This window comes from Crinia signifera, chromosome 1 (genome assembly GCF_055691185.1).
Source record: "Crinia signifera chromosome 1, ASM5569118v1, whole genome shotgun sequence".
NCBI classification, from domain to species: domain Eukaryota; kingdom Metazoa; phylum Chordata; class Amphibia; order Anura; family Myobatrachidae; genus Crinia; species Crinia signifera.
This window is the reverse complement of record NC_139217.1, coordinates 372275373-372419551: the sequence shown is the minus strand read 5'-3', so window position 1 is coordinate 372419551 and position 144179 is coordinate 372275373. Positions and strand designations below refer to the sequence as shown.

At 43.4% G+C, this 144179-nt stretch overlaps 6 protein-coding genes across 12 annotated transcripts in view; 3 read left to right on the top strand and 3 right to left on the bottom strand.

The window, feature by feature from the left end:
• Positions 1-8415, bottom strand: part of TMED2 (transmembrane p24 trafficking protein 2) — an 11550-nt gene extending 3135 nt beyond the window's left edge. Inside the window, exons 1-3 of the mRNA XM_083151289.1 lie at positions 8069-8415; positions 6738-6930; positions 2343-2450 (exon numbers count right to left, since the gene is read on the bottom strand). Of these exons, the coding sequence (XP_083007415.1) occupies positions 2343-2450; positions 6738-6930; positions 8069-8248 (481 nt within the window). The 5' untranslated portion in view covers positions 8249-8415. The remainder of the gene's footprint in view (positions 1-2342; positions 2451-6737; positions 6931-8068) is intronic.
• An 18981-nt stretch (positions 8416-27396) lies between these two features.
• RILPL1 (Rab interacting lysosomal protein like 1) lies at positions 27397-73762 on the top strand. Its single transcript, XM_083151284.1, has 7 exons — positions 27397-27945; positions 33662-33812; positions 45686-45804; positions 47635-47859; positions 48002-48174; positions 50446-50538; positions 67743-73762. Exons 1-7 carry the CDS (start codon positions 27661-27663, stop codon positions 67885-67887), a joined length of 1191 nt encoding a protein of 396 aa, XP_083007410.1. The 5' UTR covers positions 27397-27660; the 3' UTR covers positions 67888-73762.
• SNRNP35 (small nuclear ribonucleoprotein U11/U12 subunit 35) lies at positions 73155-85015 on the bottom strand. 2 transcript variants are annotated; one of them, XM_083151285.1, is made up of 3 exons: positions 84900-85015; positions 84058-84136; positions 73155-76012 (listed from the first exon to the last, which is right to left on the bottom strand). In XM_083151285.1, exon 3 carries the CDS (start codon positions 76007-76009, stop codon positions 75221-75223), a length of 789 nt encoding a protein of 262 aa, XP_083007411.1. In that variant the 5' UTR covers positions 76010-76012; positions 84058-84136; positions 84900-85015; the 3' UTR covers positions 73155-75220. The 2 variants fall into 2 exon arrangements, with proteins under 2 accessions (XP_083007411.1, XP_083007412.1); XM_083151286.1 differs by lacking the exon at positions 84900-85015 and adding an exon at positions 84775-84884.
• A 102-nt stretch (positions 85016-85117) lies between these two features.
• On the top strand, positions 85118-99004 carry RILPL2 (Rab interacting lysosomal protein like 2). Of its 2 annotated transcripts, none has more exons than XM_083151287.1 (5): positions 85118-85270; positions 88696-89024; positions 93764-93915; positions 94910-95023; positions 97051-99004. In XM_083151287.1, exons 2-5 carry the CDS (start codon positions 88719-88721, stop codon positions 97070-97072), a joined length of 594 nt encoding a protein of 197 aa, XP_083007413.1. In that variant the 5' UTR covers positions 85118-85270; positions 88696-88718; the 3' UTR covers positions 97073-99004. The 2 variants fall into 2 exon arrangements, with proteins under 2 accessions (XP_083007413.1, XP_083007414.1); XM_083151288.1 differs by having other exon boundaries at positions 85138-85270; positions 88679-89024.
• A 13088-nt stretch (positions 99005-112092) lies between these two features.
• KMT5A (lysine methyltransferase 5A) lies at positions 112093-128361 on the bottom strand. Its single transcript, XM_083151283.1, has 8 exons — positions 128161-128361; positions 121948-122039; positions 121179-121326; positions 117774-117885; positions 117059-117146; positions 116918-116977; positions 115436-115626; positions 112093-113984 (listed from the first exon to the last, which is right to left on the bottom strand). Exons 1-8 carry the CDS (start codon positions 128168-128170, stop codon positions 113774-113776), a joined length of 912 nt encoding a protein of 303 aa, XP_083007409.1. The 5' UTR covers positions 128171-128361; the 3' UTR covers positions 112093-113773.
• Positions 128362-143351: 14990 nt separating this feature from the next.
• Positions 143352-144179, top strand: part of SBNO1 (strawberry notch homolog 1) — a 62517-nt gene continuing 61689 nt past the window's right edge. For 2 of the 5 annotated variants that reach the window (XM_083151282.1, XM_083151277.1), the window contains exon 1: positions 143352-143687. The gene's annotated coding sequence lies outside the window, so the exon portion shown is untranslated. Of the gene's footprint in view, positions 143688-143789; positions 143897-144155; positions 144175-144179 lie in introns of those variants that run through there. The other 3 variants (XM_083151281.1, XM_083151278.1, XM_083151279.1) reach the window with 3 other exon arrangements.

Below are 144179 nucleotides of genomic sequence, written 5' to 3'. Positions count from 1 at the left end.
AAATTATCGCATTTAAAAAAAGGATTCCTGTGGAGCTGCCGGGGGAGTTCAAGGGAAGTAGGATGCAATAGATTGTGGATGCTGATGGCTGCACATACGATTAATCTTGTGCAGCACATCCAACCTCTGATTTGATGCACACAGTACCGTGCATCAGGTTGGAGTGGATATCAAACACATCAGGCCAAATCACACTAGTGTATGGGGGGGGGGGGGCCTTAAGATCACACTTACTGTACTTCATGATGGTAAATATGAACTTTGCTTAGGTCATTAGCAGACACATGAATTGCATAGATTTATGTGTCTGCGAATAACAAACAAATTAACTAATATAAGCAAACAGGAAAGACGCGCATATTGAGCTATATCTATATTGGTTTGATTTGGCCTGAAACAATTCTGAGCCAATTCTCAAATATATCTTTAAAAAAATATTACCTATTACTTCTAATCACCTATAGGTAGTGAATGCTGTCACTACACAGTGACTAGGTAGTGAACGCCCCGTTTCTATAACAGCAGTGTACCAGGAGATCAGCAGGATGTGGTCATGCACATTTATTCAGACTTTTTACTGAACTAATGACAAACACCAGTGATGCATAATTTACTTACACCCAGGTAATTGGTTACCCTAATAAAAATAAAAAAAAAGTACAAATGACCTGTCGGGCAGTTATTTACGTTTAACAAGTATACCATAAGTTGCATAATGATTACAGAGTGTTTTACACGGTTAGCAAAAAGAACCCTTTAGAACATATGCTATAGTGGTATATGTGTTCATATGGAATAGATCGATAAATGGTTCCCACGTGGACTTAAGGATTGCATTTGGTCAGACGTTGCAAAAATCTAGCAAACACAACCACCTTGAAGTCAGCATTATATACAGTGATAGTCTGAGAACAGCACCATATGGTGACACTCAGGTTATCAGAAACTCAGGTTATCAGAAACTCAGGGGTAACTGACTGGCAACTCTTTTGGTGTCATTTTTGTACAATGTCTTATATTGCACTCGTACGAATAAGTTGCAAACACTTTCGTCAGCATTTGCTTCTGTAAACGGAAGTTTGATTTTTTCTAAATTAATTTTTTGGTCACAAACATGTTCACGGAACAATTGCAAACTGGCTCAAATTTGTATTTTTTTTTTTTATTTTTGAGATTGAGAATATTGGAAGCACATGGTTTTAGCGAACATGTATTAATTTAAACTCGTAAACATTCAACCCAGCTTCTTCGTTAATTTGAAGTGAATAAAAACAATTGTTAGCTATTATTCTCACTAATGCAAAGCTCAAATCTATTGATCAAATAATGAAATACATCACGTTTTCATTTTATAAGGTAAATACAGGTTGCCATTAATAAGGATAAGCATCGTTAACAACATTGTTTTATTATATTATACATATAAAGTAGGGCATTTCTATTGCTGAGGAACTGGTATCTTCCACAGTATAGAATATTTGAATTGCAGGCTTATGCCTTTTCTATTTAGATTTTTTTTAGTTTTAAAATTAGTCAAAATTCTAGTGTTCCCTCCAGGAACTTTAGGGGGCAGGGCACAGCTGCGTGGGGGGCAGGGCACAGCTGCATGGGGGGGCAGCGCAATGGGGGCGGACCGGGCTCACTGATGTCACAGTTGTTGGCGGTCCCCGGCCGCCGACGTCACAAAAGGGGCGTGCCCGGGCTGCAATGTCATGAAAAGGGATGGTCCCGGCCGCCGCTGTCACTAAAGGGGTGGGCCGTACCCGCCAAAGTTGCTGAGCTGCCGGGGAAGTGCTGGTCGTCGCTGTCTATGGCGGCGCTGGGTTTCCCCGTGCAAACCGTCGGTGGCCGACACCAGGCTGTTTTAACGGCTAGAAGTGCAGGGCACATTTTGACCTTTAAAAAAAAAAAAAAAAAACGGGCAGGGTGCAGCGCCCTGCTAAAACAGCCTAGCGGGAACACTAAAGTCCAAGAAGTGACCGTGAAGGATGTGTAAGTAACAAGCAATAGTAACAGTGCAGCTGTAATTTAACTCAAGGCACACCAGTCTTATTAATTTTTTGATCTTTAACATCTATATCCGGGCTCCACCCTTCCATAGAATAGTTTAGTAATCCACTAGACAAAGTCAATGTGTCAGTGACTCATCCACAGGTACAAGCAGAAAGCTGTAATGTTGGTGCATGTCTGCTGAGTGCTGTAACTTTCTACATATTCAGAACAATGAAGGCTGCAGTGCATTCAGAAAATAAACAGAAGAAAAAAATATATAGATTGATTGAGAAACACTTTGGACTTTTCCTCAAATGAGGTCCGTAAAGAAAACCTTCACTATAACTCACTTGCTCTGTGTATTCTTTCCCGCACTTCCATGTATTCTTGCTCATGCTTAACAGCTGTCATGGCCACAGCAAGTTCATTGATCATCTCCTCCAGCTTGTTCTGGTGTGCTGCATAGTGAACAAACATAATAAAATATAGTTTGGAGTCCCAGTCAGCACATATATCAGGAAGCAGCCATTGGTAGTAGGAATTAAAACAGCAATTCCATATAGTCTACTTATGTTTTATTTTTATTAGCAATTTAAGTGCAATTAAAGCAGTGATGGCTAAACTTGACACTCCAGCTGTTGTTGAACTACATATCCCAGCATGCCCTGCATCAGTTTTAGCATGGGCAAATTGTCAAACTGTAGCAGGGTATGCTGGGATGTGTAGTTCAACAACAGCTGGAGTGTCAAGGTCAGCCATCACTGCATTAAAGCATGCCTCTTTGTTCCTCTACATATCATGATCTCCTTTCCAAAACCAAATCTTATGGTTGCAAACATCACTGTCCTGTACATGAAAATAGCATATAAAAGGGGAGAAAGAGGTAAAAAGAGGGGAGAAGATTTTACAATGCAAAGATCAGAGGGCACTACAAAGCCTCTCTGCTCACTACATTATGTGTCATGCGATTGTGTCCAAAACACTGTGCAGCATTATACACCATTAATAGCAGCCTATTTTAATAAAAACACAATTCACATAACCTGCCACAGTAATTAAAGAAGTAAAAGGCACCTGCTTACATTATCTTTTAATCCTCTAACGTATCAAGAGATGTACTAAGTATTGAAAACTGATAACTTGTTGGGTTCTAACTGTCATTTTTAACCATCTGTGATGTGACAGTTAGGAGCTGAGTGACTCTCCATTTCATCACTTTAAGCTTAGTACATCTGGCCCATAATGACTAAAACAATTCAAAAAGACACTAATATGCTTATTTCGTTATAAAACTGATTAGATATCATAGGAAAAAAATCAAATGAATGAGAATGTATTTATTATATTGTGTATAAATAGAACCTGTCACTAAAGCGGTCATGGTTATATTGAGGAAGTGGAAGCTCTAGTACAGGTGTACATGCTGAACAATTTAGTGCTTTATCTGTATATCTAATATGCTCTTTAAACTTCCGTATTTTAATTTTCAGCATGTTGTAACTTCTGTGCATAAAATTCTGCATATCCTTTGTGTTAAAATACATTTTAAAAGGGGTTTTCTTCTTAAAATTAATGCTATATTGAAGAAAAAAAAAATACCCAGTTTAAATTTTCCCTCTAAAACATTGTCCACAAAAAAACAAATCAAAAGACGGCATGCCAACCACTGCAATACTCCAGAATCCTAGAAGTTAGATCTTTGTTAGACAAGTAATCAAACGTTTTCTCCCAGTGTCTGCAGCAACCAAATAACTGCCATGCCAACACAGGGAGGGGTTAGACAACACAAATACACAGAGTAATGTTACTCTGCATAAAACAGTACAGAAACTTTAATCTGCCCTCAAAAAGCAGTCGACATACCAGCCCATGTATCACCACCACCTAGGAGAACAACATAACAATAAGGAAAAAAAGAGATGTCTGATTAATAGAATTTTCATAGTATGTGCAAAACTTGTTTAACCAGAATGATGTACCCGCTAAATATAAAAGAATAAAGCATTTTTTTTCTGGCTAGTTCACCTCGGAGAATGGACTGTACTGTACTGACAGTAATGACAACCACCCAAAACTATTATGATATTGTAAAGCTAGCACAACTGCAACAGTTAATGCGGTACTTGTTTAGTTTAACTGCGGCACTTCCCTGCGGATCGAATCGTATGTGATTTGCACAGTGGCGTAACTATAGCCCCGCAGCCCCCGCGGTGGCGGGGAGGCGCTGAGGGGCTGTGGGCGCCGATCTGCGGGGCTATAGTTACAACTATATATAACAACCCCCCTTACCCCTCCGCATGCCGCCGCATTCAGGGTCCCGGCCGCAGCGCAGATCTGGTCATGGCTCCGTCACCTCCTGCAGTACTTCTAATGAAAAATAACTATCAGAAAATGGCTGCCCCCTAACAGCAGATAGTTTTTTGGGATGCTAGGAGGAGGCGCGGGCCTCCTTTAGCATCCTTAAAAACTGTCTGCTGTTAGGGGGCAGCCATTTTCTGATGGTCATTATAGAACTGCAGGAGGAGACTGAGCCGGCTGCGGGACCCTGAATGCGGTGCCACGCGGAGGGGTAAGGAGGGTTTTAACTTCACTTGGGAAGGTGGGTGGGAGGGCTAGGAGGGGCGGCGCTGCCGATATCGGCGAGGGGGCGCACAAATTCTAGTTACGCCACTGGATTTGCATACGATTTGATCTGGGATGCTATTTAACAGCCCCCTATCCACGTCAGCACGAAGCGTGGCAAGCGCAGCGAGCCCCTGCAGGTACGCGTCCTCCCAACCTGTTCATACCCTCACTATCCACGTCGGCGTAGAGTTGATCGGATGTAGTGTGGCAAGCCCCGCAAGTGGACACGGATTACTTGACATGTATTCCACGCTTCGGGGTCATTTTTTCCCGAGGCCCCTCGCCACGCTTCGGGCTCGGTGGCTCGCTGCGATCGACACACTTTATAAAAGCAACTCTACGCCGACGTGGATAGTGGGGATATGAACAGGTTGGGAGGACGCGTACCGTGTGCGCTCGCCACACTTCGGGCTGACGTGGATAGTGGGGGTGTGCTAAATCGCATTGCAGATCTAATCATATGCGGATCGTATGCGATATCGCATGCGATTTGCATACCATCTACTGGAAAGTGCCGCCGTGAAACTAAACAAGTTAACGCTTTTCCTTTGAAGCCACCCTGCTGTTGTAATGGTGTGTACACACGGTGAGATGTGCCGTGCAATGCGATCAGATCGCATCGCATGCATGCGATGGCATACAATTGTGACTATATAGTGCAGACCTGCACTATATAGTCAAGGCAGCCAAGACTTTCTGCCGTGCGATACGGGAGCGCGCACTGGGATCGCAAGGGTTAAACCCCTTGAGATCTGCGTGCGATACAGATGCGATTCTGAATATATAGTCAGAAACGCAGGGCGATTGTACCAGTGTGTATACACCATAAGTCTCCTTTGGCTGTATGTTTTAACAGTTATGACATCCCACCACCGACTCCCAGACCTGAATATCTGAATTAATGGGCAGATAAGTCAAAGATGTACTGAAGACTTGTTCAATGGAGGAGATTGTTCTAGCGTAGGAATGTTATATTACAGAAAGAAAATATTACTAATAGTAGACTTTAATTGTCAAACTGGGTGATTACATTTCTTCTTGTAGTGTGCTGCCTCCTAAGAGTGGGACCTACACAATATGTTCACTTACAAATTACAACTTTCATCGACCTCCTTCAATCGACAAATTAAAACCCCCAGCCAGTGGCGGTGTGCCCGAAATCCTCAAAACAATACAGAGGATTTAAATAGAGAAGCTCTAATAGTGGGTACACATGGTTAGATGTGGAATTCGATTTGATTTCTACTATATAGACTTGTGGAATTCGATTTGATTTCTACTATATAGACTTCTTCATGATTTCCGCTAAATGTGAACGTGCATCGGGACCGAATCTGCATCCAATGTGGAAAAACCCATTGAATGCCCATTCGATTTTGCGTCACTAAGCAAAATTGGATAGAAAACTAGCAGAAATCTCACCATGTGTACCCACCTTAACACTGGAAATAATAAGCTAGAATACTGGTCTCAGCAGTCATTTTGTGCGATTGGTGCAATTTGAACATGGTTTTGACTCATGTAGTGGATCCACTTGGAGTGATAAAACCATAATGCAAGGGTCCCCATGGAATCCCCAAAATGCTGCTGGTTACGGGGGAGAAGGGGATGACTGACAGTCATAAATCAAAACAAGTTTGAACTTACTTGTGTGTATGGTGGGAAAACTATTCCTAGGATTCTGCCTGTCCTGCAGAATGTAAATGTCTTGTTTAACTTGTGGGAGGATATTGAAGACACTAGGCGATATAATGGGCAATATTGGTAATTTTGGAAACCTCTGAGCAATATCATTCATTATATCCCCCAGTGTGTACGCTCTGCCCGACAGTCAGCGAACACTCCCGCATGTCGTTAATGACCCCCTCTGTTGTGCATGTACAGACAAGGGAGTGGATTATTAACGGGGGGACTTTCTGGAACACTCCTCCTGCTGGTATCAGCAAGTGTGTATACTCTTACCGATGCCTGCACCCCACATCAGGTCACCACTGCCGCCAATAATCAGGAATTTTGTTAAAAGTACGCAGAGTGTATATTATATAAAATGCATATTTTCATAATGTAAAGTGAAAAATATATTGTAATGCTTTCAACAATTTCAGTAAACCATCCCCCACCTTCTGTTTCCATGTCCTGGCCCTTCGGGGCTTCTCCTATGTCAATAGTGAACATCACTATCTTTGGAGTCATTGTTGACATTCTGTTACTGAAACAAAATTTGTACGTTCCATCCATATGAGCAGCGAAGGTGTACTTTCCACTGGACTCTCTGTCTCCTTTATATATTCCTTTATTGTCAGGACCAGTAATCTGAAACAGAAAGAAAGTTTGTTTTCTGAAGTAACAGTCCAAAGAAATGTGTTTTTTTTTTTTTAATATTCTGATGCTGGCTTCAGATCTGACCAAAGCATTTACATTAAAGGGCTATAATGTGCATCAATAAAACAAAATGCCTGCACTCTGGAAGTGCTTCAAAGATAGCGTCCTGCTATGGAAAGTCATCCACCCCCAGGTAAATCGCTGTAACAGGTGGAAATCACTCTGTGTGTATGCAATGAGCGATTTTCCCCATCATCGGTGTCCATACACGATGGGCAAAATCACTCAGTGTGTATGGACCTTTAGACGATCTAAACAAGTATTATTAATTAGATAATTATTTCAATATACACAGCACAATAATATAGCACACAAAGGAGAAAACAAAAAGTAGTCAGAAAAAAACAACTTCTTTCTTTCAAATACTAGCAAAGTGGATCACATTGTAGCAGTGATGATTTGTGTCAGACATATAGAAGGAAGCACTCTCCACATGTAACACAAAACAGGTACAAACAAAAAAGCCCCTTTTATTTTTCTCTCTTATGGTTCTGTACAGCACAAAAGAATAACGGGTGTGGTATAGGTTGACAAATGGTCAACAGGTACAAAATGTAGACATGCCAATGGTCAACATATGTTTTTGGCCACATCTTGTATATTTCAAATTCTGTGACACAACACAAACGTAAACTATTACAAACTAGCTTTGCTCACCACACTTTGGCAATGAGGCTCGTTCCACTACTACAGGTTACTATTCCCAATCACTGTCCGCGTGGATAGTAAATGATGCAAATTGTGGGATGTGAAAACCCTCAAAATGTGTTGCATGCTTGTGTTTCTACCCATTGACCTTTCGCACCTGTTGACCTATTGTCTAACTACAGTGTAGCTCTATCATCTCGATATCTATGAATCAATGCTGTTGCTTCGAAGGCTTCATTCATTTTACATGATGATGACAGACTGACAGCTGGATGACAGTAGTGCTGCTCCCGACAGCAGAAGCATGAGGCTTCTCATCTAGAACTACCGAGAGAGGCCTCTGAATTGTGGCGACCTCTGCTCAGCCCCAGATCAGGCTGAGGGCCAGCGCGGTGGTTGCATTATGTCAGTGCAGCCTCACCTCCACATCGATGTCCAGGAACCCCCCCTCCGCCACCTCGAAAATCAGGCCCATCTTGGTGCCGGACGTCACATGCTCGTAGTAGCATTCTTCTGCATGAGCGTCGATGCTCACGAAGTAACCCGACGCCGTGGCGGAGAAGAAGGCGACCAGAGCTACCAGCTCCGATATCGTAAACATGGCGAGGAGTGGATGGGGACGGGCGAGCACAGACCGGGGAGCTTTGTGCTGACTCTGGGCCTCACTCCGAAAGAGGCGTCACCTCTCCAGGCAGCCGGGGAGCGAGCAGCTAGTGCCACGTAACGGCTGTACGGCGGCCGGCCTGGGACACGGTCACATCCGGGGAACCCGAGCTCAATGCATAGCTGGCAGCACACGGATAGGCGCTGTTACGTGATTAAAACGAAACGGGGCCGGCCATTTTGTTTAAGGGCAAGTGAAAGGGAAGTAACATAAAAGGTCCCTTAGTTCCCCTATCACCAACACTACCTGGGATTCTAATAATTGAGCAAATGTATGATATATTGCTGTTATTGCAGACTGGAAGTAATTTTTACATATTTGACAATATTTAGAAATGTTTTCTTTGCTGTGGGTAGACCAGAACATGCTACCTGCAGACGAGAATGGAGTCAGATTCTTATTTGTGTTCCATCCCTTAAAAATAACATATTATATTAAAACAATCAAATCAAGTTGGATCACTACTCTATAACTTTGTACAACCAGAAAAATAATGTCCCTGACGCAAATTTAAATGGTATTTGACCTGGCCATATCTTGGGTATGAAATACAGATGTAACGCCGCTCATTCAGTGTTGGGGATCGGCAGATCACCCCCACTGGCGAGCGTCCCACACGCATGCGCTGCCATTTTTCCAAACGCGGATTTGAAAAAGCTCAATCCCGCATAATCGCCTTCCTCCGATGGCTTTCCATAGTGTCCTGCTAAAGAAATGTTAGAAATCGCCCTGTGACGCTCTGGGGACGCAGCTCCTGGTGGTCGCTTGGCGACCAGGATGCTGTGTTCCAGATGGGGCGGCTGGAGGCGTGCGTTCGGTGTCTGACAGAGCAGACGCTTCAGAACCGGGAGCCACTGATCGCCTGGCAACGGGGACGCTGGTGTCGGACAGGCATTCTCCGTTGCAAGGCAGTTGATTGAACAGGTGTTTGCTTTAGGGTGTGCAGGTAGGGTGACCAGCTCATCCCTTTAATCTGGTACACATATTAATTACACAACACTTTTGTTGGTAAGCTGCTCAATCAGAGTTGTGTCATTCAGGTGCCAAAAGGGAGGGGTAATTCTGTCTAGGAAAAAAAAAAAAAACCACTTTGTATCCCAATTGCACACTGAGGCCCTTATTCTGATCTGGGCGGTACGGCCCGCGTGCGGCCGTACCGCCGATGTTTTCGCTCTGCACATGCGCAGAGGTCACTCTGCGCATGTGCAGGGGAATTCGCCGCACAAAAATTTAATACGCCGCAAAGGGGGCGTATAGGGGCGTGAGGGGCTTAATAGCCTCATTTCTCTATGCATACGCCCCGCGTTTCATGGGCGTTCCCATGCAAACGCGGGGCGTATGCATGGTAATGAGGCTATGACGCCAGTGATGGGGGCGGAAAGCTGACATCGCCGGATGTCAGTTCTCCGCCCCCATACAAGCTTTCACACGGACGATTGTCCGTGTGGTCTCAGCTTGCGGGAGCTGGTGGGGCGTGCGGCCCTGCCTTCGATGGTCGCAGACCATCGAATGCAGGGGGCAGCTCCCACCATGGTGGAGGCGTATGCCCCACCATTTTCATGCGGATCGCCAGCCGTCCGTGTACGGACGGCCGTGGCGATCCGTATTGTGGGCGGGGATTGGTTTGTGCGGCCGGAGCACCGTATGCGGCTCCGGCCGCACAGATCTGAATAAGGGCCTGAGTGAGAAAATAACTACATATTAATCAGATAATACAGAGATCTTGGTTGCATATATCTGCAGATATAGGGCTTTCACCTGGTTTTAAACTGCCACACCTCAAGACTCCATTTCACCTGGTTTTAAACTGCCACAGAACCTGTGTAATTAATATGTGTCCCGGATTAAAGGGATGAGTTGGTCACCCTATGTGTAGGGAAGCAGCTGCACACCATTTAGTCTTTAGGCAGGTGCTTTTGTGATTGAGGCAAAAATCGCTGGGCGGGGGAAAAGCGATCTTCAGCCCAATGATTTTAGCAATTATCGCTGTGCATACACGCTGTGCATACATTACAACCCTTCTCGTCATTCTCAGAGACCTACCACCTACCTAACAGTCAGTTTACATGATACTCCAATCATGTCATTTAGTGTAAACCCAACGGCCACAATACCCAGCTCTGAATGTCCTGATAAACCTGACGCGATTCTTGAACTACTTTCCCCATCTGCAGTACTCAGATATTGTATTAAATACCTCTATTCCATTCTGATTACCTTCAGAATTTAACCTGTATGTAAGGGATTATATTTAAAGTGGTTACAGAATATACCTAATATTCCCACACTATCCGAAATGTTTAAGACTCTCTCCCTCTCCCTGAAGCATCTGCACACAGCTTCCTTACAGGAGACTCATTTAAAATTTGTAAATAGAACATATGTTGTGCCAAAGCAACGTGTGCGCTTCGTATCAAATGTACAGAGGCGACACTGTTCCACAATTTCTGGGAATGCGGAAATGCGTTTTTGAGATAAGGTAATACATTTTATTAATGTCTTAATGCCTTTTTCTACGATGTAACTCTTGGAATCTTGAACCAAATAAGAAAAGTATAATTCATGTACTGAATATAATATTGGGTACTGTTAAAAAAACTCATCCTGTCTCATTGGATTCACAAACAGTTCCCCTCCATCTCTGAGATAAAAGTTTCCATCATTGATATTTTTGAGAGACAGGCCCTATTGCCAGCAGCAGAAATGACAGTGACTGGATTTTATACAAAATGGGAGTTGTATATCTTAACTCTAGAGGAGACTGTCCAAGCCTGAATATGGAAGGTTTTGGAATCCATGACATGGTTCCATTTCTACAATGCCAGATTGCCCAGATTGCCTAATATAACATTTTTCAATCTTTTATATAGTATGTAGCAAGATGAGGCGAATGCATAGGATTAATTGATTTTACTATCTTCACTTGTATTTCAGCTTCCTTATTGAAGATTACAACATTGATATTTATGTCATGTCATTGGGCCATTGAACTTTTGTTTTACATATCAATTGTGTGATTAATGTCTTTATTCACTGTATCATTTTGCATACGCTGTTACTCAAACATCCTTTCCTTGCTACCATGGGAATGAAGACTATGGCTCTGTCCCTTTTTTCATTTAATTTCTCTTTTTCAACAATGACATAAAAAAAAATTGATTTTGAATCTGAAAAAAAAAGCATGCCTATAGGAAACGTTAATCTCTCCTCATAAATTTAAATACTAATGGGGATTCATGACTGAACCTTTATATGAATGTGCCTAGGTTAAGCTGGACATTTAACCCCTGGGGTTGCACCGTATCTAAGGTATGTATCCATTTTGCCTCTAGATTTGGTCATCTTTTATTCTGGCTGTCCCTTCGATGATCATCAGACACATGATCAATTATCATGTGCCTAAAGTTGGACATATTGTGCTTACACTAAAAAATGTCTGATTATGGGCTTCTCACATGGTTTAGCACTCAGTGCTGATCATAGGGTTCTTTTCAACCAAGCAGGGCTGAGTTTAGCCCTGATTGGATGTAGCTATCTCCATGGATACGACTATATCCAATCAAGTGGGAAACTCCCCGGGAGGTTGGCTGAGAGGAGTCCCAGTGACCTTGCGTAAAAAGTGTCCCTTGGCTATGGCATGACAACGCTGGCTGTTGAAGCCCAATGCTGATTCCAAAATATACGGGGGGGGGGGTCACTCCCCCCCCCTTCCCTGTATTTGGGAAACCAGCTAAATATGTGATTATATTTTTCATTTGGTCAAGGAAAAAGTTGCAATTTTTATGGACCACCCAAAGGCAGCATCTGAACAGGGATAACAGAGGTTAAACTGGGAGCACAGAGCACAGAGCTTGAGCACCTTTTAGCAGCAAGTAACCTGAAGCAATGGCATTGCGGCTAAAGACCAAGCCTCTTTTAAGAGGGAAGACTACATCTGTTTGGCTGGACACACACAGGAATGCAATTGGACTGATCTGGTCTCCAACGACACATGCAAGACCAGTATTCATCTACTGCCTGCCTCAGCCTCTTCGCGCCGGCGCCCTCCAGCACAGACAGCCACATGAACCACAATGGTGACCTCCACGCTCTGTGACCGCGATCCCTAGCCACTACCGCTCCCCGGTGCTGTAGCGGCACTAAGCGGCTAACAGGATGGCCGCTGGACCTGCAACATATGATAAATTGGGTATCACAATAATTTGTTTTTATTTTTTTAAATCCAGCGGCCTATCCTGCAAGGTTTATGGACCCCCTTGAGAACTTTCCTTTCTAATAAGGATACCCAGTGGATAAGTGAGTCAAAATAAGCAAATAAGAGTTGTGAAAGTGGGACTCAAACTGATTAAGTATACAACCTTATTATACCTTAATTTGGTTATTGCAATTAGTACACTTGCTATTGTCATTGGACTTTTTCTTTTAGTTTTTTTTATATATTTACATTGTGTTTATTATATCAATATTTGAATTTAACAAAATAAAAACATATTTTTGTGATACCCAATTTATCATAAATATTTTTTTCTAGCGCTCCACCATCTTTTTCTTTTCCTGTATCCATATAGGGGATTTGACATCCCCCTATGGGAGCAGCTTAGCACCACACCCAAGTATGCACCTGTTACATTCACAAAGCCGCAAGGCTTGTAAATATATTTCTATTTTATCGCAACAGAAGTAAGCCTCCCAGTTCTGGAAATTTGGCCTGTTTTTTTTTTTTTTTACACAAAAATCGCACATTACTTATCCTTCGCTCTATGCGATGAACCTACGGATTATAGATGTTTCTTTTTGTTGGGGGCGGGGTCTATTACCTTCCTCTAAATGTTCCCTTCCAGTCAATTGCAATACTATAAAATATCTGAGCAAGCGCATTGCAATGGCGCCTTTGCACATGTGCAGTGTGATACCAGCACATTATACAGTATGCCGTTAATCGCTCTGTTGCATGAACATGCATTTGTCCCTCTGTCTATATACTACAGTATACTGTATGATCTCTAGTCTCACTGCTGAAGATGTGTTGCTTTTGAATGTTTTATATACAGTATTTGGGATATGTTTTCTTCCCTATACCAGCCACATTAACCAACATAGTACAGCATTAATACAATCCCAAGTAAGAACAGATAATTAAAAGTGTAGCTGTGTAGCGAAGCACATGGTCGGGGTTTGTGAATGAGTATGTGCCTTTTTGCGCATGTTGCCCACTTGCCGGGCACTTTACATAGGAGAAAAGGTACAGGGGCGGACGGGGGCAGTGGCGGCGCTGGGCCAGGTTTCTGCATGCCATGCCGGAATCCAGGAACCGATCACAGAAAGAGAGAGCAGTGCGCACTTCTGAATCCAAGATGGCGCTGACGGCAAGCTTCGGGCGCCTGACAGCAGAGCCCCACACACCGCTCCCACAGCGCTGTAAAGAACAAATGCCTGAGGTGTCTGGAGCATCAGACAGCGACTCCATGCCTCCCTCCCCAGCTCAGCATGACCAGGTACTCACTCATATTGATACTCCTGTCACACACAGAGAACTCATTAACACCATTAAACCGGGGATGGGGCCACTGCTCAAGGAGCAAACAGCGGATATTAACAGACAGATCGCACAGTTACAGAAACAAGTGCTGGGAATGGATTGTAGAGTTCGGGAGTGCTTTGCAGACATAGCTGAACTAAAACCAGCAGTCTCACAGCACACTAAAGAAATTTAAGCTCTCTATAATAAACTACAGGATCTTGAAAATAGATCAATACGTAACATCATGCGAATAGTGGGACTACCGGAAACGGTAAAGGGACCAGATCTGTTTCACTTTACAAAAAACAAGCTCCCTGAGCTCCTTCAAATTCAACACTTATGCTCAGATTTAGGTATAGAGAGAGCCCATAGACTAGGACCACAGCGTTCTCAAGATGGCGCTTGACCAAGAATAGTGATTTTTAAAACAATAAACTATCCCCACAAAGAACTTTTCTGGTCCGCCTCTCGTAAAATATGCAATATAAAGTAGGAGGGACACTCTCTTTATTATTCCAAGACTATTCGGCTGAGCTCACGAAACAGAGAAAATAATTTTCCCAGGTTTGCTCCCGGTTGATCAAAATGGAATGCAAGTTTGCGCTACTTTACCCAGCGAAACTAAGAATCTACGATGAAACTTCCTTCAAAGATTTAATGTCCGCAAGAGATGCTGAATGCTTTTTGTCTGAGGAAAAAAGGCCACACCAAACCCAAAACCAAATGTCGGATTGTGAATGACACCTTCGGCAGGACATATAAATAACAGCCCTCTTTGACATTGACACTCTGCACTGCCCACACGGCACGCCTTTCTGAATCTTCATCCCTGGTGATTGGATCTGACTTGATTCTTCAGAACTGCTACCACAAAGTCACCCCTCTTCACGCTTCTAGAATTCAACCAGACTGGGACCCTCTTAATTAACACATACACACCAATGACTGGTTCAACACTGATGCGGAAACACACCATTATGGTTACTACCTCAGAAGCCTCATTTAGGGGCGGCTGATGGACTCCGTCTGACCTCCGTAACTATTACCTTATCCAGGGCCGGTGCAAGGTTTAGTGGCGCCCTAGGCAAAAGTTCAGTCTATTGAGCCCCCCCATATTTCACCCCTCCCAGACAGTAAGGTGAAAGGGGCATTTTATAAGTAACCCTGTATGGAATATAATCCACTAAGGGCAGATAAAAGAGAGAGAGAGAAGGAGAGAGAGAGAGAGAGAGAAGGAGAGAGCGAGAGAAGGAGAGAGAGAGAGAGAGAGAGAGAAAGAGGGAGAGAGAAGGAGAGAGAGAAGGAGAGAGAAGGAGAGAGAAGGAGAGAGAAGGAGAGAGTTGCATACCTCAGGTGCTGCTGCCTGGCAACCAAAACAAACAAAGTTTACACAAAACAAAAAAAACATCCAAAAAAACTAAAATAATAATAATAATAATAACGGAAGGTTAACGGTTATGGGTCTAGGAGGCAGAACGTATTGTCGGATGGCTATACTGTGCATTCCACCCCCATCCCCCACAATGTGCATGCCACCCCCATCCTGTACATCCTAACTCCCCCACACTGTGCATCCCACCCTCATCCTTCATACTGTACATCCTAACTCCCCCACACTGTGCATACCACCCCCATCCCCCACACTGTGCATACCACCCCCATCCCCCACACAGTGCATACCACCCCCATCCCAGACACTGTGCATACCACCCCCATCCCCCACACAGTGCATACCACCCCCATCCCAGACACAGTGCATACCACCCCCATCCCCCACACAGTGCATACCACCCCCATCCCAGACACTGTACATACCACCCCCATCCCAGACACACTGTACATCCTTACTACCATCCCCCACAGTGCATACCACCCCCATCCCTCACACAGTGCATACCATCCCCCACACTGTACATCATCCTAACTACCATCCCCCCACACAGTGCATACCACCCCATCCCAGACACTGTGCATACCACCCCCATCCCAGACACTGTGCATACCACCCCCATCCCAGACACACTGTACATCCTTACTACCATCCCCCACAGTGCATACCACCCCCATCCCTTACACAGTGCATACCATCCCCCACACTGTACATCATCCTAACTACCATCCCCCCACACCGTGCATACCACCCCATCCCAGACACTGTGCATACCACCCCCATCCCAGACACTGTGCATACCACCCCCATCCCAGACACACTGTACATCCTTACTACCATCCCCCACAGTGCATACCACCCCCATCCCTTACACAGTGCATACCATCCCCCACACTGTACATCATCCTAACTACCATCCCCCCACACAGTGCATACCACCCCATCCCAGACACTGTGCATACCACCCCCATCCCAGACACACTGTACATCCTTACTACCATCCCCCACAGTGCATACCACCCCATCCCCCACACTGTACATCATCCTAACTACTATCCCCCCACACAGTGCATACCACCCCATCCCAGACACTGTGCATACCACCCCCATCCCAGACACACTGTACATCCTTACTACCATCCCCCACAGTGCATACCACCCCCATCCCTCACACAGTGCATACCATCCCCCACACTCTACATCATCCTAACTACCATCCCCCACACAGTGCATACCACCCCATCCCAGACACTGTACATCTTAACTACCATCCCCCACACAGTGCATACCACCCAATCCCCCACACAGTGCATACCACCCCCATCACACACTGTGCATTTCCCACACTTTACTACATCCTCCTAACTCCCCCCTTCCACACTGCATTTTACCCTATTCCCAATCCCACACTGTGCTCGTGCTCCTGCTCTTCTCCCCCATCCCCCCTCCCCCCAAGCAAAGTTGCACTCACCTACAAGACAGCCGGAAAGATTCTTCTGTCTGTGTCTCACCAGACCATGCTGCAGGCACTGTGTGTGCTCATGTGCTGAGCTCTGCTGTCATTCATGCTGCCAGGCCAGTCTTCCTGACGCCGCTGGGGCCTGGAGAGGCCGAGTACTGGAAAGGGGGAGGGGCTGACTGATCATTCTCAGCCAGTGAAGGCTGCAGCAGGGAAGTGCAGCGTCGCTCACCTGCTGAGCAGGGGAGGCAGGATGGGGGTGCGTGGCTGCTGGCTGCTGCCTGACAGCAGCAGTGACAAGAGAAGGAAGCGCCAAGTCGGACAGGATCTACTCCGTCGTGTACGGGGATCAGAGGATGGAGCAGTGAGTTGTTGTAACTCACTAGCTCCGCAAAGGAGCACTAGCTTCCTCCTGCTGGCCAGGCCAGCTCACTACCGCCCTCCAGTGGCCGGCGCCCTAGGCAAATGCCTAACCTTGCCTAGTGGTGGCGCCGGCCCTGACCTTATCGCCTGGCAGCAATAATGGTTCTTGAATGAAGCAGATGAGTATAGAGTTGCTAATACATTGAAAGTTAATAATGATAATGTTGTTTACACTCTTCTTATACCATTATTGGTGGGCTGCGGGCTGGAAGAGCAGTTAAAATCACACATGTTGGTTGTGATACTCTTCACCCGTTCCCTCACCAATAGAAGTTTGCTTAAAGCAATGTTTTCACATTTCCCTTTTGTCCTGTATGTGAATACGGATTTTACCTATCACACTTCCCATTATACATTTAATTTATTTGAACAAATTGAAATTAGACGTAGTCTTTATACAGGAGACTCATCTGACCCCCATAGAGACTGCTAAATTGAACATGCTTAAATGGAAAGTAGTAGCCTCCTCCTCATATAAAAGCCAGGGGAGTTGCCATCCTAGTTAAAAATCACAAAGATTTAGAAGACCCAAAGATTATTCCTGACCCAGAAGAAAGGGCCCCAGCAACGATACCTGACCTCAGAGGGCCCCAGCAACTATACACCCCCTACATCAAAAAGACGGGACCCTATCCAAAAATAATTCCCAGAACGCTCAGATACTAAACGACTTTTACACCCACCTTTACTCTAAACCCAACTAATAAACAAAATGCTGCAAAATTCTGGAATGACATCAAGATGTCTCATCCGCCATATCAGGATTGAAGATAGGAAAAAGCCCCGTGCCCAGACAGTGTTACCACAGATTATTTCAAATTACTAAATAATAAAATAATACCCACCCTCACAGCAGTGTATAATGCTATATTATCCATAAACGCCTCTTCTCCCCATTTCAACCTAGCCACACGTAGAGTCTTACCCAAGCCAGGCAGGGACCTGTCTCTTCCAGGGTCATATATCTTCTTTACTGAATATCGATTATAAAATCCAAACCAAAATGATCGCAGACAAATTAAAAACAATTCTTCCACATTAATCCATATTGACCACACAGGTTTTGTAATGGGTAGAAATTCTGTTATCAACATACATCGGGTGATGGCGGTGATTGGGGACTCCTGCTGTGCTGTGTCGAATGTTGCAAGAGCCATACTATAATTAGATGCCAAGACGGCATACGACATGGTGCATTGGGACCACCTATATGTACATAGATTAGTCAGAACTGTTGGTTCTGAAGGGAAACCCCCCAGTGTTTGACACAACAGAAGGTTATAACACCATTAAAATACAACTTCATCAAGTGAAATACCTAGGTGTCCAAATCCCTAATGATATAAATAATTTATACAAAATTAACTACCCCCAAATTATGAATAAAATTATCAGAACGCTTGAGGGCTGGAAAGACTTACCCTTATCTATGCTTGGGAGAATAGAGGCTGTGAAAACGGTTGTCTTTCCCAGACTGATGTTCTCGCTTCAAATGTTACCCATAAAACTGAAACCCGAAGACGTAACTATTATAACACAGGCCTGCTGTAAATTTATCTGGTGAGGGAAAAAAAATTAACTCTCCAAGATGAAGACCCCAAGAACCGAGGGGGATTTGGGATTTCCTGACAGCTACTCTAGATCCCTCTTATTCCGTTACGAGATGAGCTGGATACTGGAAGACGACACATACTCTCTATATTATTATTACTACCAGTTTCTTATATAGCGCACACATATTCCGCAGCGCTTTACAGAGTATAGTTGAATATTCACATCAGTCCCTGCCCCAGTGGAGCTTACAATCTATATTCCCTACCACATACACACGCACAGACATTCTAGGGTTAATTTTTGTTGGAAGCCAATTATCCTACCAGTATATTTTTGGATTGTGGGAGGAAACCGGAGTAAACCCACAGAAACGTGGGGAGAATATACAAACTCCGCACAGTTAGGGCCATGGTGGGTATCGAACCCATGACCTCAGTGCTGTGAGGCAGTAATGCTAACCATTACACCGTCCGTGATGCCCATATATGAGTGTGGATAAAGCACTATTTTTCCCTTACTCCCCTGGAGCGTAGCTACACTCAACCCAAAAATCCATACCCCCAAACGCCCCCCCCCCCTCCCCCCACGCTGCGGGCTCGGTGGCTCACTACACTCGCCACGCTATTTAAAATCAACTCCATGCCTACATGGATAGTGGAGGTATGAACTATCCAGTTAAGTTACTTTTTTAAACATAGTTTGTGGCGAGCGTAGAACCCGGAATTAGCCTGGCGCCGTGAAACTACACAAGTACCCAATAATCTTTAAATACTACACAGAAACTATAAAAATTCTCTAATCATCTATTTTACAAGAAATACATATTAAAATGATCTACAGATCATATGTCTCTCAGAAACAGAGCAGATACTATGACCCAAATAAAACAGGGAAGTACTTGAAGTTGGGTTTCCACTCGGCGACATTTGTTCACAACATGTGGTCCTGTAGAAAGATAAAGAAATACTGGTATAAAATCACAAATTACAGAAATAACACATTTTCATTACATTAATAGTATAGATGTTGTGCTGGTAAGGGAATAACCCACAAATAAATAACATGACTCTGCCTAGCATTTTGAACTTAATAAACTGAGATAACCCATGTCCCCCCCCTCCCCCCCCACCTAACTCAAATAGTTAGCTTCTCCCCCCCTTGAATAGATATATTTCAAGTCTATGACTCTATAAGCATCATTCGTAACTTACTCCTCATCCATCTTGAAATTGTTTGTGCAAATTATGTATGCCGATGTGTATACAATCCTTTGTTGGTATATGTACCTTTGTAACCCTATAATATTGGAAAATTCAATAAACATAGTGAAACAAAAAATACAGTGGAGGCAGATGGGATTCATCCAAAGATACTAAAAGAGTTTAAAGGGGAGATGGTAAAACCATTAACATAATTATTCAACTAGTAGCTAGACACTAGCTACTAGAGTAATCCCAGAGGACTGGAAAATAGCAAATGTAGTCTCATTGCACAAAAGTGGAAGCAAAGAAGAGGTAAGCAACTACCGACCAGTGAGCCTTACATCAGTAGTAGGGAAATTAATGGAATTACTCTTAAAACGAAGAGATGTAGAATATCTCAAAACCAGCAAAATATGCCTTTTTGCAGATGTCACAAAGGTATGCAACAGGGTAGACACACCAGGAGGGGTAAAACGCATGATTGATGATCTAGGTAGATTAGAGGAATGGTCAAGATCATGGCAACTACAGTTTAATCATGCACTTGGGTCTCAAAAACCCAAAGACTAAATATAGTATAAATGGCAATTTAATGGAAACACTGAGGAGTAGAGGGATCTAGGTTTCACTATTTCAAGTGACTTAAAGGCAGGTAGGCAATTTAACAAAGCAATGAAGAAGGCAAGTCAGATGCTTGGTACCATAGGGAGAGGAATCAGCAGTGGAAAGGAAGAACTAATAATACCACTGTATAGGTCATTGGGACAACCTCATCTAGAGTACTATTTCATTTCTGGAGGCCATATCTCCAGAAGGATATAAATACATATAATATACAATAGATGAATTGTACAAAGAAGGGCAACTAAAATGGTGCATGAGAAATCTGTAGAAAGAAGGGCAACTAAAATGGTGCATGGACTACATCACAAATCTTAAACAGAAAGACTAGAGGGGGAATTTACTAACAATTCGTATTTTTGGCGAGGTCATTCGTATTCGTATGGATGGTGTAATGGTTAGCATTACTGCCTCACAGCACTGAGGTACAGTAATGGGTTTGATTCCCACCATGGCCCTAACTGTGCGGAGTTTGTATATTCTCCCTGTACTTGATTGGGTTTCCTCCGAGTGCTCCGGCTTCTTCCCACAACCCAAAAATATACTGGTAGGCTAATTGGCTCCCAACAAATTAACCCTAGAATGTCTGTGTGTGCAGGGATTATTACTTGTGGTAGTGATTATAGATTGTAAACTCCACTGGGGCAGGGACTAATGTGAATGCTCAAATATTCTCTGTAAAGCGCTGCGGAATATGTGTGGTGCGCTATATAAGAAACTGTCAATAAATAAATAAAGAAATTCGTATTTTTCACACATTGAATGGCTTTGTGCGTATTTGTGATGGGACATGCTTGGTGGAGTAAACATAATTTACTAAGGTGTCGTATTTTCTGATGGCGTCGTTGGTCGTATTTTTTCCTTTCGTATTTGTCACATGTAAAACTCGCATCAAAAACGCATTCTACTTGAAATTCATAATATATACTGTTTTCTAAAAAATACAAACGTGAAAACACCAAAATCCGTATGTGAATGAAAATACGAATTATTAGTAAATTTCCCAAGACCATTGAAATTAATGGGGATTTACGGACGTATTCTATCGATGGTGTATTTATTTGTATTTTTTGGAACCACTGGAAAATATGAATGGCAAAACTATGGACCGTACACATTTCAGCCTTAGTAAATTATAGGATGTGTGAAATACGAACGTATTTCACATCGACAGGGTACGAATACGACCATTCCTACCCATTCGATCTTAGTAAATTTCCCCCTAAAACTTCTTAATATGTATAGTTTAGAAAAGAGAAGGGAAAGGTGGTCCATGATAGAAACTTTCAAATATATCAAGGGTTTTAACAAGGTACAGGTGGGAGACATTCTTCACAAGAAGAGGAGCAGCAGAACAAGAGGACATGCACTGAAACTAGAGGGGGGAAGATTCAGAGGAAATTTGAGGAAGAATTATTTCACAGAAAGGGTAGTGGATAAGTGGAATAGTCTACCATCAGAGGTGGTAGAGGCAAATACAGTAGAGCAATTTAAACATGTTTGGAAAGCCATATTGATATACTTACAAAGCAATAAGGATAAAATATGGTAGATGGGCCAAGTGGTTCTTATCTGCTGTCAAATTCGATGTTTTTATGGGGGGTTATTCTGGTTAATTCGCAACCCTGCGAATTCACAGCCTTGCAAATCCACCAAACCCCGCCTGGTGAATGAACGCCCCCCTGCCCCCCCTCGCAGCGCGGGTTCGCCCGCACAGGCTGCAAATGGATGTTTAGCATAAACATCCATTTGTATGCCTGCGGGTAACCTCACACATCTTGTGGAAGGTACAAACATATATAAGTGACTTTTAAGTCACTTACATATGCGTTCATGCTGGCACAGATATGGGCGGGCAGTTGACATCTGGTGATATTATGGGTACTTGTGTAGTATCACGGCTCCCATCGCATGCCATATGTAGTGGCATGCGATGCGATTTTTCCGTGTTTTTATGCATTTTTTTTTAAATCGCATGCGATCGCATGTGATCGCATGAGATCACATGCGATCACATGCGATCTCATGCGATCCGATGTCCTTTTTCACAGAAATTATGGACATGAGTTAAAATCATGTAAAATGCAACCCAAATGTCATTTTTCACACTGTACCACCCCCACTATCAACGCCAACCCGAAGCGTGGCGAGCACAGCGAGCGCGCGAGGGGCGGCGGTACGCATCCTATGACCTTTTCATACCCCCACTATCCACGTCGAGTTGAGAATAGAAAGTGTGGCGAGCGCAGCGAGCCACCGAGCCCGAAGCGTGGCGAGGGGACGCGGATACCTTCACAGGTATCCGTGTCCCCTCGCGGGCTTCACAGGTATCCGTGTCCCCTCGCGGGCTTCACAGGTATCCGTGTCCCCTCGTGAGGCTCGCCACGCTTCGGGCTCGGTGGCTCGCTGCGCTCGCCACACTTTCTATTCTCAACTCCACGCCGACGTGGATAGTGGGGGTATGAAAAGGTCGTAGGATGCGTACCGCTCGCCACGCTTAGGGTTGGCGTTGATAGTGAGGGTGGTACAGTGTGAAAAATGACATTTGGGGTGCATTTTACATGATTTCAACTCATGTCCATAATTTCTGTGAAAAATGACATTGCATCGCATGAGATCTCATGCGATGCGATTTTTCCCTGTACGATGGCCATCATGGGAGCCGTGATACTACACAAGTACCATATTATCTGCCCGCTCCTGCATCATGGCCTCATAACCATAAGAACGCCCATGGAAGGCTGGGTGTTCTCATATGGCAATGAGGCAGCCCGGCCCCCCCCCACACGGCGACATGGGTGCGTACACTTTCGGTTCGCCGTGGGTGCACGCACCATATGTCTGCACATACGCGGAAACCCGCCTGCGCATGCGCCGACGCGCAACATCAGTGCTGCGTGCGAATGCACGCAGGACCGAACAAACTTGAATAACCCCCTATGTTTCAAAGTACTGATAATCAGTACTTTGCAGTACAGGTATCTAAACCCCCTGTGGTTTAATAATTATTATGCAAGCAGAAATGTCAGTTTTTCAAAGAGAAAAGAAAACAGGTTCAAATAATTAACTATTAACATAAAAATACATTTTAGGAGCCATCTTGTTCAAAATAAAAAACTGTCTGGAACAATCTGTTTTTCACCACCGCTTCAAACTGGGCTATTGCTGGGTTAACCACCCAGGTTTCGTCTTTGTGAAAGGGATCCTGAAAAAATAAACGAAACAGGTCCAATGAAATCCAAATTAAGTAGCTAGGTTGACAGTCACTAGATCGACCACTAATGGTTGACAGAGACACCTTGGAATGGTCGACATACCTAAGATCACCATTGACAAAAGGTCGATACAGGCTTATGGTCGACATGAATAAGGTCGACATGAGTTTTTCATGTTTTTTTTTTTAAAGGAGGTTTTCATACTTTACTATCCAAGTGGACATAGAGTGGTAATAAAATAGTGTGTCAAGTGCAGCGAGGCACCGTGTCCAAAGCATGGCGAGCACAGCGAGCCCTGCATGAGAACGCAGTACACTTCTATGGTGTCCATGTCGACATATGTCGACCTTATTCTTATCGACCATGTCTATGTCGACCATAAGCTTGTGTTGACCTTTTGTCAAAGTCGATCTTGAGTATGTCCACCATTTTAAGGTGTTGACCTAGTCACTGTCGACCATTACTGGTCGACCTAGGGACTGTTGAATTAGACATTGTCTACCATTTACACTGTGGAAGGACCCGGGTTATGGGGCAGTATGAACAGATAACTCAATGGTCCTGTTCAAACCCTATGAAAGTCTGGCTCACCATCACTTGGAGGTAATGGCCCTTATTCTGATCGGTGCGGATATTCCCGCATTCTTACGGAGCGGTCCGCACGCCACGGTGTTCTGCCGCGTGCGGCCATCGTCCGTAGAAACGCCCACGGGTCCTCCGCATTCGGACGGACTCACTCTTTAAGAACAGGGCGTGTTTACGGACGACATACAAACCATGCGTGTGCGGGAGAAACACTCAGATTCTGCACGGTATTACAGAGTATTACAGATTATGCTCGGGAATACCGCATCCGAACGGGAGCCAAGCGGTGCTACCGCCCGTAAGCGGAGTATTTACGCCAAACAACCCACTATTATGTATCTTCTGCAATACATCACATGACCCACTTATTCAATTACCTATCCTCATAAAAAACTTCTTATTTGGAATTGGAATCAATTAGATGCCAATATATCCTTACAAGCATGCCTAACACATGCATTGCACACATTAACCCTTACAGCAATTGAAGCAGCAATGGTTTCAATTAAAGCACTGACAAGCGTCCTATTAGTGAGTAATGAGTAAAGGAGTCGATTCTATTGGGTTCAGGTGTTAATGCTTGTAGTCATTAGGCGTACGTTCGCCTACCGCATGAACGAGTGGTGTCCGCAAAGCAATAGTACACTTGTGGACACCGCACATTTCTTCCCTTTTTGATCGCGTGCATTCGGAGTGGTATCCGAATGTACGCCCCCCAACATAAGTGTACTCCCCCGTGTCCGCCCATGTTTCCGCCCCGTTTTGCCCACTTTGAAACTACGCCCATGTGTCATTCCGCATGACGCCCATAATACGCCCATATTTCCCGACTGATTGCGGGGAACAGTTTGGGACGGGATTTGGCCGAACTGGTACGGAGTCAAGGCCTAGGACATGCGCGTTGCGTTCTCCACGCATGCGCAGACGCCGTAAAGACGCCATCCGAAAGTATGCGGTAAAGTACGCGTCAATCAGAATAAGGGCCAATGTTTTCCTGGTTCAGCAAAAAAAAAAAAGCAGAACAGTATAATGATTGCCCTTATCATGTATGACCAACGCAAATATTACAACTGGCAATCCCTGCTTAAAATCAGTTGAAAACATTGACACTACTCAGAAGGTTTACTAGCACTGTCCAGCAGTCATACTAACGTTACACTGACCAAAACCACCTGCTTCATAGTGTCAGCTATCTAAATGGGCAGCTGGCATATAACAGACAGCAAAAATATGGACACCAAACACAATGTAAAGAAATGTAATAGACATTTTAACTCTGTAAAACCAATGCTTTCAAGATTTGTGCTAAACAGAGAACTGAATCTAGCTTTGTCCACAAGAAATATTTCATTGAAACAAACGGAAAGAAGCCAGGGCATTCTATTATTGTCCTAAAGTACTGCAGTGCACTGCATTCATGTGACGCCACTGCATACTTTCCACTCGCATACACATGCACTGCTTTGAAGTCAGATATCTCCGGTTCCCAAGGGCTGATTTTTAAAAATTCATGTACCCATGGAAATAGGGGACCCTCAGCATTCAGCATAGGGCCCTTAGACTCCAGAGGGGGGTTCTGGGTACTCAGAACCCCCCCCCCCCCCCCCCCTGTGTGCACCACTGATCCTCCACCTCCCCTGGTACCTCCCCCCCCCCCCGGTTCCTGGCCTACACCCCCCCTGGTACCTGGCATGCACAGGGGATCCCAGGGAAACCCTGCCGCGGGGATCCGGGCAGCAGGGTTTGTTAATTGAATGATGCAGGGTGACAGCTCCTCCAGACTGATCCCTGCTGACAGTGTCACCTGCCCGCACTGGGGGCTGCTCCCATCTGCACAGTGAGGATTCCCCCATGTCCGGCCTCAGGAGTACCGGGTGTGATGCGGCGGATGTGAACTAGGGGAGGCAGCGGGGTCCATCTGTTGAATGGGCAGTGTGCAGCAGGGTCCCTGCGGCGGATGGGAACTACTACTAGATGGTTGCTGAGGAACCATATCACCAGTGTGCTTTTTTGTGTCGTGGGAGATAAATATCTAGGAGCTGATGCTCCTGCGATTATGGCTTAAAATTGCTGTTTGCTAGTGTACAATGCACTTTGCACCAGCGATTTCTAGTCAAAATGAGGTATATAACCTGTGTACACACGGGCATAAATCGCTGAGTGACCATATTGCCAGTGATTGGAGTGTGCACCGGCGATTTGCGATCCCGTTGTCAGCCCCCTAAGGGTCGCTGGTCGGAGGAGCATGCTCCTCCGACCAGTGACTTCCCCTGCCTCTTCTCCTGGCAGTGTGTCATTTTCATCAGCGACCATCTCTGGTCACTGATGAAAATGGGACACTGAGCAATATGATTGCTGAGCAATATATTGCCAGCAATCATATTGCTCTGTGTGTACACACCTATAGTCAGAATGAGACAGAATAGCTTGCAATTTTTAGCCAAAATCAATGCGCAATATATGGCTGAGAGATATTAAGCCAAAATTACTCAGCGACCATAATGCACCGTGTGTACACACACACCAATATATTTTTTTGGTACTTCCTCATCTTTACGGCCACCACTACGCCAGTTATATTAGCCGCTATTTAACCACTACGTATGGATTTTCGGCAAAGATGCTTAGCATCACCAGAGGCGTAACTAGATATTCGTGGGCCCCATAGCAAAAGTTTGTAAGGGCCCCCTATATATCAACTGATGGTGATAAATGTATGCAAAACATATTAGTTTGACAGCAAAGATGGACCCCCTTCAGCTCTGGGCCCCATAGCAGCTGACCCACTTGCACCTATGGTAGTTACGCCCCTGCCATTGTCCCCTCGCATGTTCGCTTCACTCACCACGCTTCAAGCTCACTCGCCGTACAGTACATAAGTTCCGTAGAGTAAGCTGTCGCCGCAAAGATGAGGACGTACCATTTTTTTATGTATACAGTATATAATTTTAAAATAAAAAATGGGATTAATCAGTATTTATAAATTGACTATAATAGACGTATTACCTCTAAACCTAATATGTGAATATGTTAGTGTTTACAAGGCTGTAGTGTGCACCTATAGATCTGTGAATGGGTTAACGAGGATGCCAGGCTGGACATGCGCAGTAGCGCCCTCTGGTGTCATGTAACTAGATCGCGTGCTGGCCGTACAGAGTTGCTGCCCGGGGCTGCTTGGCAGCTTTCCCGCAGTACTGGGAGATCACCAGGGAAGGCCGAGACTAGCCGCAGCCGGAGAGACTATGTAGTCCGGGTGCTGCGGAAATCTCATCCTACATGACCTAAGAGCTCCCGGCAGGAGGAGACCGCCCTTCCCCCGGCTACTTCTCGGGAGCAGGCTGCGCTGAGGGCAGGAAGGAGGAGGAGGAGAGGAGAAGCCATGGAAGGGACCCCAGCCCTGGAGAAAAATGTGGCCGAGCTGACCGTCATGGATGTGTATGACATCGCCTCTGCGGTGGGGCAGGAGTTTGAGAGGGTCATAGACCAGTACGGCTGCGAGGCCATAAGCCGGCTGATGCCCAAAGTGGTGCGGGTGCTGGAGATCCTGGAGGTCCTGGTCAGCAGGAACAACATTAACCCAGAGATGGAGGAGCTGAGGCTGGAGCTGGACAGGCTGAGGGTAGAGCGGATGGACAGGATAGAGAAGGAGAAGAAGCACCAGAAGGTGAGGGAAGGGGAGACCTATATACAAATATACACAGTGCTACACTTCCAACCCACACTTTCTGCTGCTGCGGCTCCTAGTGTCCCATTGTGAAACTTGTGTGTCCCATCTCTTCATCTCCCTCTCTGCCCTGCTCAGGCTGCTGTTCCGATCGGGGAAGAGTGTGCAAATGCTATAAAAGGACGCCAGGAGGTTATTATCACTGTATTACTCCCATTATCACTAGTGTATATCATATATATAGTGCCCTGTCTGACAGATGTACTAGTGCTCTCTATGACAGATGTGTATACTAGTGCCCTGTGTGACAGATGTATCTACTGGTACCTACCCCCAGCCGGCACTTTTCACTGTGTGGAAAGTGTATATAGTAGTGCCCTATGTGACAAATGTATATACTAGTGCCCTGTGTTATAGATGTGTATACTTATACCCTGTGTGACACATTTATATACTAGTGCCCTGTGTGACAGATGTGTATACCAGTACCCTGTGTGTCAGATGTGTATGCCAGTGCCCTGTGTGTCAGATGTGTATACCAGTGCCCTGTGTGTCAGATGTGTATACTAGTGCCCTGTATGTCAGATGTGTATACTAGTGCCCTGTGTGACAGATGTGTATACTATTGTCCTGTGTGACAGATGTGTATACTAGTGTCCTGTGTGACAGATGTGTATACTAGTGTCCTGTGTGACAGATGTGTATACTAGTGTCCTGTGTGACAGATGTGTATACTAGTGCCCTGTGTGACAGATGTGTATACTAGTGCCCTGTGTGACACATGTGTATATTAGTGCCCTATGTGACACATGTGTATATTAATGGCCTGTGTGGCGGATGTGTATATTAATGGCCTGTGTGACGGACGTGTATACTAGTGCCCTATGTGACAGATGTATATACTTGTTCCCTGTGTGACACGTGTATACTAGTGCCCTGTGTGACAGATGTGTATATTTATGCCCTATATGACAGACGTATATACTAGTTCCCTGTCTTACAGATTTGTATACTAGTGCCCTGTGTGACAGATGAGTATACTAGGGCCCTGTACGACAGACGAGTATACTAGGGCCCTGTGTGACAGATGATTATACTAGGGCCTCGTATGACAGACGAGTATACTAGGGCCCTGTGTGACAGACGAGTATACTAGGGCCCTGTGTGACAGACGAGTATACTAGGGCCCTGTGTGAAGGCCACCAGCAGCAGTGCCCAGCTGTCTAATCATTGTCCGTAGGAGGCCAGATGCACCTTAGTTCCAGTGTAGCTTTTTATATGTGTGTTACTGGGTCATGAGTTTACATACTGTTTATTTATTATTCATGTATGGCTGAGGGAATCAGGACAGATTTGTTTTTTTCATCCCTAATAATGTGACATAAGCAGTGTATCTATTTCTGCAACATAATACCATAAGCAAAAACAGTGTCAAAGCTTCCTCTACTGCAGGGGTTGTCAAACTATTTTGCCCTGGGACTCTGCTTTCAGGACCCCTGCAAGTTACCGCAGAATGGTCGCCACACGTGTAGTCAGCAGACCCCTCATGCATGGCCACATTGTGGAGGCACAAAATGATGCAAGAAGTCTGAAGTAACAGACAATTCAACTGATGTTTCAGACTCCATGGATCACTGACTGAGAGATCAGAGAAATTATCATCCAGACAGTCAGCAACTTGAAGTCGCGGACCAATGTTTAGATGGTCGCGACACACTTGGGGTCAGGACCCACTGTTTTAGAACACCTGGTCTACAGTATAAACATATACAGGTTGAGTATCCCGTATCCGAGTATCCGTTATCCGAATTATTCCGAAAACCATACATTCCAGAAAGTGAAAAAAAATATTTTTTTTTTGCTAAAAACTCACTGGGGACATTTGTAACAGCACTACTGGTGACATGATATGTAACTGGCACTATATATGTGCAAGAAAATGATTGCTTGGCATTCAAATTCAATATCTGAGATAGTACACAAATTTTGTTTCATGTTTTGAAACCTTTTTTCTTTAACAAATAAAATATATTTGTGTGTATTTTATGTGGTAATAAAATATATTTGTGTGTATTTTATGTGTTTATACAGCAAACATGCAAGATACTTCAAAATACATAATTGAAATATTAAAATATTCAGAAATACGGAATAATCCGTTATCCAAAATTCTCCTGGTCCCGAGCATTTTGGATACGGGATACTCAACCTGTATTATGCTTCGCTGGTAGACAATTGTTGTTATATTATTATTATTATTATTATTGTTTATTTTCTCTTGTGGGGACTATGGTGTGTACACATGGTGCAATTTTGTCTACAATTATGACTATATATATATAGTCAAATAGGATAGAAATAGTATTGTAAGTTAGCCAAAATCACACTGTGTTTAGAAGGCTTGCGATGCCCATGTGTGGCCCTGCAGAATCTGTATCGCAAGGAAAAATACACTGTGCAGAAAAGTATATTTTGACTATAGAATGTATTTGTCCTAGAGCCCAATTGCAAGATTGTTAAAATTGCAAGTGCAGTTAGAAAAAATTGCATAGTTAAAATAGGATAGTCAAAATTGTATTCCATTTTTATAAATAGTAATTACACTGTGAGCAATACTGTAACATACATACAACCCTCTTAATGTAACTGGATAGCGTTGGGTGATAATATACTGCAAGTAAGGTCTTTTATACGAGGATATACTGAACCTGTACGGTGTACCTAACTGCAGGCAGCCCTGATGTCATCTGCTACTGATTGGAGTTGTTTGAGGTTGGAATGATCTTTATTGAGCCAAAAGCAGAAAATATTTAAATTAATGATGGGAGTTGGCCAAATGTGGTGCTTGTGCTTTGCACTTGTGTGAGAGATGCATTTGGCTTTGACGGGTATAAAACTCCTGCGCACCCATGGTTAAAGAAAAATGATTCACCACTATGTTGCACTTTTGTGATGTATGAGTGATCCTGCATATCAGACTATATTGCTACATTACACTTGTGACTCGGAATGACTTGTTATGTAGTCATAGAAGAACGTGGCTAACTGTTAAGGTGACAGTTTGAGAGGGATACTGACCAGTGTGGTTGCAAGTCCAAAAATCCTCTAAAGGCCCATACACACTTAAAGATTTTAATTTCAAAAGACTTTGCCAAAATCTTTGATAGATATATCTTTCCCCAAAGTAGTGCGTACACACTGAGCTATTTTCCCTAAAGAGCAAGAGATTTTCAGGAGGCAAAAGACTTTGCTGAAAATCTTTCATTATAAATGGGTTGGGTTTGAATTCCAAGGGTTCCATATATACAGTGCATTGGTGGCAGTGGGCATATAAATATATAAACATTGGTGGGCAGTGTTGGCACTAATTTATGCATTGCTGGCACAGACCAGCAATGTATACGTTAGCGCCAACACTGCCCACCAATGTTTATATATTTATATGCCCACTGCCACAAATGTATATTTACTTAAATGAAAACTGCCCACGTATGTATTTATTTTAATGGCATGCATGTACTAGACGGGGTGCGCATCTCCCCCCCCCCCCCCAGTGTGCCCCTGGAGTGACTCGGCCGCATAATTCCCCCGTGGAGCACCGCGCTGGCCGCATAACCCCCCCCCCTCAGTGGAGCAGGTAAGCACCAACCAACCGCCTCCCCCCCACCTGGGGCGCCCCGTGCCCTACACCGTCCCCAGCAGATAATGACGCACACAGCTGGCCACCAATGTTTATATTTTTATATGCCCACTGCCACCAATGTATTCATTTAAATGCACCAACAATATATTATAATATATTATATAATATAATATATTATATTTATATTATATTTATATATATATATATATATATGTATATTATATTTATATATATATAATATATATATAATATATTTATATATATAAATATATATATATATATATATATATATATAAAAATATATATATATATATATATATATAAATATTTTTATATATATATATATATATATTTTTATATATATATATATATATATATATATATATATATTATATTGGTGCATTTAATGAATTCATTGGTGGCAGTGGGCAGAATAATATAAACATTGGTGGCCAGCAGGGTGTTAGCAGAGGGCAGTGCTGTCTGCTCCGTAGTTAGCAAGGCTGGGGGCGGGGCCAGCCTGGCTGGGGAGCAGGGCTCTGCAGCAGCAGCAGCATCCAGCCGGCGGACCAGAAGGAGCACAGGGTGAGTACAGACAGGCGAGGGGGCGAGGGGGCGGGGGGCGGTCCGCCGGGCTGAAAGTGGTTAATCTTTCAGCCCGGCAGGCGTACACACATGGCGATGATGGATGAAAAACCATCCATCATCGCCACATCTGCTGGTAAAACCAGCAGATGAACCACTTTCCTAGCGATGATGCGGGAGCGCGCATCATCGCTAGTCGGCAATCTCCGGGGCATACACACTGGGCGATTTTCGGCCGAAAATCGCTCAAAACGGCTGTTTTGACCGATTTTCAGCTGAAAATCGTCAAGTGTGTATGGGCCTTAACAAATGAAGGCTCTCATACGAATTGACCCGGCCCCCAGCATGTTCGCACAGGGGACCAATGTTTTCTTACTGCATAGGCACATGTGCAGAGCTGCTGTGCGGGCGCCTCTGGTGATTTCCATAGTTTCCATGGTGCTCGCACGGGGTTGGGGGGGGGGGGATCGGGATAGAGGTGGGCAGGGTGTGTTTCCTTGGCAAAAATGCTGGGTACACCCAGGAAAACTCTGGGCATACCCTTGCAAACGCAGGTGGGCAGCTGCCTGCCGGGGGCGTGCAGCTGATGTCGCAGTAAGTCAGCCGCCCACCAGTTCTCGGACCCGGACGCCGCAAGTCTATAAGTCAGCCCAGACTGACTTAAATTTGCGAGTAGGGTAGAGATCATTTGATGGTCAGCGACCTGATCAGAGCAACAGTTGAGTTACCCCATTGGGCACAGGACTCTCATGCTGTGTACACACGGTGAGATTCCCTTGCTATTCGACTTAACATTCGAGTGCTGTACAATCTTTGCTATCTCTGTACTGTTTACATACAATTCATACAATCAGCATTAGATCTGCACTATATAGTCATTGCTGCCCTGTCTACCTGGGTTTCGATTTGTGCTGTCACGGGAGCGCGCAATGGGACCGCAAGGTAAAAATCCTGTGCGATCTGCATACGATCTACTTGCGATTTTGACTGTTTAGTCAAAATCTAACGTCAAATCTCACCGTGTGTACACAGCATTAAAAACAATGAAACCCCCGGAAATAATTTATGAAATTGATTATATTAAACAGATGAAATCTAAAGAAAATTGAAAAGCTGGCATATTTATACCCCTGTCCTCATCCAGAATGCTGCACATAGGCATGACCTCGATGAAGAACATATTTATAGAGCTTTAACAGTACAATAGGCCAAATAAATCCGCACAGACAAAACAAAGAAACATACTGTACATTATAACAAAGAACATAAGTAGTGGTCCTTGGAGCTTACATGTGCTTCTTCTGATTAAACCTCCTACCGTATAATACTGACAACAGGGTCAGCAGCTGTATACATTTATATTTGAATCATGTAACATTTGGCCCGAAAACATGAACTAGTGTGTGTGGCGCAGGATGGGTCTGTTGTACTGAGCTGTCTGCTGTTTTGTGATATGAATGTGTCAGTAATGAAGTGCTGATCTTTCAGGAGCTAGAACTGGTAGAGGACGTTTGGAGAGGGGAGGCTCAGGATCTCCTCGGCCAAATATCCCAACTACAGGAGGAAAACAAACATCTTCTATCAAATCTGTCTCTGAAGGATGTCAATTTAACAGAGGAAGAATTTCAGAAGCATGAAGGTAACCAAATATGGGGGAATTCAATTGTGTTCGATACTTATGTTAGAGGCTTTCTGGCAATCAGTGTTTTCATCAATTTACACTTGTCTCCTGAGCGAAACACAGGAGGAACTGGAAAACAAAATAAAATAATCCTGTATCAAATTTGGGCAAGGGGACTTAATAGTAATATATGTATCACACCTTGGTGAGAGATGAAGTACCAACCAATCTGCTCCTAGCTGTTATTTTTTAAACACAGCCTGTAATATGTACAGTATGTGTTCACATAGTGCAGCTGTGCTGAACTGTCTAACACTAGAAATATGGTCGTCACTACTGTGTGTGGCCCCCCTTCCTCCTTGCGGCTAACTCATCACTATTTGGGCACAGATGTAAAGTTGGAAAATGTTATTAGATGTTCAAGGAAAATTGTTGAGAATGATTTAATCTCCAATTGACCACTAAAGACCATGGGCCAGATGTATCAAGCTTCACAAAGTGATAAAATGGAGAGTGATAAACAGCCAGCCAATCACCTCCTACTTGCTATGTTACAGGCTGAGTTTGAAAAATGACAGATAGGAGCTGATTGGCTGGTTGTTTATTACTCTCCATTTTATCACTTTGTGAAGCTTAGTGCATCTGGGCCCATACCTGTTCTATTCTGTAGTATTATTATTATTAATAATAATAATAATAATAATTATGTAGAGTGTTCATTGCTGGTAGTAAGTCTTATTAAATATGTAGTTAGACTACATATGATCTAGAATTTATGCTGGGGAGGGAAAAGAAAATGTTGGCAGGCTCGACCACCTGTAAGTCACTGCTGCTAGGTTGACAGATCACAGAGATATACCCTTGACATGGTAGGTAGATAGATGTATTTTTTTAATAATACCCCTTTCAGACATATGGGATTTTTCACGTGCACGCGCACAATCCCAGGACTAGCGTATGTCTGAATGGCTCTACCTGGGATTTTAGTTGTCTAAAATCCCGGGTACTGCGCACCTGCAATGGACCCGGAATTTAAAAAAACCTAGGATTGAACGGGTCTAAAATCCTGGGTAGTATGCCTAAAAGGGGTATCAGTAATTCTCCATACTCATCAAACCTGAATTTCAATTGCCTCGTCAACATGACATTGGGCCAGATGCCCTAAGCTTCAAAAGTCATAAAATGGAGTGTGATAAACAGCCAGCCAATCAGCTCCTACTTCCCATGTCACAGGCTGTGTTTGAAAAATGTCAGGCAGGAGCTGATTGGTTGGTTGTTTATCACTCTCCATTTTATCACTTTTGAAGCTTAGTGCATCCGGCCCATTATCTGGTGCTTGAGTAACCATACCTCAAACCATCCTGCTTCTAGAGAGTGAGGCATGATATTTTACATACATTGTATTCAATTCATGTACAATTTGTGCTGTTGGACAAGGACACAGGCTGTACTAGGGTTGCTACATGTCCGGTTTACTTTGAGGCTCTCTGTCTTTAGGATACCTTGTTAAATAATCTCTTTACTGCCTTGACCTCAGTGTGTTAACTTGCAAAAACTATTCATCAAAAGAAGCAAGAAGCGTTCAAATATGTGCAACATGTTTTATCCCAATTTAAAACATGAATGAGCTTCCTATTTGCGGATTAATGGGTTCTGTTGTCACACACATTTACATGTTCTGTACGAATGTTAAAAACATGAGTAAAACATTTCATTACAATTGGTACAAATCCAAAGGGGGTATATCTTTGAAACTGTTTTTTTTTTTTGTTATGTATAAAAAGAATTGCAGAAACTACTGTAACTGTTAAATTATATACTTTCTACATAATCTTATGTATCCCCAAGATGTAAAAACCACCCTAATGCAGGAGAAATTCCAAAAGGTTTACTACTGCTGCATATTACAGTCGTTATTATTCATAATATTTTCACACAGTGAGATGTGCGCTAGGTGCGATTTGAGTCTATAAGATGTGTGCTATGCAATTTGAACTACATCAGATTTGGGTTACACTACATTAGTATGTAGTACAATAACATGCGATGTAGTACAAAAACACCGGCATTTGCATACTATTTTGCCTTGCGATATTTACTACGCAGGAGCGTGCATTGCATCGCAACGGTGCGATTTGAAGCCACTGTCCAGCTCCAGAACCTAGCACTGTAATGGGACAGCGGTTCTCTCTGCCACTTTAGTTCAGTTCTGTACATGTGAGGGGATAATGAAGTAAAAACATTTCTATATCTGCTTTATTGTTGTTTAATTGTACCTCCATTATTTAATTTAGTTTGGTGTGTTTTTCAACTGTTACCTTTTTTTTTTTATCCATGGATAGTTTTTTTTTCTTCTATTGCAACTTACTGTACATTAGACTTGTTATTGTTAGTAAAGCAGCTTCTACTGTATATATTATATAATAAACCTCAATTACAGGTTGAGTATCCCATATCCAAAATCCTCGGGACCAAAATAATTTTGGATAATGGATTATTCCGTATTTCAGATTATTTTTATATTTGAATGAGGTATCTTGAGGTATCTTGCATTTATGTTGTATAAACACATGAAATACACACAATCATATTTTATTTGTGCATGAAACAAGGTTTTAAAACATGAAACAAAGTTTGTGTACCAGCTTAGACACTAAAGGGGGAAATTTACTAAGATGTGAATTCTACATCATGTGATGTTGCTATGGGCAACCAATCAGATCCTGTCTACTAGAGGGTGCTAAATAAATAAGGGTACTTGTTTCCTAGCACGGCCACAATCGCGGCCATCGGGGGTAATTTTTAGTGGCCTGCGACGCGACCGACGCGATGCCCCCGATTTTCCCATTGAAATGCATTGAAAACAGTGAAAAATCGGGTCGGTCGCGTCGTGTGCACATAAAAATGCTTAAATGGTCCAGACGCGATGCCCCCGATTTCCCCATAGGGAACAATGTTAAATGCCTCAATTTACCCGCGATGACCACGATTTCCCATAGGAAACAATGTTAAATGGATCAATTTACCCAAATCAGCATAGGGAAGAATAGTAAATGGCCCAGAAACCCCAAAAAAACCCACAGAGCAGTGGAATGTCCCCCCAAAAGTAGTTGACGCCACCCCGCCATCAATGTGAACCCGAAGCGTGGCGAGCGCAGCGAGCCCGCGAGGGGCGGCGGTACGCGTCCTCCGACCTTTTCATGCCCTACTATTCACTAGGGCGTGGAGTGAGAATAGAATAGTGTGGCGAGCGCAGCGAGCCACCGAGCCCGAAGCGTGGCGAGCGCAGCGAGCCCCTCGAGGGGACGCGGATACCTTCACAGGTAAACGCGTCCCTTCGCGGGCTTCCCAGGTGTCCGCGTCGCCATGGACACCTGGGAAGCCCGCGAGGGGACGCGTATAACTGTGAAGGTATCCGCGTCCCCTCGCGGGGCTCGCCACGCTTCGGGCTCGGTGGCTCGCTGCGCTCGCCACACTATTCTATTCTCACTCCACGCCCTAGTGGATAGTAGGGCATGAAAAGGTCGGAGGACGCGTACCGCCGCCCCTCGCGGGCTCGCTGCGCTCGCCACGCTTCGGGTTCACGTTGATGGCGGGGTGGCGTCAACTACTTTTGGGGGGACATTTCAATGTTCAGGGGTGTTTTTGGCCCATTTACTATTGTTCCTATGATAATTTGGCTAAATTGAGCCATTTCACATTGTAATTTGGATAAGGGATACTCAACCTGTATTACTTTTGAATCATCCCTGTCCAGTGCTCTGTTCTTATTTAAATATAGCTGTGCTTCTTTTGGTTATTTCTGTGTTCCAGACAAAACTAAATCTGATGTCTGTTCACTTAGAATAGATCAGCTTGGTCTGGAAATAGTGAAGCAAGTTCAGCTGATGCTGATTACATATGAGTCAATGCTCTTGGCTGGAGCATTGCCAGAGTTTAGGGCTGAAGGAGTGGCGAGTCGGAGATGACAATTGAATATAAAAATAGTGTAACCCGAGGTAAAAGAACATAAATATTGTGCTGCTTTGTTTATAATAGACTTTGTACATGTACTTGGTCAGGATGGCTGTTCAGTGCGCATAGTACTGTCGTTTTTTAACCCTTTAAATGCCAAGGGAGTTTATCAAAATAGGTGTGAAAATTGTCCAGCAAACCTTTTTTTTTATTAAACCTTTAAGTGCCAACACTGCTGTGCGAGATACTCAAAACATCCATTACAAATGCCATTGCCTCTCACAGCAACTGTCATGAATTTTGATTAGAAAGGGAAATCTACTAAGTGCCGCCTTTCCAATGTAAAACACAGTAAAGCAGATCTAAGAATATTGCATTGTCATTGTAAATATATTAGTGTATTAGGAATCCAGATTCACAATTTTTCTAAAGAATATAATTTTTTGTTATTACTGTAATTAGGGACACCTTTTTGAAGGACCAGTTGCACCGGGCAGCTGTATTCTTGTAGCTGAAGTTGTAAGGTAAAAGTTGCACATCGGTCGATTGAGTGGCAAGTATTCAATGTCGGTGCGAGCGGCCGGCGAGGGGGTTAAACTACGAGGATCACAGAAAACCAGTGATCCTCGCAGTTTAACCCCCGCGCCGGCCGCTCGCACTATGCAACGTTCCGGGGGAATCCTCGCAGTCACAGAACGGCGAGGATTCCCCTAAACTGCAAGAGCCGAGGCTAGTGCAGCAAACTGTCTGTAATTAGCCTCGATTCTCGCAGCTTTTGGAGGCACAAACGCCAATTCTCCCTCGCTCAAAAAACGGAGCGAGGGGGAATTTGCGAATGAGGGGGGTCAGTTGAATACTGACAGGGTGAGCGGTGACTGCGAGCAAAAAGTCCTGCTCGCAGTCACCGCTCGCCCACGGCATTGAATATATGCCATAGACTGCACATGTTTACAAACCATAGTACACATGCGCGACATCTGCTAGAGCAGGAGTTCTGTTACTTTTTATCTTCTCTTTTTTTTTTCTTTTTAAGTCACGCATCAGATCACAATTGTTCAAAATACCGAATGATTTGCATTCAAAATCGATTTATATATCCATCGGTCAAAATCAGCCTAATAAAAGCTGGAGCTGACATCACACACCCTCCCCTAAAATGCTAGGGCATGCCTGCATTTTCCCGAGGCATGTCTGCCTTTTTCTTGGCAATCCCATTAAACAGCCAGTTACCACCACCAGACACCGGCTTCCTGTCAATCACCTTGCAAACAGCTAGCGAAGGAAAAAAGTTGCAGGATTTCTTTGCTGGAAGGCACGTGCACTGCGGCCAGGATGCATGCGCATTGTATTGATAATTGATCATGTGCAAATTCCCACAGCAGCAATCAGGTATGATTCGGACCCATAATTTCCTACAACAGGATGAGATATATATTACTGATACAGTGCTTTGCAAAAATGTATTGTTTGAAGGTTTGCATAATGTCATTCACAGAACATGCCTACAACTTTGAAGATGTCATTTTTTTATATTGTGACGCAAACAACAAATAGATCAATATAACAGAAAACTTCAGCATGCATAACTATTTACCCCCCTAGAGTCAGTACTTTGTAGAGCCAACTTTTGCGGCAATTACAGCTGCCGGTCCCTTTGGATAAGTCTCTATGAGCTTGCCACATCTTGCCACTGGGATTTTTGCCCATTCCTCAAGCAAAACTGCTCCAGCTCCTTCATGTTGGATGATTTCTGCCTGTGAACAGCAATCTTTAAATTTGACCACAGATTCTCAATTGGATTGAGATCTGGGCTTTGAGTAGGCCATTCCAACACATTTAAACATTTCCCCTTAAACCACTTGAGTGTTGCTTTAGCAATATGCTTTGGGTCATTGTCCTGCTGGAAGGTGAACCTCCGTCCCAGTTTTAAATCACAGGCAGGCTAAAACAGTTTTGCTCAAGAATATCCCTGTATTTAGCACCATCCATCTTTCCTCAACGCAAACCAGTTTCCCAATCCCTACTGCTGAAAAATATTTGGGGTGATGGGATGCAGTGGTGTAACTATAGCACCACAGCCGTCGCGGGGGGGTGCTGTGCATGTGGGGGCGCTGGGGGGCTGCGGTGCTATAGTAATGCCCCCGCCCCCCATCCCCCGCAGGCTTACCTGTCTGCGCGTCCCGGCTCCCCTCCTGGCTTCAATCAATTCTATGTAGACGGACCACGATAAAATGGCCGCCCCATAAAGCAGACTCTGAAACTGTCTGCGGTATGGGGGTGGCCATTTTATCGTAGTCCGTCTGCATAGAATTAATTGAAGCCAGGAGGGGAGCCGGGACGCGCAGACAGGTAATCCTGCGGCGATGGGGGGGGGGGCACGGGTGGCCGGCGGGGAGGGGGGGGGAGGCGCCCCCTCATTAACGGCGGGGGGGGGGGCGCCACCCAAAACCTAGCTACACCACTGATGGGATGTGTTGAGTTTGCCCAGACATAGCATTTTCCTTACCACCAAAACAAGAAAACGTAAGTATGGAATTAGGTGCACTGAAAGTCTAATAATGACTCATAAAATATGTTGAGTCATTATTAGACTTTCAGTGTACCTACATCCACACTTCCTTTTTCTTGTTTTGGTGTTTAGGTCTATAATTAAGTAGTGTTTAGCCCCTCCATCATTGAAGTCATGGGATACTATCTCTTTAATATATTCATCTAGTGGAGAAATGAGAGTCCTCTGTACCATCATCTGAGACCAGTGTGGGAATCATCCATGTTTGTGTCTATAGCGTTTTCCTTGGTGGACAAAACGTTCAATTTTAGTCTCATCTGACCTTCCTCCATACATTTGGGGAGTCGTGCACGTGCCTTTTTGGCAAACTCAAAACATGCCTTCTTATTTTGTACACTATGTAATGGCTTTGTTCTGGCCACTCTTCCATAAATCCCAGCTCTATGGAGTGTACGGCTTATTGTGGTCCCATGCGCAGATACACCAGTCTCTGCTGTGGAACTATGTGGTTCCTTCAGGGTTAACCTTTGTTACTTTTGCTGCCACTATGATTAATGCCCTCCTTGCCCGGTGTGTGAGTTTTGGTGGGCGGCCCTCTCTTGGCAGGTTTGTTGTGGTACCATATTTTTTTCCATTTGAAGATGATGAATTTGATGGTTCTCCGGGGGATCATCAAAGATTTGGATATTTTTTTTAAAACCCAACCTTGACTTGTAATTTTCAAAAACAACAACTTTGTCCCTGACTTGGAGAGCTCCTTGGACATCATGGCGTGATGCCTCATGCTTAGTGGTGGTGCAGCCTCTGGTGCCTTTCAGAAAAGGTGCTTTTATACTGACAGGTCATGTGACACTTTATGTGTGTAAACACACATAGATTTACTTCCGATTCGATTTGATTTAGATTTCCCCAATTCCACCCCCTTTCGATTTGGCCTTTGCTTTCCATTCAATTTCACATTTGATCTGCAGTTTTGCATTCAATATTGAATTAGATGTGCATTCAAGGCACAGTGTACACATTCGATTTGCTGGATCAAATTCAATATTTCCTTGCCTGCACAATCTATTTTTCTTTTTTTGATATAGAGAAAATGGGAGCATGCATCGAATGCTGATCAAAAGCGACTTAAATACTGTTTCAATTTTCCATTTGAATAAAAAAAACTGTCAAAATCGAAGCATCCCTTTAGATTGAACACAGTCAGACTTAATTTCACTAATTATGTGACTTATGAAGGCAAAACCATGCCTTGTAAATTAATTCCCCTTTAAAAAAACGTCAGAGTTGGGCGGACATCTCGCACTGCCGCTGAACTCGGTCGGCATTAAATATCGCCTTTAGACTATTTTGTGCAGAGCCATCACATAAACTTCAGATAAAAAAAAAAAAAATACATTTAAATTACAGTTTGTGTTGTAACAAAATAGGTAAAAAAGCCAAAGGTGGTTCAGATTGGGGCAGAGGATGGACACAGTGGCACTATACGCTGATGACTTATTATTGTTTCTACGTGACTATAGAATTTCTATGCTTGCTACATTGCATGTTATGAAGGAATTTGGTACATACCCTGGTCTTACTATTAACTGGGTTAATCGTCCATTATGCCCCTGCCTCTGAACCAGCTATTTCTTTACTATTATGTTGGGTTTCTTAATTAAAATATCTAGGGATAATCACTACTAATGATTGTATGAATTTTGTCCCTTAAAACCTATCTCCATTACTTTCTTACATTAAAGATAAAGCTAAGGTGTGGGGCAATACCAAAAACGTTTTTTGGAGGTTCCCTAGGCGCTATTGAATTTCAGATTGGATCGCTATTCAATAGCGCCTAGGGAACCTCCAAAAAACGTTTTTTTTGGTATTGTATGAATTGTTTTGAAGTGGTTCTTCATTCTATTGGTTGTGTGACCAGGGCTGCTATATAGCGCATGATCTATTGGTCTCAATCCTATCTGTTATAAGGTGTGGGGCAAGTTACCCTTAAGTGTAATTGGGTGGGTCAGCCTTGTCAAAATGATCGTACAACCTAAGGTTCTGTACGTGCTTCAACAAACACTGGTCTCCTTTTTTTATACATTTGAATAGCTTACTTTCTTCCCCGATATGGGCGAATATACGCCCTAGAATTGGTGTTGGTACACTTACTAGAACCAGAGTTGATGGCGGTCTGGCCCTCCTGCATTTTAGGCTGTACTACTATTTAAGTCAATTATCTCATATTAGGTTGTGGGTTCAAGAGGATAACCCGTTGTCACTCCCAGTTCTGTGTATACAACAAATCTGCTCGAACCATACCCTCTGCATTTATGGCTTGATGGTAAATCTCCCCTCCGCTTATTGTGCAGGCTACAAGAATCTGGCAGGCAATTCATAGTTTGTAGATTCTGATCCGGACACTCCTGTCTGGCACTCCAAGTGGTTCCCTGAATTATCTCGCCTATCCGGCAGGCGGCTGTGGGCGTCCCCGGGGATTGTATCCATTGGGCAACTTTACGGGGCTAACACTTTTAAATCATTTCAACAATTAAGGGAACAGTTTAGTCTTTCACAAACATACTTTTTTTCGTTACTTACAATTATGACATGCCCTCCAAAGTCAATTCAAAAAAATTCCCCCGTTTTTGCATTTTCTCCAGCTAAACTTTTTTTGAGCAATTTAAGAAAAACTAAGTCTATTTCTTTGGCATACTCCTTTTTGTTATTCTATCTTCATAAGGAGTCATTGCCTGCACTGCATGCCTGTTGGGAGGGTGATGTTGGACTCTTGAGTGATGAGGAATGGGATGCAGTGAGAACTTCCACATCATGCTACGGTTTCCATGAGATTCCAGAAAATCCAATTATTTATTTTACACAGGACATACCTGACCCTTGTTAAGCTGGTCAAGTTTGCAGGTCGTACAGCCCCTAAGTGGCGATCTATGCAAGGGAGTTTCTTCATCTCATTTGGGACTGTACATTAGTTTCCTCCTTCTGGCTACAGGTTAAATCCATCATAGTGGTGACTGGAATCCCTGAATAGGCCCTTACTCCTAAATTATGTGTGTTGTGGGTCAGGTGAATGCACCTCTTAGCAACTCAGATATTCAGTATGTTACTAATCTTTGTTGCTTAGCTAAAGTCAGTATAGCTCGCTCTTGGATGGCCCATTCCGAACCATCACTAGCTTAATGGGTGGCCCTAGTAAATAACTCAGTACAACACGAAAGATAAGTTTTATATGTCCCATGGCTTTCTTTCTTTCTTTCTTTCTCTCTCTCTTCTGGTTTTGTGTATTAGATAAATTGAGTGATATTGAATTAACAGACACCATAGGAATTCGAAGATATATACTTTATTTATGTCTTTACTCCACTATGCAATGCTAGTTGAACTGGAAATGTTACATGTCTTGCTTGATATTTCCTATGTCTTTGTTATTCATTCTTATATTATTTGTGCTGTGGTGTATTGTTCTGTGATGCCTTTTTGTCTAATAAAAAGGGGGTGAATATTTTTGCAAGGCACTGTATATTGAGACCATTTTATTGTTCTTATGTACATTGCCCACATAGGCGAATCTAAGGGGTGGTCCGGGGGTGCACCGGGCCACCCATTAGACTGCCCGGCGCCTGTACCTTTAAGTGTTAATTTACACCGCCGCTGCCCGGATTTCGCATAATATATTTGTCAGCAGGACCCTGGAGGGCTGCGCGCATGCCCGACTGCACGCAGCTCCTCCCATGGTCCTTTGCGGAGCGTGTGTGCCATGACGTCGGGCTGCGCCGGCTCCTGCCCTGACTTCCTTCTCCTCCGTCCTCGCTATCCGGCTCCGTCCTCCTGCATCTGCTGTGGCTGGGCTAGTGTACTTGTGTGGCGCAGCAGCCCAGCGCATAGCCATAAGACTGCTTTCCGGCTCAGCTCCTGCCCCTGGTCTCTGACAGTGTTGGTAAGTGCAGCAGTGAGAGTGACAAACTCACTGCTGCAGACAGTGCTGCCTGGCTTTGATTTATATTCTTGCCCAGTGCCAGCCCAATGACTTTTTTTTTTTTTTTTAAATGGCTGTAATCTTTCCCAGTGCCCTACATGCCCTGTAGGGCACTGGGCAAGATTACAGCCTTTTTTTTTTTTTTAAATAAAAGCCATTGCTGGGTAGGACCCCTGCCCAGTGCCAGGCCAGCCCAGCAATGGCTTTTATTTAAAAAAACGCTGTAATCTTTCCCGGTACCCTGCCCATTGCCCAGCAATGGCTTTTATTTAAAAAAAAAAACATTGTAATCTTTCCCAGTGCCCTGCCCAGTGCCCAGCAATGGCTTTTATTTAAAAAAAAACCGCTGTAATCTTTAAGGTTAAGCCACACCCTTAAAATGAGGCCACAACCCTTTTTAGGCCACGACTCCCAAATTCACTGCCTCCAATCTAGGACCAACCATTAGCATATTTCTAGATGTGCCTATGATTGCCCTTTCATATAATATATGTGTATTTCTCCTTTGATTAGGAATCAATCTAGTGTGTGTGTGTGTGTGTGTGTGTGTGTGTGTGTGTTTGTATTAGGCATTCATTTGTAAATAAATATACATGTGTGCTTTTGAGTCTTTTATTTTTTTTCACCCATGTCAAATATTTTTTTGTGAGGGCAGCAAACATAATATTTTGCCCTTGCTTGAGCACAGGTGACTTTAATTAGAAGTCCAGTCAATTTGATTTAACCATCTGGATGCAAAAATGCATATGACCAAAACCTGGAAACTATATTATAACACTTTGAAACCAGGGCCCTTATTCTGATCGGTGCGGCCCGATCAGAATATGCGTCCGCAACCGTGCAGGCGAATCCCCGCCTTCCATACGGATCGCCACCTGCCGTCCGTACGCGGATATGTGGCGATCCGCATGAAATTGGACGGGGATACGCCTCCTCCGTCTTGGGAGCAGCCCCTGCATTCGATGGTCGCCGAACATCGAATGCAGGGCCGCACGCTCCACCAGGTCCCGCAACACAAGACCACACGGACACTTGTCCGTGTGAAATCATGTATGGGGGCGGGCAGCTGACATCCGGCGATGTCAGATGCCCGCCCCGTACCCACGCGTCACGGCCTCATTACCATGCATACGCCCCGCGTTTGCATGGGAACGCCCATGAAACGCGGGGCGTATGCATAGGGTAATGAGGCTAAGTAGCCCCTCACGCCCCTCTACGTCCCTCTACGCCCCCTGTGCGGCGTATAAAGAATCTGTGCGGCGAAATCGCCTGCACATGCGCAGAGTGACCTCTGCACATGCGCAGACGATCAACATCGGCGGTCCGTCCGCATGCGGGAATTTCCGCACCGATCAGAATAAGGGCCCATGTGACAATACTTATACGGGTCTAGAAGTATCCCAGTATTGTCCCTTACTAACTTTTTTTTTTAATTTATTTTTTTATTTCTAGGGATGTCAGAAAGAGAAAGGCAAGTAATGAAAAAGTTGAAGGAGGTGGTAGATAAGCAAAGAGATGAAATAAGAGCCAAAGACCGAGAACTTGTACTTAAAAATGAGGATGTTGAAGCAGTGAGTATTGGAATAAATATAAGGTTATTTAACGTCTAGTCAGGCTCAACAGCCCTAGCCAATGGTGAGCCACTTTAAAATAAGAACATTAACATCATTCAACATTCAATGTAGACCATTTTTTTATAATAATAATAATAATAATAATAATAATAATACAATTACTGTTAATTTAAACATTTAAAACAGACTGTTTGAATTGCAAAAAAAATTAAATCCATATTCTTATCCATGTTAAAGTTTGTTTTCTTAGGGGGAATTCAATTATCTGCAGTAATTTACCACGGCTAATTGATCCCCTCAAAAGCTGACAGTACAGGTGACCATAAAAATAACAGATAAGTGATGTATTTTCAAGGGCACTACCTCTTTACAGCAATGGTGAAGAGGAACTGTTGTTATTCAGACCAAACATCAACATAGGATAGAAATGTGATCTATGGTATATGACTGACTATGGAATGATGTCAGATGAGGTGATTTAACTCTTTGAGTGCCAAGTGAGTTTGTCAAAACAGTAATATTGCCAAGCAAACGGTACTCTTTACCTAGAACGGCGCCCATCGCGACCATCGAATGCACTAAAAAACGGGTGAGATGCGATTGCCGCGATGGCCGCGATTTCCCATAGGGACCAATGTTAAAAGTGAGATTGGACGCGATTTTAGTGTTCAATGCCTCAATGCCCGCGATTTTTACATAGGAAACAATGTTAAATGGGTCACAGAGCCCAAATAGTCACCGTGAAGTCTGAAATGGCCCCCACAATTGTTAACTCCACCCCACGATCAACGTCAACCGTCCTCCGACCTTTTCATACCCCCACTATCCACGTCGGCGTGGAGTTGAGAATAGAATAGTGTGGCGAGCACAGCGAGCCACCGAGCCCGAAGCGTGGCGAGCGCAGCAAGCCCCGCAAGGGGACGCGGATACCTGTGAAGCCCGCGAAGGGACGCGTTTACCTGTGAAGGTATCCGCGTCCCCTCGCGGGGCTCGCTGCGCTCCCCACGCTGGTACGGTGGCTCGCTGTGCTCGCCACACTATTCTATTCTCAACTCCACGCCGACGTGGATAGTGGGGGTATGAAAAGGTCGGAGGACGCGTACCGCCGCCCCTCGCGGGCTCGCTGCGCTCGCCACGCTTCGGGTTGACGTTGATCGTGGGGTGGCGTTAACAATTGTGGGGGCCATTTCACAGTTCAAGGGCACTATTAGGGCTCTGTGGCCCATTTAACATTGTTTCCTATGGCCAAATCGCGGGCATTGAGGCATTTAACAGTAAAATCGCGTCCAATCACAGTTTTAACATTGATCCCTATGGGAAAATCGCGGGCATCGCGTCGCACCCGTTTTTTATGTACCCGCGATGCCCGCGATTTTTTACCCCCGACGCCCGCGATGCAAATCGCGGGCGCCGTTCTAGGTAAAGAGTACCAAGCAAACATTTTTATTCAGCAAAATAACCTGTAATGTTCACCTTATATATATATATGAAAATATAATCTTTTTTTTACGCAACGTTTTTATTTGAATTTATATAACAAATGTGAGCAACGCTGGCATTTTTAGCAGATATTTTGCACATCTCTCACGGAGATGTTGGCAATCAAAGGGGTTATTATTAACCCTGCAAAAAAGGTGTTAAAATTTGGAAGCAAACATTTTGTCATCCCTGTCACTCCCCAGGAATGACCAATACATTTTTCGGGCCTCAACCGCAACTCCTAATGTGTTCGCACCCTGTCTGAATGCATGCGCATGTTATGAAGTTGCGTCATTGCTGATTGACTACTCTAATCCATTGTCACTTATCCTTCTGGACACACTGTAGTTGCAGCAGCAGCAGAATCGCCTCATGAAGATTAATCATGATCTGCGACATCGCATTACAATGGTGGAGGCACAGGGAAAATCGCTGATTGAACAGAAGGTGGAGCTGGAGGCATACCTGCAAACCAAGGAACAGGAGTCTGGGAACATGAGATCAGAAATTGGGAAACTGAGGGAAAGGTTGAAAGGAGAGCAGCTGCAAAATGGTGAAGAGAAGACAGAAAAGGTAACCATTAGACTCATGAGCCTTGCCTCTGTTACCACTGTATATTCATGGGTCTCTCTGGTTCAGAATTGTAAGCTTTTCCTATGTCATAGTTATACAACGCTGTAAATATATTAAGAAGGCTCTCACCCTATCTCTTTAGACTGAAGCCATAAACGAAGATTATACTTTTGACTCAGAGAAAATGTCCATTGACCTCAAAGACTCAAGTCGGCCCAGGTTTACGCTACAAGAACTGCGCGACGTGTTACACGAGAGAAACGAGCTGAAAGCCAAAGTCTTCATGCTGCAGGAAGAGATTGCTTATTATAGAAGGTAGAACTCACTGCCTTTTGGTAGTTGTGCTTGAAGTCCTAATTTACCTGATCACCACTGACAGTGTAGACCGGAGGTAGGCAACCTGTGGCAGGGCATGCTGGGATGTGTAGCTCCGCAGAAGGAGCACAGTCTCCTCCTGTTACAGAATTTACACGTGGGGTCTGCTACATAGACAAATTCAGATAGAGTACACTAATCTTTTATTTTCATGCTCATTTGAAGGGAAAAAAAAGGTATGGTTCTAAATAATTATCAAACTGCTATAATGGCGTTGTGACATGCCTTCTAACATACTACCACATCTTTACTGTTGTTGTGACACACTAAACACAACTAATTTATTGTAATAAATAAAATCTGAAACTTTCGAGTATTTCTCGGGACCATAAGCATTTTGGATAATGGATTGTTCCGTATTTCTGAACATTTTTATATTTCAATTAGGTATCTTGAGGACGGGACTGTTATGTTGTATAAAACATATGAAATACTGTACACACAAATATTTTATTTGTGCATGAAACAAGGTTTCAAAACATTAAAGAAAGTTTGTGTACTATCTCAGGCACTGAATGCTAAGCAATAATTTTCTTGCACACATTTAGTGCTACCAGTTACAGATGTCCCCAGTAGTGCTACCAGTTACAGATGTCCCCAGTAGTGCTACCAGTTACAGATGTCCCCAGTAGTGCTACCAGTAACAGATGTCCCCAGTAGTGCTACCAGTAACAGATGTCCCCAGTAGTGCTACCAGTAACAGATGTCCCCAGTAGTGCTACCAGTAACAGATGTCCCCAGTAGTGCTACCAGTAACAGATGTCCCCAGTAGTGCTACCAGTAACAGATGTCCCCAGTAGTGCTACCAGTTACAGATGTCCCCAGTAGTGCTACCAGTTACAGATGTCCCCAGTAGTGCTACCAGTAACAGATGTCCCCAGTAGTGCTACCAGTAACAGATGTCCCCAGTAGTGCTTCCAGTAACAGATGTCCCCAGTAGTGCTACCAGTAACAGATGTCCCCAGTAGTGCTACCAGTAACAGATGTCCCCAGTAGTGCTACCAGTAACAGATGTCCCCAGTAGTGCTACCAGTAACAGATGTCCCCAGTAGTGCTACCAGTAACAGATTTCCCCAGTAGTGCTACCAGTAACAGATGTCCCCAGTAGTGCTTTTAGCAAAAGAAAAGTACATTCCAGAAACTATGGTTTTTCGGAATCATTTGGATAACAGATATCTGGAGAAGGGATACTCAACCTGTATAAGCATGTTTGAAACTGCATATAATCTTAGTTGTATGTTTATATTATTTTTTGTACTATTACCAGTTGCTCATCTATTCCACCTTGTGTGCTGCATTTTGAAATCTCTGACTTTTGATAAAAGTTAAAGCAGTAGAGGTTGGCTGCTTCATAAGCACAAATTGAGTATTTAACCCAGGTAACACTTGGGTGTTACCTGGGTTTCCTGCACGCACGCGAATGGATGTTTTGCATATACATTGATTCGCAGCCTTGCATGCGGGGACAAAATCATTAGTTGGTCGTCTCTGTGGTGTCTTAGATCTGCGAGCGACCTATACAGGAAGGGGGTGGGCAGTTGACATCCGCTGACGTCAGCTGCCTGCCCCTCACATTTGCATCGCAGACGCATTTAGCATAGGAATGCCAATGAAACAGTGGGTGTTCCCATGGTCCTGTCCCTTCTCCGCCACCCCACACTCCCCGCCCGCACTGCTAGGTGCGAACAGGATGGCCAACAAGCAATTTGCCGCGCCTGCTCACACCAAGCGGCTGCACATGCGCATGCACAGTTGCTCACCATCGCACCCAAGGGGGGCGTAAGGACCAGAGTAAGGTCTCTAGTCTCCTCCCCATTACACCATTTATTGGTCATTACCAAATCTATTTTCCCTGTTACTAGCTTGCAGTGCTGAGATTAGAACTGTGTACCCAGGTGAGTGGCTCATCGGAGCGGTGTTGCATAAGCAAGGCTCCCTATAACATGTTTTCCCTTAGTAAATCAAGAGAAACTGTCACTTGGAGCCATTAGTTGCAGCATGAAAACAAAAAATGCTAGGCTGGCTGTTCCACACGCAACATAAAATTGTAAGGAATAATAAAAGCAATACAGGTTGCTAACATTATGTTAGCGAAAGGTGGGGCTATAACTTAATTTTCACTTTTTATATAAAGATTTCTAGAATAGTGTCAAAATGTGTTTAATTATAATGCATTGATTCAAATTAATAGATCCTTTTTTTTTTTTTTAGTGAAGAAGCAGATGAAGAAAATAAGCTTCCAAATCCGTCTCCAATAATTACGCCCAAACCAACCAATCCCCAGGAATCTGGTATCAAGAGGCTGTAAGTAATGTCTGCTCTCCTCCTGCAATTAATGATTAGCCAACCACTTGCACCGATAACAAACAGTTTTGTCTGTCTTTGTATTCATACTTTAGTGAAGCAACAGGATTATTTCCAAATGTTGAGCTCTTATTAGTGCTAGCCAGAGTTATACCTGTAGTAACAAATGGTGCTGTCAGAGGGAGATTAATAACGATTGCATTAATACATTTCTGTTATTTTGAGCAAGTGTCACATAACCGGCTTAATTACAGCCATATCACTCGAATCTCATTATCCCTTAATATCATGTCATAAACTTGATTGCTGTGCAATATTCAGATTTAGCTATACATTACCTGTAATCAAAGGGGATATAGTTATACTGTAATCAATGGTGACATACAGGGTTATGTGCACTGAAAACAGTAACACATTGAGCCCAATCAAGCCAAGCGATCAGTCGCCTCCCCGCCAGAGTGACCTCACGCCACTGTGCACAGCTGCATATGGCATTGCAGCCATGCAAATATGGGGAAATCCATTTGTAATTACTGACCACCGAATAGATTTCCCCCCCCACCTCCCCTTGTGAACAGCCGAAGCCTAGATTTAGCGCTGGGATGACCCTGGGGAGATCGATATCACTGCTTATGTCAGTGCTCCCTCTGCTAAGAACTGGGAGCCGCCTGTGTTTTTTCCAAAATCGATGGTCGCTGATAAAAACAGTACACTGAGCAATATGGTCGCTGAGAAATTTTGGCTTAATATCTCTCAGTGATATATTGCTCCGTGATCATATTGCTTAGTGTACAGTTTTCATCAGCGACCAGTGGTTTTGGCTGAAAATGGCAAGCAATTCTGTCCTTTTAATTTTTTTTATTTTTTTTTTAACCTCTATTCTATTTTGACAAGAAATCAGTGTTTGCTGGTGTATTGTGCACCAGTGACCAGCGATTTTTATAATAATCGCAGGCTCATGCTCCTGTGACCAATGACAAATAAAGGCTGGCTGCGGGACCGCGTTCCTACCAATTTATAGCCAAGTACAAAGAGAAACAGAGCGATTTGGTCGCTTAGCAATCATTTAGCCAGCGATATTGGCTAAAATTGCCCCATGTGTACAGGGCTTTAGGGATTTGTAATCTGCTACATGGATGCTGTGTTTTAGCCTCTATACTTAAGTATAGTAGATCACACAGTTTGGATCTAAAGGGTAATTAGCCAGATGTCGGGATCCTGACTGGCCGGACCCAGACAGCGGGGGGAGTGCAACGAAGCCAATTCTATTGTTCCTCTGTGGGGGTGTGGACCCCCACGAGGGAGAATAGCCGGTGGCTGTCGGGATTTCGACATCGGTATAATGACTGTTGGAATCCCGACTGTCTGTCAGCCATCCGGCACCTGGATCTAAAAAACAGCTAAAATGTATGGCGCCTTGCAATTTTGCCTTTATGACACATCTATCCTAGTTTCTTGACACAACTACAATATAATGACACATTACATATGAATGATGCATAAATACTAACTGGAAGTGCTTTTATTTTTAATTTTAGAATGAATGCCAGCAGAATAGTTAGTGTCTTGTCTGATATTGCACAAAGTGGCAGATTTAACAACTAGTGATATTCTTTCACTTTTTACTCATCTTAAATGGTGTTCAAACCAATAAGCTCCTGATTGTCCTTTTTAACCTTTTGCAATTCAAACAATCTGGTTTAAATGTTTAAATTAATTGTACATTTTTTTTTATTCAAAAATGGTCTACATTGAATGTTGAATGATGTTAATGTTCTTATTTTAAAGTGACCCACCATGGAATCTGCTACTAGCGCCACGGCTGTTGAGCCTGACCTAGACTAGGACTTGAAAGGGTTAAAAATGACAGATGATTGAAGTACTATTTATCATTAGTAGGGAGTGATAACCAGAATATTGCTCATTATTAAATCTGCCCCAAAGTTTTACTGATTTTGTCGATTAGTGTATATATAAATTCAGTCATATGCAAATTTGATACCAGTTTCCATATGTACATGTTTAATATCCATTTTTGATGACTATTAATATTACTTCAAATATGCAATGCTTCTGTTAGATATTTAGTATGTGTTCCAATGAATATGTAGACTAAAGATCAAAAATGTGCTAAAAACAAAACAATAAAAACCTACAAAGAGGTACTTATACACACACACACACAACAGGGCCGGCTCTACCATTAGGCAGCAGCCTAGGGCGCCGGGATTTGGGGGGGGCACCACCAAGTTTGCAAATCAAAAAATCAAGGATGTCTATGAGGATCCTTGTTGTACATAATGTAGATGACGACTGTGGAACTTGTAAGACCTCACCTCCATACTTTCCCTTGAGACATACTTCCCTACTTTGCTGCCACCTCCTCCTTTTGGGTGGCAAAGGGAAGGGTGTGGAGGGCCTCCAAGGAAAGCAGGGGACTTGCCCATCTTCCTGGGGGGGCTGTGAGGACCACACAATGTTTGGAGCCTCTCTGACATTCCAGAATGTTAGTCAAGTATGCCTTAAGGGATTGGAAAGTGGGTATTGGTGGCAGTATGGGGGGGGGGGGGGGGGCGCGGCAGTGGTTTGACATTTTGCCTAGGGTGCTGAGAAGGCTTACACCAGCCCTGACACATTAATAATGAGCACTTATTCAGCTGCCTCACCTGTAGTGGCCTGGAACAGTGAGAGTAAAATGATTGCTTCCCTACACCAGTCTAAGGGGATATATGCTAGCCGGCTAATGCATGGGCACTTCCACTTACAGTAGTTAGTACATTAGAAATAGATAAAATATGTAAAGAAATAAAAAAGTCTAAATTGACCATTGAAAATCGACTTTATTCTGAGCATAATGGTTGTATTTAATAAGAGAAACATATTACTTTTGGGTATGGATCATTGGACAGACAGCAACTAGGTCGACACCACTAGGTCGACATGCAGGGAGGTCGATATGACTGAAGTAGGATAGAAGGTGGGGGTAGAGGTATGCGCTAAAACCCAATGTGTGTTGTTGCTGCTGAGTACGGGTATACTACAAATACCTTAGGAGTGGTGGTATATCTGGTCAAAGGGTTGTACTCTGCGCCACAATACACATGTGCCAATAAATACAATGTACTACTTGATGATTTCAAAGTAACAAAAAAGAGGGGAATTGGGGAATGGGGGATGGGTTCTAGGGCACTGGACAGTCTGACCTAAATGATAGAAGAAAGGCTGACTCCACACGACAAATTAGTATATAGTATGGTCGAGGAGGTGCTCCCTGGGAGTAGGGTAAGTACAATGAGAAAAGATATGTCCAAGAGAGGACATATAGAAGTCTCCCTGTGTGGGGCACAAGCCTTATGAAAAGATATTAATTAAATAAAATTTCACTTTTAATGGATATGTATTAAAAAATTCCTCTAAATAAATGAGGAATATGGTACAATCGACATAGAACATGCAGATAGACGGACATAACGTAGACAACAACAATTATTATTTACAGTATAGTAAGAAAGCGGTGAGAATATTGGGGCTTTCTGAATCTATGGTATCCCAGGATATCCGAATGTGGTTATAACAAATGTTAAATGTTATCCTGGTTAAGATACAGTTCTAACAGTCTGGAATTCAAGTATAAGATTGGTGTGCAGGTCGGCTCATGCAGAGGGGAATCTTACATTAATAATTGCTCTAATAGCCATTTCCCTAGGATACATGAGCAAAACACACAATTTTACAAATCTGTCTGAGTCTTTTTCTGTTAATTTGTAAGCAAAGATATAGGTAAGAAATGGTAGCAAGCAATATAGGATGTCAGATTGATCTTTACTATGTTGCAAAGTGGAGAATTGCAGAGAGAGTTTCTACAATATAACAAATAATGTTGGCAATTTATGCACAGTTATTGACCTCTCTAAGTGGCACTTAATTTTTTAGAGGCAGTGGTGAGTATAGCAGATACTTGAGTTGTATGTGCACCCTGGGTGGCTGCTGCCTACGCATGTGCCCAGATTGGTTCAGTGAATGCGTAGTTGAGCGGACTCAGGATGCGTCACAAGTATAGTAGTTTTGATGTAGTATAGGTTTCTGCTGTTGCCGCTGGTGACCTCCCCTGCTCTGTTGTCGAAAGGCAGAGCAGAGCAAAAAAGGGGGGTGGAAACCGCGGGAATGAGAGAACCTCAGAGAAGAAAAAGGGGGGGGGGGGAAACGGGGAGAATATAGGAAAGTTGGTTTACTGTGTTCCCTTGTAAAAAATGCTGCTGTCCCCTGTATGCGGTTGGAAGTACTCCTTCGCAGTGAACAGGGGATGAGCGATTTAGCACAGGCAGTGTAACCAGTGAAAATACAGTAGTGGCCTCTGTGGTGATTATCGGTGCCCTTTGATGTCTGTCCTGTTATCTAATTGATATTGCAGGAAAAGCGTATAAGTGGCACTGTAAGATAACACCAATTTTGAGGACAGGTAAAAGATATAGTGGTTAAGGAATATCTGGACAGATGTGAAAGTCCAGTGCCACAAGAGAATAATTAGTTACTAACTGATGTTACAGTTGTTGGATAGACAATCTCAGTGAGTGCTACAGTTTCTCTAGCAAATGACACTGTCTATGCTATAGACATTAGAGCAAATTAGTGCTGATAATTGTTGTAGCTAATGTTCCTTAAGTCCAGTGCCACAAAAGAACAATTAGTTACTTGACTGATGCTACAGTAATTGGATAGACAATCTAAGTGAGTGCTACAGTTTCCCTAGCAAATGACACTGTCTATACTATAGACATTAGAGCAAATTAGTGCTGATAATTGTTGTAGCTAATGTTCCTTTTGCACTGGTGAGTGCTTGTGATTAGTACTAGGATTGACACTATCAGGTTCACTTGTGTTTAAGCAGATTGAATAAAGACAGGTGCTGCTACTCTCGAGAAATACGTGTTAACATGTGCCACAGGCAAGACATATATTGGATTTTTCTATCAGAGATAGTAACAACATATATTCAAGTTTGCTAAACAAGTATATAGAAAGTAGGATAGTGGAGCAGATCCTATCAGGGTACTGCTGACTTACGGACCGGGACTCTGTATAGTCAGTGGCGGGACCCGCTAATGAAAAAGTCTCCTGTCGGCTCTGTGCAAGCTGCACACGGTTGCTGGGGAAGCCGCAATGGGGGATTTTCAGCGTATTCTCCTATGTGGCTAAATCCTTAGCTGGAGGCTGTAAGGTTCCACCGGAGGCAGCAGGTGTATTCTCCACGCCAGTCCTCGAGGTGATTGCTGAACAGAGGGCTCAGGCAGATCATCAGACTGTTAGATGAACGGAACTCCTGCTCGTGCACAGCGGGAGTTAGGTTTATTCCAAGACGTACGTTTCACCAAACGAGGCTTTCTCAATTGGAATGATTCCAATTGAGAAAGCCTCGTTTGGTGAAACGTACGTCTTGGAATAAACCTAACTCCCGCTGTGCACGAGCAGGAGTTCCGTTCATCTAACAGTCTGATGATCTGCCTGAGCCCTCTGTTCAGCAATCACCTCGAGGACTGGCGTGGAGAATACACCTGCTGCCTCCGGTGGAACCTTACAGCCTCCAGCTAAGGATTTAGCCACATAGGAGAATACGCTGAAAATCCCCCATTGCGGCTTCCCCAGCAACCGTGTGCAGCTTGCACAGAGCCGACAGGAGACTTTTTCATTAGCGGGTCCCGCCACTGACTATACAGAGTCCCGGTCCGTAAGTCAGCAGTACCCTGATAGGATCTGCTCCACTATCCTACTTTCTATATACTTGTTTAGCAAACTTGAATATATGTTGTTACTATCTCTGATAGAAAAATCCAATATATGTCTTGCCTGTGGCACATGTTAACACGTATTTCTCGAGAGTAGCAGCACCTGTCTTTATTCAATCTGCTTAAACACAAGTGAACCTGATAGTGTCAATCCTAGTACCAATCACAAGCACTCACCAGTGCAAAAGGAACATTAGCTACAACAATTATCAGCACTAATTTGCTCTAATGTCTATAGTATAGACAGTGTCATTTGCTAGGGAAACTGTAGCACTCACTTAGATTGTCTATCCAATTACTGTAGCATCAGTCAAGTAACTAATTGTTCTTTTGTGGCACTGGACTTAAGGAACATTAGCTACAACAATTATCAGCACTAATTTGCTCTAATGTCTATAGCATAGACAGTGTCATTTGCTAGAGAAACTGTAGCACTCACTGAGATTGTCTATCCAACAACTGTAACATCAGTTAGTAACTAATTATTCTCTTGTGGCACTGGACTTTCACATCTGTCCAGATATTCCTTAACCACTATATCTTTTACCTGTCCTCAAAATTGGTGTTATCTTACAGTGCCACTTATACGCTTTTCCTGCAATATCAATTAGATAACAGGACAGACATCAAAGGGCACCGATAATCACCACAGAGGCCACTACTGTATTTTCACTGGTTACACTGCCTGTGCTAAATCGCTCATCCCCTGTTCACTGCGAAGGAGTACTTCCAACCGCATACAGGGGACAGCAGCATTTTTTACAAGGGAACACAGTAAACCAACTTTCCTATATTCTCCCCGTTTCCCCCCCCCCCCTTTCCCCCCCCCCTTTTTCTTCTCTGAGGTTCTCTCATTCCCGCGGTTTCCACCCCCCTTTTTTGCTCTGCTCTGCCTTTCGACAACAGAGCAGGGGAGGTCACCAGCGGCAACAGCAGAAACCTATACTACATCAAAACTACTATACTTGTGACGCATCCTGAGTCCGCTCAACTACGCATTCACTGAACCAATCTGGGCACATGCGTAGGCAGCAGCCACCCAGGGTGCACATACAACTCAAGTATCTGCTATACTCACCACTGCCTCTAAAAAATTAAGTGCCACTTAGAGAGGTCAATAACTGTGCATAAATTGCCAACATTATTTGTTATATTGTAGAAACTCTCTCTGCAATTCTCCACTTTGCAACATAGTAAAGATCAATCTGACATCCTATATTGCTTGCTACCATTTCTTACCTATATCTTTGCTTACAAATTAACAGAAAAAGACTCAGACAGATTTGTAAAATTGTGTGTTTTGCTCATGTATCCTAGGGAAATGGCTATTAGAGCAATTATTAATGTAAGATTCCCCTCTGCATGAGCCGACCTGCACACCAATCTTATACTTGAATTCCAGACTGTTAGAACTGTATCTTAACCAGGATAACATTTAACATTTGTTATAACCACATTCGGATATCCTGGGATACCATAGATTCAGAAAGCCCCAATATTCTCACCGCTTTCTTACTATACTGTAAATAATAATTGTTGTTGTCTACGTTATGTCCGTCTATCTGCATGTTCTATGTCGATTGTACCATATTCCTCATTTATTTAGAGGAATTTTTTAATACATATCCATTAAAAGTGAAATTTTATTTAATTAATATCTTTTCATAAGGCTTGTGCCCCACACAGGGAGACTTCTATATGTCCTCTCTTGGACATATCTTTTCTCATTGATTTCAAAGTAAATCTGCTTTATTTTGAAAAAAAAATTTTTGTATAATTTAAAAATCTATAATGGGGGGCATTTACAGTACGATTAGTACGGTGTGCTCAATAAAAAACAATATGCTAATACCGGTATACACACTGGGGTGGGTTTAGACAAAACAAGACAAACAAACAGGGAACATGAATATAAACAGTCCAAAGTTGCTCCTCCTTTATAGGTAGTGGATGGTAAAGTCTTTTTGGGGATTGCTTTTCCCCTTTATAAGTCAGTAAACTGGTATCTCCTGTATCGTGATGGGAATTGACCCGAATATTGGTAGCTTACCAGGGTGCCGTGGGTGGCTTGAGGGTCTGCCGGCAGACTTCCCAGGTGGGCTGCGTGATAATGCACAGTTCCAGTGGGATCCAAACCTCGTCCAGGTCATCAACTAGTTTCACCTTGCGGCTTCTTCAGGATGCTGAATGCACCGTACTAATCGTACTGTAAATGCCCCCCATTATAGATTTTTAAATTATACAAATTTTTTTTTTTCAAAATAAAGCAGATTTACCTTGAAATGATCAAGTAGTACATTGTATTTATTGGCACATGTGTATTGTGGCGCTAAGTACACCCCTTTGACCCGATATGACTGAAGGTCGACATGGGTTAGGTCTACATTTTCCATTACCATTTTCTATACATGATTAATAAAAAAAGGGGCCCCTTTTTATGTTTCATTTCCTACTATCCGTGAGGCTCCATGATCATAAACCAAGATGTTTTCATTTCTTGTAGTGATGACTTTCACACAGCATACAGTTATTTGTTCATATTCACATCATGGCTATTCAGTCTCCTCTCCATGTTGGTGTTTTCCAGGTAAAAGGGCCTTTCCTCCCCAATAAGGTCCATACTCGCTGAGCATGTACTCACCATGACATTGCATGATTCTGATGTGTACCATCAGTATGGTGTCATATCTTGTGTCATTACCACATAACGGCTCTACACCGTTATTGGTAAAAGTGGATGTCATTTGCATTGCATTTGTTTGAGACATATTAGCCAGATTAACATAGTCATGAGATGAAGTACATCTGATACAGAAACATTTATCCTCTTAAAATACTTGTACGTCATATAGACTATAGAGCAGGGGTGTATTAAGAGAGTAGGGACCCGTGTGCAGTCTCCGTTTTGCCCCCTTCTCTCTAGCTGTTAGGGTGAGTGAGTAGACTCTGGTGCTGTGCTAAAGTCAAGGAAAAGGCGAGGATTCCACACTATATACTTCTCTTATGTCCTTGCCAGCCGAAATGGGTGCATATAGAACCTTGGAGTTATACTGTTTCAGGGTCTTAATTCTCAGGTGTCTGGGAAAAGTGCACAGTGGCCATTTTCCCCGGTGGTTTTTGTATTGCACATGGGCAAATCACTGGGGAGATGTCTGTCTATGCAATTTTCCCAGATGATTTCTGCCGATGCAGAATTTTGGAGAGGTAAGTATTAAAGAACATGTGCCATGCACACCCTGCAACCGTTAAAGATATGTCACTGTTGTGGAGGTCTTTTCTCCCTTTTAACGATTTTCTCTTAATTTCAATTTAGGGACAATGCCTTTTTTCAAGGAGCCCATACACGGTCCGTTGTGTATGGCTCCGTTCTGTGCTATGCGATGCGCGCTCCCGCGCATCACATAGTACGGTACAAAAAGTATGCACAGCCCTCTTGTATAAGGAAATTGTGCTGATTTCCACATTCAGGGGTAGATTTATTAAGCTTGTGAAGTGATAAAGTGTCTGGTTTTTATCACCGGCCAATCAGCTCCTACCTGTCATTTTTGCAAACCAAACCTGTAACTTCACAGGTAGGAGCTGATTGGTTGGTGATAAAAACCAGACACTTTATCACTTCACCAAGCCCCTGAATTATATCATACGGCCCAGTCAAATTTGTGTATTATGATTATTCTTGAATTTGACACCGACAAGTAAAGTTCTTGGCAGGGGATAAACTAATCCAAACCTCATATCTGTTACATATGATGCTGCCTGTGCCTTTTTTTTCAATTGCTCTTATTGGAGCTTTAAAAAAAGCGATAACATTAATAATTAGTATATTCTAAAAACAACCATGAACCACTGCAACATCACCACAATGTCTGAGAAAAACAGTAGCAGCATCCCATAAATACTGCACAATACATATAAGGCAATAATAATGGTCAAGAATCAGTAATATACCAAAATATTAATGTTATTGGGGGATTATTGAGAAATATGTGCGCTTCATACCACAAGGTGTTACTAAAACATTAGTAGTAGGACCTCTGCGAAACTCTCCCAGGTTTCAAAAAGTTTTGGTGTGCGCCTCTTTTTGAAGTGATGCCTCCAACCAACCTATATGAGGGAGGATATTTTATATCCATAATTGAAATATAGATTTACCGGCCACTGATGAAATCACTAAGAACTATTTTTTTAAATCTCAGGGTATTCTTATTTCAGAAAGTAAATGGCGTAAATGGGACATAAATTACTAATGATCTATAGCAAAATCCCAGACTTGTCTCCAGAAATTCCTAATAACAGGGCAAGACCAAAGACAATGAAACAAATCTGCCAGGACCTGGTTACATTTAGGGAAATATGATTTTTAAAAATTCCCATGTGAAATCCTCTGGAAGGAGAGAGATAGGATCGATTACAAATATTAAGATACATTTCTGTAAATTTTGCCATAGGACAACTTGTAATCGAATATTCCATCAACTCAGGGCCGGTGCTAGGGTGTTCGGCGCCCTCCCTGCACACCAGAGGTGCGTGCTGAAAAAAGGGTGTAGTCTCACAAGATATAGATGTAGACACACAATAGTATCCCCATTACAAATGATGCCTCACGGTAGCACAATCTTATTCCATACCTCCCAACTTCTGACGTCCCCGATGAGGGACGCAGCTGCTGCGCGCCGGAGGCGCGTTGAAAATTTTCCCGCTATGGGGGCATGACCCAGAGGCTCTGTGAGCCTCTAGCCATGCCCCCAGCCCCCTGGCTGCAGGAAAAGACGCTGTGCGCATGCGCACAGCGTTTATTCCCCGCTGCTTAGCAGCCAACAGGGGGGACTCCCAACAGCCCCTCCTCACCGCGGGACACTGCCAACCGCGGGAGGGACAGCGGGACAGGCCCTGATAATCGGGACTGTCCCGCTGTAATCGGGACTGTTGGGAGGTATGTATTCACATTAAAAAACACGTAGTGCCCCTGATTCTTATGAATACAGTGCAGCATTGTTTTGTCCATTAGAAATAGAATTTGCTTTTGCAAATGAACCAGAATTAGGCCCAAATGTCCACAGGAGCAGCACTGCTTACAAACCATGCCCCTAGTAGCATTGGTGTCACTAACACACATATTGGCTGCAGTAGCAGTGCTGTTTACACACATAATGCCCATTGTAGCAGCGTCATTTACACACATAATACCCATAGTAGCAGCGTCATTTACATGCATAATGCCCATAGTAGAAGCGCTGTTTGCATACATAATTCCCTTAGTATCAGCACAATATACACGCACGATGCCCATATCAGCCGCTCCATTTACACCCATTATGTCAATAGTAGCAGCACTGCTTACACGCATAATGAGGGTAATTCTAGTTGAATCGCTCCACTGCACGTTTGCACAGAGGTGCGATTTTTAGAGATTGCGCACGTGCATAAGTATTTATGCGCATATGCAGCCTCTGTGAGCGAGCGGGCACGGCAAATTGATTATTCGCCGGCCACTCACAGGGGCGGTGGCAGGCCATCGTTGTGCCCATGGGAACGCCCTGCGTTTCATTTTCCTTCCTATGGAAATTCACCCATGAAATGGGTGCGGGGAGTGGGCAGCTGATGTCAGCCGCCCACCCGCTTCCCGAACAGGGCGCTCGCAGATGTAAGACACCAGAGAGGTGTCTTACATCTGCGAGCACTAGCAAAATCATTCGATGGTCAGCGACCATCGAATGCTTTTGCTCCCGCACACAAGGCTGCGAATGGATGTTTATGCAAAACATCCATTCGCATGCCTGCGGGGAAATTCGGCGTGCGAGGGCGGGCAGACATTAGTGCGGGTTCCAGACGGTGCTTAGAGGATCCACAAAGCTGCAAATTTTGCAGCTTTGCGGGTCAATCAGAATCAGGCCCAATGTTCCCAATAGCTGCACCACTTCTATAAATAATGCCCAACACACACACACTCACACACACACACTCATTCTCTCACTGATTGATATGTCCCCACTTACTTAATAAAGCTGCTTGGCTGCCAGTGCCAGTGTGACACAGGAAACTCTCTCCCGTGTAGCTCCGCCCATTTTCCGATTAGCCACGCCCCTATGTCCCGTGTAGCTCCGCCCCTTTTCGGTATCAGCGGCACTGACGTTCTAATGCATAAGTGGGACAGACTGGTGGGAGGATTTCCTAGCTGCCGGCGCTGTTGCTGCGGCTGCCTGTCCTACGCTCTGACAGGCAGCAGCAACCAGCAGAACAACTGAGCAGAGCAGAAATCAGCGGGGATGCAGAGCGGGGAGTGACTGACAGCGCCTCTTTAGCCTGGCGCCTCCCTGCTTTGCATCCCTCGCTGAGTGGGTAGCGCCGGCCCTGCATCAACTTGAGAAGGTCTTCAATAGTTAAGGCGTGTTAACACTTTGCAATTTTTTCTAGTGAACAATTTTAACGGTATGCACTGGAGATTTTGTTCACCATGATAGTATATGATCTATTCAGAATATACTTTGCTATTTGCTATGCAATATTAACTTAACGTTATCGGATGAATGTGCGAGTTTTGGCTAAGCTTCCAGGCGATTTTGGCTATCTAGTCAAAGTTGTACTGATTGTATACCCCTTCAGAAAAAAAAAAAGTTGAAACCATTACACTATACCTGTTCGAAAAGAAGAAATTCTAAGGAATTTATAAAAAGAAGAAATTTGTTCCCTTTGGTGGGGAAGGTACCATTAATGAGTTGTTCCAATCTTTCGCTGGGATAAGTTTTGAGTTAGCTTACATAATGCTGAGCCTGAGAAAATGAGGTTTGAGGCCCCAACAAAGGGAAATTGTTTAGTCTTGGTCATAAGAAGATGATCTGATATGTCCGCAGGAATTTGCCATATGCAAAAAAGCTACCAATGGGTTTTGTTGTAGGAAATTTTGTTCTCTCGAAGTATTGGTAGAAGTTTAAGACGTCAGCCAATCTTGATTTTTCTAAATTAACAAGGAAACCTGGATATTTTTTAATTTAAATAGTAAAAGAGGAAATCGTCTGAAAAATCTGTAATTCTAATATCGCCCATGATTTTAAGAGGTCGATTTTACTAATCTCCAGTTTATCTGTGGCTTTCAATGATTTGTCAACTGTAGTAAATGCAAAACAAACCATTTATTACAGTTGCCCTTTTAAATATATAGTCCAAGATGCTGATTCTTAGTAGAGTTTATAAACTGCTGCTTAATAAATCTCTCTCTATGTGGCTGATGCTTAGTAAATAAATTCCCTTCTAATATTTTTATTTTTCACAATAGGCGATAGATTATTATTCCTTTTACTACATAATTGATAGCATTCATTGTTAAAAAGTGAAATTGAGTTGAGGGCAGGTATATATGCTAAGATGTGTGTCCTATGAGTTTAAACCCCAGAAATGTGTTTGAACATGGCTTGGTAAGAGTTATTACATCTTCTGTAAAAGCCTGATAAAGGTTCAAGGAGTTATGGCTGGAGAGGGAGGCTGGCCTATTCTGGAGAAGATAAATCAGTGTTTACCTCTGAACGGGTGTGGTAAAAGCTTGTCATACACAGTAGTAGTAGTAGTAGTAGTACGTTTATTTATAAGGCGCCGCAAAGTGTCCGCAGCGCCGTACATAGCAAACAAAAAAAAACAAATTACAAGGTAACGTACAGGGTGGTGTGTTGAAAAATACAGTATAAATAGGGGTATAGCTGGTAGAACTAAAATCAGCATCAGTTCAGAAGTAGGTGTGGAAATTGTCTAGGAGACTGAAGATGAAGTAGAGGAAGGGAAGAACAGGACAGGAGCACAGGTGAGGTAATGAGGTAGGGTGAGTACGTAAGGAAGGAGGACCCTACTCATAAGAGTTAACATACTAAAAATAGGTGGGTGGACGAACTAAATACAAAAGGATAAGTAGGAATGGAGGGGAACAGAGGCAGTATGCTGAGATATGTTGTCAGGATTAAAAAAAAAAGCAAATTTTTTAGAATTGTTGTTATAAAGCATTTACCATTTACCATATATACTCGAGTATAAGCCTACTTTTTCAGAACATTTTTTATGCTGAAAAAGCCCCCCTCGGCTAATACTCAAGTGAGGGTCCCACTTGAGTCAATACGTTTTCCCAGTTTTTTTGTTGTAAAATTAGGTGCCTCTGCTTATATTTGGGTCGACCTATACTCGAGTATATACGGTATTTATTGTTATAATATGCTATGGATTCTACAAATTCTACATGGTATAATTTATCAAACATAACTGGAAATATACACTAAACTAGACCATATTTATTATGTTGTCAAAATTCTTGTGCAAAACTTTTCAAAAAGTTACGAAGAGGCAATCTTAAGGTGCCCATACATTTATTGTATACAATATCGTATCTCATCACATTGCATAGGTTTTGCGATGAGATGAGATCTAGTACCAAAAGTGTGTGCAGCACATAATTTTTGAGCTGTGCGATGAGATGTGTGACGGGAGCGCGCATCTCATCGCACCCAGCAATTGTACCGTGTATGGGCACCTTTAGAAGCCAACACTGTGTGGAGTGTTTAAACTGGCAATAATATCAAATCAAAAAAGTTGTCTTCATTTAATATTATTGCACTTTTAATCCCTGTGGCCAGGACTACCGACAAGAGGTGACCTTGATAAGCCACTGTGTTAGTTTATATTTGCCACAGTTCCAAGGATTATATTTGTCTTGCTAATAAGGGTCTGATAACGGAATCATCAACCGCTTTTTTTTGGTGGTATTCAGTAATTTTAGTCTCCAAACAACCTCCTATTTTAATAATGTTATGCATTCTTGAGAATATATGTAAATATATTATACTGTAATGAAACTTAAATATACACTGCAGATCTGGGGCCAAATGTAATAGGGTGTTCGAATCAGAAAGCAAGAGATTTTGGGGGAATTAATCCATTTTTTTACACTGAAAAAACAGGTTGATTAAAAGATTGCTGCTTTTAAAAAAATGGATTAACTCCCCCCAAATCTCTCACTATCTAATTCTCACACCATATTACATTTGGCCCCTGGCGTTCAGCCTGCATACAAAGTGAATATAGCCACGGCCAATTTAGTCATTGATATGTGCATCTAAATTGCACAAATGTAAATTCTCTTTCTTTAGTGCATTCTGGTTAAAGGCCGAGTTCTCATAAGGCAGAATTACTATGGCCGAGATCAGTTGTGATCATTGACTCCTGAAGATTGATTAGTGGAAGTTTTGCTATAATGTATTTGTTAATGTAATACACTCTATTAATATCACAAAACATGAAGCCATTTTGTATGTATTATGATTTTATAATACACCCCCATATATAATTTCTCATAGAATAGAATGCACAATTTTTATTATTTAAGTGAATGTTAGTAAATATGGACATTCCTTATCTTTATTGCTATATATTGTGTTTGTTTTCCATTAGGATGTTTACAGCCATAATGCCCATGGTAGCAGCTGGGTTGATTGCAGATGATCCCACTTTGCAGCCAATCAGAAGGCTTATCTCTCTTGTATGATTCATCTTCATTGTCTGTTTGTTTTTTTGCTGCTCGTTTATTTATTTTTATTTTTGCATGCAGTGTGCTTTCATGTGTGTTGCTGGTAGCATTCTGACTGGCTGATAGTGGGATTGTTAAACATAAAATATGCTTCCAGCTGCTAATCAGAATGGCCATTATAATCTATACACCATAATTTCAGAAGGATCAGTGGTGCAGTAGGTACAGGTCTTCATCATGGGGAAATAATGAAAAAGCACAAGTACAGGGTATACAAATATAGTTGCATCAGTGGATGACACTGAAACAAGGATCAGCGTGGCAGTAAACCATCAAAGATAGTTTAAGTAAGAGAATAAAAAGCAGATGTGGGAAGAGGGCCCTGCTCGTGAGAGCTTACATTCTAAAGGTGTTAGTCCCTTATTGGGTGCAAAGGGACTAATATATTAAAAGGAATTATTTGATTAGATACAGGAATTTGGAAAGGTGCATATACATAGGTATGTATATGCACCTTTCCACATAGGTACGATGATGGTAAAAATTGCTGTGCTCAAAATTGCTCAGTGCGATTTTCACCCATCCAAGTGATTTTCGCAGGGGTGGACAGCTTTCCATAGCAGGACGCCATGGAAAGCCAGTCACCCTGCTGCTCACCTGCTGGTAATACCAGCAGATGAGCAGTGACCGCCAGCCCATACACAATGGGTGTCTTTTGAGCTCAAACGGCAATAGTGAGCTGTGTTCAGTTCAAAATTGCCCAGTGTGTATGGGCCTTTAAAAGTTAAATAAAAAAAAGTTGTTCATAATGAATGTAATATTCCTGTACATATAGTACTAGAATACTGTTATATGCACACAATAATAAGCATACAAAGATACACATTTGTTTGTGTTGAAATGCAGTGGTCCTTTGTGTACACCTTCATACTATGCAGTGCGGCACTAACAGCATGTTTTTAAAAAGCACTTGAATTATGTCTTAGGAGAAGTAGCAATTTGCAGATAAAAAAAAAAAAAAAAAAAAACTTCATTTGTACATTGACTGTTCAAATTCTAGAATGTTCCTCATCATTACTCTATGCTAAGGGGGCTGATATGTTGTGGAGGTCACATAAACATTGGCATAAAGGAGTTACAAGTAGCAACTCTGGCCTTGCAGTTTCATCAATTTTTTGGACATTCCAAATATGTAACTAGTCTACAGATAAATGGTTGGCTAATACTCTTATTTTTTATTTAAAGGAAATGTTTATATGCAACACAAAACAATAGAAATGACTGAAAGCTATGCCAGCACTGTGTGCCACATGACACAAATCTACCAATACTCTTATGACCTGTCATTATATTTAAATTACTATATAAATGTAGAGTTATGGGCCCCATACATCAGCAATCACAATTAATGGTTTTCCAGATCCAGTGATTTTTTTGGCCAGATAAATGGTTTCAACAATCTATTTGACTTGCCCACACATTACAGATTTATTTCAGTGATCGGCAGATTTTTCCCATCTTCATATCTGGAAAGTGCCCATACATCACCTCAATCGATTGTCATTTTAGATGTTACTTCTTTTCATAATGTAAATAGAAGAAGACGACGAAACGGGAATGCCCACACATATAAAAAACAACCGCAGATAATACCAGATTATTAAACATGGTTAAAAATCTGATTCAGCAATCGATTGGCGATCCCTATTAATTGTTGATTGGGATTGCCAAAAGGGGGAGCCCACACATTAAAGATTAATTGTGACAATCATCTCCAGATCTGAGGATTGTCACAATTAATTGCTGATGTATGGGGCCCATTAGGTGAGGATATATTTGCCCTGATCGAAGAACCCTAACTCCTGTGGTAAAGTCATTGTTGTAGTGGATATCTGACACTGTTCCTTCTGTTTCCATAGGTTTAGTTTTTTCTCAAGGGACAAGAAACGGATGCCCATGCAGCAGAAAAACGTCACCTTACAGGAATCCTTTGGTGTGTGGGCAGATTACAATAGAGACGATGGTTATACAGAACAGGGACAAGAAGCTTTACAGCACATGTGACTGAACCAGAGACATGCGATGTTTGCGCATTCCCAGCAGCTGATGTTTGTTTTGCCTTACATGCCTGCAATCATTTCACCTTGCAGTAACCACACATAACACGCTGAGCAAGGATCTATGTTTACCAGGGAAAAAGAGAAGAAAACTAGCTCTTCGCATGCTGCAGAAAAATAACTGCTTAGGAATTTAACCCAATAACCCAGAATATTTTTTTAGAGGTACCTTTTATACAAGAAGAGTGAGAAAAAGTGGCACAAAACAAATCTGGAGTGCAATAGTTCTTGGTGAGTCAGTGCCTGTGCCTGCCACAGTTGTAGCACTTCCTTCCTAGGATGAACCGAGAATAAAGAAATGCATCCTGGCATATATTTTAATGATTTCAGTGTTACCTAGGTCCTTGTTAAACTTCCTTCTAGTGAATAATCACAACCAACCCCCCACCAGCAAGAATCTGTGATAACTCAACTGTATGTTGGTAGTGGGAGCACTTTTTATATGCTTGTCAGTATGGAAGCTGCAGTAGATGGGTCTCAGTTGGGTGTGAGATCTTTGAACAATTGAACACTAGGGGGGAAATTGACATAAGGTGCCCACACACGGTGTGGTTTGTGTATTGCACTAGATCGCATCTAGTTTAATTTGCATGTGATACACTAAAACAGCATGCGATTTGAACTAAAGGCAAGGGGGCAGATGTATTAAGCCTTAACAAGAGATAAATGCAAGGGTGATAAAGAGAGATAAACGTCCAGCCAATCAGCTCCTAACTTCCATGTTACAGGATGTGTTTGAAAAAAAGTCAGTAAGGAGCTGATTGGCTGGACATTTATCTCTCTTTATCACCCTTGCATTTATCTCTTGTTAAGGCTTAATACATCTGCCCCAATGTTATCCAGTACAAAAAGTACTGCCTGCACATAGTTTTTGTACTTTGCGATATGCTATGCACGCCATATAAACACTGTGTGATATGAACTACATGTGATGCGTTTTGAACTGAAAAGTTCAAACCGCATGCGACCATCGCACAGTGTATGGGCACCATAAGATGGGAGTTCTATTTCAGATGGTACCAGAATCTGTTTCTTCTTTATTTAACACCTTCTAGAAGATAATGGATAGCATATGATTGGTTGCCCGTTGCAACAACCCATGTGAAATAGAACTCCCATCCCATCTAAATTTCCCGCTTACAGTTGGGATCTAACTGAGGCACTGGGGTTCCAGCAAAGAAGAAGGTTAGTGCCATGGTCTATAAACAACAACTGGCAGATATTAATCATTAATGTGTAACTTGACACTATGCGAATTAGTGTGTGGTAACCCGTATTTACCTTGGGGTGCTACAGAAGATTGTGGTGCCCTAAAAATAAAATGACTAATACACAATTTTTATAAAATGTGGAAACTAAAGGAAATAGGCATATGTTGGATTGTTTTCTAAGCCTTACTACCTAAAGCAAACCATTATCTAAAAGAAGCAATAATAGCATCATTTCTGTGAGACTAAACTACCCCCAATAACTACAAAGAATACTTAGTGAGCGAGTAAAGCACAATTCAAATAGTATTTTGATACAGACAACAGCAGGAGATGGCATCATCACATTCACTCCTTACCTTGTCATACTGTGCCTCAGTCACCTTCAAGACTATTAGTAATTATAACACAACGTAAATCACCTCACTGTTCACGCATGGTCCAGCTGCAGAAGATTATGGTACATGTGGTAGATATTCAGTTGTCAGAAAATGTCTGACAATAGTCACTTGGATTCTACCATAGTATATAGGTTCCATTACTGCAGAGGTAGGCAGTGATGAATGGCTGAACCTAAAATTCAATTTGCTACATAATGACATACAGTCTTCATCTATCCATATGTTTCCCAACAGACTTGATCAGAGGTTGTTCAGATTTGGCTCTATTTTGGGCTCATGCACACAATGAGGACTCAACTGTCCAGAGAAGAGTGCACCTACACACATAGCGATTTGTGCCAGCGATTTTGCATGAGCGATGCAGCATGGGTGATTCCCCTTCAACTTCCCGGCATGTAGATTGCTCAGAAACGCTCACAGAAGTGTTAGCGATGTGCACCAGTGATTCTACTTAGTGACTTAGCATGGGAGATTTCAGTAATAAGCAAGTTATTGCTGATCGCTATTGCCCGCTACACAAAACACGGGCTCTATGCGGTCTCTTACTAAGCGATCTGATTAGACTGGTGGTACATGCTCATTCTTCATCTATAGGCGATAGCTCTATAAGGGCTCCACACACAGCGATGTATGCTTACTTTCTAAGTGATCTAGAGAAATTAAGTCAAATCGCTTAGAAAATGGCTTATTATCGCTATGTGTGTAGGCCCCATAAGTTCTGAGAACTCTTAAAGCAATGCCAGATAATAACTAGTCAGTTCACAAAATGCACTCTGAAAGCATTTATTAAGCCATGTGGAAAACACATTTTTAGATACATTTGCTAAATTGCTTATTAAACACTTGAGAAAATAAACTGCATGCACATCTGAGCAGTTTAGATGCATTGCATAGTGTATATCCACTGACTAGAACTAGGAATAGGCTCTAGCTGAGTAATGGAGCATGTATTTGTTTTTACAGATCTGGGTTTATTAAGCAGGATCAATATTATTCTGTCATTTTATTGCACAGAACAGAATTATTATTCCAATTTTCAGGTTCAGCTTGGTATTTGGCAGTATCTTTTGTAAAATAATCTCATATTCAGCTAAATGCCAAATATTACTCATTTACTGTGTCGAATATAAATATATACAAAGGTGTGCAATTTAAGGAATAATTTGTGTTCGGTGCCAGAGAAATAAGCATATGCAGATGGAGCAGCACTATCTGCCAGACTGAGACCTGCGCACACGCCCCATTCTTGGCAATGGAAGCACAAGCGTGTGAGACGCTCACGCGTCCATATCCTATCACCATCGGCCAGAAACCTGCGGTCTGGCGGAAACAACCAGAGAGGCTCCATCTGAAAAAGCTAAATAATGGTACTCCAAATTGAAGGAGGTGAAGAAGCACAAAGGCTAACACCCCATACACACTATACCGGGAAACGGTCATCTGTCAGACCAGACTTAGGTTGACAGTCATTAGGTCGACCCCGAAGGGTCGACTGTCCCCAAGGTCGACTGTCCCCAAGGTCGACAGGGTTAAAGGTCAACATGACTTAAGGTCGACATGGTTTTAGGTCGACATGAGTTTTTCACTGTTTTTCGAGCCGACGTGTGCCGACAGGCGGTATTTCATGCCCTACCATCCACTAGGGTGTGGTGGGAGAATAAAATAGTGTGCTGAAGCATTGCGAGCAATGCGAGGGGCTGCGGTTCAACTCCAACTGTGTCCATGTCAACCGTGTCGACAATCGGGTAAAAAAAACCTGAAAAACTCATGTCGACCTAATGACTGTCGACCTAAAACAATGTTGACCTTAAGTTATGTCGACCTTGAGCCATGTCAACCTTTAACCCTGTAGAGCTTGGGGACAGTCAACCTTCCGGGGTTGAGCTAATGACTGTAGACCTAAGTCTGTTCTGACAGATGTACCGCTTCCACTATACCATATGTGGCACCAAATGAGCAGTCTGTGTAGAAAAAAAACACGGAACAATATCGTTCAGTGACATTACCAGGATCTCACTGAATATGCAGTCAGATTTGTCTGCACGGTTTGCCCAAATGAAAAGGAGACTACAGTTGTATGTCAAGAATATTTTAATAAAATAATATTTAATTACAGTTCATGTGTAACATTACAGCTACACAGAGTGGACATTGATGCACTGGTCCCAGCACGTAGGAAGAGATGGCCACAGTGTCGAAACTCCTGGGTTGCTGACGGATCCAGGTTTTCACGGTGTTCTACACTACCTTGTAACAGGTGAATTTGTTGACCTAGCCGAGGAGATGGGAGTCACATGGGCAGATATCAGGGCTGTATGGAGGATGTTTCAGGACCTCCCATTGAAATTTTGCCAGATCGAGGGTCTTATTGGCCACATGTGGCCTAGCATTGTCCTAGAGCAGCACTATCCCTTTCAATAGCTTGCCTCTGCACTTGTTTTTGATGGCCTGTTTTAGACCCAGCAACATCTTGCAGTACTGTTCAGTGTTCTCGGTTTCACCCCTTTCCAGCCAGTCGATGAGTAGAGGTCATTCTTCATCAAAAAGATGAGCATCACTCTTCCAGCCTTCTGGTTAGAGTTTGAGTTTATTTGGACAAGGGGAGCCGGGCCGCCATGGCAAGTCCTTTCGCACCCATCTCATAATGCTGGCACCACCAGAGTATGGTGCACCGTGTGAGACACTGCTCTCCGTACACCGCCTTCATCCTGCGATAAATTTTTGAAGCATGTTTGCTTTCTGTGCAAAGAAATTGGATAACAGCTCTCCGTGCTGCTCTGGAGGAATCCATCATGCATCCGACCGCGCAACACAACTTTCCAGGAATGGAGAGACTGAAGCCGTTCACTACACATGTGGGAAAAACGCCACACCATCTATCAGCAAACACATTAACCCACTGCGATTATATATGCCGCTACAGCAAAGGTCTCCTTTTCATTCGGGCACAACTTATATACTGATCAAATGATTTCTTCTGCACAACTGCAGGGGTGCTCAGCAGAACTCAAACTCCATCCTTTGGAAGTTTGGCCATCACATAGTAATAAGAAGAGCAATGAACAAGGTTTTATTCTTATTTCCAGCAATAATTATTTAGAAATAGCAACAAATGCAAAGAGCAGCACTATCAAGGTTCTTATCAAATGCACCAACTAGAGCAAAGTATAGGATTGAAATGTTGATCTTTAAGTGTGCTGCCGTTTCCAAATAAATACTGCTGAAATAAAACCGTATTGAGTGTCTCCCTCCCTTTATATTTTAATATTGTACACAATACCCAATTTAAATGGAACTGTGAAATACTTAGGGGGTTATTTTGATTCACTCTGGAAGGCACAATCCCTCTCTAATGCACAAAACCATATGCACTGCAGGTGCGGCTGATGTAACATGTTCAGAGACAGTTACATTTGGGTGTTTTATTGTTTCTGTGCAGGGTAAATACTGACTGCTTTATTTTTACACTGCAATATAGATATCAGTTTGAAGTACGAACCGCACCCAAATCTATCTCTCTCTGCACATGTTACATCAGCCCCACCTGCAGTGCATATGGTTTTGTCCATTAGAGAGTGATTGTGCCTTTCCGAGTGAATCAGAATAACCCCCTAAGTTCTAACAATTACCAAGTTATTCTAATGGGTGGGTGAAATGTACATGGAAACAGCACCAACCGTAATAAGGCAATAAACACAGACTCAGATGAATAAACTGCAACAATGTGATCCTTTTGCACATTAAGAGTTTGGTAGTGTTCTTTTAGGCCATTAACACGTGTGAGGTAAATGCCTGTGTGTGTGATCTAGTGGTGCCTTTATCTTCAGACTATGAATAGAGAAGTTTTCCTCAAACAGAATTATGTTACACACACCTGGATGTTTTCAGGGCCCTAGGAGCAAAATGGACCAATAGGGTGCATGCATCATTTTGGTCTGTATAATTTTCGCTTATATGCTCCTGTAATGTCTTGTACAAGGATTCCTGTTTGCAGCTCTTTTAGGGTCTGGAAATGTGCTCAGTTGGGAACCTGAGCTCAGCACATTACATTGCTGGAAAAGAGGATGTTTATAGTGCCTATTCATGTATGTAGATAGGTATACCAGGTATTAGCACATTAGATTTTGCCATAACATTTTACAGTGTTAAGTGATACTAGAATGGATGTTAATACAAAAGAAATATATAAAGAATTTTGGTAATGGACATTTTATTTATTGACTTTTATTTTCTTTACATAACATTTAAATGCACGGTTATGTTCTTCAGAACTGCAAGTGACCAGGCTTATTCTTACTGTATGGAAATTATCATCACCAAGGTAACAAAAAACAATAAAGGGACATTAACATCTAAACTGCTTCTCAGGTAATATATTGCTGCATTTGCTTTTCCTATTAAGTACAGAGAAAGTCCTATACAATTATCCGTCCTGATATCATCATGAACTGGGGATTCTATCCCATTTTTGTAACCATGAAAACACCAGACTGTTTTTTCTTTCTACAATATTGGTGGCCGTGTTCAAAAGTAGTCCAACTCAGGACTGAAGGGGTTACATTATGGGGTTATTCTGGTTCACTCGCAGAGGCACAATCACTTTCTAATGGATGAAACCATGTGCACTGCAGGTGGGGCAGATGTAACACGTGCAGAGAGTTAGATTTAGGTGGGGTTTGTACTTCAAACTGATATCTATATTGCAGTGTAAAAATAAAGCAGCCAGTATTTACCCTGCACAGAAACAATAAAACACCCAAATCTAACTCTGCACATGTTACATCTGCTCCACCTGCAGTGCACATGGTTTTGTCCATTAGAGAGTGATTGTGCCTTTGCAAGTGAACCAGAATAACCCCCTATATATAGAAGGTGAAAAATTGAATTTTTATTTGAAAGTTTAACTGTAAAAAGTATTATACTGAAAGGGGGCCAGGTCCACTAAGCGTCAAAAAGTGATAAAGTGGAGAGTGACAATCAGATCCTGTTTTTTTTTTTTAAACCCAGCCGGTAACATGAAAGGAGCGGATTGGCTGGTGGTTTATCACTATTTGAAAACTGGTGCATCTGATCCAGGGTCTCCGTATCGGAACAAAAGACTGGACTTCACACGGTCACGGTGTTTACTTAGGCAGTAGATGGCCGCTTCACAGCTGCAACAATCACTATTATAAAATATTGTGGTATTAAACAGTGTGGGACATTTATTAAGATGTTCTATATATGACCACACATTGGTTGAAGTGTAAGCAGAACTTGTCACTGCTCTGAATATATAGCATGTTATGGCCAGAATTGATTATTACCTTTTATCCGTGACCTCTAATACCACTTTTACACCAGCCCGTGTCGCATCCGTTCACTGATGATGAAAGCCGGCACTGGGAGATGCTCTCATCTCCCTGGCGCCGGCTCAGGCCCCACCTCCGTTGATGTCACCCGCCCAGTATTATGCTGGGTCTGGACGCCGGTTTAAAAGGGGTCACAAGCCAGGTTACACCCGGCTTGGAGCAGAGTCCAAAATGAATGAATTTCAGCTACAGGAACAGTAGCTGAGACAAATTTTTGAATTATCATGGACACAGTAAATTTAACATATTTTCCCAATATGTGAGGTTGTGCAGTGCAAGTTCTATAATAAAAAATATTTGCATTAATAAAATACATGTCTTCATTTCCGGTGATCTCGCTCTTTGCTTCTGTCCCTTCTGCTTTCCTTTCTTCGTCTGTCTTTGTCATCTCTTTCCCGATCTCTGTTCCTTTCTTCTTTGAAATGTCTCTCTTCAGTCTGTTCTTTGTCGTTTCGAGCATGCGGTTTCTCTTGCCACCTACCATCTCTTCCTCTGTCCCTTGCGTAATCAGTATTTTTCGTTCTCCAATCCTGAAGTCTTTCTCTAGAACGAGATCTGTGTCTTTTCTCGCCATACCCCTCCATGCGCATACTCTGACACAATGGCAAATTGATTGGCTTTCTAAAGGGTCTATCCCGGCCTCCAAACCTTAACTGGCCAGATTCTTTTTTACCACCAAACCCCCCGCCTAGTCTGCGTGGGATCCATCCTTTTAGATTTCTTTCCAGTTCATAATCTACAAATATTTCTCTTTGATCAATCACCAATTTGTTAGCATCTCTATATGCTTTTTTTATTGCATTTTCTTGTTTGTATTCTATGAATGCATAACCCTTTGAAAATCCAGTTATGAAATCTCTAACCAAACGGATCCTCTTTATGTCTCCGTAACGAGAGAATACCTCTTTTACTTTTTCTTCAGTGGTTTGTTGGTTTAATCTAGACACAAACAAAGTTAACTGGGGGTCTCCAACAACACCTTTGTTGGGAACATAACGAGCCAACATTGCCCTAAGGACCGCACGATCATGGGGCTCTTCATCTGTACCATCAATACTCCCAGCTTTAAGTGGATCATATTTCTTTGCTATGGGTGTCCATTCATTCATTGTCTAGATAAAAAAAAGACATATTATTAAGCAAAAAACCACAGTACCATGTAGGTAGAGGCTAGCAGTGCTGCAGTGAAATGGAGCACTGCCCTTCAGTGGCCGGCAACAGCAAAACAGAGGTGAGGAGCAGCGTTAGTGAACCAACGTTTCAAAACCTACATTAAAATTGCCTGTTTGTTTAAGACCTGCCGAGTGCCGCTGCATGCTTCTGCAAGTTTTCACCTACATCAACTTTCCAGGAGGCACCCAGGCTATACTTCTTATTCAAGGAGAGTGCCAGTCTGAATATCCTCTATACAGTGGCGTAACCAGAAATGTTGCTCCCCCGAGCCAAAAAAAATTATGGTGCCCCCTCCATTTTTGGTGAAACACACACATATACATACATATATGTGAATATCACAATGGCACTACAAAATATATTGTAAGGCAGGGCTCGACACATTTTTGTAAAATCCAGGAGCCAGGATGAAAGTGTGGGAGCCAGACAATCTAAAAATAAGGGAAGTGCACCAAAAATATACACCGTAATGCCTACTACATGTCACACACCCATTACATATTATTCCACATGCTATAATGCCCATTACATGTTATGCCACACTGTAATGCCCATTTTGCATTATGCCAAGTGCCGTAATACCTATTACATAATATACCACACACCATAATGCTGTATGTTTGTAGGGATCCTGTGTGGTATGTATGTATATATATATAGAAAGTGGTTTCTCTAAGGTAGAGACACAGGCACTCGCCACTTTATCCAAAAATAACTCAGATTTTTGGTAAAAATAAATAAAGTTTATTACTCAAATGAGTCAGCAAGTCAAAGAGGTTAGACACATCACCAAACTCCGACGTTTCGGTCCGTCAATAATGGACCTTTATCAAGGAGCCTAATAGAGCACAGAAAACAATGTAAACAGCAAATAAAAGCTTCCACATGTTTAAGTCCTCATAAGTGATGTAACATAATACAGAAATGCATAGATGAACTTACGTTATTAGGTGTGATAGAGGGTACAGCAAAGCCATCAAGGAGCTGCATGCAAACCAGCATGGAGCAGCGGTGGTAAACACTATGAAGTGCTGGTTTGGTTTAAATAGCCCCAGAACGGAAGTGAGCAGCGCTGGGTCCCGCCTGACACCACGCGGACGTCACTTCCTGTGTGACGTTACCAGGGAGATAGAGTGGTGAAGCGCAAGAATGGCCGGAAGGCGGAAGTAACGTTTCCGCTGGTTGGAACGCATCGCGAGGTATGCGTTCCACCTAGTGGTAGGGGATGGGCTCAAGCCTGTGATGCCTGTAGCGCATCGCAGGAGAGACTAAGTGGATGTGTCCATGCGGCGCTGTGTGTTAAATCCAGCACCCGGCGCCATTGTCTGGGTGAAGTGTGGCTATGTGGGCGGGGGATATCGCGGCGGCGACGTCACTGCCCTGTTGGAACGCATTACCCGGAAGTATGCGTTCCAGGGCACAATGACAGGGAGATGAAGCGGAGTAATATGCCTAATAGGAACGCAACACATTATAGTGTGCGTTCCGGGGCATGGCGCCTATGGGCGCATGTGGGGTTACCACCAGTATTGGTCTGTAATGTTACGGACGTCGATGCCAAATTGAAATGCAACTTACTTAGGTATGCATTTCAGGTATAGCGCAGATGAGCGCATCGGTGGGCATACAGGGTTGATTGTGGAGGTCAATGCCTCAATAGTGTTCAAATAAAACATGTTCCGTTCTTGTTGGGGAAGAATTAGATAAACCAAAACCAGTATGATAGATAAAATGACTATTTGAAAAGTGACTATTTGAAAAATATGTAGTGTGTAGAGTCATAATAACACCACTGTGCAATTTAACATTTACACACCGGTGGATAAATCGTGCCGACTATGGACAAAAGGAGAGTGACAATAAGGGGTAAATGAACCCCAAGGTGGAGTGTAAGAACACCCTCTGGTAAAGAGGACAAAGAGCAGAGCAGTAGAGAACATACAGATAACGAAAAGAGAAGAAGCAGAGTAAGAACCTAAAATGTGACAATACAAATGATACATTTATTTCAGGAAGATATTAAGGGGATTATTTTCATTGAGGCCCCTAGGGGCCAATGTCCCAAGTTCAAATATCCATCGGCTCTCCTTCTTTTTTAATAAGAGTCCACGATCACCTCCCCGCGGAGGAGGAGGGACCCAGTCAATCAGTCGACATCGTAGGCTGGCAACCTGATGTCCTGCAGAGAGAAAATGTCTCGGGATAGGTAAGTCTGTTTTGCCAGTTGGAAACTGGCAAAACAGACTTACCTATCCCGAGACATTTTCTCTCTGCAGGACATCAGGTTGCCAGCCTACGATGTCGACTGATTGACTGGGTCCCTCCTCCTCCGCGGGGAGGTGATCGTGGACTCTTATTAAAAAAGGAGAGCCGATGGATATTTGAACTTGGGACATTGGCCCCTAGGGGCCTCAATGAAAATAATCCCCTTAATATCTTCCTGAAATAAATGTATCATTTGTATTGTCACATTTTAGGTTCTTACTCTGCTTCTTCTCTTTTCGTTATCTGTATGTTCTCTACTGCTCTGCTCTTTGTCCTCTTTACCAGAGGGTGTTCTTACACTCCACCTTGGGGTTCATTTACCCCTTATTGTCACTCTCCTTTTGTCCATAGTCGGCACGATTTATCCACCGGTGTGTAAATGTTAAATTGCACAGTGGTGTTATTATGACTCTACACACTACATATTTTTCAAATAGTCACTTTTCAAATAGTCATTTTATCTATCATACTGGTTTTGGTTTATCTAATTCTTCCCCAACAAGAACGGAACATGTTTTATTTGAACACTATTGAGGCATTGACCTCCACAATCAACCCTGTATGCCCACCGATGCGCTCATCTGCGCTATACCTGAAATGCATACCTAAGTAAGTTGCATTTCAATTTGGCATCGACGTCCGTAACATTACAGACCAATACTGGTGGTAACCCCACATGCGCCCATAGGCGCCATGTCCCGGAACGCACACTATAATGTGTTGCGTTCCTATTAGGCATATTACTCCGCTTCATCTCCCTGTCATTGTGCCCTGGAACGCATACTTCCGGGTAATGCGTTCCAACAGGGCAGTGACGTCGCCGCCGCGATATCCCCCGCCCACATAGCCACACTTCACCCAGACAATGGCGCCGGGTGCTGGATTTAACACACAGCGCCGCATGGACACATCCACTTAGTCTCTCCTGCGATGCGCTACAGGCATCACAGGCTTGAGCCCATCCCCTACCACTAGGTGGAACGCATACCTCGCGATGCGTTCCAACCAGCGGAAACGTTACTTCCGCCTTCCGGCCATTCTTGCGCTTCACCAGTCTATCTCCCTGGTAACGTCACACAGGAAGTGACATCCGCGTGGTGTCAGGCGGGACCCAGCGCTGCTCACTTCCGTTCTGGGGCTATTTAAACCAAACCAGCACTTCATAGTGTTTACCACCGCTGCTCCATGCTGGTTTGCATGCAGCTCCTTGATGGCTTTGCTGTACCCTCTATCACACCTAATAACGTAAGTTCATCTATGCATTTCTGTATTATGTTACATCACTTATGAGGACTTAAACATGTGGAAGCTTTTATTTGCTGTTTACATTGTTTTCTGTGCTCTATTAGGCTCCTTGATAAAGGTCCATTATTGACGGACCGAAACGTCGGAGTTTGGTGATGTGTCTAACCTCTTTGACTTGCTGACTCATTTGAGTAATAAACTTTATTTATTTTTACCAAAAATCTGAGTTATTTTTGGATAAAGTGGCGAGTGCCTGTGTCTCTACCTTAGAGAAACCACTTTCTATTAATCGGAGTTCGGAGTACACTCTGCACCCCATCACAGGACACCCCACCGCTGACGTATTTCTTCCTCAGTGAGAGTGCGGTCTACAACCTGACATTATATATATATATATATATATATATATATATATATATATATATTATCCTGTGTGCTGTACACATATAGGGATCCTATGTGCTGTGTATGCTGTATGTGGTAAAGATATTTTATGATATTATTGCTGTATACTGTATACGTGTCATATGTGTTCGAGATCCTATGTAGGTGTATGTGTATATTATATATTGTTTGTGCTGTATATACTTGCTATTTTTAGGAATGTACATTCTGTTTATACCTGCTTTATATAGGACTCTACATGCTGTACATCGGGAAGTATGTACTGTATGTAGGGGACTGCTATATATATCTCCCTAATATCTATAGGGATCTATCTGTAAGTTGGAATGTATGTACTGCATACAGGGATGTATGTTAAATTTTCGATCTATTTTGAGACATGTGCTGTGATCTGTGTCCTGTAGTATAGGGATAAGGTTGTGGGGGTGGGGTATTAATATTGGGATGTGTATGTGTTGTATAGGTGTGTGTATATACACCTGTCATCTGTTTTCAGCCTGGACTTACAGTACATCATCCAGGGCTTGCAAAGTCACAGGGATCTGTATGATTCAGGGCTGCGACTGTAGGTGTGGCTGCAGGGCCGGGGGAAAGACCCCTGTATGAGAAGTATGTAGCTGCTATTACAGGCTCCATGTCGCTGTAGCGTCGGTCAGCAGCAAGAGCGGCGACTCGGGACTCGGTGCCTGTCAGGATGACGCAGCCAGGGAACGAAGTGAAGAGGTCTCAGGCAGCGTATGGCTGAAGCTGCTGCCTGCAGTGATTGGTTAGGGACTGTGGCGCTGAGGATTTTTATTGGCTGCCGCAGGACCTGCACAGACAGCCCGGGGCTGTGAACTTAAGCTCACCTTACACACTCAGCTGAGACAGAGAGACGCAGCGGGTAGCGGCAGGCGGCACACTGCGGCAGCAGTGATGAATGTGATGATTGTCAGTCAGTGTCCCATTCTGGCGCCCACGCAGCCCCCGCTACCGCTCGTTCCCCCAAGTGGCCGCGGGGGCTGCCTTACACAAGCTACACCACTGCCTCTATATCTATCTATACACACACACACATATATATATACAGTATGTGTGATTGTGTGTAAAAGTCCTATAATCTTTACAAAAAAAATGGAAATGATTGACAATATATGTAAATTCACAGCAGTTGCATGTAATGTATCCACTTTTGCTAACCATTTTCTGCTAAAAGAGACGGATGGTTTGCAAAGCATTGGGATTAATGATAGGAAGTGTGCATAGCGCAGGAGGGCTCAAAATCGGATGTGATCGACATTGGACCTGAGCTGGAGGTCGGACCTGCTGCCTGTCTGACCTTTGACTTGGCCGCCCTCCAGGCGGCGGGGAGTGGGTATGCATGCGATACATGTATGTTTTCAAATAACTATTGGGGATATGGAGGAGGCGTGTGTGTTTGTTTGACTTAAGTGGGGATACATTTATTCTATAGTCTATGCATACAGTATAGATCTTGTTTTTCCAGGATACCTAGAACACATCAAGCTTTCACCCTCTTCCTGGTAGACGTGTAGAAGACATATCAAACGGTATGTGCTCAGATGGTTGACATTCATAATGTTGTGAATACAATGTTAAATGCTGACATGGTACAATGGGGCAGATGTACTAACCCCCCTTAGCGCTTCTCAAATAACGGGTCCCGCTTCTCCTGCATAACGAGGAGAAGCAGGCACCCGTTATTTGCTAATGTATTAACCCCCTGCAAGCCGATAAGGAGAGCCGTGACGCCCAGCATTAACGGCTCTCCTTATCGGCTCCCCCGGCGTCCCGCGCATGCTCAGTGCGCTTCCCCCCCCTGTCCGGCTCTAATGGGCATGCGCGAGATCTCCTGCGCAGCCCGAGCCAGAAGCAGGGCTAGCGTTGTCCCCGCAGTGGGGGACAGGACAACGCTAGCCCTGAGCTGGCGAAGTGGCAGGGGCGAATTAATGCCTGGGCGGCTGTTAATACATCGCCCCGGCCGCTAAACACTGGGGGGTGGATTGCAGGGGACAATAGATTGGGGGGTGGATTGCAGGGCTGTCAATAGGAAAATCGTAATCCCCCCCAGTTAACCAGCGTTAAGTGCATTTCTGCACTTAACGCTGGTTCATACATCTGCCCCAATATGTCACCATGCCCTGTGCAAGAATGAGCTCCCTACTCCCAATATGTTGAACATGGACAGTGGCCTTTATTCTGGTTCACTCGCAAAGGCAAATTCCTACTCAAATGGACAAAACCATTTGCACTGCAGGTGGGTCAGATGTAAAATGTGCAGAGAGAATTAGATTTAGGTGGGGGTTTTACTTCACAATAGAGCTATATTGCAGTGTAAAAATAGAGCAGTATTTTCCCTACACAGAAACAAAGTAACTCCCACAAATCTAATTCTCTCTGCACATGTTGCATCTACCCCCCCCCCCCTGCAGTGCACATGGTTTTGTCCATTTGAGAAGGAATTTGCCTTTGCGAGTGAACCAGAATAAGGTCAATGTGGAGGCATGCATCCAAGATTTGGACATGGTCTCATAGGAAAGGGGCATTGTCACACAATAGTAACCCCTCATTTAAATTACTCTACAAAGTAGTGTAACTTTTTTCATGTTAGGCCACCCATTAGTACCCCTTATACACATTCGCAACAGTAGTAATCCATACACATGGTATGCCGCACACACTAATACACAATATGCCACACAGTAGTACACCCCTTACGCACAGTAAGCAACACAGTAGTAACACCCCACACACACACAACCTGTTCTGGGTGACTCACCCGGCCGCTGCCTTACTGACTGGCTGATTGGCTATCAAAGCTTTTCAATTCTGTGGGAGACGTTATGTCACTTCCAGTCCAAAGAGACACCACAGCTGTGACCAGTGGAGGTGGCCCGAAAGGGGTAAGCAGATACAGCCCAGCCTGCTGCAATGTGTAATGGACACAGTGTACACGGCAGAGAAGGACCCAAGCACACTGCTATTATTATTCTACATTGCAGCAGGCAGTACACATCAGCTGGCGGCAGTGCACATAAGTAAAAGGGATTGTGGATGGATGCGGGCGGTTCCGTTTATAGGGCATTATACTTATATCCTGTGCTATACTCCTACTGCTACAATTCTATGCAGATCACTTCTAGAAGCCTTCATAAGACAAGCGTAATTCATAGAGAATCAAGTACATTAGCATGAACATCCATATATGATTAATGAAGTTCACAGCTTTGCGTGTGCTTTAAATGCTGTGGGGAGGAAATCATTCGATGGTCGCCGACCATCAAATAATTTCTAAGGTGCATACAAATCTAAGACACTCTGGTGTCTCAGATCTGTGTGCTCCCTGTATGGGAAGAGGGCGGGCAGCTGACATCCGCTGACATCAGCTGCCCACCCTCAGCACCTACGTCATCACCGAATTACCATGGGAATAAAATGCTGGGTAATTCCATGGGCGCGACCCTTCAATGCCACCCCACGCCCCCACTGCTAGGTGCGAATGGGACAGCGAACAAGCAGTTGACCGTGCCCGCTCGCACCAAGCGGCTGCACATGCGCATACATATGTATGCGCAGTCGCACACCATTGTTCCCCTGTGCGAACTCTCAGGGGAGCAAATGGACCTGAATAAGGTCCAAGATACAATTTTAGTTGCAGCCCAATTAATAATTTACAATGTAGCAGTCAACACGTTTGCGGCATCTGGCTGCTGACCCATGTGGACGTGCCGGGGCTCTTTCCTGGGGTCTAGAGTTCCATCTCCTGAAATTCCAAATTATTCCCAGGGAGAGGGCCCATACTGCCCTGCACCGTATCGCTCCAATCTTTGTAAACTGCACTTGGCATCCGCAATCACCCCTGGCTTAAACTACATTGACCTCCACAACACTGCAGCTAACCGCTCTAGTTATGGACTTGATCCTCAGACTATTGATATATTTACAATGTCAATATTTGAGATGTTGCCATGTGGAATGTGACATTGTGAGGATTTTGATAATTAGGGTTAGGCTGCAGGGGGAGGGGGTTTGTAGGGTAGGCACAAGGGCAAGGGTTAGGAATACATACCGAATACTAACTCGAATGCTGCTCCCCAAACTCCTGTGCCTGATTTCCTCTCCACGTGACTGCCGGGACCTGGAAGACACTGAAACCACAAGGTGGTAAGTCACACATATACACAATGGTGAAGGACAGATGTACTAAACATGGGGAGATTTTTGCATATTTGCTGAGCAAGATCCCTTAGAAAATGAGCACAAATAGTGATGGCCACGCATCACCAGCTCAAATCTAGTGCGTGCAGTGAAAATCTAGTCAGATGGCCTAGCAAATGCAACATTAGTTTGCACAGATCGCTTAGCACACATTTCAACATGTGTATAGGGCTATATAGCAGGGTTGCCTACCTGACCCTCTCCTACAGGGAGAAAATGCTCTGTTCCTGGACTTCCCTGATAATGTGGGATTGCCAGCACCTGTGGTAAAACACCTTTCTTATCAATTACCTAGCTCTTCACAGATACTGGAAAACCTACATTACCAGGGAAGTCCAGGAACAGAGCATTTTCTCCCTGAAGGAGAGGGTCAGGTAGGCAAGTATGCTATATAGACACCGGTAAGTTCAAAGGATATCACGGGTATGGGTGAAAACCGGACCAGGACAAAACCGCCGGACTTGAAAATTACAGGAGATGGTTGACTGGTTCATTCTCACTCTCCCAGGCTTACAACTCGCCCTAAATACAATGCGGAGGCTGCCAGTAGCTGCTGAGAATCTTTTACCAGTTTGCACAGACTTTTATCATTTGTCATCCTCGGCTAGGAGTAACCGCGACACTGCCAGTGCCGCAACAGTTACGCTGGTCTACTACCCATTAGGTTACCATGCTAGTTATTGGGATACATACATTCGACGATTAGCGACTCACACTTCCGGCTTTGTTATAGGGGGAAGGGAACCAAGTTAAGCAAGGAGGAAGCTAAAAAAGGGTTAACAAAGTAACAAAGTAACGTGTCGCTCAAGCAATGTATTAACCAATCAACATCTGACTTTTACATCAAACGACACCCCTATTGGATAGCTCATGTTGAGGCTTGGCACTCATGACGTCTGATCATGCGCGGATGGTGATTGGCTGTTCACCTGGAAAGTGCTCACGTGAGAGGAATGTCGTCTCCATGGAAACTGCCCGAAGAGTCTCCTGTAGAGTAACTACAATTTGGTGACTTAAGGAAGTGACTGGGGACAACGCAGACGCCTCGGCGGCGACATTTTTTGGTGAGAGACATTCGTGTAAGAAATCCACTATACTAGGGATTTCTGCTCATAGTATGTAGCGGTGCAGTATATAATAACTATGATCAGTGGGGCGTTATGTCTTCTGTCCCTCTTTTAGAATAATACCCACCTATGTAGTAACTAGAGCCTACCCAACTCTTATATATGCTAGCACTGGTACACATAATTGGATACTGTCCAAATATACACATTTTGATCTACACTAAGTTCTGGGGCGAGATGTACTAAACCCTGAAAAGTGATAAAATGGAGAGTGATAAACCTCCAACCAATCAGCGCCTACCTCTTATTTTTCAAACCCAGCCTGTGACATGGCAGATAGGAGCTGATTGGCTGGTGGTTTATCTCTTTCCATTTGATCACTTTTCAAGCTTAGTACATTTGGCCCCTGGTCTGTGTCTCAGGCACCTATCTATCATATGTAATTACCAAAGTGTGCTTTATGAAGCTGAAGTTAGCTTCTTATTCAACCAGCTTCTTACTATCTTCATCTGAATATATATAAACTACTGTACAAAGGCCTTGCTGAGTTTTTAGACCACTTTCTTTACATAAATTAAGGCGGGGAACTACTGCTTCTGGTGCTAAACTGTTTACCCACATTAACATAAGTCCATGTGTGATGAAAACAACAAATTCTCTAATTGTTCACTATTTCTATTATTCTGTAGTTATTAAGTTTACTTCATAATGGTATGGCTACTTTTACAAAACTGGCTATGTCCTGGTTAAACCTTTTATTATTATTATTATTATTATTAATATTATTTTGTATATTTGCCATGGTATCCAAGTGAATTTATTATATAATTGTTTGTTTTAATTTTGCATTTTATTTGGGTTAACAAGCATCCATAATAAAAAATTAAAAAAACATTGCTGCTGCAGCAGCAGCAGCAGAAGAAGAAAACCTAACAATGGACCTTATTCAGTATGGATCACTAATAGAGATGTTTCAGTTGACTGTGAGTAGAAAGCCGCAACCCAGACAGGAAGAAAAAATGCCTTGTGCAATATGTAAATGGATCGAAGATCGCCATCCACCCGCATTAGTGGTATTCTGTTATATTATTAGAGCTGATGTCTACCCGATCTGTGTCTGCCCCCTACCAGGGCCAGTGTAAGGCTTCTCATCACCCTAGGCAAGATTCTTACTACTGACTTACTTGCAAACCCCACACTTCCACCAGTACCCTCACCCTCAAGTGAATGTGTGGCAGTGGCATCTTTGAAGTTCCACAGCTGCAACCTGCATTGGGTACAAGAAGGATGTCTTCCTCATAGACATCCTTAATTTTGTGAACAGCAGACTCGGTAGAACCCCCCACAGATCCCGGGCTGCTAGGCAGCTGCTAATGGCATAGCCAGACCTGCTCCTCTCCTTTGGAATGTAAGCTCTCAGGAGCAGGGCCCTCTCCACTCATATGCGTTACCCTCTCCACACTATATGATAATTATTAACGATATGCACGATAACGATTATATTGAGCATATCGTTTAGTGTGTACGCACTATATCGCTAACTATACACACTCCGGCGGGTCATTAATGACCTCCCTGTCCACTCTACATGCAGTAACATTCTGACTCACTGACAGCATGCTCCTATATTTGTTAGCTGAAGAATATTGTTAAAGATTTTATTCAGTGTGTATGCACTCTATCGTTTGTGTATCCACCCTGATGCTTTATTTTAGTGTCTTTTCCGCTGATGCAGCAATGTTTGTATACCATGTACTCAAGGGCATAACTACCATAGGTGCAAGGGTTGCATCTTTACAGTCTAAGTAATATGGCTGAGCTGAAGGGGGCCCATCTTTACAGTCTAAGTAATATGTTTTAAATGTATTTATCACCATCGGGCTCCTCTTCCGTGTCCCCTCGTGGGGCACGCTGCGATCGCCACACTTCGGGCTCGGTGGCTCGCTGCGCTCACCACACTATCTAAAATCAACTCCACGCCAACGTGGATAGTGGGGGGTATGAAAAGGTCGGAGGACGCGTAACGCTGCCGCTCGCCACGCTTGGCGTTGATAGTGGGGGGGGGGGTCGTTGATAATGGGGGTGCATTTAACATTGTAAGCACCCATCAGGGTGCTTGTACAATTAAAAATCGCATTGCATCGCATGCCATTTGCTGGCATGCGATGCTATGCGATATTTCATTGTACAAGCACTCCTGTTAATTTAACGGGAATATCGCATCGCATGCATCTCATACCACAAGTACGGTATGCGATGGGTGCCGTGCTAGGAAACAAGTACCAAATGAAGTATAGTTTGTTGCGCTGTTCATAACCTATAGGATCATGCCTAAAATTTTGTCACTGTTTTAATGTATTTAATATCTGAAATATGTTAAACAAGCTAGAAATAACCCATATGTGCCCGAAGACTACTGACACATGGGTCTGCTTATCTCAACACACTGTTACTAGTTACTTTCACTGGTATTTATGTCAATTCTGAAATCTTAGCACCCTAACACTAATACACCCAGCATGTTCTGTAACTTTTGTTACTTTTTTTTATTTCCAGGATTTAGTGGGATCTGGATAATGCCCTTGACGTGTTTCGCTGTGTAAACCAGCTTTATCCAAGGATAAAGCTGTTCGAAACAGCGAAACACGTCAGAAGCTTTATCCAAATCCCACCAAATCCTGGTATCAATTCTACGATTCATCATTCTTCATCTGGACCTGTCCGAATCAGCCCTAAACATCATATCTCCACCGACTTCAGCACAGGAGCTTTTTCCATCAAGCCCTCACCGCCAGCTATCCTCCATGGTGAACTGGACCCCCATTTGGACCAGCCAATACACCTGCCCAGGAGGCAAACCTGGGCAGGTGGACCATGTGTGCCCCACATGGTGGACTGTGGACCATGTGTGCCCCACATGGTGGACTGTAACAACACCCCCTTATTTATATTTTGGGAAGGATTCAAAGGGCCTCATAGGAATGGACATATCCTAATTGGTTAAGTCTAGTGCACTAGCGCCCCAGCATATATCTTTTATCTCATTCCAGAAGTAATTTATTTACAATGTTTTATCCAATTTCTTGGTCACACCATGTTTAATAAATAGTTTTTTAATTGTAAAACCTGTCCAATTTGGTTTTTAGAATATCTTTCATACACTTTAGCGCTACCATTTTTATACCTTTTCTTGCTTTACCCCAGTCTTCCAGGGATTGACTATACCTACATAGCAGCAGCTCATTGAAGCTAACCCAGTCAAGCGCCACCACCACCCCCTAGAGGGCGTTGTTGTTCTCTTTCCCATTAAATTCTACAAAACCTACAAAATAATTTAGATATTTAGCATTTTATTTTATGCTATTTAGAATTAGTTATTAATCACAAGATTTGACTAGTATTTAGTTTGTGTCTTTTGTTAGGGAGTGTGTAAAGCACAGAAAACATGGACATTGAACCAGAGGACATGTCTCCAGACACGGCTTTGGATAAGGACCCTTTCCAAATGACAGTGGAGGATGTGTATGATATTTCACATGTAATAGGCAAACATCTTCTGAAGATCAGCAGAGAGGGCCGTGGGGTATCAGACATTGTTGCTGATCTTCAGTTTAAGATTGTTCGTGTTCTGGAGGTTCTGGAGACTTTGGTGAATCAGTCAAGTCTTGTCACTGAGGAACTGAAGATGGAACGGGATAACCTAAAGACAGAGGTTGAAAGGCTAATGAGAGAAAGTCCCCCAGCTTGTCAGGTACCCTAGGAGTTATTTTGTTCTTCTAGAAATAGCAGTTTTACTTTTATCTTGTGGGCACATTCTTGTTGAGAGCTGATTGGCTGCTGCGATATCACTTCTCCAGGCTTAATACATCTACCCCATCCTGGGAAATGCAGTGTGTGTTCCAATTTTACTGAATTAGGGGGAAACATTTAGGCTTCCATAAAACCTCAAATCTAATCAAAAGTACTTCCAATAATGGCAATATCCTTTGTAACTTAATTATTAAAGTAAATCAAAAACCTCTGGTTTAAGAGATTACATTAAGAGGTATATTTTCTAAAGGTTGATGTTGGTCAATATTAATTGATTTAAAATCAAAGTCTTAATCGATGTTGGGCTTAAAAATTCATATGACAGTAAATGTTTATTTTAGCCGTGGAAGCCCAACATCAATTAAGATCTTTTAAAGTGGCCAACATTGGCATATATTCAATGCCGTGGGCGAGCGGTGACTGCGAGCAGGACTTTTTGCTCGCAGTCAACGCTCACCCTGTCAGTATTCAACTGACCCCCCTCATACGCAAATTCCCCCTCACTCCGTTTTTTGAGCGAGGGGGAATTTGCGAATGTGCTTTCAAAAGCTGCGAGAGCCGAGGCTAATTACAGCGAGTTTGCTGCACTAGCCTCGGCTCTCGCAGTTTAGGGGAATCCTCGCCGTTCTGTGACTGCGAGGATTCCCCCGGAACGTTGCATAGTGCGAGCGGCCGGCGCGGGGGTTAAACTGCGAGGATCACTGGTTTTCTGTGATCCTCACAGTGTAACCCACTCGCACCGGCATTGAATACATGCCATTGATCTTTGGTAAATATAACCCTAAATGTAAATCAGCTGGGTTATGCCCATTCCGTCGACTGATTGCGGGCATAGATGATCGCCAATCTGTTGGCAGATCAAGGATATTAAGCATGCAAAAAAAAATTCCTGATTTGACAATCCCTTCCAGGAGCGGGGAATTGGGATTTTTAAGTATGATTAAAATCCCCAATCCCCCAGCATGATAATCAGGGGATCGGAGGATTGCATCGATAGACGGCAGGTGCCTGGGCCCCATCAGATTTTAAGTAGCAGACACCGCATCAATAGCGAAGGATTAAGCTTAACTGGCTGATTGACTTGATGACTGATACTATTCATGTATGTGGGAGCATTAGTGTTTAACTCATACATACTCAAAACACTCCTCATTGAGAGAACGCTATAGCAAGTGTTTCCCATGTTGTATTGTTCCTGCCTTCTCATTTTTGTTTCAGACATTGAAACGTTTACATTTGCCAGTTGTATTAGGTACAGTAGTGCCAATTGGATTTCTTTTTAAACTGTGGTAGAAATGTATCCTGTTGCATTTCAAATACATCTATATAATAAGTTGAAGAGTCTGTGTGCGTGTGTGCGTGTCCAACGCATTGCGGACACACCGTGGCACTCAGAGACACCAAATTTGGCAACAAGATACCTCTGGACCCGGTGGTGTGCACCTCGAAGCCGTTTTTGGGAAATTTCACTTAGAATTTTAAAAAACACCAAGTTTTAATTTTCCTTCATTGATGATCTGGGGAAAAGATCGACGATCTGGGAAACCGTGGTCGAAGGAACAACTCCACACCTGATTTCATTGCTGTCATTAAGTATGACAGACACATTCTAACATTATGGTGAAGGCTTTAAACAATTAGGAAATAATTGAGGATATACATAGACCACACATAACACACACACACACGTACACATTGTACACGCACACACACACAGTACACCACATACGCACACATAGCACACAACACACACATTTATACGTAGAGCACCTCACACACTTAAGCTGTGTACACACGGGGGAGATAGGGGCTGAAATTGCTGGAAACACACCGCATGCAGTACAATACAAATCCATACACACTACAACACACACCCAAAAACAGTACAACAAACACACAACTCCTGGCTTCAATCAATTCTATGGAGACGGACCACGATAAAATGGCTGCCCCATAAAGCAGACAGTTCTCTGAAACTGTTTGCGGTATGGGGGCGGCCATTTTATCGTGGTCCGTCTGCATAGAATTATTAATTGAAGCCAGGAGGGGAGTCGGGACGCGCAGACAGGTAAGCCTGCGCCGATGGGGGGGGGGGGGGGGTGGCACCGGCGGCCGGGGTGGGGAGGGGGGGAGGCGACCCCCCATTAACGGCGGGGGTGGGGAGGCCGGCGGGGAGGGGGGGAGGCGCCCCCCCATTAACGGCGGGGGCACCCCAAACCAAGCTACGCCACTGAGAACACACACTTAAACATTGCCAGGATAAGCACAGCACACTACACACACATATATACGTAGCGCACCTCACAAACTTACACATTCGGCAGATATACACACAACACACACACACATAACACACAACTCACAGTACAACACACACCAACATTCACTACAACACACACCCAAAAACAGTACAATACACAGAACACACACTTAAACATTGCGCAGATACACACACATAACATACCTCTAACAGCACAACACACACCCACATTCACCACACACACACACAAAAAACAGTACAAAACACACATTTAAACTTTGCACAGATACACAAAGACACAACACACACATACTGTATATACATAGCACACCTCACACACTTACGCATTGGACAGATACATACAATATAACACACAAAACCACATACATTACAACACACACACAAAAACAGTACAACACACACAAACACACAGAACACAAAAAAAAATAATTTGCCGTTTATTTAACAGTCTGTACCGGCAAATAAAAACTGTACCTAATGTACCATTTCTACTTTGTTCCCCATATCCGTCTCTCCAGTCCTCCAGTTGCACTGAGAAATCTTTGTCCTGGCCAATGTACCCATTGATCAATACAAAGTGGGTACACTGCACTCACCCTGTTAGTCAGTTGGATATCAGGCACTGCTCTGCCTTAAGGGTTTCCCAGACTCTTTTGGTTCATAGATAATGTTTGGTCGATGGGCATGAGTGCTGCATGCATTTGTTTGAATGTTATGAGTGTAAGAAGTTGAAGAATAAGACTGAGATGAAGATTTGTCATGTTATAGTGTACAATTTACTTAATAAATCGTGAAAAAAATATGTGTACATAGAAGTACAATCAATAAATGAAAGTAGGATTAAAAAATTAAATTAAGATTCAAACTGATAATTGTTTGGATGGCGGTGGGTTGCGAAACAAATCTATAGGTGGAGGGGGTATGGATATTGTGGGCATAATTGGTGTCTGGTATACCTACAGGGGGTACCCAGATGATGAGAAATTTTCACTACAGTGTCACCGTAGGGGGATTTCCAATTGGGGTTCAGGTGGTATTTTAGGGACCCCTTTACAATTCCGTTGGTCTCTTCTCCTGGAGCCTATGGTCTCCATCAGTGATTGACTATCATTAAGGGAGACTGTAAGCTCAAGGAGAAGAGACCTACAGGATTGTAAAGGGTCCCTAAAAGACCACCTGGACCCCAATTGGGAATCCCCCTATGGTGACAATGTGACCGTGACACTGTAGTGAAAATCCCATCAATTGAGGGCCCCAATTATGCCCACAATATCCATACCCCCACCTATAGATTTGTTTCACAACCCACCCCATCCAAACAATTATCAGTTTGAATCAGAACTTATTTTTTAATCCTACTTTCATTTCTTGATTGTACTTCTATGTACACTTACATTTTTTTCACAATTTATTGAGTAAATTGTACACTTTGTAACATGGCAATTCTTTTTCTCAGTCTTATTCTTCAACTTCTTACACTCAAACCTTATCAATGCACCCATTGATGATTGTGATGGCTGGATCAGTGGATTGGCTCGGCGGGTGTAGGGAAGAATTTGGCCCATTGCACACATTCCCAGTGGGGCATTACAGTGGTGCGGGTAGCGTGCGTCGCGTCATGACATCATGTGGCCAGGCCCATGGACCTGCTCCCACACTCAGGGGCTGCCCCACTGTTTGGTAGAGATGCCCGGTGCATGTGCTTTACAGATCCCCAGACCTCAGAGACTGCTGCAGGTTTGGTGAGGGGAGTGGCAGTGGCAGGGAGCAGTGAATTTTTAATGAATTATGGCGGGCTAAGTAATGCCCACCCCGGTCCCTTCGCACTCAGCGCCTGTAAATACACACCCTAGAAACTGTACAATTTGAAAGTATAGAAATGGAGGTGTGGCCACGTCTCTTTCTGATTTTGTACCGATTTCTGACCCTCAGATGTTGGAGGATATGTCGTACAGTAGGTGCTAAATCTCAGGAGTGGATGTGGAATTCATCAACACATACAAGTTGTGTTTCAAACAACAACACCACACCTGATTTCATTGCCGTCATTGAGTATCAATGCAAACACATTCTAACATTATGGTGGAATCTATAACAAATTACAATCTTAGGTCTTTGGCACAGCATATTGTAAGATGACATTTTTCAGCAATTTTGGAAATAAAGAAACCCCAAGGGTTTCCCGGGCAACGCCGGGCGGGTCAGCAAGTAACTAATATATATTGTGCTTCATAGTGATAACGAAAGTGAAAGGCTTATGTGGTCAGGTAGAAGAAATCCTTCTATCTGACTGGTTGTGCCTCCTTGTTCTTTACCCACTGAATTCAGGCCCGGTCTAATTTGGATTAAGCACTATGGAATCTATACATAAAGTAATGCACTATATTAAATTTTTCCAGGCAGACTTAGGACCTGATAAAATGATTATAGATCTAAAGGACCCAAATCGTCCACGGTTTACCCTGCAGGAGCTAAGGGATGTGCTACAGGAGAGGAACAAACTGAAGGTTCAGCTTTTGGTTGCACAAGATGAGTTGCAGTGCTATAAAAGGTAATTCTCCACACTTGCCTTTATCAAATAAAAATTAGAGCTGAAGGTGTTCCATGCAATTGCAAAGAGATTTTTAGTAAGAATAATAAATTCTGGGGGTAAATTTCCACAGCGGCATGTTGGCTAAGTGCCCTAAGGACTAAAGGGCTAAAAGGTGGCTCTGTGGCAGTTTGTCAATATCCTGAGGGGTGCACCATTACAGCCCTGCCCATAGGCATAACCAGAAATGTGTGGGCCCCATAGAAACATGTCCCATTACTTCTTGAGAGATACTGCTCTGCTGCCATTATTCATTTTATGCCCCACAGTAGTGCCCTAGTTAATATTATTCCCCATAGTAGTGTCCAGATTTATTAATGTGCTCCTGTCCATACTTTGCCACATTTGAGTGCCCCTCAGATCAAATTATGCCATGTTAGTGTGCCAGTTCATATTATGAACCAGTATAGTTACTCCATTTCATACTGTACCACATTAAAGTGCTCCATATTTTTTTTATAACATAATAGTGCCCTCCACATTACAATGAGCAGAATATGACACATCAGAATACCCTCAGTTCAAATTATGCCACAAAACCCCTTTTACCATCCAGTCCTCACTGAAAATGTAATGTCACACAATTCAGGCTGAGAAATGTATCAGACCCAATTGTTTAGCAGGCAAGTTTGGGAAATTGGTATGCAACTTTATAACCTATTCCGGGGCCCCTTAAGCATCTGTGCAGTGGTACCCGTTGCACCCACTATAGTTACAGCCATGGTCCTGCCCACTGCATTCCTACTGTCAAATATCCTGTGAAAAAAAGACAGAAACAAAAAGCGTGGAGTCCCCCTGATTTGCCAGTATATTTTCATACAAATAAAAACTGAATTCTTGGTAATTTAAATGGAGTAAAATCAGGACAGGGACGCTGATGTAAAGTAGATACTAGCAGTATATCGGTGGGAAAACACTGCTGATTACTACTAATAGCAAACCTTCTCTCCAACAGTGGTGTAATTCCTTCAACAGAGGATCATATTGTAACATTGGAAGATGAAGCCATAATCACCAGCTCTCCACGGTCAAGCGAAAGCAGTAAAGAAAAGTCAACAATAAAAAGCCTGTAAGTATCTTTATCTTTATATTTATTACACCAGATATTGCATATACTATAGCAGAAGAGGATAAACAAATATTAAAACATTATTTTACTGAAAAGTGAACATTTCAACGGAATACTCTTAACCCCATACACATTAGGTGACATTGTTCACAAAAGGGCTTTCTGAGCGATATTGTTCACAATATCATCTAGTGTGTACACTTAATATCTTTAAGAATGCACGCTTCATTAAGAACCCCCTCCCTGGTCCTGCTTGTTCAGATGAGGGAGATCCTCCTTAACGATGGCCATCCTGCAGCTGCGATATGGCCAGTGCTCCGCTCCCACTAGCAGCGCTGCTGTCTGATAAAACACTAGGTTTCCTCCTTCTCATTTATTCCTGCTTACACAGTTGGAGAAGTGACAAGCATGGAAGACTTCTAAAGGACCTGGTTTCAGTTATGAATCATTTGTCCTAGGATATTAGAGTCAATTTTCTATTGCATGCTGCCACAATTGCTTTCAAATTTTTTTTTGCTAACGCTAGTATCAGTCCTCAGCCGTGCTCCTGTAACTTTATGTGCCAGTATCAGCCCTGGTGGATTTCAAATGTGTTTTTTTTTTTTTTTTTTTTTTTCTGGTCATGTCCAGACAGCCCAGGGTTGGCTGTGTATAATGCCCAAACCCAAAGTGCAGGATGCTACTCAAAATACGTAACTTTACTTTTATTTCTGGATGCCTTACCGAACAACAATTGAATTGCTCCGTGTGGCGCCATCTAGTAAAACAATGTAATTCCATCCACAGTGCAGAGTGCATGCAGAATGTGTCTTGCTGGAGGTAGTTTTTATCAATTACCCTCCTCTGCCTGCACAATGCATATAATATCATAAAATAATAATATTAATTTATTAACTTCAAATTGAAGAAAACCAGGCCCGAGCTGGTTGCTCTGTAGACTAGACTTTGGAGTGACAAAGTGAGTCCACTATTCATTTCTCCCTAGCTACTTAGTGCCCAATTCATAGTACTACTACTCACTGTAGAGTTGGGCCAGGCACCAGGAAGCATTTTGATATATACTGTGCCTACGGGATGCACAGTCCGCAACGGAGGACTGTGCATAGTGGGTGGAAGCCAGACCACCTGCCAGGCTGCGTTCTTCATAATTGCTGCAGTTGGGTGGGTGGACAGAGGCACAATTAGAATAGACATATTGCATTCTGCTTGAACCACTATTTGCCATCTAAAACCAATTTACTGTACTTTAGGTAATGCAAGAATTTAGATTTCTTTCTTTTATTGTGTTTTGTTATGTTTTTGTGTTTTGAAAAGCATTAGTAAAAATACTTGATTAAAAAAGAATAGACATATCGCAGTTCACCCCCAGTCAAAGGTATGAGGGCCCTGCTCGCAAGCTTACAATCTATAGAGTATCACGAAATCGCTGAATTCACTTATCTGTAATCTGTTTCCCCTCTCTGTATTCCCCATACACAGTTCTCAGAGCATTACCCTATGAGTCTGATTAAAGACATCTGTTTGTTTTATCACCATTCCTGAGATATAACAGAAATGCAGCCCTATCTACAGAACTACTATGGCTGCCCTGGTCTATGCCATTCTAGCCAGATAATCTGTGCACCGATTAAGCAAACCCTTATGAGTTATCATAACCAAACAATTACACCTTACAAATATAGAATACAGAAAATTAGGTTGGGTTATGGATCTCGACTGTAAGTATGCCTATGGTCAGAATACTGATACAATTTGGTATTCTAACCCTCCCCCCCTGTTGGGATTTCATTGCTGAAATTGTGATGGTTGGCATGGCTTCCTTTGGGATGCCAACTGGGATGCCCAGCAAATGAGATCATATAGCAAAATATCATGAAGCCACTTACCTGCAATGTCCAGTTATTGTGGTCAAATAACATATACTGTAAGACCCTGGTTACAGTAATAACCAGAGATTGTGCCACGTTTGTCTTATCTCTGTTTTAATTGTGCTCCTTTTTTTTTTTTTTCTCTTCTTCTCCGAACAGGTTTTCCTTTAGACCAGTGTAAGAAGCACATTCATTTGCTTTACATGACATTTAGTCATCAATGTAAAATATTTGTGATTTCTCCAATTGAGATGATTCCGGATACGGGATTTTACTTTGGATCTACAGAAGCTTTATATAGAATATATTTACATGTATAGAAATTCTGCAGTGTGAAGCTGGTGAGAAGATATCACTAACATTGGAAGAAGTGTTTTGTTTTTTACACGATAGACCTGTGTATGGCAGAAGATTGTAACCAGACATCAGACCAAATGTGACAGATGTAGCACAGGTGCTAGTTTGTTTTACCAGCTCCTGATAAACTATCCAGTTGACCCGATTCAGACTTGCTCGCTGGGCTGCGAGAGTTTGAAGCCTAGCTAGAAGTTAGCTGCTGCCCCCTTGCCCCACACAAACCTGCCTTCCGAAGGGGTTTGCAGGAGATGTGGATGAATGTGTATGGGTACACATCCGTTCACTTGCAAGAGGAAAAAATCATTAGATTTTTCACTTAACATCAAATTATTTTTTTCTCTTGTCCCTGGTGCTCGCAGCCGCCGCAGAGCCTTGGAATCACTTGGTGGCTGCGAGCAAAACAGCCGCTTCCGGGCGGGTGCCGACTTCATGTGGCCACCCCTAGCAGGCATAAACAAGCCTGCGCCTGGCCGGACACTCCCAGCGTTTCATTGACCTCACCCATTGAATTTTTGCGGGCACGGACATTAAACGCCTGTGATCCACCCCCACGTGCCCACTTCCTGTCAAACAGGCCGCAAGCGGCTTGCAAACAAACAAAAAATCCCGAGCTGCTCGCAGTCATGCCTCACACATGCACATTGCAGCCTACGCACAGTAGCGCAACCATCGGCCAGCATCTGAATTTGGACCTGGCCAAATGGGTGTGAATCAGGCCAAGTGTGCAAGTATATGTTATTTTTGTTACCAAAAGTGGACCAACTGCACATTTCTGAGAACCGGTTTGGATTAGTCGCTATGCACAGCATGTAGGTATATATTTACAGTGGCAATGAATATTTGGCACTTGTGTAGTTTCACGCCTTGCTGGGCTCGCTTCGCTCGCCCACGCTGCGGGCTCGGTGGCTCGCTACGCTCGCCACACTATCCAAAATCAACTCCATGCCAACGTGGATAGTGGGGGTATGAACTATCGATGTTGGCATGGAGTTAAGTGACTTAATTTTAGATAGTTTGCAGAGCGTAGAAACCCGGAAGTAGCACGGCGCCGTGAAACTACACAAGTACCAAATATTTAATTACAGTTTTAAAACATGTATGTGACAGTTATACCTACAGTGTTTAATAGTGTTAATGCTGAAGTAAATTAATGTGACTTGGAAATTGATATTTTGGTAAAGCTGTCTAGAACATTTAGGATAGGCATATCCAAACTGTGGCCCTCCAGCTGTTGTGAAACTACACGTCCCAGCATGCTCTGCCATAGTTTTAGCATTCCCTAATAGCAAAACTGTGGCAAGGCATAATGGGACTTGTAGTTTCACAACAGCTGGAGCGCCATAGTTTGGACATGTCTGATTTAGGGGGTAGTATTCAATCGCTGGTGTTTTTTTCATCAGGCAAAAAAAAGTAAATGATTTGCCAATCAGTATTCAATTCAATCACATGCATTTTAGTCCGGTTTTTAGTAAGTTTTCACCTTTTTTTTTTTTTTAATTGGCATGGGTGAAAAAGGACGTGATTTAAGTAAAAAGTGGATCCATGGCAAATTTGACAATCCACAAGTTTTTCACCCTAATCCAGCACAGATTGAATGCCCCCTTAATATAACTATCTATATGTATATTAATTTATCAGCTAATCTATATTTTAGATACCTTTGCTTTCATATGCAGCCAGCCATTAATTTTTCATAAAATGTTATTACTGTGCCTTAAATGATTCCTCTACTGCCAATAAAACTGGAATTTTTCAAACTGTATAACAATATTTACTATCTGTGAATTTGCAACATTTTTGTTACCGTGAATTGCTTTGGTGGTCAGACTCTCAAGGTCTGCGGTATCAGGATCTCTCGTATCCTGTGTTGCTGGTTCCTGGAGTCCTGCCACTCCTGGTTCAACCTACTTCTCCGACAAAAATAGTTGGTTGGTGGATGTGAGAGCCCGATTTGGGGCATTCCCCGGGAGCTGAAAGGGGGCAGGCCTTCCTGTTACAGGGGAAGGATGTGTCCTAACAGACAGCTAGTGGGAAGGGAGGGCAGGACAACACTCATGCGTTTCTCTATCACCACTAGGTGGTGAGGAAGGGAACACATTCTATCTAACACCGACACCTCTTCACTAATGATTTCTTTAACATATTAATTACTCATTATTATTATTATTGCATCACCTTTTGAAGACTGCTTGGGGGCTTATTCACATATTTGCACAAATATATGTAAACAAGATCTCTTTTATCTATTACCAAGTAGTATTTAAATCTGGTTACTGGTATCACTCAGTGTGCTGGGGGGAAACTATGTATTGTTCTCTTACTCAATACTATCCCACCCTTTCATGCACCTGAATAAGAACACTAAACTGATTGAGAAGCTGCCACTATAACTAAATTATATAATATATATATATATATATATATATATATATATATTCATAATTACCTCTGATCAACCCACAAAGGCTAGTTGAAATCAACATAGCCATATGAATGCCCTACATGATCCTCAAAAAACTCTAACTGTTCATGTTTCCAGGCTGATGCACAGGTGAATTCACGTGATCCTGAGGTGGTTTGGAAAATATGAATTGTTAGAGGTCTGTGAAGATAGAGTACAGTATGCCAGGTGATCAGTAGATTCCGATGGTTACTCCCATTATGGTAAATAAACCCCCTTTGAGGGGCGTGGCCTGAGCGACTGGGAGTGAGACGTGCCTGCTAAATAACCGTTTTTGGACATAGAACCCTCTCCAAGTTGGTTCTACAAATGGGGCAGACTTTTTGGCATATCCTGTACTGGTCCGCCAGTCCTGGTCTGCTGGCTACTCTTACCGCTGGCCCGGTGTGCTCTGCAGTGGGATCCTTCAGTGCGGTGTGTTGACGCCAGTCTCTGGCTGCCTGGAACTGAGTTGGTAGGGTGCTTTTCCCTGCTGGTCATCTGCTGCTCCTCTGAGGCTTTTACTGGTGCCTGCTGGGTGTGTGGTGTCTCCGGAACTGTGTATCTGCTGCGGTCTCCTGGCTCTACTGTCTTTGACTGACCTGCCATTTGGTGAATGATTGGCGATGTGCTAGCCACCACCATTCATCTTTGTGTCTCTTTACAGAGACAGGCTTATTTTCTTTACCACCCTGTGCATATCCCTGGAACTATGAATGTCACAGAGCTTCTCCAAGCTATATATGCCTTATCACAGAGGCTTATAGCCAAAATGTCTGATATACCAATGGATGCTGTGCTCCTTTCTAGTCATTCGCCCAATGCCCCTACAGATGGGCTCTATTATACTACTGCTGATCCTTAGTGGAACATCTCTTTTTTTTTCTCCTCAATTATACCTGAGCGGAATGTCCAGGAGACTGAGGGGGCTTTGCCTATACCTGATGATTCTGCAGTGCCTGCGGCTCCTTCATTTGCTCACATCCCGGATGTATACTTTACCGAGATCTCATCCAAACCTGCGGCTCCTTATTTTCCATATCAGAATACCTCATTCCTGCTACGGTACAGCCATACGTCCCTTATTGGCCTCTGGGGCTAGCTATGCTAACTATATTCTCAATAACCTGTTTTTATATTCTTAGTGTATTTTCACTATATCACGAAGTTTCATATGTGCAAGCTTCTTTATATAGGATTACTGTGGGAGAGTAGGGTCTGGTTTAGCTAAGGGATCTTAGCTAATAGTTTTGTCAGCCACATATCATGTTATCCTTTGTTTGAAGGGAAGGAGTAAAGGTAGGATAAAGGATATCAAATCTATTTCTGTAGGACCCTCATGATTGTCTTGTTCCCATCCTTGTATTATAATATATATATATATACACACACACACATATATATATATATATATACACTGTCTAATAATCTGGACAGAAATATACTCTAATATACATGATAACTACTATTTAATATTGAGGGTTCTATTGAATTGTCCATTGTGGGAGAGCTCGGGTCCACCCAGCTTAGGCCATTAGTCGTTTGCCCCCATTTCTTATGATGGGGCCTTTGGGTGGGTGGGGTTAAGTTAGCTAGTATAGATAGTTGGGTAGGGGTAAGATGTTTCAGGATCCAGGTATGCCTGAGTTGGGGATAGGTTATAGAGGGGCAGGCCCTGTGATCAGCAGGGCTTGCTCTACCCTTCATCTTACATCTGCATGTGTAGGTTTCCTCCCCTTCCATCAACATACTGATTAGTTCACTGGCACATAGCAAATTAGGGTGTCTGTGTATGTTAAGGAATTTAGAATACAATCCCCATTCTGCAGGGATGGATTACATACTCTGAATATAATAATAAATGCAACTGCATGTAGCTACCATTTATCAGACGGGACCAGATGCACTAAGCTTCAAAAGTGATAAAATGGAGCGTGATAAACAACCAGCTCCAACCTGTCATATTTCAAACCCAGTCTGTAACATGGCAGGTAGGAGCTGATTGGCTGGCTGCTTATCACTCTTGAAGCTTAGTGCATCTGGTCCATAGGAAGGATTAGACACATACTGCAAGAAGATCATTATTATTAGAGCAATAGAATTTGTGGCACCATATGAGAAACTAAATAATTGATTAGGGTAAATCAATAATGCTGTCCATTTGTGCTCATGCTCTAAAGGAGTTTGAGAAAGTGATAAATTATGTAGGACATTTTACTGCATGAGAGATAAAAAAATAAATAAAAAAAAATTTAAATGGAAATTTTAATTCTTTATTAAAACTGGTTTCATACACCCGTTTGCTGCTTTAAGGGTATGTAATGGCATCCTCATCATACAATTTTTATATAGTCTGATTTGTGCTGTGCAGGCAAAATTGAGTGTCATTTACCATTGGATGCAGGTACGCAGATAAATATTCCTGCAAAAATAAAACACTCACTGTTGCTGTTCAAAAATAAACTTTCCTAATGAAGGACTTCCTAATGAGTCAAGTATAAAAAGGTTGGCCAAAAATACTTTATTAATTTAGTTTAATATTAGTAATTAACAAGTCTTCAAAATGTTGGAGACCCTAGGTATCTATGGCACTTATTCAGCTTGCGCTGAGAATATCAGCAAATCGGTGCACATGTAAGCCCTGAATCTGCAGTCACATTACGAAAACCACGACCACGGGTAAGAGCCGGCGACTAGGCCTTGCAGCCCAGACAACCCGGGCTTGTCTGGACTGTGGCAACGTGACATTACATGTAACCACTGCAAACCAAAGATGGAGGCCCCTGCAACTAGCTTCTCAGCTAGGCTGTGCAGCCAGGGGGTACCCTTCACTTGCAATAACAATGTAATCTTGAAGTTGACCGGGAGTAGACGTGCCTATCGGCGGCGCATGGCTCCCTCTCCAGGATCGACTATGTGCTCATGTCCACATCCCTATTTCCAAGGGTGCAGGACTCAGCGCTGGAACCCATAACCGTATCCGACCATGGGGTCAGTTGGGTGGCGCTCGCGACACACATAGATAAGGGCCCTGTAAGACAGTGGCGTTTCCCATCCCATTTGTCAGACTCAGAAAACTTTCGCAATATGCTGGAGGCATCCTGGATGGATTACAAACATACTAATATGCAGGCAGAACAGGACACCCCCCTCCTATTTTGGCAGGCCTCAAAACCGGTAATTAGAGGCTCAATCATATCATATTCAGCGAAACATAAAAAGGAAGCCCAAAAACTGTATCTAGAATCCCAAGCTAAGCTTACTGAAGCATACCAATTATTCAAAAAAAAAAAAAACACAAGGATAAACAGAGCTCAATATGAAGAGCAGAAAACCCTCTTTGATATAGTATTATCTAAAATAGAATCCAAACTCACATTCCTTTCCCAGGCCAGATTCCACAAACATGGCAATAGAGTGAGTAGACTTATGTCAAACCTGCTAAGAGGCCAACACCCCCCATCCACCATACAGGCCCTACAAAAAAACAGATGGTACAGTGGTACACTCAGGCTCCCAAATAGCAGAAACCCTACACACCTTCTATGAGAACCTATATTCCCAACCTCAAATAAACACACAGGAGAAAGAGAAATTTTGGGAATCTTTAGAACATCCGACGCTAAACGGGGATTCCTCACATACACTAACTGCCCCGATAACTGAGGAAGAGGTCTTAGCCACAATCAAAACCCTGAAAACGGGAAAATCCCCGGGTCCCGATGGGTTATCGAACGAATATTACAAGCTCCTGGCCCCTAAATTAGTTAAGCCCTTGTGCTCACTTTACAATGCAATATTAAAAGGCACCCCCCCTCCATTATACTTTAATTCAGCTATACTAAAGATTATCCACAAACCAGGTAGAGACCCCCTTCTCCCAAGCTCATATAGACCTATTTCCCTTCTAAACACGGACTATAAGATTTTCACAAAACTGTTAGCCGACAGACTTAAACTCCCCTCCCTGATCCACCTAGACCAGACGGGATTTGTATGGGGACGCCACTCGGTGCTCAATGTGCGAAAGGCACTCACAGTTATGCAATGGGTGGAGTCGGCCGGGACGACGGACCCATATGCCTTGCTCTCGCTGGACGCGGAAAAGGCGTTTGATCTAGTCACCTGGGACCACCTGTTCCATACAATGGAGCGGTTCGGGATCCCGACCGACTTCACCCGCACGATTCAATTATTATATAATAACTCCACCTCCCAAATACTAACAAATAATTACCTGTCAGTCTCCCTACCGATATCTAGGGGGACTAGACAGGGATGCCCCATGTCACCACTACTCTTTGCACTAGCAATTGAGCCCCTAGCAATAACCCTGAGAGCTACCCAAGACTTTCAGGGTATAAAGGTGCACACATCGACAGTTAAAATAAGTTTATTTGCGGATGACATTCTATTATTTATCGCTGACCCCAGCACTTCAATTCCTGCAATTCAGGGAGTTATATCTCACTTCTCCCAGTTTTCGGGGTTCAGAGTAAACTATGATAAGTCCCGCCTACTTCCCTTTCATTCCTCCCGAGCCTACTTTTCCTCTCCCCCGGTCACTTCTCAATTCACGATATGCCACCCCACTCTAAAATACTTAGGAGTTCTGATCCCCAACAAACTAGAAGACCTCTACATGGCTAACTTCCCCCCCTTATATACAGTAGTAGAAAAGCAGCTTACAGGCTGGATGAAACTCCCGCTCTCTTTGGCAGGTAGAATATCGGTCATAAAATCGGTTGCATTCCCCAAACTCTCCTATTTACTACAGATGTTACCACTACAGCTGAAGAAAGCTGATCTACAAAAATTCAGGACTCTATTTATAAAATTTGCCTGGGCGGGCAAAAAGCCGCATATCCCCTTTGACCGCCTCAGGCTCACTAAACAAGATGGAGGGCTTGCCATGCCAGATATACAGGCCTTTTCACTAGCCTCCCATTTTAGGTACATTACAGATTGGTTTCTTGGTGGTTCAGAATATACGGCCCCCACTCTGGAAGGACAGATATTTCAACCTGACAAACACAGAAAATGATATCGGCGCTAAACTCAATAAACCACTATCTTGGTTGAATATGTTTGGGGTATAGACCCAAATACACCACTGTGTACAAGTACCCAATAAATATATTGGTATATGTGCGCAGTGGGTTCCAGCCGCATAGAGTGAGGGAATTGCCTATTCCCTAGGTATGCAAGAACAAAACAGAATTACAAATTGTTTGTAACAATCTGATCTTTTAACACTGGCCAGTGTAATTTTTATTTAATAAATTTATATATTTATACATTGTTTCTAGCGCATTATATGTGTTTTTCTGTTTTGTTCTTGCATACCTAGGGAATAGGCAATTCCCTCACTCTATGCGGCTGGAACCCACTGCGCACATATACCAATATATTTATTGGGTACTTGTACACAGTGGTGTATTTGGGTCTATACCCCAAACATATTCAACCAAGATAGTGGTTTATTGAGTTTAGCGCCGATATCATTTTCTGTGTTTGTTTGACTATCTTGTGCCTTTATATATCTGGTAGCTTCTCTTTAGACACACAAAATGTCGACGTTAAAATGTATTTCAGAAAGGATGGAAAGAAGAAGTTCCTATCTAAAGGGTACTGCCTGTGTCACAAAAGGAGAGTTCATTAAGAACTCTGACATGCACAGTACCTTCAATGAACTAGAGAGCCTCTGCCTGGCAGAAACTAGACATTGGTGGGACCAGGTCTCCCTGCAGAAATATCTGGATGGAGACATGATCCCTTGAGGCCTCAGAATAATTAAACCATCCACTTTTAAGGATGACTGTGAATTTACACAAAATTGGAATAACACCTTAGATGCCTGCTCTAAAAACCTAATGAGACTCTTGATTAAATATAGAGAGGATAAGGTTAAAGAGATACAGACACAAATTGAAAAAGTACATACTACACTAAAGGAGTTTGAAAATAAAGACGGATTTGTAGAAAGAGACCGACAAGTTAACACAAACTTGGAAAAATTTGAACAACTTATCACTAGAAAAGAACACAAAATAGACAGAGACCTACAAGATTATGATAGAGGAGAAGTATATACTTATAGGAAAAATCCCAACCCACCAAGAGGCATTTATAAGAATGGCAATCCAACCCAAAGAGAACCTCTAACACAAAGATCATACAAAACTGAACGTTATAGCAAACATCCTTCCAATAATTCCCGCCCCCAATTCTCCTCGCCAAAGAGAGGCTGGAAACAGCAACCTACACAAATTAGGAAAAATTTTGTTCATCCAAATAGATTTGAAAATCTTAGAGAATATGAATCCCCCCAAAGATTCTATAATAAAAGGCCAAACAGAATCTATAGTAATACCTCCGAAACCGAGGAAGAATATGAGGCCTCACCCAGAAGTCAGGCTTTTTTAGGGGGGAGAACCACATTCAAACGTCCAATAAACGAAATACAAAAAGGACCTCTAAAAAGAATAAGAGAAGGAGAGGGTGCAGAGGAGGAAGGGCCAGACACAAGACCAAAGAAAATCATATATGTGAGATAACCAACACAGGGAAGGGCATTTACAACCTATCTTCAAAATCACTAACAAAAGAAGAAATTAAACTTCTAGAAAAGGGACTAAACTTTGCTCCTGCAAGCAAACCAAATATTTTTAAATTGTTTGTAGATTTGAATAGGTACGTTAGGTCTCTGAGCAGACAGAGATTTTTTTCAGCTAAAGAAATAAAAGACATAACAGTAAATAACATTAATTTAGACCCAGATCTTGATGAGGAGGAAGAGGCAGCATTATCAATCTTGGAGTCCTTGAGAGAGGAATCCATAGAAACAGAGACAATAAAAATTTTTGATATTAATAAAGAAAAAATCTTCAGAAATAAATCAAATTTTTATCCCTTGCAATACAAGGGTCCGTTTATCGAGTATTTTTACACAAAGACTATGAACCAATTCAAACAATTGTGTGAAAGAGTAGACAAGAAACAGATCAGAGACAATCTTACACAGGGAGAGAGAGAAGAGCCCTAAAAAATCTGCATGATGACAATAAAATTGTCATCAAACCAGCTGACAAGGGTGGTGGGATCGTTCTACTAAATACTGCCGATTATGTAGCTGAAGCAATGCGACAGCTCAATGACAGGAAATTCTACACACAGCTTGAGAGCAATCCCACCACCCTTTTCCAAAATAAATTAAAGGCTCTCCTAGACTCCGCAGTTGAAGGCGGTGCAATATCGAGAGAAACCTCGTCTTTTTTATATATTACACACCCTGTCATCCCCACTTTTTACCCAAAATTCACAAATCACTGAGCACTCCCCCGGGTCGTCCTATAATCTCTGGTGTGGGTTCCCTCACTAGCAATTTATCTGCCTTTGTTGATTTTCACCTTCAAAAATATGTTTTCAAATTAAAATCACATATAAAAGACACTAAACATTTCTTAAATATGATTGAGAATGTAAAATGGAAGGAGGGCCACATATTACTAACATGTGACGTTGAAGCACTCTATTCAAATATACCGCATGAATTGGGACTTACAGTGATTGATAAATATCTATCTGAAGATGACGAGATCTCTCAACCTCTCCGTTCTTTCATTTTAGATTCTATTAGTTTTATTTTAAAGCACAATTATTTTCTTTTTGACACTCAATATTATTTACAAACACGGGGGACCGCTATGGGAACCAGGTTCGCCCCTAGCTTCGCAAACCTCTACATGGGCATCTTTGAAGATGAACATGTTTGGGGTGCGGAGTGTGGGGCGAGCCTGGTTCTCTACGGTCGATTTATTGATGACCTCTTTATGATTTGGGATGGGGAAATAAGTACACTGAAGATATTCACGGAAAACCTTAATAATAATCGGTTTAGCCTTACACTCACTTCCACACATAGCACGGAGTCTATAAGTTTTCTCGATGTTGCACTAAGAATTAAAAATGGAACAATAATAACGGAAACATATACAAAGCCTGTTGATCAAAATAGATACCTGAACTTCCAAAGCTCCCACGCAAGACCCTGGGTGTCGAACATACCAAAAAGCCAACTTATCCGCATAAAGCGGAATTGCTCTACAGAAGAAGCTTTTCTTAGACAGGCAGAGACACTAATTGAATCTTTTGAAGAACAGTGATATCCACTGCAAACTCTAACAAAGGCTTTTAGTGAAGTTAAGAAGATTCCTAGACACTGCTTGTTACAAGACAACCGGAAAGCCCAAACTATTGATAACAGTAACATCAATAGAACATGCGTATTTACCACTCAATACAATAGCTGTGCGAACGAGATTAAAAATATAATAAAAAGAAACTCAGATATATTAAAACAAGATAATATTCTCAATCAAGGTTTACAGATAACAGAAAATGTAATTTTTCGAAAATCCGATAATCTAAGAAATAAATTGACACAGAGTCACTTTAGCAATAAAACAGACACTGCTCAAAGGAGCTGGTTACCAACTAAACCAGAGGGATACCACAGATGTGGCAATGTGAAGTGCCTGGTGTGTCAACTGTGCCCTAAAAAAACAGTGTCATTTTGTTCAAATACAACAGAAGAAACCTTTAATATTAAAGAATTTATTAACTGCAAAACAACCTTTGTAGTTTACCTCATTACATGTAAATGCGGCAAACAATACGTGGGCCGCACTACACGTACCCTACATGTCAGAATAATGGAGCATAGGCGAAATGTACTGAGTGGAATTCGCACACATCCCCTGTCCAAACACTGTCACCAATGCCAAAAAGGCACACTAGAGGGAATGTCGGCAATCGGCATTGAGCACATCAAAATCACCAAACGAGGTGGTGACAGATGGACAACTAAATAGACGAGAGGCATACTAGATATTTCGGCTAGGATCTTTAGTACCAAATGGTCTGAATGACACAATAGAACTTAACATCTAATCTGAGAAGTACTGATGGAGCCCCACACTAAGCACTAGCAGTGGTTCACCAGAGGTCCATCTGGGTTCCACAGATTGCGAATGCTAGGGGGTCCCCATTCTCTCTTTTCATATTTTCAAGCTCGACAGACGACTTCATAACACCACTAGCTGGCTGACCAATTGTGGCTCACCAGAGATCCATCTGGGAATCACAAGTGACATAAAGCTAGAAAGAAAGTCAAAAATAACAATATATAGTGTATAGACATAGACCGATTAATCTGTTGTAGAGAAGTTTTGGTCCCATATATATATATATATATATAATTTTTTATTTTTATTTTTTTCTCTGCTGCCCCTGAACTTATTCCCAACTCCTCCCTTCTCTATTCATTTTTTTCCAAATCTAGTCTTTCCTTCTTTCGACAAGGTAAAAGAAAGTAAGAAAAGGACCATGTCTAAATATTTAATATTTTATATCAACTAACTATTTCTCTGTCAATAATAAAATCTCTTTCATTTCTCATTTTTTAATTTAAAATTTTTTATTTTTTTAAATAGCCATTTTTTGATATATATCGGTGCTAAAATATATATATTTTTAACCAGTGTAGGAACTAAAGGCTGTAGTAATGTGGGATGAACGCATATACATATGAACACATGTTTATTTATATTGAATGAAAATATAAATCTTTTGCTGCTGTTTCTGAAATTCTGCCAAAAAGGGCAATTTGCCCATAAACAACATGGCCACCTAAGCCTCGATCTATATATACAGAGTGCCGGAGAGTAAGAACACGGGGACACATTGGAAAATCCATAGTGGTGACTTTCTGTATATATTTTTCCTCTAAATCCCTATTAACCCTTGGGTCCGTCCTGAAAATCATCGGGATAAAGCACCAGAGAGATAAATTAAAGTATATTGATGCCACAGAGATGAATCTGAGACTGTGCGATGTATATCTGTTAACTACAAATAAAGCTGACATTGTTGATTGAGGGACATAAGAGACCCAGAACGAGGCTGCGCCTGATACACCTTCCACTCACCAACCCACGACTGGAAACGAGGTTTGGAAGGCAGAAAAAATCTGCCCAATACGTAGCTGAATAACGCCCACCTCATTCATTGGCCGCAACCAACAAGGGGGCGTATATCGAATCCAGGCACTGTATTCAGAACAATTGAGGACGATGATGCGCACCATACTCATTGGTCGCAAATGACAAGTGGGCGGATACCCACACCGGGCTTTGTACCCGGAAATGAGCCGATTGTCAATACGAAACAGCTGTAATCATCCCATATAAACACAGCGCTACAGACCTCCCATCAGCTCAAAAATCTGAGGAAGCCGCTGAGTCCCCACGGAGGCGGGGAAACGCGTTATTGAGCTATTACTTTTTCATCCTGAAATACAGGCGGACCTGCCCGTGATACCTGCATAAAGTGCTACATTACCGGTTGATACTGTGATCTCTCCTAGAAGAAGGAGCCCGGGTTCCCAGGAAAGTACTGTACCATCAATACAAAGGCACCATTGCTAACAAAATATAAAAAGCACGCAAACCTGGGACTTCCAGTGCAGGTACAGGGAGGATACCTACCCTATTTTTTATTTATATTTGATTTGATTTTTTCTCCATACATTGAATTTTATGTCAGGCCAGACAAATATAGTGTGAGAAGGTTTCATGTATAGAGGAATACAGATATCCTCCACCTATCTCACAAGGAGAACCTATGATTGAAACCAAATAAACCTCTCAATCTCCATACAAGACTGTGGGAAAACAATATAAAACATTTTCTTGATGGCGGACTAAACCCCCCCCCCCCCCCATTTTTTAGTCTTTCTCCATTTTTTATATTCTAATGAAATTGTTTGTAACAATCTGATCTTTTAACACTGGCCAGTGTAATTTTTATTTAATAAATTTATATATTTATACATTGTTTCTAGCGCATTATATGTGTTTTTCTGTTTTAGATATTTCAACCTCACTCCCCGGCAGCATTGATTCATGCTCCGGTGAAGATGATACCTAAGCAGATTAGGGACTCAGTGCTGTTTGGAGACACATATAGATCGTGGAAGAAAACAAACAAACTATTACACAGAAACCCTGCTTACTCACCTTTTACCACCCTATGGGGCAACCCCCTATTTGTCCCTAGCATGGAAAATGTGGAATTTAAGGGATGGAGAGATAAAGGAATTACCAGCATCCGTAAGATTTTTGACCCAGGGGGCACCATAATGCCGTTTTCAAAATTGGCTGAGAAATTTCACCTACCAAATAGACAATTCTACATGTACTTGCAGGCTAGACATTTTGTACAGTCTCAAGAACACCCCATGGATAAAAAAGAAACCACTGACCCCATAGAGAACCTACTGAGACCAGAATGCGTATTGGGATACAGAATAAGGTACCTCTATTCCTTGCTGATGGCTACCGGAATATTGTACCATCATACCCAACTACATGAAAAGTGGACGGTGGATGTCCCTGATCTTCCTGCCCCTCCCAGATTATTTAGCAAACTTTCATTTACAATGAAGCATCTACACTCTGTATCCTTACAGGAAACTCATATAAAGTTTATAAATAGGGCATATATAGCCCCAGTTCAGAGAGCCCACTTTGTCCCTGAAGACACGGGGGCCTGTTATAAATGTAAAAAATCAAAAGCATCATATTTCCACAATTTCTGGGAGTGCGGAAAGATCAGGAATTTCTGGGATAAGCTAATGGGGTTTATCAATCACACTTACTCCATGAAACTGCAGAAAAACCCCATCGGCTTGCCTATTCTTGCTTTTCCATATATGGGACCTAGGCCCCAATAAAGTAAAGATAATACCGATCCTTACGATCATCCTAACCCTTGCCAAGAAACTAATACTCCTGCATTGGATACATAGAAGAGCCCCCTCTATATTAGAACTTAAAAAAGCATTACTTAATGTATTATTTTATGAAAGACAGGCTACGATAGCTGACCTAGAAAAGGGAGCCCCACGATTCTATAAAAAATGGGAAATGTACATAATGACCCTAGACCAGACAACACAGGAGCGCATCCAAAAGCTTTTTGAATCTACCCCCTGGTACCAACTAAGACAACTAGCCAGTTGAGCAATGTAGCCCAGACCGCTGCCCCGCGGGTGGAAAACCACTATTGGAGACTGAGACGCGAAACCAGATATTGATACTACTATAACCCCCCCCTGCTTTTCCTCATGTTGTCTTGTGAATTTACGATTACATACTAGAGATATGGTTTGGAATAGAAATTAGATTAAAAATTGATTTGGAGATTGTGTAGGGAATGTTAAAGTAAACATACCAACTGATATATATGCCCATCTACACTGTGCAAATGTTGTGCTTGTATTATAATATGTAAATTAAAAACCGTTTAAAAAAAAAACAACAACAATGTAATCTTGCAGTCACATTTCTGGGAAGGCCCCGACGTCCAGCATGGCCTTGTGCCCTCGCCGCTATGGAGTGCCGGCAGTTGTAGGTTTCCCAAAATTCCCATATCTCTGGAACATGGATATTACATTTAGCCCTGTCTCTCTTTGCAAGATCTATAAATCCCCTAATCGCTTTTGCAGCCAGCATGTTACACAGAACCAAGTGACTGCTTCTAATGAGTTGCAAGACCATATAGGAACACAGATAAGAAATTACTTTCAATTTTTTTTTCTAATAAATATTTATTCCACAGAATCCTCATCTTTCAATATATATATAAAAAAAACAAAAAACAAATTCACATGATGTATTTTACACTCACTGCATAAAAAAGCCTCACTATATCAATCTGGACTTTTACAATAACAACCTGTATTTCATTTTGGACTATGTTTGTTTATCTAGTTCAACACTAGTTATACATTACATTTTTTGACAGGAACTGCCTTAGCAACAGAATGGTATTTAAAATTTATATTATGCTAAAAAGGTACTATGTTCTCACAGTTACTGCTATACAGACCACAGGGGTGGGGGGAAACATTATGGTCCATTCTAACAGATGGCAAAACTTCGATTCCATAGCACAAACAATGAACGGTACTTGTTTAGTTTCACGGCGGCAGATAACGCATACAATGCCATTTACTACCTGTTCATAACCCCACTATCCATTACGGCATAGAGTTGATATTATATAGTGTGGCGAGCGCAGAGAGCCACCGAGTCCGAAGCGTGTCGAGCCCCGCGAGGGGACTGATTACTTTACATGTATTCCGCGTCCGTTCACCACGGAATACATGTAGAGTAATCCGCGGGGCTCGATGCCTCGCTGCACTATATAATATCAACTCTATGTAATAGTGGATAGTGGGGTTATGAACCGGTACAAAATCGCATATCAAATCGACAAAATGCCACATAATATACGGGAATGCAATCTAGGACTTAAGCCTGGGCTCAGAGATAGTTTTAACATGTTGACAAACTACAGCTCTAGACATTAAGTCACAGGGTGTCTGCACCTTATTCAGCAGGGGTGACTAATCGCTATGAATAGTGAAAACTTTTCCTTCTCCATTATATACAAATATGTGGCAAGAATAAAAAAAAATTGTGTCCAATATACGACCATAAGTACCTGTAAACAGGGTCATGGTCATACATTTCATACAGCTGCATCACCAAATACTTACAAATATGATCTATGGCAGGGATGGAGAACCTTTGGCCCTCCAGCTGTTGCTGAACTACGCATCCCAGCATGCCCTGCTACAGTTTTGCCAGTTTTGGCAATGCTAACGCTGTTGCAGGGCATGCGTCGTTCAACAATAGCTGGAGGGCCAAATGTTCCCCATTGGTGATCTAACAACGTTACCTATTCTGGAAGAACCGTATTGCTTTGGTAAGCCAGTCAATAGATACTGTAGTACTGAGGGGGAAGGATAGGATAAAATGCCTTACAATCCTGCTAGATACTTTGGAAGCATAGACTTGCCTCTATGTAAAAACACAGAAGTATGGAATATAAAAATTGCCTACATTTGAATTCAAGTGATCTGTGCGTGTGCTAATGGAAGGAAACCAGGTGACGGAGGTTTTAAAACCAAAGTTAGTTCACATGGAAAGTTGTAAATTCAATAAATCCATTTGACAGTCAGTGTTTCAGCCATGGATGCGCTTCAATGGAAGACTTGCTTCGATCCCCATAGTCATACAACAGTTCTTCCCCTGCTTCTATGTCCCTTGATGCAATCAATATTAAGTGAGGTACATCGTTAATACTGTGAAGTTTTGTATGGCAATTTCCAGCCTTGCTATGATTTATAAGCCTTCCAAGACGTTTGCTTTCTTTTGTGGCATCAACACTAAAGAAAAAAAAAACAATACAAAAAAAAAAAAAGTTTGGAGGTCAATATCAAGATATCAAACAAAAGTAAAACCAGTACAGCAGCAAACCACGATCAGGAGTGAGATACAGGGGGTGAAATGTAACAGGATGAGAGTTTCAGAAAGAGCGATTTGGTAAGAAATCTCCAGGTTTTCTTTTTTTTTTTTTTTTTTAAGCAGCAATCATTTACACTGCAAAACCAGTTTGATTTTGAAGTACAAATGGATTGCTGCTTAAAAAAAAAAAAATGGAGAAATCTTACCAAATCTCTCATCCGATTAAATTTCACCCAGAAATTGTTATGGGATTGAGAGAAATATTGTTGACATTCTTGTCTTGGGCAAGATCAGTAATATCCACCACAGGAACTCCTTTGTTTTAGGTTTCCAACTTCATTATATTAACTGTATTCAGGGCAATTCATGCAACAGAAATGATATTATAATAAAGCTCACCGTGAAGTGCTCAGATAGGCTGGTAACTTACTTGTGTATCTGTATAGTCAATTACCTCCATATTGTCACTAGTCTGACTTGCATGTTAATATTTCATATCACTAAGGGCGGGATGTATTAATATACATCGCCGCCCTTCGCCTGCCAGCCGTCGCGATGCTGCCGCATATGTACTAACATATGCGGCTAGCATCGGGTTGCGGTGACGGAGACCCCCGCAATACCTGTGATGTGGTCTGCGGGGGTCTCCGTCACATCCCGGCGGCTGGCAGTGTCCCCCTGCGTCTCCTCCCCCCCCCCCCCTGCAGCCGGATGTCCTCCCGGCTGTGACAGGAGGAGATCAAAGGAGGACGGGAAGGGGGGGGGGGCGTGCGGACGGCGATAGAAGCCCATAGGGTATCGCCACCCAGAGGGTGGCGATACCCTGTCATGCGGAAACGGGGTGGACGGGTAATGGTACATAGGAAAATGCGGTAAAAACCCTGTTTTACCGCATTTTCCCTTTAGTACATCCCGCCCTAAGGGTCTGCAATATTTACATATATCAAAAACTCCATGCTGGCAGACATGACCGCAGGACAAAATAGACAAAACCATGTGCACTGCAGGGGGGCACATGTAACGTGTGCAGAGTTAGATTTGGGGGAGTTTTTTGTTTCTGTGCAGGGTAAATACTGGCTGCTTTATTTTTACACTGCAATTTAGATGCCCGTTTGAACATATCTCACCCAAATCTAACCCTATGCACATTTTATATCTGACCCACCTGCAGTGCACATGGTTTTGCCCATATTGAGAACAAGCTTGTGAGGTCTGAATTAGGCCCACAGTGCATCCAACTCTTCATGACAATGGCATCAATACAGCATAGCTAAGATACCAGTGTGGTTATCTAAAAGTAATGCCTGGGTCTCTACCTCTTGCTTTATTCTGATTTTAGCTTTAGGTCCATTTGTTCTAATGAAACACTCACCAGTAGGTTTTGTTTAGGAACTGAAAATAGTACATGTAGCAGCCAATGGAGGACTCCTCAGCATAGGATACTTCTCGTTCTTTAGCAGTTGTGATCTCTAGAAGGTCCCCATGGTATTCTACCACAAACTCCCCACGCATGAAATTCCGAGTTGCAAAGACCCCTCTACCTTTGCCAGGAATCATTTCAACCTGAACAGAAAGAATTGGATTTAGTTATTATACACGCAGAGTAGACAAGTACAGCTGGGTACACACACACACACTTTACAGATAATTGCTCTGTGGGTCTATCAAGCTATCTTTGAGCTTGTGTGTCCTTTCATCAAGGAGGAGATCTGTAGCCAGGCATTGCCATTTTTTAAAGCAGGACTAAAAATACCAACCTTCCAATCAGACAGTTGCAGGAGCTTTGAAGTGGTTTGTTAGCCTTGTTATGCAGTTATGAAGTTATTATAATAATTGTGAAAAAAAAAATGTGTACCCAGCTTAACAAACGAGACTCACTGCTGAATAAAAAAAAAAAAAAATCCTCAGCCCCAATAGTGCAGGACACTAGCACATTTCAGTGAATGAATGTGATCCTAAGCTTCCGCCATCAGGCTTCTGAACGCTGAACCGATCTAGTGCTTCTGAAGCCGCTAGTCACTTAAATCAGTGGTTCTCCAACTCTGTCCTCAGGACCCCCACAAAGGTCAAGTTTTTCAGGTCACCTGACAGATGCTCTCATTACTGACTGACACATTTGTAAAAAATTCACAGGTGAAGCCAATTATTTCACTTGTTTCTGTAAGGAGACCTGCAAAATATGCACTGTGTGGTGTCCTGAGGACCAACTGTAAGATACGGACTACTCTAGACACTTACAACTCATTGGGTTTTAGATGCCTGTGCAGACATTTAACACCTACAGGACAATTTAAAGTTAATGATGATGTACATCACCTCCTAAACGGAAGGTAACAATATACAGTGCACCTTGCAATCTTGGTCCTTTTGATCAATCTTCACAACCATTGTAGTTCAGACCCAATCTGTTTACACTTGTCGCTCATTGCATTGTACCATTCTATCTTCTGCACAAAGGATACAGTGTTGTTACAGTTAACATGTGACAATATAAGGTTTTGGTGTTTGACAGATCATGTAGTGTGTAGCAATGTGATATCATCACCAAGTTGCACCACCATTCAGTTTGGCCCTAGGCTTATAGGGCCTTCACACAGGAAGATTTGCTGAGCCTTCTGAGCCATGCTAGATCACACAGCAATGTGTCAGGTGAGAACACTGGCCCATACCGATTAATATCCAGCATGCTGTATATAATTATTCAACAATTGCTAGGTCAATTAGAACATGAAGTCTATGTCAATGCCTTTATGCATTCACTAGAAGCCAGGCCAGTTAGACAGGGCTGCTATGATCATAAACGAGAACCAACAGTTACTGGTGAAAGCAGGGAAAGCAAAACTCCCCAAATTACCTCCAATCCATCTTCTTTGCCGCTTTTAATCAGGTCATCTATTCTCTGCTTTTCTTCAGACTGAAAAAGTATTGGAAAGTGGTCAGCACATTTACCCTTAAGTATTCATGTACTTATGAATATTCCCCCGTTGCTGGGTACCTCCAGATCCTTTTTGCATTTTCTACAGCTTCGTCTAACAGGGAAATAATCTGTAACCTTTCTGTTAGGAGATTTTGTTCCTTGTACTCTGTGGAAGATAACACACACATACTAGAATGGTTATACATAAAAAAAAAAAAAAAAAAAAAAAAAAGGGAAGAATTTTATTTTTTCTTGGAGCCACAGTTTTATTTCTAGAATGAATGAATGCAGGGTAAACAAACCAAGCATTGCTGTGACTAACTAAACATTTGTGCCAGCTACTAGAAGCAGCAATGTGGGCTGAGCCAATAATTACAGATTTGCAGTCTATTTGGAACCAGTGTAATCCACGAGACACACCCAGCAGAGCCTATAATTGAGTGCTGCCCGTAAAGGCAAGGTACAGAAGAAACCAGCCTGAGAGAGCAGAACAGTATTCACAAGGTTCTGTAGTAACAGACGACTGGAGAAAAATGGAGGTTCTTACTGGCCAATTCTTTGCAGGATTTCAATGACAAAACAATGGTGACCGTTTTAAACCAGAAATGCAAACTGGTCACTGTCAATTCAAATAAGTCATTATGTTTAAGGGAACGCAATATAATTTCTTTAGCCACTATAATGGTGCTTTTTGTAGTTGATAGAACACAGAGGATGAATAATGGCAATAATCCCATTTATGAAGACCGAATAAAAAAAGTTCATATTTGTAACCATTGTATAAAGTACTCACTTTCTTCTGTGACGCTTTGTTTTGCCCACCTTCTGAGGCTCCGGGGTGCCGGTAGTGGCAGGCAACTTCTTTTGTGTTTTTGTCCCCGCAGCTTTCTGGTTAGGACCAGTTGCTGTATATAAAAAAATAAAAAATTATTAATAATAATAATAAAAAAAAAAATATTCCCCTGATGAAGACTGGTTAGGTATCCAGTGGAAACGGCTGTTGGGTCAGCCTGCTTGTACCTGGTCATGCTGTGAAATCGCAATACAACCTTTTTTTTCAAAGAAACCTGTGAGGTTGGGTGAGTTATTATCAATTGTCTATGGACCCTGCACCACCACCAATGTTACTACTTATTTCGGAGTGCCTTCTTAAACATATCTATATATAAAATCTATCTATCTATCTATCTATCTATATATATATATATATATATATAATTTTAATAATAATAATAATAATAGATAAACTATTCCTATAGATCATGTCAGCTAAACCATAGCAACCAAAACCACTGATATAAAAGTAATAACATACAGCAAACAGAGAACATGACATCTTTGTATTTGAACATAAATGAGAAGTCCATGTTTTACTTATATTTCACAAAGGGAAGTCATAATTAGATGAGCCAGCTATTAAAATGGAGGAAAAAAAATGTTGTCTGTATGCTACAGATCAGAAGGCTCCCAAAACATATGGTGCATTTTAACCTATTTGAGCAGCAGTCAGATGTGGTAACTTCAAAACTAGAGAGCTAGAGATACAGTAAAATGAACAAAAAAAAAAAAAATTACAGGTACAGAAAAAATATATCAAACAATATTCCTAAAAAAAGCAATGTGAATCCACACTAGATTAAAATACAAGCAAATTAGCGGTGTGACTATAAGAGGGAGATTCCAGAAAAATGCTTATTCCTAAAGATGGGAAAAATATCCAAGACTGACTTCACTTTGAATGTATAAAAGAACAGATGAAGTTTGAAGATAAAAAATAAAGTTTTCAATTAATGGATGAGGATGAATACGGATATGAATATAGATGAACACGTTCCATTAATGATTATCATGCAGATTAATGGAAGAGTCCTTTGTGTTAGTAATAGTTTATAGGGTTAATAAAGCATATGCACAGTACTGGTAATGTTATCAAATATGTCCCATGATGTGCATTAGAAATGGAAAAACAAAAAAGTGTAAATAACCTAATTATGTCATGAGCAGAAAAAAAAAGATAACGTAGTGGCAAGTTGGCTAAACAGTACAATGCCTGAACACTGGTGGTTAGATTTACCAAGTCTTGGAAATAAACTGACTATTAATCTTGTCATAATTAAAACATGTAGCTTGGTAGTTAGGAGCTAATTGGTTGTTTGGGCATCTCTGGCTCTACAGCAGGGGTGGCCAAACCGGTCCTCGAGATCTACCAACGGTCCACATTACCTAGCTGCTGCACAGCTGCAGTCAATACTAACTGTCACATTTTCAAACATGCTGCATTCATTTTTACTATAGATCCACAGGTTGCCTGAAAAAAAAAAAAATGCTCCGTTGGTAGATCTTGAGGACAGGTTTGGCCACCCCTGCTCTACAGCTTAGTACATCTGCCTCTGAAACTCTGGCTGCCACCAGTATGTCAAAACCGGGTCAAACAGACCTAGAATCTGGTTTATGTATATCCCTTTCAAAGTAAATTTTTTTTTTTTTTTTAATAGGAGAACATACAAAAACCAATAGCCCTCCAGCATCTGTCAAACCATATCAATTTATTTTCTTGATGGCATGGTTATTTTAAACAAATCTACACTAAATTTTATTTAGTTTTTATACCAGCTATCTCCTAGTTCATTAAGGACTGCTAGATATGTTGGCATTTGTGGTGGGTACTGAACGATCTTAAATCAGATCCTTAGAAACAAAGGGCCTGATTCAGACCTGATCACTGCTATGCCAATTTGCAAAGGCCTGTGATCAGATAAGTCACCACCCCCAGACCAAATGAAAACCCGCCCAGTGCAAGTCTGCAAATAATTAGCAGAATATATCTGATCGCCGGCCAGCTGCACATCCATACACAACTCGCCATCAAACGATTTCCGTAGTCTGTGCAAGTGTGCGTAACCCGGACCCTACCACAACTCTGATTGAGACAGGCTGATCAAGGCTGGAGTGGACATCACACCCCCCTCCCTTAAAAGGCTCTGGACACTCCCACAAAATGGCCGGGTGACACTCACAAATGGCAGCTACCTGTCAGTCAAGTTGTGAAGGGAGAGAGAAAAAATAATCGCTGACTTTTGGCTAGGTTTGGCCTCGCGCATGCGCACTGCAATCTGGAATACATGTGCAGCTGTCGGATAATCTATCGCCATGCAAATTCACACAGCTATCAGCTCTGAATAACCCTTAAACTCCCCATCAAGACCCTCCTGAGAGAACAGAAACAGCCATAAATACAGAAGTAGGAAACCCCTGCCTCTCATATCAGAACATATAGATCTGCTTGTTGGAGCCTAGAGGAGAGAGCGCATGGACCGGATATCTCCTGCCATCTTTGTCTGCCACCAGACCCCTATGACACCATTCTGCCCCCCACTCCGCTTCCCTTCTCCAGGGCCATGCTACCCATCTGAATGGTGAGCCTTATCTGCCCTTCTGCGCCACGGGATGTTTCGGTCCTCCCTGAGCTCGGCCTTAGGACCTCTGCGTTACAGTTTGACATGTGTACCGCCCAAGTCAAACTCCCCACCTGCCACTGTATCCATAGCATGCAAAAACATTAGCAACAGTTGCCAAATGCTGCAATCTCATGGGGACATGACCACATAACCCTAACACAACTGGGCAAGAAGTGCTAATATGAAAATCTCATTACTTCCTATTTTCCCACCCATCTATACTACCATTCCTAATATCCTTACCTAACCCTAGCACCAACCTTAGTACTGTAACCCCCAACTCTAAAGACAAGACTGGACAGAAAATGTGATCTTTTTATCCCGCCACACTCTATAGTGGAGTGAAGATGGTGTGTACCCAGCCGTAGCAAACACCAGACTACTGCCACATGAGAATGCCCATGTCACAGCCTGCCTGAAGGTAGGAACTCCTACCCCATCATTTACTTATGCACTCCAGCATAGTTTGCAGGTACTAATGGTCAAATCTGAGGGACTGGCAGGTTGTTGTTTTTTATTTCTCCACTATCCCTAGAACGCACCTCCTTGATGCCTCCCAGGGGCACCCATCCGGAAGTAACTTCAGAATGTCTACCTTTCTCATGGTAACTACCAATCATGCCAACAGTTTCAACATGTTAACATTCTATTGTCAACAAGTGAAGCGTCATTTACAAGTACGAATGCCGACCATGTTCTCAGATACTACCATTTATATGCATAAATCAATGGGCCCTTACCTTCAGTTTTCTTGGGAGCATCTGAAGGGGTTTTCCCCAGACATTTGCCCTCATGGTGCAGTGTCGAGTTCTCTTCTTGCAGAGGAGGGCGTGCACAGGACGATTTATTAGGGCTCACAAAAGAGTCTATCTTTAACTGACACAGATCCTGCAAACAGAGCAAATGATAAAAATTAAGACCACCTGACAATTCTTTACTAGTTAAAAGTAATATCTCCCTTTAATGCACAGCAGAGAGAAATATGGGAGAGAGGAGGCATGACGTTGTGATGCTTTCAAAATAATATTGAGGCTTCGCCCATACCTCAACTAAAAAGGTGTAAACTTCTAATCACCCTTAAGCAATGCATGCATTAGGTCTCAAGGATGATAGGATGACCTCATAGCTCTGAAATAAACAAACCCCATATTGCAGATCTAAATATAAATACCTTCCCTAATGCTTTATGAAGAGTGGCGACTACACTGCTTAATGCAGTGCCATGAATGTTAAAATGCAATAATCTAACATGAACAATTGTCTGACCGGTTACTAAGCACAGATAAGGAAACACACACTATATCTATAAAAACATACTCTCAAAGTCATTGCACATGCTCGAAAACAGTCAACTGGAGACCTGGTTTCATGCACTGCAACCGCAAGACAGTATACCAATACCAGCTAGTATTATGACAGAGTACAAGTAGGGGGCGATAAACAAGGTGGTCCAGATCTGAACTTCTCCCTTTGCTAGATAAAATAAGTAAATCAAGCGAGACTACCGACCCCGTTCATTTTCGGCTTGTTCTCGTTAGTTCCACTGGTTCGACAGGTTTCCGGTGCGTCCCCACTTCTTCCGGGCTTAGACATTTTCTTCCCTAAGAGACAGACAGGGTGGGTTTGTTGGTATTTGGTTTAATGCGGGAGGTCAGCATACTGTACTTGTGCCGATCGACGCCATCTTTAAAGGGACAGACAGCTCAGAGCAGACGCTGCTGTAGCCCCAGCCTTCCTAGGGCCGGCCCCCGTCACTGACTGACACACACGCTGCTCTGACAGACTTCGCCCACAGAGCCGCTATTATTTCTTTTCTCTGATACGGATAAAAACTATTTACATAATTTTTACACCACTAAGCGTACCCCACCCAGCGCGCTCTCCAGTGACCCCAAAATGAAGGATAAATTATACATTTTGGAAACTACCGAACTTAACATGATTGGGTTTTGCTTTATAACATTTATAAATTGTTATATTAAGCACCTTTGTGATGTAAACAAAAGCATTTAGCACTGCTGTAATCTGAGAGCATACATTATATAAACGAAGTCCCAGCATTTGCAACACGCTTTACATGCCTACCGACTTTTGCAATGCATACACTAGGTTTCTAACTGTAACCCACGTTGTATGTGCCCAAGTAAAAACCGGACCCGGAAAAGACCTCGGAACCCCGGACATCAAACTCTGCATTCCAGAGCTTGTAGTGTCCGTTCCAGTTTTTGCTACATGCCCAGACCATACAGGTAGGCTTTATTCTGTCCCTGGTCACAGGCAGAATTTGGAAACTTGGACCATAAGATTCAACGCAGAAGGACTGTCACGTCATAAACATGGCAGTCCCAGCAAGGCAAAGGACAACTTATTGGATAATCAGTCTTGCTTGCTTAAATCTATATGCATACAGGAGTTACTAAACACTACTATGTATGCAACAGTGCTGTAGGTCAGTGGTTCCCAACCCTGGTCCTCAAATACCCTCAACAGTGCATGCTTTGCAGGTCTCTACACAGAATCACAAGTGCTATAATTAGCTCCACCTGTGGATCTTTTCGGTACTTGTTTCCTATCTGGGCGCCCGTCGTGGTGATCGCGGGTACATTTATGGCTGCCCGCAACGCGACCGACGCGATGCCCACGATTTCCCATTGAAACCCATGTTAAACATGGAAATCGCGTCGGTCGCGTCGCGGCCGGCCATAAATGTACCCGCGATGCCCACGACGCGATGCACCCGATTTCCCATAGGAATCAATGTTAAATGGCCCGACCGACGCGATTTTACTGTTAAATGCCTCAATGGACCCGATGTGGCCATAGGAATCAATGTTAAATGGGCTACAGAGCCCAAATAGGCACAATTAACCCTTAAATGTCCCCCCAAATTTTTAACGCCACCCCACGATCCACGCCAACCCGAAGCGTGGCGAGCGCAGCGAGCCCGCGAGGGGCGGTGGTACGCGTCCTCCGACCTTTTCATGCCCTACTATCCACGTCGGCGTGGAGTTGAGAATAGAATAGTGTGGCGAGCGCAGCGAGCCCGAAGCGTGGCGAGCGCAGCGAGCCCCGCGAGGGGACGCGGATACCTTCACAGGTAAACGCGTCCCCTCGCGGGCTTCACAGGTGTCCGTGGCCACGCGGACACCTGTGAAGTCCACGAAGGGACGCGTTTACCTGTGAAGGTATCCGCGTGCGCTCGCCACGCTTCGGGCTCGGTGGCTCGCCACACTATTCTATTCTCACTCCACGCCCTAGTGGATAGTAGGGCATGAAAAGGTCGGAGGACGCGTACCGCCGCCCCTCGCGGGCTCGCTGCGCTCGCCACGCTTCGGGTTCACGTTGATGGCGGGGTGGCGTCAACTACTTTTGGGGGGACATTTTTATGTTCAGGGGTGTTTTTGCCCCATTTCCCATTGTTCCCTATGATAATTTGGGGAAATTGATCCATTTAACATTGTTTCCTATGGTAAATTGCGGTCATCGCGGGTAAATTGAGGCATTTAACATTGTTCTCTATGGGAAAATCGCGGGCATCGCGTCTGGCACATCGCACCCGATTTTTTATCGGCCGCGATGCCCGCGATGGCCCCGATTTTACCCCCGATGCCCGCGATTAAAATCGTGGGCGCCCAGATAGGAAACAAGTACCATCTTTTCAAATGTGCCTGAATAATGAGTGCACCTGCCGGGGGACCTGGAAAACGTGCACTGCTGGGGGGTACTTGAGGACCAGGGTTGGGAACCACTGCTGTAGATGATGGAAAATAAAAATAACTGAAAAGTAACTTTTCTATGCAGGCCATTCAACTGGATTTACATGGAAAAAAAAAAAACACAAAACACGGCACACAATTTGGGAACCACTGCTCTAGACAAGAATGTACACAAAAGTAGACTGTAAAAAAAAAGGTAGACAAAAAAAGGCCCATACACACTAGAAGATTATGTCTCCACTCTGGCTGGTTGGAATGAAAATCTGGAAGTTTTCGGGAGCAAATGACAATTTGCTCCTAAACATCGAAAACAGACAAAAATTGGTCCTACAGACAAATTGGTTAAATCAATTTATGCAGATGACTGCTTTTGTCCATTTTCCAGGGTTTGGGAGCAAATGGTTGATTGTAATTTGTTCCCTGAAATTTCCGGATTTTCATTCCAACCAGATTGGAAAGAATCTTCTAGTGTGTATGCTTTTTCCCAACTCCAGATCTTAGGGACCACTAGCACAGCATGTTATACAGATCTCCTCAGAATCACAAGTGATGAAATAATGACCACCACATGTGTACAGCATCTAGTAGAAATATCTTCAGGGGGGTGTTGATCGTATGGTCGACCCGACTTAAGTCGATAGGGGACAAGGTCAACATGGTTTTTTTTTCACTCGTTTTTGAGCCGACATGTGCCAACAGGCGGTATTTCATGCCCTGCCATCCACTAGGGCATGAAATACCACCTCAATAACCATCAAAACCAGTGAAAAAACCCATGTCGACCCAGACACCTGTCGACCTAGAACCCTGTTGACCCAATGGTGTCGACTTAATGACTGTCGACCAAAGTCGGGTCGACAAAACGTCCATATTCCCTTCGTGTGTGTACCCACTTTACAGTGCAGATCTGCAGACAGATTAGGTAGTGTGTTCTGCATACACACTGCCAGATCATGTACCTCCCGACATGACCCTCTCCAGGAGGGACACATTGCTTGGTTTCTGAATTTCTCCCTTAATTAAATGATTGCCATTACCTGTGTTGAAGCACCTTTCTGATCAATTAACCGTAGTGAAATAGGTGATGGCAATCATACATTAAGAGAGAAGTCCAGAAACAGAGCATGTGTCCCTCCTGGAGAGGGTAATGTTGGGCGGCATGAGATCATTTGTGACTGATGTCACAACTGTGCAGGCATTTACATGTGCCCATCCACTTACAATCACCATTGTATTTTGTGGAGAGTGTACATGAGGTTTGCGAATTGCCCATAAACACAGAATCATGCAATAGATCTTTAGATATAGTCCGCCATGCTACATCTGTGACTGATGTCATTAACAGACCTATCGCTAGTAGACAATGGGCTATAGTCCAGTGATATTAGCTGTTCAATTGAAAGGAATAGCGTTATTGGCATTAGGATCCCTGTGCTCCACTGTTATAGACTGCACTGATCAAGTGGTGTGTGTAATCTGCATTGGGCACTGCAGGTGCCCAGGAATCTGCAGAAATCATTTATGCATTTTTAAGTCTGCCCCCTGGACTCCAGATTTCCTCAGCTCTGGCGATCCCTGCGGGAATTGGTCTAGCAATTATATTACATATATGTAGATCAGTAGTTCCCAACCCTGGTCCTCAGGTACCCCCAACAGTGCATGTTTTGCAGGTCTCCACACAGAATCAAAAGTGCTATAATTAGCTCCACCTGTGGATCTTTTCAAATGTGCCTGAATAATGAGTGCACCTGCTGGGTGATCTGTATAACGTGCACTGTTAGGGGTGCTTGAGGACCAGGGTTGGGAAGCACTGATGTAGATGTATGCCTAGCGATCTCCCCCTGAATACTTGGTCGGTGATGCAGCCTATGACGCAAACTAGATTGATTAGGGTTCCAGTTAAGAATGATCCTCAACCTCAATGGGTAACCTGGAGACGAACGACCCAGGTCCCGTTAAGGACTATAGGGAAGAGGCAGCGTCAGCTCTAATTCCGCCCATACACGTCCCGATACAGGCGTGCGTTCCATGCTTAACTAGCACGGATCACATCGCATTGCATTGCCTGTGCATGCAATGCGATGAAAACTAAGTACAAAAAGTATAAGCAAGCACATACTTTTTGTACTGCGCGATGAGGTGCCGCGGGAGTGCGCACCTCAAAGCACACATCGGACCCGCCGGGATCGCAGCGTGTATGGGCTGCTGAAGTGCTGCCTCTTACTCCCGATGACAGTCGCTGACTTATTGCAGGGTTGCTGTGGGGGACCTTGTATCGCAAATCCCACGTCACTCCCGGGACAGACCCATATCCAAATCCCGGGTGCGAGCCTGGAATTTGCGATGTGAAAGGGGTAAAGGTAGTGGTGGCATCACAAGGTGGGACTGCAGAACAGCCAATTGAATAATAGGGTGACACCAAATTAGGGATGGTCAACGTTGCCATCGATGGCAATTCTGCAGCTGGCCATCAATAGCGCTAAACTATGCAATGGATGACCATCGATATTTTTACGTATCGATGGTCATCCATTGTGTTTGATTGATTGGCCTGTGGGCAAATCAAAACACTGGGGACAGGGCTTCGCGGGGGCGCACCTATGCTCTGTGGCCCGGCACTTTCAACAAAAATAAAAGCAAAACGTTGTTCCATCGATGGAGGGAAACCATCTGGTTCTCCCCCATCGATGGCAGGAGTATTCAACATTAGCCATGAACCATTGATGATTTTGAATCATCGATGGTCAATGGCCATCCCTACACCAAATATCATCAGCAGGGAATCAATGGCAGTTAGTGTAGATTAGAATTTTAGACTGCACTGCATCCCCTCCTCTGCAACTAGCCAACAATGGGAACCAAGCATTAACCCTTTCGCACCGCACCTCAAACCCGGGTTATTGCCAGGTCGATATGAAAACACCACGGGCCGCATTTATCAAGTAATATTTGCAGCTAAATTCCAGAAAACACCAGTTTTTGGGGGTTAACCACAATTATTAAGTATCCCCCAAATGTATTTAAGGGGGTCTGCAGCAGGAATCTCCGATCCATGCTGCATCCCCCATAGGTTTCTATGGGGAATGCAAAGCTGCCCGATGTATCAACATTGGGCAGCCCGGCTTCGCACCCCTGGGCTACCGCCATTCTGATATGCGATAGCCCATTGTAGCCTATGGCTGCACATCACACTCCCCAAGCGGCATGCGCAAACCCCCCCCCCCGGCTTCTGGGTCAGGGCTTCGCGCGGGGGAGGGGGGGGCTCCTTTCAATGATAAATCATTGTAAGCTTGCAGCAGGGCCCTCTAACCCCCAATTCTGTCTGTTACCCAGTTTGTTTTATCACTGTCTACTATTGTAAAGCGCAACGGAATCTGCTGCGCTATATATGAAACTGTAAATAAATAAATCCTGGTGGTAATGCACGATACCACAATGCGATGTCACCGCACCGGTATCACCCTGTAATGATAAATGCGCCCCCAAGCCTTATATCCTGGGTCAACCAACCTGGGAACCCTACCCAGGATAGAAAAAGGGTTAAACCCGGGTCACCCCGTGTCTAATGGGTGACCCGGGTTTAATGCAAAAGTGCCAGACCTGGGATTGAGCTCCCAGGTCCAACAGGGCAAATGTTATGTGAAGGCGGTATATGTTCCAACAGCAGGTCATTTTGGTATAGTCAAAAGTGGTGCCTCTAGCCACACAATAGAAGACACCGCTTCCAAGATTAATATATAAATTGTACCACTTAAGTTGTACTGCGGATTTACAAAATACACTATTGCATGTAAAGTCAGTTACTGGGGAGTGATAACATGGTTTTATTGTAATTTGGGAACCTATATTGCAACAACTGCTGAGAGTGCACGAGTTATACACAGTGTTGACTGAAAACATAGATTTCAACGACAATAACAGGACTCGATAAAAACTTAGCACCAACAGGGACAAAAACACCCTTATTCCATTACTGCAAACGGTGCAACAGCCACACAAGCATTACCTCTCGCCATGGTGTCTTCGAAGACGATTAAGGATGCCCGGCAGAGAATCAGCGTTTGCACAGCTGAGACTGATCGCAGTCACACGGGAAACCGGTGCAGCAGGACTACGGTTCAAAACAATAAAAGTTTAAATCGCCGGACACGATCTGCTTCCACATGGACGTCCTGCCGCAAATCCCCGCCCACGTCACTGCTGATTGCTCAAAACGCAGTTTATTAACAAAATGTGATGTTTCTGTTGGTCACAAATTGCCGCCCCTTTGTTCACGCCCACCTGTTTGTCCCGCCCATTACACACGCACCGATTTTTTAAATTTCACTTTACAGATGTTGATTGGCTGAAAGAAAACTGCATCTGAAACCTAATTGGCCGAAATGAATAACGTGCAAGATGATCAGACGAGTATAACGCTACGCTGGCTGGAGAGTAGCGTGTACGGCAATGCGTGTATTTATGTGGTCTGTCTGTAGTTATTGTACGGCTAGCTGTGCAGTGTGGTGTTATTTATGACACTTCTTTTTTATATATATTTTTCGTGGTTAGGTAATTTGTTTAATATATTTTTTATCCAAACCAATTGCTTTATAGTAAGTTACCACAAAGTGGAGACCTCTAAAACACAGGTTCTCAAAATCAGTCCATAGGACCCCACATAGTGCATGATGTGCAGGTCTCCTCACAGAATCACAAGTGAAATAATTAGCTCCACCTGTGGATCTTTTCAAATATGTCAATGAGTAATGAGTACAACTGTGCACTAGCCGGGTGACCTGGAAAACGTGAACTGTGTGGGGTCCTGAGGACCGAGTTTGAGATCCCCTGCTCTAGAAGTTTTGTATGATCTAAATCAGGCATGTCCAATGTTGGCCCTCCAGATGTTGTGAAACTACACATCCCAGCATGCTTTGCCACAGTTTTGCTATTAAAGAATGCTAAAACTATTGCAAAGCATGCTGGGATGTGTAGTTTCAAAACATCTGGAGGGCCAACGTTGGACATGCCTGATCTAAATCAATTAAACCGGTGTTCCCGTTGGATCTGCAGGATATTGCTGATATCAAACTGCTTTCTAGTAGCAGTACTAGATCACTGATGCATGTAGGAGGCCTCTACTCCTATCAGATGCCTCTTGCTGAATTAACATATCTGAGCTCAGCTAGGATGGCCATTGACACTATTGCCATCGATGGTGATTGTGCAAATAGCCATTTATGGTTGCATACTATGTTATGTATTACTATCGATGGCCATCCCTTTTATTTGACTGACTGGTCTGTGGGCCAATCAGAACCTGGAAGCTTGGCTTTATGAGTGTTTGGGGCGGAGCTATGCTCTGTGTCCTGGACCCTAGGGTGAGAAAAAAAATAAAACTTATTTGGTTATGATTTGACATCGATTGAGGGAAACTATCTGGTTCTCCCTCATCGATGGCATAATTATTCTTCATTGGTCATAAACCATCAATGAGTTTGAATCATCAATGATCGTTGGCCATCTCTAAGCTGCTTCTAGAGGCCCCAATACATTAAGCTAAGGTCAGTGCCAGATTAAGCCTTCGGGGGGCCCGGGGTACTTTAGACAGGGGGGCCCCCTTGCACTTGTCATTACTGGCCGCAAACTGTATGGGAGAATATTACACTGTCAAAACACAGAGTAAAGGCAGTATAAACTTGGTCAATGGTTAACTGCAGGGGATATATATGTCTGTCTGTCTCCTGAGTGCCGTTCTTTCCCTGCGGGGATACTTGGATGTATGTGTATTATTCTCTGGCACCTGGAGCAAGTTGTCTTTGTTGGGATTCGAGTGCCGGCAGATTTGGAGCAGTATATATATATATATATATATATATGAGACACTGAGACACACACACACACACACACACACACTCACACACCACATAAAAAGCCTGTGTTTGTCCTTCTGCACCTTACTCTGTAGGAGACCTCACAGTCCTAGTGCTGCCTCTGATTAAAAACCCTCCCATGACTAAGCTGCTGCTGCTGCTGTTCTCCATGGGCCTGAGAAGCATGTAATGAGCTCCACCAATCAGAGCTCAGCACAAACCTCTCAGCTTCTGCCCTCTGGTGCAAAGTGTCATGGGACTTAGTCAACTCCCAGTAATGCACAGCACACTTGTGCAGTCAGTGTGCCTTGGCTCCCGATGCTCAGCGCCATTAATCATTGTCACATTGGCAGATTTTGTAGGTGAAGCTGCAGCACTACCCCACTCCCATGCACAAAACCTTTAGCTAAAAAAAAAAAAAAAAAAATAATTTTTTTTTTTGAAAAATACATGCCAACCGCAGGGGGCCCCTAGCTAGAGGGGGGCCCAGGGGCACTGACCCCTTGTGCCTCCATTATAATCCGGCCCTGGCTAAGGTATCACAGACAGCCTTATATTGGGTCATTTTGCATACGATCTATCGCATGTGATCACATTGACTGCCCTGAGATATGATATATCCCTGGTGCCAGAGGCGTAACTAGTACATTGGGGGCCCCATAGCAAAATTTTGAAAGGGGCCCCCCCACCATTGCCACTACAATGCTTTTTGGGGGGACAATTTATTTCAGCACACTATGAATAGAATCAGGAGGGCGCTCCTATGGCTAGTCAAATCAGCATGCTGTTATGTCAGAGAATGACAGTACTCACGGATGTTTAGTCACAAGTACTGGCATTCTCTAGTCGACTAATGCACCCTGCGCAATGTTGTTTACAACGCACTAGGGCAAAAAGCAGCTGAGATAGTTTTTTCATATTTCTGCTCACATTTTTCGTGGCATGCAAGCAGAAATCCTCAAGTTAGGACATAGCATCCCCTTGATTTGAATAGCCACAGGGATGTCTCTCACGGTGCAAAGAATGATGGAGAGAGAGAGAGAGAGAGAGAGAGAGAGAAAGAAGAGGAAGAGTGAGTGTCAGACAGAGAAGAGACATGGACTGAGACGAGAGGTTCCCAGGGAGAGACAAGGAGTGAGAGAGGGTGCCAGGGAGAGAAAGCGAAGAGAGAGAGAGGTAGTGCGAGAGGGTGCCAGGTAGAGAAAGCGAAGAGAGAGAGGTAGTGAGAGAGGATTTCAGGGAGAGAAAGGAGGAGAGAGGGGGAGAAATAGGGTGTTAATGATAGAAAGGGGGAGAGATAGAGAGTAAAAGAGGGTAACAAGGAGAGAAAGGGGTGTAGACGGAGTGAGAGATACTACCAGGGAGAGAAAGGGGGAGAGAGAGGGAGCCAGGGAGTTAGAGAGGGTGCCAAGGAGAGAAAGGGGGAGTAGAGGTTGTCAGGGAGTGACAGAGTCTGGGGAGGGGGGGGGGGAGAAGATGTGAGGGGGAGGGTGTATAGGGTTAAGGATGAGGGGGGGTAGAGGATGAGGGGGGAAGGTAGTAAAGTATTGAGGAGGGTAAAGGACAAGGGGGGGGGTAGAGGATGAGAGTGTGAGGAGAGTGTAGAAGGGGAGTAGAGGATGGCAGGAGGGGTAGAGGATGAAAGGGGGGTAGATGATGAGAGGGGGTGGTAGAGGACAGGGAGGCTCTGTCCACAGTCCAAGTAGCAGGACATGTACCTCTAGCAGCACAGGGCTCCCATCTCCGGGTACCGGGTTTTCAGCTTCTGATCCCCGGCACCAGCAGCGCAAAACTGCTTGTCCCCGGCATCACAGGGCTCCCATCTCTGGCGCTGGGTCTTCACCAATGTTTCCCAGCAGTTCAAACCTCCTACTCCCCGGCATCGCAGCGCGGCTGTATAAGGGCTCCCCGGTATCGCAGTTCGGCTGGCTGAGGGATCCCTTTCACTGGCGCTGGGTCTTCTGCTCCTGGTCCCCAGGTCCCCAGCGCCAGCAGCACAAAACAGCTTCCCCCTATACACTGCCCAGTGAACGGCTCTGAATCAGGCCCTCTTTATGTGATGGTGGTGGGGGCGATTTTTGCTAATATCGTGGGCAATATGGTCGCTGAGCAACCATATTGCCCGCGATGGGAGTGTGCACCGGCGCGTTTTTTCCCCCGTAGTGATCGCTGGTTGTAGGAACATGCTCCTGCGACCAGCTGATTTCCACTGCCGGGCTCCCCCGGCAGTTTCTTTTTCATCAGCGACCATTGCTGATGCAAACGGGATACTGAGCGATATATCGCTCAGCGATATATTGCTGCCGTGTGTACGCACCTTAAGGGATAACATTTACCACCCACCATATCCATACCTCCCAATTTGCCCCATAGATCAGAACATTTGTACCAATCCCAGTAAAAATAGGAGGTGTGGCCTGTTGAGGAGATCCCTTCATAGAAGGGGTGTTTTTAGCAAGGTGTCTGATGGTGGCATATGTCTGGGAAAGCATAGAGCACTCCATAAGGGGACATGGCACATGCTACCTAGAATGGCTAATCGCAGGGCCATAGCAATATTTTGTATGAATATGGGATTGGCATCAATGCATTTAATATAAAGATATATTAGCAGCAAAATATCAGTCTTTTGGGTCAATGGAGGTTATTTTGGTTGATGTGTCCACCAAGTGAATGGTCTCATTAGCATAAGAATGCACAGCATTCTCATGGGAACGCCAATGAAATGCTGGCCCTTCCCATATGCTAATGGCCCAACCAGTGCCGGCTCCTGCCTATAGACTGAAGGGGGGCTGCAATTTCCTGGGTACTGCTCGTTGCAAACAGTCATTAATTATTTTCAGGTTATTAGTTTGATTTGCTCTGTACCAGTGTTTGTATGCAATTACTGTAAATAAATGATGTGCTCCGATGCACACAAACACAGGTACAGAGCAAAATACACACTTTTAATAACTTTAATATTATTTAAAGTACACAAAATGATACTCTTAATAAAGATCTACACTATTAAAATAAAATAAACTTCCAAGCACCTCTCTGGTGCAATGCAGACTTTTCTTCAGCTGCATCACACTGAAGTCTGGGCATGCTCACTGCAGAGGAATTGCTTCTGGGCTGCACAGACAGCAGCCCATAGAAGCACTGTAGCTCCGGAGATTTGCACAGAATGACACCCACAAATGACCATGTCAACCTAACCCATGTCGACCTTCATGCATGTCACCCTTCAATGGTCGACCAAATGCTTGTAGACCTATTGGGGTTTACTAATACCCTGTTCTCACTGTCGCAAAAACCTGGGTATTTGCCAGGGCAAGCAGTAATTTCCCATGTCCTGTCTCAGTGTGAAAGGGTCTTTGTGAAATTCCTGGGTGTTATGCCCTGGGAATTAGACACTTTTTTTGCAGGGTTTTTCCTGGGTAATACACGGGTGTATGGCAGTGTGAACAGCACAGACCTGGGTTTTTCTCACAAAATGCAAAAAAGCAAGTTCATTGGGGGATGTAATCATGTGATATGTGCCAGCCAACCAATAAAAGCTGGTTTTTAAACAGACAATCACAGCAATTTGTACAAATTTCCCAATCAAATTCCACACACTTCTTGGAAGGCAGACCATGGAAAGCAGTGTGAATGGGGCAGTATGAAGGGGGTCTGTTTAGTTGAAAAGCTCTGTGCCCCGCCAAAAATAAGGCAAGAAAAACCCGGGTTTTTGCAGGGGCGGCAATGAGAATGCAGCTTTAGATGTGTATTCTACTTCACATGTGATGCTGCTATGGGCAATCAGGACCTACTTATTATTTATTTAGCATGCTCTAGAACAGGCATTCCCAACCACGGTCCTCAAGGCACACCAACAGTGCAGGTTTTAGTGATATCCAGGCTTCAGCACAGATGGTTTAATCAGAATCACTCAGGTACTAATTAAGTCACCTGTGCTCAAGCCTGGATATCTACAAAACCTGCACTGTTGGTGTGCCTTGAGGACCTTGGTTGGGAAAGCCTCCTCTAGAATATTGGTTGCCTATAGTAACATCACTTGTGAAGTAGAATACACATCTTAGTAAATTTCCCCCAATATCTGTCTATCCTATGATCCATAACCCTGCCACCATGAGCGCTAATGATCAGTCATATGCTGCCTCTAATTAACAGACAGCAGTACATTTTTCTGATTCACTTCTGCCTGTGAATTAAAGGCAGCTCTCAGCCACTGTAACTGGCACTGTCGGAGTATGTCTGACCTCTGACAAACTGAGGTGGGGGCATTATGCATGAACAATGAAGAAAACATCTCTCGGCTGAAAAATGAAGAAAACATCTCTCGGCTGAACAATGAAGAAAACATCTTGAAACTTCTTTGCGCCATGTCTTCATTCCATCCTCATTTGGGCCGATACACGTGAATTTATGCTTCTGACAAGGACATCATTAATTCCTGTAGATCAGTGATGTCAAACTCATGTCCCTCCAGCTGTTATGGAACTACACATCCCAGCATGCCCTGCCACAGTTTTAGCAATCCATTATATAAAATCTGTGTCAGGGCATGCTGGGATGTGTAGTTCCACAGTAGCTGTTGGCCTTTGAGTTTAACACTACTGCTGTAGATTATTTTCCAATAAGTTCACCTCAACCACTGGCAACAACAATAATGTACACTGCCAGTTTGGAACATTAGGGATAGGGGGGCAAAGGAGGAAGGCCCATTTATCAAACAATATTCTGGGCTATTTCCAGCTGTTGTGGACAGTTAGATGAAATATTAACTATCCCCTGAAATGTATTTCCTGTACATTTAATTTTCCCAGTGTTTTAGATGATTTCATGCTGATGCATGCATGGGTATAGGATCCTATGTTTCATTCTCTTTCTGCATTGTGCAGTATTTATATGTAAAAAAAAGAAAAAGCCCAGTTGTACAGATTGACATTTCAGTCATCCTCTTCTTGCGGTTCTGTGGTTGTAGTTGTCTCTTGCACAGAGGTTTCCGTACATGTGCAAATGGGTCCTGCAATGACAGATGCTGATCAGTATCAGACTGTCATGGATTGACAGTCTGAATCTGTTTGAGGACGGCAGCGACGGCCTTCGTTTCTCCAAACGGAGACATGTGGATGCTGTTGCAGGGGAGGGTAGAGGCCAGTATCTCCAGAGGAGAGGACTGTATCTCCAGAGGCCAGAGGACAGTGTTTTCTTGGCCTTATGTGTAGGATGGGTGTGGATTATTAGGTTAACAAGCATAAGGTTGGTAGTCAATAGGTCAACCACTATTGGTCGACAGGCAGAAGGTTGACAGATTAAAAAAGTCATGATACATTAGGTTGACATTTTTTATTGGTGACTATTTTGACATAGGTTGTCCTAAATAAACATGCCCTAATGCATGTTGACCTAGACACTATCGACCTAATGTTCGCATACCATGTAGGATTTGTGGTGGCTGGCACATGCAACCAGCCAATGTTGACAGGGAAGATCCAATACTGTGCCCTGCTGCATAACCATATCAGTGCTACATACCTCCCATCTTTCTGATTCCCCCAATCTGGACCTGCTGCACCGAAGGTTAAAGGGGCATGGCCTAGCACCGTGGGGGCATGCCCTGTTCTCCCCTAATGACTTGGCAGCCCCTGGCTCCCTCCATGCCCTCCCTCCCTGCATTGAAGAGATGCCGTACGCTTGCAGAGCAGTGGTGATCTCCGGATCCCCCTAACTGCCCCCCTGCTCGTGGGACATTTACAGCCATGGGAGGGTCAGTCTCCAAATAGTGGGACTGTCCCGCTGAAATCAGGCCAGTTGGGAGGAAACGCTGCTGCTTCCGTATAAGCAGCAATAGCAACTCAATCCACATCTGAAACGTTGCAACTCCCCTTCGTTTGACAGCGTCTCATCATTACCTCATCCCTTCTGTTCTCACTGCACTCTTCTTGCATTTCAATTATGCCGCCCATACACGTCCCGATGCGGGCGTGCGTTCCGTGCTTAACTAGCACGCATCACATCGCATTGCCTGTGCATCCGTTGTGCATGCAATGCGATGCAATGTGATGAAAACTAAGTACAAAAAGTATGTGCAAGCACATACTTTTTGTACTGTGCGATGAGTTGCTGCGGAGCACGCACCTCAAAGCACACATCGGACCCGCCGGGATCGCCGTGTGTATGGGCTGCTTTACAGCTCGCTTACTCACCTACCATCTATACCAGGGCTGGGCAACACCGGCCCTCCAGATGTTAATGAACTACACATCCCAGCATGCCCTGCATCAGTTTCGGCATGGCCACATAGCAAAACTAAAGGCCCCCATACACTAGGGCGACTTGTCCTTAGGACAAGTCGCCCCTGACTTCTCCCTGAGCTTCCCCGGCTGCTCCCCGGGGGAGCTTGATTAGATTGGCACTTGATGTGCCATTTTTACATGTGATAAATCGTTTCGATTTATCACATGTAAAAAACCCGGGGAGCAGGGGGGGGGGGGCTTCAGAGCAGGGCTGCTGGTGGGAGCAGGGGGGGCTGGGGACGCTGCGCGGGACACAGGCGGCACATAGAGACACAGGCGGCACATAGAGCCGGGCAGAGGGAGCCGGGAGCTGTCAGTGCTAGAAAAAAAGCCTATACAATGAATGGGCAGCCTGTGATTGGCTGAGCGCACTCTCAGCCAATTGCTGACTGGCTGAGAGAGCGCTCAGCCAATCACAGGCCGCCCATTCATTGTATGGGCTTTTTTTTTTTATTCAGTGCTGACAGCTCCCGGCTCCCCCTGCACGGCTCTATGCCGCCTGTGTCACCCACAGCTCTATGCCGCCTGTGTCACCCCAGTGTCCCCAGCATCCTGCTGTGTCACCCCAGCGTCCCGCAGCGTCCCGCTGTGTCACCCCAGCATCCCGCTGTGTCACCCCAGCATCCCGGCTCTATGCCGCCTGTGTCACCCACGGCTCTATGCCGCCTGTGTCACCCCAGCGTCCCGCAGCGTCCCCAGCCGCTGCGTACCCAGCGTCCCGCAGCGTCCCCCGCTCCCTCCACCGCCGCCCCACTAGGTCCCAAGTCGGGTGGTCAGACGTGCAGCAGGTCCGACCACCCGACGCAGATCCGATGCGCACGGGACCGCGCATCGGATCTGAGGGGACATCAAAACTAGCCGATTTTGGTCCGATTTCGCCCAGATCCGACTGATCTGGCCGAAATCTGACCAAAATCGGCTAGTGTATGGGGGCCTTAATGCAAAGCATCCTGGGATGTGTAGTTCATTAACATCTGGAGAGCCGGTGTTGCCCAGCCCTGATCTATACCCACATCTGTTCTCAGTCGCTTCCCTACAGCTCATCTGTATTGTGTACAATGATTTGTGCTGCTAATTGTTACTTGTGCACTTTAGTTCTGTGGCTGTTATGTTTATTTGTGTACCCTGTACACAAATACTTATTGAAAGTTTTTACATTTCTTATAAGAAAACATACGTGATCCGACAAAGACAAACTGAACAAGTGGCTTATGGGGATAACCTTCATCATTAGTGTATACAGGATAATATGCGCATATAAAGAAATTAATCAGTACTGACTCCGTTTGACCACTATAAATGAGATGCTTTAGCCTGAAGACGCCATCCGGGCAAGCATAAGAGCAGGAGATAATGGAGCACATGTACAGAATAGTGATCTTGATTAATACCTCAACCCCATAAAAGAGAGATATAATATAAAATGGTCATCTGTCAGAAACAACAAAAGAAAAATGGAGAAAAAAGGAAACTCTATCCTAACCCCTCTATCTCTACTAAAATAAACCACCCAAAAACCCAAAGTATACCTCCCAGATAACCCTGCACCCTGTACAACCCACCCCCAACTAAGGCGTACTTGGATCCCATTAACTACCCCCTACACCTTCCCAAAGCTAAACTAATCTAAGCAACCCCCCCCCAGTCTCAGGATATTGGAACACGGATATGTTGGGGCAATGGCATAAATATTATATACTGTGCATGTTAATGCAGATATATAGTAGCTTATGAAGTAGGTGAGGCCAAATGCCTCTCACAGAGTTATAGGCTAAAGAGCATATAGGATAATTGACATCTTACTGGCAGTGAACAAGAGAGTCGAGATATACTAAGGAAAAAAGAAAACAGGAAGGGATAGCACAAATTCTAATTTAGTACACAGTGCTAGTCCGGCCATTCTTCATAATCAGGAAAAGAAGAGGTCATTGGAACAGGGTCCTCGCCAACAGCAAGAGGGATATCAAGATAAGTTCCACAGTGATAATACGACTATATCCAGCCCAATGCAGAGTACAGCATACGAAAGTGGGGCAATCCCGAGCAGGTGTCTGCAAATATAAAAATTAAGGTCAAATCTTGCATGAGAGGGCGGATATAAATTGCTATCGGACCGTTCCCGTGAAAACGAGACAGTTGGGAGGTATGTCATGGACTATAGTCTATATTTAGTAACGAGGGTCAATATAGAGTGTTATCATTCATGGAAGTCCATCTGCTCCAAAGTCACACTACCAGAGATTGTAGCTTTGTTCACTACATCAACAAATGAATGATTGGCATAGGTAGTTGTCTTCAGGATAATGCTGAAATATCCCTTGTACTTGTAGAAAAAGGAAACACTTGCTTACAATTCACAGCTGGAGAAAGTCAGTCTTTAGAATAATGGGCAAGAGCCAGCCATCCCTCTGTTGTTGAAGGAATTTGGCAAAAGTAGATGTTGCTATAAAAAAATCCAAATTGACAGGACATTTTACTTTTTGTCTTTAAGTTATCTGCTTTTCTCCATGAACCAGTGTGATAATCCTGTTGCTACCACACCTGTCAAGCAAGCTCCTGACACTCAACCACAAGCCTTGTCACCTAGAAGGGTCAGGAAGTGAGCATGTGAGGTGGGAAATGAGACAACGGATACACTGTCATTTTCAGAGTGCTAAATAGAAGAATAGGCACTATTACGGCCTATGTGAATGCCAAGATAAGGCTTATGTGTGACTGGAACAGAGTAGGTGCAGAGGCAGTCATCCCTGGATGAGAAGGGATAGAGAGGGGTTGGGTGGTGGCAGATTAGTCCTGACTACCATCATCCACAACCGATCCCTCCAGCGACACTCTGAACTCTGCTTTGCCTCTTGGACTCCACCTTATTGGGACTGTGCAGGTTACTAATAGTTTTTGGTCCAAAAATACCATTCTCGCACAGGAAATTGGAAATTTTATTATATATTTTATTTATTTTTAACTTTATTGATTCACATGGTTGTTCTTCATTGAGAGCACTGCTTTATTCTTCCCTTTGTTTTGTTTACTTTCAATGGATTGACCACTCCCCTAAAAAGCTGCAGCTTTAAGAAGGCAATTCTGACACAAGCGCTCGGTTTTAACTTCAGTTAATTGTTTTCTTTGGTATTATTTACAAAAGACTTCTCAGGTATACCAAAAGCAGTTTGGGGTTATGAGATTCCATAATGGGGAAAGGATACTGGTAAGGCCATTCTTCAACTTCCATGGTTTTCAAAAGTCCCTGTAAAATAAACTGATTGTGGGCCTGATTCAGATCTAATGAGACCCAATGATCATAGTGCAAAGGGCCTGATTCATGTAGCTTTATAGGTTCTTACAATTTCAATTTCCGTCTAGAAATGTATGCATTGTATGAAAATAAAACAACCATGCAACAAATAATTATATGTGAAACATTGCGCCTTTAATACAGATGTGCTGTGGTGTAACGTACCCCTTCCATACCTGGAGCCTGATTCTGGTTCACTTGCAAAGTACATTTTCTCTCTAATGGACAAAACCATGTGCACTGCAGGTGGGGCAGATGTAACATGTGCAGAGAGTTTGATTTGGGGTTGTTATTTTGTTTCTGTGCAGGGTAAAGACTGTCTGCTTTATTTTTCACACTTCAATATAGATATCAGTTTTAAGTACAAGCCCCACAAATGTAACTCTCTCTGCACATTGCAGTGCACATTATTTTGTCCACTAGAGAGAGAATTTGCTTTTGTGAGTGAACCAGAATTAGGCTTGTGGTGTGACGGACACTAAAGGTTATTGTGGCTTCACGGGATGGGTGTGGCTACATGGGAGGTGCATGATACCGCTTTCAGACCACAACACCAACACGGGTAGAGGTGCGGTCTGAAAGGGCCACCTCCGGTCAAGCAACATAGAAGTTCAACCCTGGTCACGACCAGGGTTGAACACGGCTCTGACCCCTATCAGGTGCAGTGTGAACATGTAGCTTGGAACAAGAAACCCGGGTCCCTTTCTCAGTATAGAAGAGGCAGCGCTGTCGGCTCCAAGGGCAGCCTCCTCCCCAGCCCCCCGATGACACAATAAGCCAGTTCGGATGCAAAACTTTCAGACCGCAAATGCCGTGTCGCTCCTGTATAGAAGAGGCAGCGCTGTCGGCTCCAAGGGCAGCCTCCTCCCCAGCCCCCCGATGACACAATAAGCCAGTTCGGATGCAAAACTTTCAGACCGTAAATGCCGTGTCGCTCCTGGGATGCGACCTGGCATGTGCAGACTGAAAGCGGTAAGTGTACAGATCTCCTCTTTCTGTAAAGGCCCCCATACACTATGCGATTTGGGCGCGATTTCACCCGATTCACCATGAAATTGGCCCAAATCGCATGTTTAAACATCCCCTCCGATCCAATGCGCGGTCCCGTGCGCATCGGATCGGAGTCGGGCAGTCGGACCGGTTGCACATAAGATGGCTTCCCATTCATTTGTAATGGTTTTTTATTTTTCCTCCCTTGCAGAGTGAGTTCCCGATCCTCCTGCCCAGCTCCCTCGTCGGTTCACCGGCATACCCCCGCACGCTGCCTCTGTGTCCCCTGCCCGGCTCTCCAGCGCCCGCTGCCTATTTGACAGCTTACCATGCCCGGCTCCCCCTCCTGCAGGTCCCCAGCATCTGCCGCCGCTGACTCTGCCCGGCTCTCCCCCTGCCCGCATCTCCCACTGCAGCTCCCCGGGAGTTGCATATTAAATCGCATGCCGATTTATCATATGCAAAACTTGGCACATCAAGTGCCTAATCGTGTGTTTCCCTCCCGGGGAGCTGCCGGGGAAAATCAGGTCCGACTTGTCCCAATGCCTTAACTCTGACTGCTGGCTGACCCTAGAGATTGTATATCTGCAGTACCATCTCCTACACTGAAACATTATGTGCTGCTGTGATACGTATGCATTGTGGGAGCACTATGCCACACGAGGCTGCAACCGCAGCTTTCCTATAGAGGCAAATGGATTGTGCTTGCTTGTGCTGCTAGGCTGCAAAAGGAAACAGCTGTATATATGAATTACATTGCACACATTTCCACAGTAAATGTATTTAGTTTCAACTTAAGTAACAGAATTAGGTATTTGTAGGTTCTAATAGTGAAAATAGGTAATGTTAGGTACGAACACCTAGATTAGGTCATTATAGGTCCTGTAAAAAGTAAGTATGTGTTTCCTGGTACGTAAACCATAAAAGGAAATTAAAATGTTAAGTGTATTGGCAAAGGATTAGAATAGGTTAGAACCTAAGAATCCTGGGCTTACTAATATCTGTCTATGTCTAGATTTATTTACAGTTTCTTATATATCGCAGCAGATTCCGTTGTGCTTTACAATGGTAAAACAAACTGGGTAACGACAGACAGACTTAGAGGTTAGAGGGCCCTGCTGTAAGCTTACAATCTATAGGGATATAGGAGGGAAACACAAGGGCCCTTATTCTGATCGGTGCGGCCGGATCCGAATATGCGGCCAGGACCGTGCATGCGAAACCCCGCCTTCCATACGGATCGCCAACTCCGTCCGTACGCGGTAAGAAGCTGTCCGAACGGACCGCACGTGTATTTTTCATGAAATACGCCTTCTCCATCTCAGGGAACCTCCCCCATCATTCGATGGTCGCAGAACATCGAATGCAGGACCGAGTGGTCCACCAGCTCCCGCAACCTCAGACCACACGGACATTTCTCCGTGCAAAAGCAGGGATCTGGGCGGGCAGCTGACATTACCATACGTACGCCCAGCGTTCGCATGGGAACGCCCATGAAACGCGGGGCGTACGCATATGGTAATGAGCCCAAATAGCCCTTCACGCCCCTCTCCACCCCCCTGTTCGGAGTGTTCACATTTCATGCGGAATTTGGCCGTACGCCCCGCTCGCACATGCGCAGAGACGCCTCTGCATATGCGCAGACACAAAACATCGGCGGCACGAACGCACGCGGATATTACCGCACCAACCAGAATAAGGGCCAAGGACAGGCATCAGTAATAGCACAGCAGTCCCACCAAGTTACAAGTCCAAAAGGGAAGCTATATAATACATAAGTGCCTCAGAGGGTTATGCATGTAGATCTTAAATATGATAGGCTTGCCTGAAGAGGTGAGTTTTCAGGGAACACTTGAACGTTTGGAGGCCAGTGGAGAGATATATTGTATATTAAATATTGAGCCTCCATCAAGATAAACATAATAGAAAGATCATACTTGCCTACTTTTGAAAACTAGTTTCAGGGAGATTATAGTTGGTAATAGAATGTTGTAAAGCACCACAATGAGGGGACGTGTCATGCTCCTCCCAAAGGGCGTGTCTAGTTCCATATATGGAGAAATTGTGAAAAGAGATTGTGAATGTGGCACCTAGAAGCGTGGGTGTGTACTGCTACGTCTGAGAGGAATCTTTTAAAATAACTTATACCCAAATGTAGATGAGCCCCAGAGCAGTTAGTAAGAGCTACTATACTTGGTTAAATGCTGGGAAATGGTGCTGATGATTCAATGTAAATATATCTCTCTCTCTTTCCTTCCCCCCCCCAAAAAAAATGTAACAGTGTAATGTGGGCTGGGTGAAATCAGGGAGATTGGTAGACTAATGAGGGAGAGAGGGAGATTGCTGTTATTTCAGGGAGTCTCCTGCAGAATGCAGGAGGGTAGGCAACTCTGAGAAAGATGATGTCAGAAGTTTATTAGTGCATTATATAGGAAGATGATGTCAGAAGTTTCTTAATGCATTACATTTATTAGGTAGTCAGTTTATACAATAAAATGAAATTAAACAGAAACATTTAATTACCATCAGTCTCAATTTTATAAAACTATACATTGTAACATGTTTTCTTTTGACGTCCCATAGCTAACATACAGTATACCCTGCAGCAGCCTGTGTCACTCACTTAGCATACTAACGCGAGACTGACGTACTCATCGTACTTCCAGTCACCTAGCCCACAAAACAACAATATCTAACCACTTGACCTTCTCAATATGGCATCCTTCTGACACCAAGACCCCTCCCCTAACCGCCCACCAACGTCACTTCCAAGAAGGAGGGACTTGGTCACGTGACTTCCAACCGCCTTCTGCCTCATCAAACCTATCAAAATATTAATAATGAAAATTAAAATAATCGCGGAGCTGCCGCCTGGTGACGCCCGGGCCACAGGGAAGAGTCTGGGAGAGAGAAGGCCGGCCGAATACCGCGGGGAGCAGGCTGGCTGGGGGCGTGTGGAGAGGCCTCGGTCTGCGCTGGTCACGTGGTGCTGCGCTGTAGTGTTTCCCCGGTAAAGATGGCGGCTGTGAGGTAGAAAGCGGCGGCTCGGAGTAACAGCGGCAGTTCCGTGCTACGGCAGCGAGTGAGGGAGCCCGGCGCCGGGAGCAGCACGGTGAGTGATCGAAGAGGGCGGCGAGATGCTCCGCTGGTGGGTGGGGAGGAAGGTAACCATGGAGGAGGAGAAGGGGAGGGTTATTTATGCCGGGCTGGTGATGAGATCGCAGAGGCCCCGACAGGCCCTAATGGTACCGGGTAAAGCTCACCCTTCCCAGCCACGTCCCCAGGAGCCGCATATGTGCGTCATACATATCCACCAACCGTGTATGTATGTAGTACTCTGTCGCTATTACATCGACTCCCTATCACTGGTGCCCGGCTAGCAGTACGTCCAAGCTCCAGGTGCCCCCCGCAGCTGGTCTCCTCTCCTTCTGAGCACGGTGGGAGATCCGCTATGCGTGCACAGTGGCAGTTCCGCATTCGGGATTTGGGTGTGATCCCCGGGTCGGCAATCACTGTCCGCTCAGTACCGGGATCTCTCCTCCCTGGACATTGGATTAGTCATTCTGGCCCAACCCGGAAGTTTATGTTGGTAACACGTGGTAAG

What these genes read in the sequence shown, in the direction of transcription:
- RILPL1 (XM_083151284.1), top strand. Translation starts at nt 27,661, where the DNA reads ATGGAAGGGACCCCAGCCCTGGAGAAAAATGTGGCCGAGCTGACCGTC. An exon ending in AAAATGAGGATGTTGAAGCA is followed by an intron (nt 45,805 to 47,634) that starts GTGAGTATTGGA and finishes GACACACTGTAG; the next exon opens with TTGCAGCAGCAGCAGAATCG. An exon ending in GAGATTGCTTATTATAGAAG is followed by an intron (nt 48,175 to 50,445) that starts GTAGAACTCACT and finishes TTTTTTTTTTAG; the next exon opens with TGAAGAAGCAGATGAAGAAA.
- KMT5A (XM_083151283.1), bottom strand. An exon ending in TGCTCCCAAGAAAACTGAAG is followed by an intron (nt 117,886 to 121,178) that starts GTAAGGGCCCAT and finishes TTTTATATACAG; the next exon opens with CAACTGGTCCTAACCAGAAA. An exon ending in GCAAAGAAGATGGATTGGAG is followed by an intron (nt 115,627 to 116,917) that starts GTAATTTGGGGA and finishes CTTTCTGTTCAG; the next exon opens with GTTGAAATGATTCCTGGCAA.
- RILPL2 (XM_083151287.1), top strand. Translation starts at nt 88,719, where the DNA reads ATGGACATTGAACCAGAGGACATGTCTCCAGACACGGCTTTGGATAAG. An exon ending in GAGTTGCAGTGCTATAAAAG is followed by an intron (nt 93,916 to 94,909) that starts GTAATTCTCCAC and finishes TCTCTCCAACAG; the next exon opens with TGGTGTAATTCCTTCAACAG. An exon ending in AAGTCAACAATAAAAAGCCT is followed by an intron (nt 95,024 to 97,050) that starts GTAAGTATCTTT and finishes TTCTCCGAACAG; the next exon opens with GTTTTCCTTTAGACCAGTGT.
- SNRNP35 (XM_083151285.1), bottom strand. Translation starts at nt 76,009, where the DNA reads ATGAATGAATGGACACCCATAGCAAAGAAATATGATCCACTTAAAGCT.